At 46.3% G+C, this 141,970-nt stretch overlaps 4 protein-coding genes and 1 long non-coding RNA gene across 17 annotated transcripts in view; 2 read left to right on the top strand and 3 right to left on the bottom strand.

Moving 5' to 3' along the window:
- Window positions 1-52,480, top strand: part of TDRD10 (tudor domain containing 10) — a 54,871-nt gene extending 2,391 nt beyond the window's left edge. The window contains exons 2-13 of the mRNA XM_005203808.4: window positions 1,486-1,514; window positions 2,060-2,139; window positions 3,078-3,136; window positions 18,569-18,639; window positions 19,283-19,439; window positions 41,724-41,766; window positions 42,291-42,381; window positions 42,753-42,900; window positions 43,137-43,282; window positions 43,507-43,661; window positions 49,712-49,782; window positions 49,980-52,480. Of these exons, the coding sequence (XP_005203865.1) occupies window positions 1,513-1,514; window positions 2,060-2,139; window positions 3,078-3,136; window positions 18,569-18,639; window positions 19,283-19,439; window positions 41,724-41,766; window positions 42,291-42,381; window positions 42,753-42,900; window positions 43,137-43,282; window positions 43,507-43,661; window positions 49,712-49,782; window positions 49,980-50,012 (1,056 nt within the window). The 5' untranslated portion in view covers window positions 1,486-1,512 and the 3' untranslated portion in view covers window positions 50,013-52,480. The remainder of the gene's footprint in view (window positions 1-1,485; window positions 1,515-2,059; window positions 2,140-3,077; window positions 3,137-18,568; window positions 18,640-19,282; window positions 19,440-41,723; window positions 41,767-42,290; window positions 42,382-42,752; window positions 42,901-43,136; window positions 43,283-43,506; window positions 43,662-49,711; window positions 49,783-49,979) is intronic.
- Window positions 50,793-60,517, bottom strand: UBE2Q1 (ubiquitin conjugating enzyme E2 Q1). Its single transcript, NM_001206320.2, has 13 exons — window positions 60,102-60,517; window positions 57,772-57,876; window positions 57,333-57,437; window positions 56,683-56,733; window positions 55,046-55,186; window positions 54,748-54,832; window positions 54,424-54,484; window positions 54,137-54,227; window positions 53,967-54,025; window positions 53,836-53,884; window positions 53,462-53,557; window positions 53,057-53,123; window positions 50,793-52,603 (listed from the first exon to the last, which is right to left on the bottom strand). Exons 1-13 carry the CDS (start codon window positions 60,426-60,428, stop codon window positions 52,572-52,574), a joined length of 1,269 nt encoding a protein of 422 aa, NP_001193249.1. The 5' UTR covers window positions 60,429-60,517; the 3' UTR covers window positions 50,793-52,571.
- A 4,880-nt stretch (window positions 60,518-65,397) lies between these two features.
- LOC101908005 (uncharacterized) lies at window positions 65,398-72,695 on the bottom strand. 2 transcript variants are annotated; one of them, XR_003033949.2, is made up of 4 exons: window positions 72,497-72,695; window positions 72,156-72,229; window positions 71,783-71,919; window positions 65,398-66,803 (listed from the first exon to the last, which is right to left on the bottom strand). It is a non-coding gene; the product is annotated as an uncharacterized lncRNA (long non-coding RNA). The 2 variants fall into 2 exon arrangements; XR_009493850.1 differs by lacking the exon at window positions 65,398-66,803 and adding an exon at window positions 68,618-70,973.
- Window positions 72,696-72,766: 71 nt separating this feature from the next.
- CHRNB2 (cholinergic receptor nicotinic beta 2 subunit) lies at window positions 72,767-80,844 on the top strand. The gene is made up of 6 exons (NM_001192474.1): window positions 72,767-73,065; window positions 74,364-74,509; window positions 74,704-74,748; window positions 75,163-75,272; window positions 76,029-76,998; window positions 80,674-80,844. The coding sequence occupies exons 1-6, from the start codon at window positions 73,002-73,004 to the stop codon at window positions 80,842-80,844; spliced, it is 1,506 nt and encodes a 501-aa protein (NP_001179403.1). The 5' UTR covers window positions 72,767-73,001.
- Window positions 80,845-86,073: 5,229 nt separating this feature from the next.
- ADAR (adenosine deaminase RNA specific) lies at window positions 86,074-137,979 on the bottom strand. Of its 12 annotated transcripts, none has more exons than XM_059884972.1 (16): window positions 137,845-137,979; window positions 114,474-114,808; window positions 106,042-107,474; window positions 103,991-104,174; window positions 103,346-103,494; window positions 102,631-102,775; window positions 102,325-102,515; window positions 94,234-94,459; window positions 93,807-93,978; window positions 93,416-93,509; window positions 92,688-92,810; window positions 92,258-92,391; window positions 90,231-90,413; window positions 89,688-89,800; window positions 88,992-89,119; window positions 86,074-88,829 (listed from the first exon to the last, which is right to left on the bottom strand). In XM_059884972.1, exons 2-16 carry the CDS (start codon window positions 114,486-114,488, stop codon window positions 88,592-88,594), a joined length of 3,528 nt encoding a protein of 1,175 aa, XP_059740955.1. In that variant the 5' UTR covers window positions 114,489-114,808; window positions 137,845-137,979; the 3' UTR covers window positions 86,074-88,591. The 12 variants fall into 12 exon arrangements, with proteins under 12 accessions (XP_059740955.1, XP_059740956.1, XP_059740957.1 ...); XM_059884973.1 differs by having other exon boundaries at window positions 94,312-94,459; XM_059884974.1 differs by having other exon boundaries at window positions 94,312-94,459; window positions 103,418-103,494.
- Window positions 137,980-141,970: the final 3,991 nt, after the last annotated feature.

The following is a 141,970-nucleotide window of genomic DNA, read 5'->3' as shown; positions in this document are numbered from 1 at the left end:
TTAAACAACACAGCCTACAATTCTGTTCGTCAGAAGCCTGACACATGTGTCACTGGGCTAAAATCAAGGTGTCAAGAGGGCTGTATTCTTTCTGGAAGTCTCCGAGGAGAATCTGTTTTCTTGCCTTTTTCAGCTTCTAGAGGCCACCTGTTTTTTCTGGTTCATGGCCCTCTTCCTCTGTCTTCATAGCCAGCAACAGCAGCTTGGTTCTCATATTGCATTGCTTTAGTCTTGCTTTTCTTGTCATTTCTGTGTATCTGACTATCTTCTCTGCCTCCCTATTCCACTTTTAAGGATTCCTGTGATTACATTAGGCCCTTACAGATAATCGCTGTATTTTGAGGTCAGCTGATTAGTGACTTCAATTCCATCTGCAGCTTTATTTCCCCCTTGCCATGTAATTAAACATATTCATAGGTGTGATATTGCGATTCATAATAAATATATATTTGATTTTCATCTGGTTTCTGTCACTGAGCTTCTGAAATCCTTGAAATTTCCTAAATGAGGAGAGACGGGAAGGTGTCTTTTTGTCATGCTGAGGTGACCTTAGCAAACACCAAGTAACCTAAGGAGCGGGGCTGACTGGTTAGAGGGTCAGAATTTACACTCCTCTCTCCCGCCGCCCCCCATCTCTGGGGAGACAAGAAGGGCTAATCAGTCATGCCTCTGCCAAGAGGCCTTCACAGAAAACCCCAAAGTATGGACTCTGAGAGCTCTGGGTTGGTGAACACAATAGAGCAGATCCTGCAGGATCTGAGGTGGAGCTGATGTAATAATAGAAATTAAGTGCACAATAAGTGTATGTGCTTGAATCATCCTGAAACCACCCCCAGCCTCCCGTCCATGGAAGAAGTGTCTTCTGTGAAACTGGTCGCTGGTGCCAAAAAGGTTAGGGACTGCTGCTGTAGCGATGTGCGGACAGTGGTGCACCTGGAGAGCATGGACACCCTGTGCCCTTGCCCTATACCTCACCCTGTGGACCTCTTCCATCTGCTACTCCTAAATGACACCCTTTTCAAACAAATGGTAATCTGGTAAGGAAGATGTTTCTCTGAGATGTAAGCCACTCTGGCTAATTGATGGGACCCAGGAAGAGGTCGTGGGAACCTCCGGCTCTAACTGGTCAGGCAGAAGCACAGCTGACCACCTGGGTTTGCAGGCGGCTGGCCTCTGAAGGAGTGGGGAGGGAGGTTGGCAGTCCTGTGGTACTGACCCCTGAATCTATGAGATTGATGCTATCTCTGGGTGGATAGTGTCAGAATCGAGTTGAATTTTAGGCCACCCAGCTGGTGTCCGGAGCATCACTTGATGGTGTGAGAAAACTGCTCCCCTAACATCAGAACCCTAACAGGTCCTGGGAATTAGCATGTGGCCCACTTTGCCGGGGGTGGGGACATCATTCTGCCTGCCACAGTACCTGTTTGGCAACGTGGCGGTGACTGACTGGCATTCCTCTAAAACTGTGGCTGGTTGGCTTTGCAGGAGATCCGGTTGGAAAGAAACTGCAGCATGTAAGTTGCTTCCTTTTGCTGATAAACGGGCCTCCTTCCACCCCGCAGCCTTCTCTTCCTCCTCCACCTGCCTTGTCCTGCCCAGAGTTTAGGAGTCAGTCTCAGCATTTCTTGCCTGTTGATTTTGACCATCATGCTTATGCTCAGTCACTTCAGTCCTGTCCCAACTCTGCAGCCTCACGGACTGTAGCCTGCCAGGCTCCTCTGTCCATGGGGATTTTTCAGACAAGAATACTGGAGTGAGTTGCCATTTCCTTTACCAGGAGATCTTCCTGACTCAGGGCTCGAACCCACATCTCTTGTGTCTCCTGCATTGCAGGTGGATTCTTTACTGCTGAGCCACTGGGGAATCTGCTTTAACTATTAAGGATTAAAAAAATCCAGCGGAGGGCTTCCTGGCTTGGAACCCGAGTCTGGAAGGAGAAAGGGAAACCCTCTGTCAGGAAGAGTATGGAGGCTTATGCAAGGCCCTGCTTGTTATGCCCAAACTCCTCTCATTGGAGTTTGGCCCTGGGAGGTGCAATGCTAAGTCCTGCATTTGACAGGTCCTGCAGCAGCAGTGACTTCCGACCCTCTGCAAAAGTATTTGGGGAGAATGGCGCGTTGGAGGAGCAGAAATCTCCAAGTGAGTTAGCCTGGGGGGTGGTGTTTGGTGCTGGGACCCTCAGACTGTAACCTGGATCCCAGTTAATCTACTCAATTTCTGTTCAAGCATGAAACCTGGCACCCGCCTTCTCTGTCCTTGCTCTAGTCAGCCCCCACATTTCTTTTCACATGGTGGACGTGTCCCCCTGCCACCCACCACGCGCGCAGACCCTCAGTCACTGTCTCATTGGCTGCTTCTAACCCCATACTCTAATCCTTGCCTCTTTCCATTTCACTTTCCACCATCTCCAAAGTGACACCGCTCTAAAACATACATGTGTTGATATCAGCTCTCTGATTAAACCCTTTACCACCCCCTCAGCCAGTGGGTTCCCCTGAGACTGCTGTGGGCAGCAGTCAGTGATGTCAGCGGCTGGCCTGGCCTGCCTCTCTTGCCCCTACTTTTTCTGCTCACCCACATGCAGCGTTTGGTCTAGCTATTCCCCACCCCATGCAAACTCCCAAACAAGCCGGGCCTTTTCCTGTGTCCATGTCTTTGCATGTGCTATGCCCTCTGCCTGGATTCTCTTCCACCTCCCTCCTGCATTAATCCCCTTCCTTACCTCCTTCAGCTGACTGTTAACTGTGAAACTTCATTAATACCCCATTGAAAGTGCTGGATTCCTGGTGTGCTAATGACTCCCTGCCTCTCCTGCCCCAGAGATTGCACTGCTGCCTTGAATTCAGTGATGTCCAAGGCCAGTGCGTAACTCAGAACCACTTCCATAACACTGACAAGTGTTTGCTGACCCATTGAATGCTATTTAAATATTCTTTGTTCATGGAGGAGTAATGTTTGAAAGGGAATGTATGTGTGTGTTTTAACATTGAGAAAAATGTGTCATTTATCTCATGTTCTAACTGCTCTAACTCCTCCAACCTTACACCTGCCTTTTTTTTTCTTTTTTGCTATTTTAGAATTCAAGAAAAGGGAGACAGAGGTGTATGTTGGCAATCTCCCGCTGGACATCTCTGAGGTATGCCTCACTCTGCATACCATGCATATGTGCATGATTGCCTCTCGTCTTCTTTGGCTTCCCTCATATGAACTAAACCTGCCAGTAAGAATTTTACCAGTTTTAAAAGGTATTTTAGAGCTACAAATATGCAAGCAGTCACTAGTTGGTGACTAAGCTGACCAACTCACAGTCAGCTCACAGTTTGCCCTGGGCTCTCCCAGTTTGAGCGTGAAGCATCCTGCACCCAGCCATCCGTGTAGACCTCGGTGGGTGGCCACCCTCCTCATTGCTTGGAATGGAGGCCTGCAGTAAGGCCACTTCCCTTTGGCAAGGGGCCCTTATGAGGGTTCAATTGCCAATCCTTTGATCATTGGGAGCCGTGGGGTCTCAGTCAAAAAAGCTATGCTCATTTCACTTTGAAATGAACCAGTTGAGTCAGTTAGCTGTGTGTTCAGAGAGTAGAATATAAACAGCCATATTCGACCCCAGGAATCTTTCTGTCTATCTGGGGAGGCCAGACCACCAAACCTGAAATAATTATAGAACAACATAAATATTTAAAATTTGTAATAAGTACATTTGAACTACCGATGAAAAGAGAGTGAAAGTGTAATCTCCTGATTTGAGGCATCCCCTGGCTTTTTTTTTTTTTCTGGAGCATTTAAAAATGTTCACATTATGCAAAATAATGTGCCCAAGGCACTCTCAGCATGCTGAAAAATAAAGCGTGCTCAAACTCAGTCTTAGATGAAGCATGAGAGAAACTGACTTTTGTGGAGTCCCTGCTGCATGTCAGACGTCTTTCAAAAATGTCCTGGTCTCGTGTCTGCTTGCCAGTTAGCTAAACTTAGTCTTCTCTGCCCAAGTCGTACTTTATTCCTTTTACACTGTTACTGTATTTTAATTATCAGATAGGCTCCAGGAACTAGGCTAAATCCTTCATTAGTGTGGTTTTATTAAATGCTCATAATAGCTCTGCATGGTGGGTGGTATCCCCATCGAAGATGAGGCAGACGAGGCTCTACTAGGTCCTCCTTAGCCAAGTACACAGACTCAGGGAGTGGTCAGCCAGGAGTTGAGTCCATGTCCACAGCCTGCAAGTACCTAACCACATAATTGATAAGATGTGTAAATAAATCACCGTAAAAAGAGATGGACCTATTAGATTTTTATCTGACAAAGAAGAAAATGGTATTGGGGCACAGAGAGTGAAGTAATTCATTTTGACCCAGTGAGTTAAATCTTGTTGAGTCAAAGTGGATGTGTTGGGGGATGCTTGGAATCCAGGAGAAGGGAGTATTGGGATCAACTCCCCTTCCCCTTGGCAGGCTGGTACAAGCCGTTACTTGACCGTGAGATGAAGGCAGGAGCCCTGCAGAAGTTGGTACAGTGGTCTGGGGCAGGCGAGGCGCTGAGCGGCTCTGCCTCCTCTCTGCAGTGGATCCCGTTTCACGGCCAGGCCCCGGGGGCTTGCTTGGCCATGCTGACCCACACTGTGGTATGGGGCGCCTCTGGTCCTTGCCCACTTCACTAGAAAGCAGTAGCGTTCTCCACGGTGGTTTCTTCCAACGTACAAACAGAGACCAGCCTCCTAGGAGAGGAAACCCTTGAGCTAAAGAAGTAGGATTTTAAAAAGAAACGTCTGATTCTGACATTAATACCTGCCTTGTCGAGAACTGTGGAGTGGGTGAGTGAGACTTTTACCTTCCTGCACAACAACAGACTAGCCTGCGGCAGTTTCATGGTTGTTGGTAGAAGATGAAAGTCTTGGATCAGAGATGACAGATGAATTATTACTCATAACGAGAATAGTAGCTAGCATTTTACTTTATTAACATTTCTTTTTTTATTGAGATATAAATCACATACCAAAAAATTCACTGTTTTAAAGCATAAAATTCAGTGGTTTTTAATATATTCACAAGGTTGCACAGCCATCACCATTAATTCCGGAATATTTTCATCACCTCGCAAGTAAATCTCATAATCATTAGCAGCACCGCCTCCTCCTGTCTTCCTCCAGCCCCTGGCAGCCACTAGTCTACTTTCTGTCTCTATGGATTTGCCTATTCTAGATATTTTATGTAAATACAGTCATACAGTGTCTTTCTCTTTGCATAATGTTTTCAGGGTTCGTACATTTTATAGCATGTCTCAGTACTTCATTCCTTTTTATGACTACAATATTTATATGGATATATATCATAGTTTGTTTATCCATTTGTTATTGAACATTTGACCTGTTTCCACTTTTTGGCTTTTATGAAAATCTTACCTGAACATGGGTGTGCAAGCTTCTGTGTAAATGGATGTTCCAGTTGTCTTGGGTATATACCTAGGAGTGAAATTATTGAGTCATGTGATAACTCTGTGCCAAACTGTTTTCCAAAACAGCTGTACCATTTCACATTCATACCAACGATGTGTGAGGATTCCAATTTCTCTACTTCCTGGCCCAAAACTATTTTTGTCTGTCTTTTTGACTCTTGCCATCAGGTAGATGTGAAGTGATATCTCATTGTGGTTTTGATTTGTGTTTTCATAGTAATTAATGAGCATCTTTTCATGTGTTTATTGTCTCTTTGTATATATCTTCTTTGGAGAAATATTTTTTTAATCCTTTACCCAGTTTAAAATCAGTTCATCTTTTTTACTATTGAGTTGTAAGAGTTCTTTATATATTCTGGATACAGGTCTCTTATCAGATACATGATTTGTAAATATTTGCTCCCATCGGTTGTGTTTTATTTTGTCTGTAGTATCCTTTGAAACACAAACGTTCAATTTTGATGCATTCCAATTTTCCATTTTTTTTCTTTGGTTGCTGTAGGTGTCATATCTAAGAATCCATTGCCTAATCCAAGGTCACAGAGATTTACATGTATTCATTCTTCTAAGAGTTTTGTAGTTTTTGCTCTTGTATTTAGGTCTGTAATCCTTTTGAAATTTATTCTTGCATGTGGTTTGAAGTTGAGGTCAATTTCATTCTTTGCATGTGGATATCCAGTTGCCCCAGCATCATTTGCTAAAAAAGATTATTTTTTCCCCACTGAATTATTTTGGCACCCTTGTTGCAAATCCATTGACCATAAATAGAGCAGTTTATTTCTGGAGTCTCATTCTATTGCACTGACCGGTATGTCTATCCTTACGCCAGTCCCGCGCTTGCGTATTTTTGCTTTGTAGTAAGTTTTGAAATTGATCTCACACTCAACTCTTAAGCCCAGTGGTTAGCATTCTCCCCTCACCAGTTTTCTGAAACTGGTCTTGTTGAGTATATGAGTAACCTTCATGATGCCAAATGGATTTAAAATCTTCAGATGCCTCTGTTTCCTTAATTATGATAGATTGGATAACCTCAAAGCCCTCGCACAAGAAAATACTTGGAAATAGAAGCTAAAATATAAGAAATGACACTTTTTTAACTTTTTATTTTGTATTGGCGTATACAGCTGAGTAGGGGCTTCCCTGGTGGCTCAGCGGTAAAGAATCTGCCTGCAATGCTGCAGACCTGGTTTCCATCTCTGGGTCAGGAAGATCCCTTGGAGGAGGGCATGGCAGTCCACTCTGGTACTCTTGCCTAGAGAACCCCATGGACAGAGGAACCTGGCAGTATGCAGTCCTCAGGGTCGCACAGAGTTGGACACGACTGCAGCAGCAGCAGCAAAGCTGATTAACAAACAACATTGTGATAAGTTTCAGGTGAAGAGCGAAGGGACTCAGCCATACATACACATGCACCATTCTCCCCCAAACTCCCCACCCTTCTCAACTGCCACATAACACTGAGCAGATTTCCATGTGCTGTATATGCAGTGGGTCCTTGTTGGTTATCTGTTTTAAATATGGCAGCGTGTACGTATCCATCCTAAACCCCTAATTATCCCTTTCCCCATCGTCCCCACCCCCACCCTGACCCTGGCAACCAGAAGTTTGTTGTCTAAGTCTGTAGGCCTCTGTTTTAAGTTCATTTGTCTTGTTTCTTTTTAGATTACACATATAAGGGATGTCTTATGATACTTCTCTTTCTCTGTCTGGCTTACAGAGCTGCAGTGAATAGCTCTGTTCACATACAGGGAGCACATATCCTTTCAGATCATGTTTTTCTCCAGATACGTGCCCAGGAGTGGGATCGCAGGGTCACATGGTAGCTCTATTCTTAGTTTTTTAAGGAACCTCCATGCTGTTCTCTCGGAGAGGCAATGGCACCCCACTCCAGTACTCTTGCCTGGAGAATCTCGTGGGTGGAGGAGCCTGGTGGGCTGCAGTCCATGGGGTCGCTAAGAGTCGGACACGACTGAGCAACTTCACTTTCACTTTTCACTTTTATGCATTGGAGAAGGAAATGGCAAGCCACTCCAGTGTTCTTGCCTGGAGAATCCCGGGGACGGCAGAGCCTGGTGAGCTGCCATCTGTGGGGTCACACAGAGTCGGACACAACTGAAGTGACTTAGCAGCAGCAGCAGCATACTGTACTCTGTAGTGGCTGTATCAATTTACATTCCAACCAATGGTGTAGAAGGGTTCCCTTCTCTCCATACCTACCAGCATTTATTGTTTGTGGATTTTTTGATGATAGACTTTCTGTCTGGTGTGAAGTGATATCTTGTCCGACTGTTTGTGACCCCATGGACTGTAGCCCTACCAGGGTCTTCTGTCCATGGAATTCTCCAAGCAAGAATACTGGAATGGGTAGCCACTCCCTTCTCCAGGGGATCTTCCCAACCCAGGGATCGAACCTGGATCTCCTGCATTGAAGGTGGATTTTTTTTTTACCATCTGAGCCACCAGGAAAGCCCCAATAATTAGTGATGTTGAATATCTTTTTATGTGCCTCTTGAGAAATGCCACTTTAAAATACATAGCTGACTCCTAAGAAAGTAAGGAAAATTAAGAGGGCCCAAAATAAGCAATAACTTGAAAACTGGGAGGATCTGGTCAATTCCCTAGGGTCTGTGCCTACCTCAAAACCTAAAGATTGGATTGGATTATAGCAGCCATGTCAGGGTAGGAGATGACACTCGGGGCCTATGTGAGGAGGGACATGGTAGTTGACATCCCTGCAAAAGCAGGATGGTTGAAGGGCTGGCCCCGTGAGCCACAGAACTTTTCTTATTGGCCCAGGGTGGTGTTGAGAAAGTTAATCTGACTTGGCCAGGATCTGGGGCTGGTAGGGTAAACAGTCTCCCTAAGAACATACAACAGTAGGCCTGATTTCATGTGAATTGTGGTTTAAATTCATATTACTTACATAGTCTGGGAACCTTCAAGCTAAAATTTAACTTTTGATGAAGTTAAAAGCCCAGATCACAGAAAAACATTTAAACTGTGAGTGGAAGGAAACGTCCAAAATCTGAGAAAGAGTATCTACAGAAAATACACAGAAAACATTGTCACTTGGGAAACAGGCATTTTAAAATCAAGAACAAGACGCTAGTGCCCCTATCATTTCTGTTTAACATTTTATGCAATCTCTTAGCTAGAGCAAGTGAGAAAATAAAGTGAGAGGTGTAAGAATTGGAAAGGAAAAAACAAAATCATTATTTGCAGATGATTGTCTAAGTTGAAGCTCAGAAGACTCTTGGATATGTTAGAATTATTGATAGTTAAGGTGGTTGAATATAAGATAAATATACAAAAGTCAATTGTATTTCTATACAGAGGGGAAAAAATGCAAAGAGCTAGAAATTAATAAAAGTTGTGCAAGACATAGACACAGAAAATTAGGCTTTACTGAAAGACATTAAGGAAGGCTTCAACAAAGAGATGGATAAGAAGAGTCAGTTTTATGATCCTTAAATTGGTATATAGATTCAATACCATTGTGATCAAAATACCCAAAGGATTTTCAAAGAGCCTGACAAACTGATTCTAAAATTTACGTGAAACAGAACATGTCCCATGAATAAATGCACCTTTTTTGAAGAGGAAGAATAAGGAGACAGGAGAGTAAATTTTCCACTGTAATGATGACCTTGATGTGGATGCCTTGCTAATTGCCAACATATGAACCATAAAAAGCCCAGAAATATACCTACATGTATATGAAAACTTGGTGTGTATAATCAGGTGGCATTGCAGATGAGTTGGGAAAGAAGGGACTATTCAGTAAACTGGTTCTGAGATGTTTCTTTATCCATACAAGAAAAATGAAATTGGACCTTTACATTGTAACATTCACTGAATGGATTCTAGATGGATTAAGGACTTAACAATGTATAGCAAATGCAATACTTAGGGACACAACCTTGATAGCTTTCCCTTTGAGATCAGGAACAAGATATAAATACCGGCTATTGCTATTTCTGTCAGCATTGTACTGGTGGTCCTGGTCAGTGCAGCAGGCAAGGAGAAAGAAAGACACGAGAATGGGAAAGGTGGAGACAAGTGTCATTAAGTGCAGGGGATATGATGGTGGTAGTAGACAGTCAGGACCAGTTATCTGTATTCCCAGCTTGTACCTTGCCCATGAACCCTGAACTTGTCGATTTAGTTGCCTAGTCCTTATCTCTACTTGGGCAACTCATAGGCATTTCAGACTTAATGTGTCCAGCCTGCTCCTCCCACGGTCTTCCTCATCTCAGTAAATGGCTCAAAACCTGGGAAATATTCTTGTTTCATATCTCACATGTTTTTCACACTTCACATTCAATCTGTCAGCGGGTATAAAAATACACCTAGAATCAAACAGTCTTTTGCATCAGAAGGGAGGAAGAGAATGGAATAGCTCTTTAAATTTGCCAAAATAAACAGTGGAAAGATAAAAAGGGAATAAAGATGGTGACCTCTGGGGGAGGGAAGGAAAAATGATAGAAGGGAGATAGAGGCACAATTTATTTTATTTATTTATTTAAAAATTTTTAAATTGATTTTTATTGGAGTTACTGTTTTATTGGAGTTTATTGTGTTAGTTTCTGCTGTACAGCAAAGTGCATCAGCTCTATGTGTACATGTATCCCCTCTTTTTGGAGGGACAGTTTATGAATTTACCTTGTGTTATTGTTTTGACTTTAAAATATATGAATGTTTTCATATTTAAGAGAATCAAAGTGATCTATTAAAAAAGCACTCCCTAAAAACTGAAAACAAACTAGTGATATAATTAGTTTGGTGTCAGAGAATAGAATTATTCAAACTGAATAAGCCCGGGAACAAACTAGTGATATAATTAGTGGTGTCAGAGAATATAGTTATTCAAATTGACCTTAGAATATGATATTTTGACTGTGTATCCTCAGTAGGATATATTACAAGCATAAAAAGAACTGCAAGGAAGTCTTAAACTTTGCTCAGTAATTTTGCTGTCTGTAGTAATCCTGATATTATTTGAACCTGTTATATATTTAAAGTAGGATATAATAACTAGTATTGTTAGGAATAAAGATTTTCAGCATAAGATAAATAAAAACCATCTGTAGCTCTATAGGAATTAGAATCCATGATTACAGTGATTATTTTCCCTTTCAAAGACGCGTATCTCCTAACTCTGCTGGTTGAAAGACCTTGGTGCTCTTAACAACCCAGTGGCAATAAGATCCTAGATTGCTCACTTTAAATACCATTCCCCACTGAAAGGAGCTATCCCTTCTTAGAGTCCAGGTTTGGAGCTGTTATGTGCCAGAAAGCTAGAAACCTCTCAAAGGCTATTAGGGTTTGATTGAAGGGAAGGGAGAAGTTGTGATTAGAGGTGAGATACTTTTTCCTTGGACCTATGTGCTGGAATGTTTACAGATGTAGTGATGAGGTGATGAGATTTATTTCAGAATAGCCTAATGGTAGGGAGAGGTATAGGTGAAATCAGAGTGTCCCTGAGTTAAGAATTTTTTTTTCCGGGCAAGGCTTTCCTGGGGACTCGTGCTATAGCACGAAGGAGTGAAAACAGGGAACAGGTGCCCTTATTTGCTCCCTTTTTTTTGAATTGAGGCTGACAGGTATATAGGAATTTGTTATACTGTTTTCTATACATGTTTAAAAAGTTGGCTTAAAGCTCAACATTCAGAAAACGAAGATCATGGCATCTGGTCCCATCACTTCGTGGGAAATAGATGGGGAAACAGTGGAAACAATGTCAGACTTTATTTTTTGGGGCTCCAAAATCACTGCAGATGGTGATTGCAGCCATGAAATTAAAAGACGCTTACTCCATGGAAGGAAAGTTAGGATTAACCTAGATATATTCAAAAGCAGAGACATTACTTTGCCAACAAAGGTCCGTCTAGTCAAGGCTATGGTTTTTCCAGTAGTCATGTATGGATGTGAAAGTTGGACTATGAAGAAAGCTAAGCGCTGAAGAATTGATGCCTTTGAAGTGTGGTGTTGGAGAAGACTCTTGAGAGTCCCTTGGACTGCAAGGAGATCCAACCAGTCCATTCTGAAGGAGATCAGCCCTGGGATTTCTTTGGAAGGAATGATGCTAAAGCTGAAACTCCAGTACTTTGGCCACCTCATGCGAAGAGTTGACTCATTGGAAAAGACTCTGATGCTGGGAGGGATTGGGGGCAGGAGGAGAAGGGGACGACAGAAGATGAGATGGCTGGATGGCATCACTGACTCGATGGACGTGAGTCTCAGTGAACTCCGGGAGTTGGTGATGGACAGGGAGGCCTGGCATGCTGCGATTCATGGGGTCTCAAAGAGTCAGACACGACTGAGTGACTGAACTGAACTGATACATGTTTAAAAGTTTCCAAATAGAAAGACATAAGAACAAGCAAAAAGAGGGTCCCGTGGGCCAAAAATGGGACGATTCATGTTTCGAAAATACTAATGACTACCTTTGATTAGAACTTACTAGTGATAAAAAGCAAGGATTAGAACTTACTAGTGATAAAAAGCAATGAAAGTGATACCTAAAGAAATAATACATAAACTCACTGGACACATTGAAGATAGCAAGAAATAGTTCAGTAATATAAAACTTGGTAATTAAAGGAAAAGGTTAAGTGTTTATCTTGCTTTTCTAACACCAGTGCCATTTCAGGGCAAATGACTAACACTAGTGAATGAGAGAAAGTTCTTTCCAGAGGAGCTCTAGCTCATCAATGCAGAGGAAACGATTGAAAATCATCGTTTTGCAAACCATAATACCTGTTTCAGACGGGAGTTATCAGAGCATGGTAGATTCATTAGATAAAATATTGATGGGCAGTTTTATAATGAAAGGATCAGGCTGTTACTGTCTGAATTTGTGTTTTGTTTGTTTTTGTCTGAGCCTTGCAGCATGTGGGATCATAGTTTCCTAAGCAGGGATTGACCCCTTGACCCTGCAGTGAAAGTGTGGAGTCTTAACCACTGGATTGCCAGGGAAGTCCCTGTCTGATTTATTGATTAATTTAGCGTCACCTAAAGTGAGACAACCAGGTGTAAGTCTCCTAAAATGATGTCATATTAGTGAAGAAGATCTCACACCATCTGTAAAGTATTCTAGCCAAAAATGTAAATAATAACCTATATGTGAAAGCTCCATGGCTAACTTCTAGTCTAAAGGAAACGGGGGTGGGGATAGAAGATCAAGTTAAACGCTTACAATAAGGAAGCAGTACTCTTGTCTACAGAACAGCTGACCTGGTCTATATTACACGTCAAAGTCATGGAAAAATTAAAGCAGGGAGATCTGATATAAAGATGTTTAGAGGAGACCTAAGAGAAATGATGACCAAACAGAATAAGTAGACCTTGTTCTGACCCTGACTGCGACAAAACAGTCGTTAAAAGATATTTTTGAGACAGTCGATGACATTTGTCTGTTAGTTGTTTGTAGTTTGATAAGTCACCTCTCTGACTTAATATGTCTGCTTAATACCGTTGAACTCACCATGCACATTTCTCACTGATTTTAATTAATTATCTGTCTTTCCTAAATACGATCAGTCCCAGGAGGGACTTCCCTACTGGTCCAGTGGCTAAGACTCCACACTCCCAGTGCAGGGGGACTGGGTTCAGTCTCTGGTCAGGGAACTAATCCCACATGTTCCAAATAAGACTTCTCATGCTGCAAGGAAAATCAAAGATCCTGTGTGCTGCAACTTAGACCTGGTGCACCCAAATTAATAAATAAATAACAGGTGGAAACCTAGAGCCTATTATACAGAGTGAAGTAAGTCAGAAAAACAAACATTATATACTTGCACATATATGTGGAATCTAGAAAGATGGTACTGTTGAAATTATTTTCAGGGCAGCAATGGAGACGCAGAACAGACTTATGGACACAGGGGTGGGGCAGAGGGCAGAGGAAGGAGAGGGTGGGATGTATGGAGAGAGAAGCATGGAAGTGTACATGACCGTATATAAAATAGATAGCCAGTGGGAATTTGCTGTATGACTCAGGGAACTCAAACCAGGGCTCTGTAACCATCTAGAGGGGTGGGATGGGGAGGGAGGTTCAGAAGGAGGGGGCATATGTTTACCTATGGCTGATTCATGTTGATTTGTGGCAGAAACCAACACAATTCTGTAAAGCAATTATCCTTCAGTTAAAAATAAATAAATTTAAAATTAAAAAAAAAAAAGAGATCAGCCCCAGGAGGGGAGAGCCTTTGGGTACCTTGTTCATGGCACGAAAGACATTTTCTAGCACAGAGTAGGCACTTAATAATCATTTGTTGAATGAATTAGAGGGAAATGGACAGTGAGTACAGACAAGTTTTTCAAGGATTTTTGTAACAAAGAAGGATAGGAAGCGGGGTGGGAGCAGGAGGGGGTTGTAAGGTCAAAGGTGTTACTTACGTGTCTTTAAGTATTTAGATGGTAAATATTAGAGCTCATTTGTATGCCCACCCAGTGGGGAGGGTAGTTAATGCAGGAAAAAGGGGAGATCGTTTAGTATGAAAGACCTTGAGAAGGTTAAGAGGGGTTGTCTGGAGCAAGGACGGGCCTTCTATGTAGAGGGGGGCACACGGGTACAGGGAGGTTGACTGATGTCGTGGCAGGGGCTGGGTGTTCCTTTTGATTGCTTGTCTCTCCTCAGCAAAGAATCGGGGTTATCTGCTGAGTAGAAAGAGGGCAGGGAAGGTCTGAGTGGAAGTAGACTGCAGTAGTTTTGTTGGGGAGGCTGGCAGTTGATGATTAGGAATATGTAGTAGGAATGCCAGAAGCACTGAACCAGGAAATGACCCGCAGTCAGTGATCAACCACAGTGGAAAGAGGAAGGCAGGGGCCGGTGGGGCGGGGCAGGGTGGGGCGGAACGGATGGCCAGAGAGTCAGGATAGGGTCGGGAGTTTGCGGGGCGGTGGGAAAGTGGCAGAGTTTGAAGGATCACAGACCCAGAGAATAGAGCTGGGGAGCTAGAGGTGTGAGAAGGAAGGTGGTTGGAGAGCAGGGACTCGAAGTTGCCGTCTGGAGGTGGGCGGTCCTTGGTAATAGTGGGGTCCAGGGTGTGTCCTGGGAGGAAGGGAGCTCAGGTGACGGGGATACCCCACTTTCTCTCCTCTGTGTGTTTTCTCTTCTCTATGACTTTTATCATTTCATACATTTTTTTAAAAATGTATCTGTGTTGGCACATACATGCGATGCCAATAAACATTCAGATGCTTAGCTTGGATCATAAGAAAGTGCTGGTACTTGACCAGTTTTTATCTGCAGAAATGTCAAATCACATGGCTCAAGTTAAATGTTTCCCAGTTTTTGCCACTTTCTTTTCTTCCTTTATTTTTGACTGTGCTGGGTCTTTGTTGCTTCGCACGGGCCTTCTCTAGTTGCATGGAGCGGGGGCTACTCTCTAGTTTTGATGTGCAGGCTTCTCATGGTGATGGCTTCTCTTGTTCTTGAGCATAAGCTCTAGGTGCTCAGGCTTCAGTAGTCGCAGCTCCTGGTCTCTAGAGCAAGGGCTCAGTAGTTGTGGCAGATGGGCTTGCTCCATGGCATACAGGGTCTTCCCCAACCAGGGATCGAACCCGTGTCCCTGGCATTGGGAGGCAGATTCCTATCCACCATGCCACTGGGAAAGTCCTTTTTCCACTTTAAACAGAGCTTCAGTGCACTGGCATGTCTACATGCGTGTCTCTAGGACCTCACCTGGGTGTGGGGCCAGAGCCACACGGTGCACACGGCTGGGCCAGGAGGGGAGAGAGGCCCCCACTCCTGCCAGCAGCATCAGCAGCAGAATTCCTTTATCCTTACCAACACCAGCTTGGTGTTGTCCTGCTGCTAAATCACTGCTGTCCAGGGGATATGGAATCATTTAGCATGCAGGTAACTGCCATAACCTTCTGCCTGTCTGGCACGAAGTCAGTGGCCCATAAATGCTCGTGCCATAATTATTGGCAAGCTACAGTAGATGTTTTTTTGTAATGATTGATTGAAAGGAGTGTATTAATAAGTGAAATAGGTTATGAAGCAGAGGATACTGTATGATCCCTTAGTCTCTATGTACAGTACTCATGTTTTGGTGGTAAGATTATGGGTGATATCTCTATTTTGCTTATCTGTATTTTCAAACTTTTCTATAATAAACATCTAATGCTTTGGTAATTAAAATATCCTAATAACTAATTTTAGTTATTTAAAATGATACGTAAAAGATACCCTAAGGGATATGAGGCAATTTTAAAGTATTAAGCTTCCTGTCAAATATATAGTAAAAAAAATTTTTAAATAAACAAACTGAACTATTAAGGGGCAGAAAAATGTCATAGGTTATGCCTTTAGGTTTTCGTAGTTCCTTATGCTAACTATCAATAAGAACAACACCTGCTGCTAAGATGACCTCACTGATAGCACTGATTGATGAACCACGGATGGAAAGAAGTCAGCAGTTTCTTTTGTGTGTGTGTGGTAGTGGTGGTTCTTCTCTCTTCTTACACTCGAGCACATTTTCTGAAAATGAGCGCTTCCTAAATCAGTTTGATACCAGGGAATAGTAGTTTTTGACCTTGGCTGCATATTGCCATCATCTTTTAAAAAATATTGCTAAAAATACTGCTTTAATCTCAACTTCGGAGATTCTGATTTTGTTTACCTGGGGTGGGCCAGGCATCACTCTGGTAGGTAGTTTTTTTTTTTTTTTTTTTTAAGTGACTTTCCAGCTGAATCTTATGTGCAATCAGAATTGAGGATCATTGCTGTAGGAGAAGGGTTTGCCAAGTTTTCTGTGAAGGGTCAGATGCGTGCATGCTAAACCATTTCAGTTGTGTTTGATTCTGTGTGACCCCGTGGACTGTAGCCCACCAGGCTCCTCTGTCCACGGGATTCTCCAGGCAAGAAAACTAGAGTGGGTTGCCATGCCCCCTTCCAGGGGATCTTCCCAGGGATTGGACCAGCTTCTTGGCAGCAGGTTCTTCACCACTAGCACCACCTGGGAAGGCCCAGAGGATCAGATAGTAGGTGTTACGCTTCGCAGGCCATAATCCCCTGTTGCAGATGCTCTGCCACTGGGCCCTGAAAGCGGCCATGGAGAATACGTAAATGAACAGGCGTGGCTGCACTCCAGTAACACTTAGGAAAAGGGTGGTGGGTTGGATTTGGCCCAAGGCTATGGTTTCCTGACACTGAAGGCACAAAAATATGGGAGTTTTCTCTTATGTCATCATTTATTCATTGATTTATTTTTGGCTGTACCACATGGCTTTGGGGATGTTAGTTCTCCGACCAGGGATTGAATCCATGCCCTCGGCAGTGAAAGCACAGAGCCTTAACCACTGGACTGCCCAGGAATTCTCTTTTAATAATAGCAAAATCTGACCAGAAGAAAGGTATCATTTTGCATGATATCATGAAAAGAATGCAGGATTTGAGGTTAGAAGACTTGAGTTCAAATCTTGACTCTAAATTAGCTGTGTAATCTTAAGGCAGTCACTTAATCTCGATGATCTTTATTTTATGCATTTGAGAATGAGGACAATAATAATATACACTTCATAGGGTGGTTTTAAAGATCAAATGGAATAAGGCATATGATAGTGCTTTATAAACTGAAAATGCTAAGCACATATTGCTTGAACTCACAAATTGCTTGTTGCTCAGCATCTTGTAGATTTATGTGTAATAAACATTAAATATTTAAAAGTAAAAGCAAATTAGAAAATTTGAATTTAAATGTAATATAAATATGAATACTTGGAAAAATGAGCTATACATTATGCATTTCTCTTCCCTTGCCAATAAAGTGACTTTAGATTGGTAATAACAGAAGATGGTATAAATATACATTTTCCCGAAGTAGAATTTTCTCGGGAAACATTAGTTTTCATCACAGGTGTGGGATTTGCATTGGTAACAGCCAGTGGAGAAGCTGGGGAAGGTGAAAGGGGGGAGATGCAGGTAGGAGTTGACACGGAGGCCTGAGGGGAAGCTACGGCCGTGGGCAGCGCATCCGTGACCTGCGAGAACGCATTTTCAGTGGAGCAGGAACAGCGGCCAAGCTGCAGCCAGAGGGAGTGGGCGGGGAGGAAACAGAGGCAATAGGCGGACACAGCTCTTTCTACACATTTGGCAGAAAAAGAGAAAAAATAGGGTGTTGCTCAAAAGGGCATCAGGGTTGGGTAGATGTTATCTCAAAAAAGGGAGGGCAGTCGTGGTTGGAGCCCAGGGATGGGAGTGGGACTAGGATCCATGGGAGAGGGAGCCTGAGGGCAGGCAGGAGGGAGAGTTGAGAATTAGATGGAGAGACGTCCAGGGGAGGGGATCGTGTCCCCAGGCGGTAGAGGCCTGGCTGCTGTGAGGAAAGTTGGGGTGGTTGGTAGGGGTGGTTGGTAGGGGTGGGGAGCCTTATAGAGCAGGCATGGCAGACAGCTCGATCAGCAGCTGACCAGAGAAGAGTGTGCTCCCTCCATGCGCAGCCCCTCTGGACTTGACTTAGACGTCACTCTGCCCCATCCGTTAAACAGAGATCATGCGTTTATGAACTCTAAGCTCCTTGAGTCCAAGACTTATGTCAAGTTCAAATTCATATCTCCTGTAACACTTGGCATAAGGCTTGTGGGTAGCTCATGTTTGCTGTCGGACGTGTCAGGAAAGAAACGAAGGGAAGTTGCCATGAATACAGGACTGAGTCAGCAGACTCAATTAAAAATGCCTTCCCGCCTAGGTAGCGATGAAAGGGAGATAGCCTAGAGATTCCTAATAAATTGAAAGTCACTTCCACCTGGGAGCCCACCCTGAGCACTTCTTTTCTCTCCAAATTTGGGTTAGATACCCAGACTGTTCTCCTGGAGGCCTCTGTACTTCCTCATGGAATTTCATACCCTCTGGTAAAATGACCTGTTTGCTGATGGTCTTGTCAGGGCCCCACACGTCTGTTGAACTGCAGTCGAAGGCAGCGCTTACAGCCTTCTTGCCTCTGTATTTGCATCGCTGAGCACAGAGCCTGGCACACTCAGCACATCATTGGTTCTCCTTAAGTCTTTGTTCAGCTGATAACAGCCTAGCTGGCTGGGGATCTGCACCCTTGAGAGCCAGCTGTCAGTTTCGTCTTCAGGTCTCTGTATCGCTTTTAAACCCCGCCATTGCAGGAGGAGATTCGGTGCCTTCTGAAGGACTTCAGCCCTCTCCATGTCCACCGAGTCCAGAATGGCTGCAGATGGTAATGACTGTTCTTCCTTTGTTTTCTTTGGGAAGCAACTCCTTTCCTCTTTGTCCATTTTGCTGATGCACTGATGTTGCAGACAAGCTCAACAACTCGCAAAGCCACGCTCACTGTGACTTGGCAGAGGGACGTTTGGGAAACCCCCTTTCCACATTTAACCCTCCGACTCGGCAGCTAATACTACCTTATCCATACAACCTTGGGTTAGAAGTCCAGAGCCCTGGGTTTACTTTTGGTCTTGTCCTTTCTCTGTTTTCTGACTCGAAGCAAGTTAGTGAATCTCCCTCAGCCTTGGTTGCCCCTGAAATCTGGGACCTACTCATATTTTTCCTTTCTTATGTTCAAGGCAGTAAAAGGACTTTGAACTTCTGTGGGGAGCAGTATGAAGGAAATCCAGAGCCATGCCCTATGGTATATGGTGAAAGGGTCAGCGCATGTCTCCCAGTCCCCAGGAACCCCAGGACCAGCTCCCCCACTGCCCAGCCCAAACCTGGGTGTCCTGGTGGCCTCCCTGTGTGGTAGAAGTGGCCCAGCCTCTCTCCTGTCCCCTCAGAGGGAAGAGGAGACCATTCCTCGGCTCGGCACCCCCCTGCGGCTCTGTTTGAGCTGGGCTTAGAGCTGCCCTCTCCTTCCTTTGCAGCTTCGCATTCGTAGATCTGGGCTCTACGCAGAAGGTGGCACTTGCGATCCAGGCACTGAATGGGAAGCTCTTCCACAAGCGAAAACTGTACGTGAATTCCAATAACAGGTCTCCCAAGAGGACCCCTGATGTGACTGAGCGGCCCCAGGAGCTTCTGGTAGGTGCCTGGCCTCTCTACTCTCAGGGTTGCTCTGTGGTCACTGTTTTTTTTTTTGTTTAGGTTTGGCTGTGCTGGGTCTTCGTTGCTACACGGGCTTTTCTGTAGTTGCGGCAAGCAGGGGCTAGTCTCTAGTTGCAGTGCATGGGCTTGTCATTGCAGGGGCTTCTCTTGTGTGGCATGGGGTCTAGGCCACATGTGGGCTCAGTTGTTGTTACTTTCAAGCTCTAGAAGACAAGCTCAGTAGTTATGGCACGTGGGATCTTCCCGGACCAGGGATCAAACCTGTGTCTCCTGCATTGACAGGCTGATTCTTTACCACTAAGCCACCAGGGAAGCCCATCTGTGGTCACTCTTCAGAGCTTAGATGACTCTGCTTTCTGTTCTCTCTTTCTGTCCCATCTTAAACAGTGGACAAAACAGGGGCTGGGATGAAATTAGGAAACTTTATGACTTTAACAGTCAGGAGCAAGGTTGGTATAGAAAACCTGGAACTTTGAAATGAAAGGAAGGCTGTATTCTTGGCAAGGACAAAAAGGGTTATTAGGCAACTCAGTCAGGGCTTTTTCCACCTGGGTTACTGAAATTGAGGTTTTTACTTGTTTAACGCAGCAAACAGTTGTATCTGTTGTTTGCATAGCCTTGTTCTGGCTGCTGGTGTGGAAGGTAAGGAAGACAAAAGTGAGTAAAACCTGATCCTTCCTGGCAGGGAAACAGGTATGAGGTCTGGGAACACGAGAGTTAATGGTGGGGCAGTGCCTGGTGGGGGCTTCCTTTGTTGATAGAGAAGGCCCATGACTAACCTCCAGGAGCTTCCCTCCAATGAAGCAGGCTCTATGTAGGTGAAGGTGAACCAGAAGCAAAGCTATTTGCTTTTCTTTGCTGTAGAAGAGTTCAGAAAGTAGGGGGTCCGAGGGTGATATGGGAACTCCATGATGCTAACCAGGGTTCCAGGTGGGAAGAGGGGGAGAAGCAGAGGGTCCAGAGCCTGTGTTCTCATAAAAGGCACATTCTCAGGAGCCCTATCACAATTTTGCTTACATTTTGTCAGGGAGAGCTGCAACTGGTGACCTTCAGTGCAAAGGAGGCTGGAAAATGTAGCTTTTAAAATAGGCACACTGTTGCTAAACGTGGGAATCTGTCAGCAAGGGAAGAGAGAATGCCTATTGGTAGGCAATTAACAAGGTCAGCCAAGGCTAGAGAAGTTGGAGATGGGAGTTGAGAGGTGGGTTAGAATCTCCAACAGTAAGCGTGCCAGAGGTGGCTCCCTTTGCTAGTTCCAAACTGTTTTTCTTCCTTTGTCTTTAAACCCTCTCTCTTGGAAGGGCAGGCTGTCAGATTACGCCACGTACTGACCTTCTTGGTTGCAGTCACCTGGCATTCTGTTATGCCCTGTTATTCATTGATAACTTTAGCGTTTGACTCACCGTCTTTCTCTCTTACTGACATTCAGATTGCGTCCTGTGGATGATCTATCTTAAGAGTCTGACCCCTTATTTCCCAGACCATTTATCTTCAGTGATCTTTCCTTTCACTCGGTCACAGTTTCCTGTTCCCTGAATTATATCTCAGACCTTGTCATGGCTCATAATTGAACATCTCCAAAATATCCATTTGGAGCATCCCACGCTGCCCCTCACCACTTCTCTGCAGCTCTCTTACTCTAGAAGAGCAGTTCTCAAGCTTTAGCAGCATCAGAGTCACCGCTGAGCTCGTTAAACCGCTTGCTGAGCGCTACCTGCAGAGATGCTGATTGAGTGCATATGGGTGGGGCCTGAGAGTTGTGGCACCATGCCACAAGTGCCAAGTGGACTGGCACCCCTAGTCCTGGGACCACTTTTTGAGTAGCAAGGCTCTGAAACCCCCAGTCTAACAATCGGGCACACTGGGACTCGAAACACTGCCCCTGCCACTTCTTCACTTTTCAACACTCTACTCCCTCACTTCCCTTCTTCGCTTAGATTCCAGAACCATAGCTGCCTTCATTCAGATTACCTTAATTCCCTTAGCTCACTAAGTCATATCTTGCACAACTCCTCTCCTAGTTGAACTCAGCTCTCAACCTCTCTGAACTGCTGAAAATAATTCACACCACCTTGCTCACGGCTCTCAGTTATAGGTATGGTCACAGCTTGCCCACTTCTTCAAACTGACCTGTCTTGGAAATCTCTAACCTTTTCTGTTGTTACGTCCCATCTGCTATTAAGCCCATCTAATGCATTTTTCATTTTGGATAGTATAGTTTTCAACTTCCATTTAGTTCTTACCCCCCATTCCTCAGCTGAACTTTTCCTTTTTTATTGGCTGGGCCTTGAGGCATGTGGCGTCTTCGTTCCACACGTGCGTGCTTGAGTGCTGAGTCGCTTCAGTCGTGTCTGACTTTTTGCGACCCTTGGACTGTAGCCTCCCAGGCTCCTCTGTCCATAGGATTCTCCAGGCAAGAATACTGGAGTGGGTTGCCATTTCCTACTCCAGGGCATCTTCCCAACCCAGGGACTGAACCCACGTCTCGTACATCTCCTGCATTGGCAAGCAGGTTCTTTACCACTAGTGCCACCTGGGAAGCCCCCTTCGTTCTCCAACCAGGGATCAAATCAGTGCCCCGAAGTGGAAGCTCGGAGTCTCAACCACTGGATCACCAGGGACGTTCCCGAACTCTTTCATCTTTTCACCTATTTTGTTTATCTTTTCTTCCAGGTTCTTTAATATACTTATTATAGTTATAAAATAATTTTCTGCTAATTCCAACACCTGGGTCATTTGTGGGTCTGCTTTTGTTGACATTTACCTCCTTGTTTAAGAGTAAAGGCTTCTTACAGTAATTTTTTTTCTGTTTGTTGGATACTGTGGATGTTGTATTATAGAGACTTTATATTATGTTCTCTAAATAGTGTTGACTTTTTTCCTAGCAAAAATGAAATCATGAGGTGGTCTTTCGATCTTATTAAAGTTGGTTTTCTTTTTTGGGGACTGGTATGCTTCAGTTTGAGCCTTTGTTCTTAGGCAAAATCCTTTTCCTAAGATCCGACCTTGTAGGCTGAGGGTGTCAGGGTACTTAGCATGCTCCACTCCGGCTGGGCTGGAACTCCGTTATCTTCCCAGCATTGTACTGATACCTGTATTCCTCTCTTAGCTCGCTCTCTACCTTCTACAACAGCTCTTCTCTCCAAGGCCTCCCAGGACCTACCCTGCATATGGGCAGCTTAGAATTTAACCAAGGACCTGGGGTTAGCTCCTAGACTTCTGGGGCTTTTCTCTACTCCTTTCTCAGTGGTACCCCATCTCATAAATTCCCGGCACCAAACTTCTTCTGTATGTTTCTTCGGCTCAGGGGGACTGCCACTGACTGCCGAGGCTCTGCTTGCCTTGGCTGTGAATTGGGAAAATGTCCCCTCGGCAAGGGGCCAGAGTCAGTGTGGGCTCCTGACCTGTGCTTTCCTTTTCTCAGGCAAATTGCACTCTGCTATTCACTATCATTAGTGTGTACCAGAAACAGTTAATTTGTGTATTTTGTCCAGTTTTATGGTTGTTTGGGACGGGTAAGTACTGTCATGCCAGAACTAGGTACTAGAAAAGAGTGTTTAGAGGCTCACCTTTTTCCTTTTGGGATGAATATCATTTCTCAGGACCATTTCTGGTGCTTTTGCATTAGAAATAAGTAACCAAAAGATGAACACTAATCTCCATGCTTTTGGGAATTTAAAAACATATTCCTAAGTAAATAACGTGTAGGTCAAGGAAGAAATTATAAGAGAAATTTAAAAATACTTAAGAGGTCTTCCCTGGTGGTCCAGTGGTTAAGACTTCAGGCTTCCATTATGGAGGGCATGAGTTCAGTGCCTTGTCGGGGAACTAAGATCCTGTATGCCACACAGCTCAGCCAAAAATTTTTTTTGAGAAAGTACTTAGAACTGAACAATAAGGAAAATTTTTTCTTATCAAAAGCTGTGGGATATATGTGCTCTAGAGCCCACACGCTACAACTGTTGAGCCCGTGTGCTGCAGATACTGCAGCCCATGCACCTAGAGCCTGTGCTCCGTAACAAGAGAAGCACCGCAACGAGAAGCCTGCTCACTGCAGCACAGAGTAGCCCCCGCTCACTGCAACGAGAGGAAGCCTGTGCGCAGCAAGAAGACCCAGTACAACCAAAAAAATAAAGAAGTTGAATGCAGCAAAAGCAATACTTATGGGGAAGTATGTAACATTGAATGCTTAAACGAGCAAAGAAGCCATGGTGAAAATAAATGAGCTTACAGTTGATTGAAGTAGGTAAAAAGTAAAAATAAACCCAAATAAGGAACAGACAAAATTTTTTTTAAAAATATCTATTTATTTGAATGTACCAGGTCTTAGTGGAGGCATGCAGGATCTTTAATTGTGGCATGTGGGCTCTAGTTCCCTGAGAGGGATCGAACCCTGGCCTTTTGCATTGGGAGTACGGAGTCTTAACCACTGGACCACCAGGGAGTCCCAGCAAAAATTTTAAAACAAAGTTTTTTAAAATTTAAAAATTTTGTGGACTTCCCTGGTGGCCCGTTGGTTAAGAATCGGCCTGGCAATGCAGGGGACTTGGGTTCTGTCCCTGCTCGAGGAAGATCCCACGTGCCACAGGGCAGCTAAGCTCGTGGGCCACAACTGAGCCCACATTGTAGAGCCCGCGTGCCGCGGCTGCTGAAGCCAACGCATCTAGAGCCTGAGCTGTGTGTGCAGCAAGAGAGGCCACCGCAGTGAGCACAGCAAGGAGAGTGGCCTCCCCTCGCCCCAAGCAGAACGAAAACCTGTGTAGCAACTGAGGCACAGTGCAGCCATAAAGAAATAAAAATAGCACTTCTTGTTTCCCTTTCACAAAAGAATTTTTAATTTTGTAAACAAAGCTGTAGTTATCTGTCAGTTATATTTCCGTAAAACTGGAGGGGAAACAAGAAGCGTAAAAACAAAGCTTCAATAGAAGAGATCAATAAAGTCAAAATTTGATTCTTTAAAGAGATTAATGAGAAAAACTTTTGGAATGATTAATTAGAAAAGAGAAAAGGGAATAAACATTAGTATTAAAAAAGAGATCATAACTATAGATGTAGCTGATATTAAAATATAAGCTAATACATTTGAAAACTTAGAAGAAATGGACCTGTTTTTTAAAGTATATCATTTTCAAAACTAATATAAGAACCTGCTAGTCCTTCTGTAAAGCAGTTGAATCAATGTTTAGAATCGTCTTGTGAAGAAAACACCAAGCTCTGATTGTTTTATAGGTAAATTTACTGAATTTTCAAGGAACGGAAAATTCTGATATTATATAAATTCTTCTAAGGAATAAAAGAGATACTTGTTAGTTCCTTCTTTGAGGCCACTATAACCCTGATAATAAATCAGGCAGGAGATTATGAGAGAGAGAAATTGCAGGCTGGCTTCTCTCACAGAAATACACATGCGATGTTTCTAAACAAATTATTGGCCAAATGAAGTCAATATGGGCTGAAGAAGATTGTAATGGCAGTTGGATTTTTTCCAAAAATACAAAAATTTAACATTAAAAAAATGATAGATCTGGAGTTCCATGATTTCCTAGTGGTTAGAATTCTGGGTTTTGATTCTGGGTTCATACTCTGGTCAGGGAATTGAGATCCCACAAGCCAGCCTTATGGTAAGGCCAGGAAAAAAAAGAAAAATAAAGAAAACAATAACTCTTTCACTACATTAACAGATTAAAGAATGAAAACCATATGATCACTTTAGACACAGCAAAAGCATTTGCTAAAATTCAGCACTAATATATGATTTAAAAATAAAGATTTTTAGCAGCTCGAAGTGAAAAGTTATTCTTAACCTGATAAAGGCTATCTTCTAAAACTCAACAGAAAATAATATTTAAATAGAAAAACATTATAAGCTTTCTCATTAAAAATAGGAACAAGACAAGGATATACTTTTATCTAGTAAGGTAAGGAAAATAAGTTAAAGGCATAAATACTGGGATAGGAGAAACAAAGCCCATTATTTAAAGATGATGTTTCTTTACATAGAAAAACTTAAATAATTCATAAATTATTAGAAATAACATTTTAATAAGGTAGTTGGATATATATCAGATATATATAAATCAGTTTTATTTATGTTTCCATGAATAAACAACAAAATAATTTTTTAATATAACATTCATAAGATCAATTAAAAAAATTAAGGTACATAGAAATGAATCCAGTGAAAGGTGAGCATGGCCTATGGGGGAAATAAGCTAGTTTTATTGAAAGTCTTTAAGGAAGTCTAAAATGATAAAAGTTTGATGTTCGTGGATAGGAAGATAGAAAAAGAGTTATTTAAGAGTCGTTCTCCCCAAATTAATCTGTTGATTCTGCATAATTTCAATAAAAATTCCCACAGGTTTTCCCAGGAATGGAACAGGCTAATTCTAAAATTTATGTGGAAGTTTAAAAGCCTATGAATATTTAAGACTAATAAAATACAATAGAGAGCCCCCCAAAAGAGGCTGTTGCAAATGGAGAAACTAAAGCATCACTACGAACAAAGCTAGTGGAGGTGATGGAATTCCTGTTGAGCTATTCCAAATCCTGAAAGATGATGCTGTGAAAGTGCTGCACTCAATATGCCAGCAAATTTGGAAAACTCAGCAGTGGCCACAGGACTGGAAAAGGTCAGTTTTCATTCCAATCCCAAAGAAAGGCAATGCCAAAGAATGCTCAAACTACCGCACAATTGCACTCATCTCACACGCTAGTAAAGTAATGCTCAAAATTCTCCAAGCCAGGCTTCAGCAATATGTGAACCGTGAACTTCCTAATGTTCAAGCTGGTTTTAGAAAAGGCAGAGGAACCAGAGATCAAATTGCCAACATCCGCTGGATCATAGAAAAAGCAAGAGAGGTCCAGAAAAACATCTATTTCTGCTTTACTGACTATGCCAAAGCCTTTGACTGTGTGGATCACAATCAACTGTGGAAAATTCTGAAAGAGATGGGAATACCAGAACACCTGATCTGCCTTTTGAGAAATTTGTATGCAGGTCAGGAAGCAACAGTTAGAACTGGACATGGAACAACAGACTGGTTCCAAATAGGAAAAGGAGTTCGTCAAGGCTGTATATTGTCACCCTGTTTATTTAACTTCTATGCAGAGTACATCATGAGAAATGCTGGACTGGAAGAAACACAAGCTGGAATCAAGATTGCCTTGAGAAATATCAATAACCTCAGATATGCAGATGACACCACCCTTATGGCAGAAAGTGAAGAGGAACTCAAAAGCCTCTTGATGAAAGTGAAAGTGGAGAGTGAAAAAGTTGGCTTAAAGCTCAACATTCAGAAAACGAAGATCATGGCATCTGGTCCCAAACTTCATGGGAAATAGATGGGGAAACAGTGGAAACAGTGCCAGACTTTATTTTTCTGGGCTCCAAAATCACTACAGATGGTGACTGCAGCCATGAAATTAAAAGACGCTTACTCCTTGGAAGGAAAGTTATGACCAACGTAGATAGTATATTCAAAAGCAGAGACATTACTTTGTCAACAAAGGTCCGTCTAGTCAAGGCTATGGTTTTTCCTGTGGTCATGTGTGGATGTGAGAGTTGGACTGTGAAGAAGGCTGAGCGCCAAAGAATTGATGCTTTTGAACTGTGGTGTTGGAGAAGACTCTTGAGAGTCTCTTGGACTGCAAGGAGATCCAACCAGTCCATTCTGAAGGAGATCAGCCCTGGGATTTCTTTGGAAGGAATGATGCTAAAGCTGAAACTCCAGTACTTTGGCCACCTCATGCGAAGAGTTGACTCATTGGAAAAGACTCTGATGCTGGGAGGGATTGGGGGCAGGAGGAGAAGGGGACGACAGAGGATGAGATGGCTGGATGGCATCACTGACTCGATGGACATGAGTCTGAGTGAACTCCGGGAGTTGGTGATGGACAGGGAGGCCTGGCGTGCTGCGATTCATGGGGTCGCAAAGAGTCGGACACGACTGAGCGACTGATCTGGTCTGATCTGATGACTGTTCTTGTAGAGTTGTACATCTCTGGTGAAAGGACAGACCACTTCAGTTATTGAATCTGGACAATTGCTTTTTTATATGGAAAAATATGAAATTATATCCATGCCTTACCTCATACACAAAAATAAACTCTAGATGAACCATACTTACATGTGAAAACCAAAGCTTTAAAACTTTTAGGAAAAAGTATAGAAGAATCTCTTTATAACCTCAGAGTAGAATAAGACTTGTTAAGGCATACAGAAAAAAAGAGGAGTGATAAATTAAAATTATGAACTTTAGCTTCTTTGAAAGATAATACAAAGGAAGATAAATTCAATCCAAAAAACTGGAAGAAGATACTTGCAGTAATATAACTGACCAGGAAAGGGGTCATCAGACTTTGGCCAGTGGCTGTCTGCTTTTATGCCGCTGGTGAGATAAGAATTTTTCTTTCAATTAAACTTTTCTTTTTGAGGTAATCGTAGATTCACATGGAGTTAGTTGTAAGAAACAGTACCTAGATTCCCTGTACCCTTTACACAGTTCCCACAATGGTAACATCTTACAAAACAATCTCACAACGGGATATTGACACTGATACAGTCAAGGTACAGAACGTTTCCATCACTACCCCAAGCATCCTTCCTGTTATAGCCGCACCCACCTCCCTCCCATCCCCACCTCCACCTTAGTCCCTGGAACAACTAGTCTGTTCTCTATTTCTTCAGTTTCGGGAATGTTATGTGAATGGAAAAACATTGTATGTGACCTTTTGGGATTGGCTTTTTTCTGTCAACATAATTTTTGGAGATCATCCAGGGGCTGTTGCGTATACTAACAGTTTATTCCTGCTGAGTGGTAGTCTATGGTGTGGATGTACAAAGTTTGCTTAACCATTTACCCATTGAAGGATATCTACATTGTTGCTAGGTTTTGACTATTACAAATAAAATTTGCTATAGATCTTCATGTATAGAGTTTGTGTGTTTCTCTGGGATAAATGCCCCAAATTAAAATTGCTGAATAGTATGGTCATTACATGCTTCCTTTCTTAAGAAACAGCCAAACGGTTTTCAGTGACTGTATCATTTTACATTTCACTATGAATGTATGAAGGGTTCTCAGACACCCCTCCAGGATGTCACGTTTAAAGTTTAGCCACTCTGGTAGGTATATTTGTGATATCTTATTACAGTTTTAATTTGCATTTCCCTGATGCTAATGCTATTGAAGACCTTTTCATGTGCTTATTTACTATTAGTATATCACCTTTGTTGAAATATCTTTCTTTTTATTGCCCATTTTCTAATTGGATTGTTTGGGGTTTTTTTGCCATTGAAGTTTGAGAGTTCTTTATGTATTTTAGATACTACTCCTTTGTTGGATACATGATTTGCAAATGTTTTCTCCTACTCTGTAGCTCATTTTTTTTCATCTTCCTAATAGGATTTTTTGTAGAACAAAGGTTTTAAATTTCAGTGAAGTCCAGTTTATTTATTTTTCCTTTTATGAATGATGCTTTTGTTGTCAGGTCTAAGAGCTTTTTGGCCAGCCCTAGCCCAAGCAAAGATGTTCAACATCATTAGTATTGTTGTTCAGTCTCCCAGTCGTGTCCGACTCGGAGACTCCATGGACTGCAGCACACCAGGCCTCCTTGTTCCTCACCATCTCCCAGAGTTTGCTCAAACTCATATCCATTGAGTCAGTCATGCCATCCAAACATCTGGTCCTCTGTTGCCCTCTTCTCCTCTGCCCTCAATCTTTCCCAGTATCAGGGTTTTTTCCAGTGAGTTGGCTCTTTGCATCAGGTGACCAAAATATTGGAGCTTCAGCTTTAACATTAGTCCTTCTAATGAGTATTCATGGTTGATTTCCTATAAGATTGACTGGTTTGATCTCTTTGCTGTCAAAGGGATTCTCAAAGAGTCTTCTCTAGCAGCACAGTTTGAAGGCATCAATTCTTCAGTGCTCTGTCTCTTCACGGTCCAGCTCTCACAACTGTATATGACCACTGGAAAGACCACAGCCTTGGCTATAAGGGCCTTTGTCGGCAAAGTGATGTCTCTGCTTTTCAACACACCGTCTAGGTTTGTCATAGCTTTCCTGCCAAAAAGCAGTCCTCTTCTGATTTCACGGCTGCAGTCACCATCCACAGTGATTTTAGAGCCCAAAAAGAGGAACTCTGTCATTACTTCCACCTTTTCTCCTTCTATTTGCCATGAAGTAATGGGGCCAGATGCCATGATCTTGGTTTTTTTTAATATGTAGTTTTAAGTTGTCTTTTTCATTCTCTTCCTTCACCTTCATCAAGAGGCTCTTTATTTCCTCTCCGATTTCTGCCATTAGAGTGGTATCATCCACATATCTGAGTTTGTTGATGTTTCTCCCACCAATCTTGATTCTAGCTTGTAACTCATCTATCCTGGCATTTCTCATGATGTGCTTACTGTATAAGTTAAATAAACAGGATGACAACAAACAGCTTTGTTGTACTCCTTTCTCAATCCTGAACCAGTCAGTTCCATACTGGGTTCTAACTGTTGCCTCTTGACCTGCATACAGGTTTCTCAGGATGCAGGTAAGATGGTCTGGTATTCCCATCTCTTTAAGAGTTTTCCATAGTTTGTTATAGTCCGTACAGTCAAAGGCTTTAGTGTAGTTGATGAAACAGAGGTAGATGTTTTTCTGGAATTCCCTTTGCTTTCACTATGATTCTGCAAATGTTGGCAATTTGATATCTGGTTCCTCTGCCTTTTCTAAAGCTTAGATGTCTGGAAGTTCTTGGTTCACTTAATGCTGAGGCCTAGCATGTAAGATTTTGAGCATGACCTTCCTAGCATGGGAGATGAGTGCAATTGTCCGGTGGTTTGAACATTCTTTAGTACTGCCCTTCTTGGGAACTGGAATGAGGATTGACTCTTTGACATTAGGAAAGTGTAAATTAAAACCATAAGAAGATATCACTATATATCTATCAGGCTAAAATTAAAAAGTGACATCCTGGAGGGGATGTAGAGAACCCTTCATATGGTGGGAATGTAAAATGGTACAAAGATTTTATCCTATTTTAAAAAGTTATGTGGCTTTACATTGTAAAGCCCCTTTTGATTTTGAGTTAATTTTTGTATATGCTTTGAAACTTAGGTCGAGTTTTTTTTTTTTCTTATGTTCAGTTTTTCCAGCACCATTTCCTCCATTAAATTGCTTTTGCAGTTTTATCAAAATTGGGAATATTTATGTGGACCCATTGTTTTTTCATCCTCTTTCATGGATCACAGCCTTGTCATGGCAAAGGGACTTGCATAACTCAGTGAAGCTATGAGCCATGCCATGTAGGGCCACCCAAGATGGACGGGTCATAGTGGAGAGTCCTGACAAATTGTGGTTAAGTGGAGGAGGAATGGCAAACCACTCCAGGATTCTTGCCTCAAGAACTCCATGAACAGTATGAAAAGGCAAAAAGATATGACACTGAAAGGTGAACTCCCCAGGTCAGAAGGTGTCCAATATGAAATTAGGGAAGAGCAGAGGGCAGTTACTAGTAGCTCCAGAAAGAAAGAAGCAGCTGAGCCAAAGTGGAAATAACGCTCAAATGTGAATGTGTCTGGTGGTGAAAGTCAAGTCCAGTGCTGTAAAGAAAAATATTGCATAGGAACCTGGAATTAACATTAGGTCCATGTATCAGGGTAAGTTGGACATGGTCAAGCAGGAGCTAGGAATCAGTCAACTAAATGATCTCAGTTCATTTCCAAGGCAAACCATTCAGTGTCATGGTAATTCAAATCTGTCCTTCAGCCACTAATGCCCAAGAAGCCGAACGGTTCTATGAAGACCTACAACATCTTCTAGAATTAACACCAATAAAGATGTCCTTTTCATCATAGGGGATTGGAATGCAAAAGTAGAAGTCAAGAGATACCTGGAGTAATAGGCAAGTTTGTTCTTGGAGTACAAAATGAAGCAGGACAAAGGTTAACAGTTGTGTCAAGAGAACATGCTGGTCATAGCAAACACCCTTTTCCCATAACACAAGAGATAACTCTACACATGGACGTCACCAGATGATCAATAGTGAAATCAGACTGATTATATTCTTTGCAGCTGAAGATGAAGAAGCTCTATACAGTCAGCAAAAACAAGACCAGGAGCTGACTGTGGCTCAGATCATGAGCTCCTTATTACAAAATTCAGGCTTAAATTGAAGAAAGTAGGGAAAACCACTAGACCATTCAGGTATGACCTAAGTCAGATTCCTTATGATTATACAGTAGAGGCAAGAAATAGTTTTGAGGGATTAGATCTGTTAGAGTGCCTGAAGAACAATGGGCAGAGGTTCATAGCATTGCACAGGAGACAGTGATCAAGACCATCCCAAAGAAAAAGAATGCAAGAAGAAAAGTGGTTGAGGAGGCTTCACAAATAGCTGAGAAAAGAAGACAAGCAAAAGGCAAGGGGGAAAGGGAAAGATATACCCAACTGAATGCAGAGTTCCAGGGAATAGCAAGGAGACATAAGAAAGCCTTCTTCAATGAACAATGCAAAGAAATAGAGGAAGACAATAGAATGGGAAAGACTAGAGATCTCTTCAAGAAAATTGGAGATACCAAGGGAACATTTCATGCAAGGATGGGGATGATAAAGGACAGAAACAGTAAGGACCTAACAGAAGCAGATGAGATTAAGAAGAGGTGGCAAGAATGCACAGAACTATACAAAAAGGGTCTTAATGATCTGAATAACCACGATGGTGTGATCACTCAACTAGAGCCAGACATCCTGGAGTGTCCAGTCAAGTGGGCCTTAGGAAGCATTACTATGAATAAAACTAGTGGAGATGATGGAATTTCAGCTGAGCTATTTAAAATCCTAAAGGATGATGCTGTTAAAGTGCTGCACTCAGTATGCCAGCAAATTTGGAAAACTCAGTAGTGGCCACAGGACTGGAAAAGGTCAGCTTTCATTCTATTCCCAAAGAAGGGCAATGCCAAAGAATGTTCAAACTACTGCACAATTGCACTCATTTCGCATACTAGTACGTTTATGCTCTAAATCCTTCAAGCTAGGCTTCAGCAGTATGTGAACTGAGAACTTCAAGATGTACAAGCTGGGTTTAGAAAAGGTAGAGGAATCAGAGATGAAATTGCCAACATCCATTGGATCATAGAAAAAGCAAGGGAATTCCAGAAAAACATCTGCTTCATTGACTACGCTAAAGCCTTTGACTATGTGGATCACGACAATTTGTGGAAAATTCTTCAAGAGATGGGAATACCAGACCACCTGACCTGCCTCATGAGAAACGTTTATGTGAGTCAAGAAACAGCAGAATTGGACATAGAACAACTGGTTCAAAATTGGAAAAGGAGTATGACAAGGCTGTATATTGTCACTCTGTTTATTTAATTTATATGCAAAGTACATCATGCGAAATGCTGGGGTGGATGAATCACAAGCTGGAATCAAGATTGATGGAAGAAATATCGACAACCTCAGATATGGAGATGATAACACTCTAATGGCAGAAAACAAAGAGGAACTAAAGAGCCTCTGAAGAGGGTGAAAGAGGAGAGTGAAAAACCTGGTTTAAAGCTCAACATTCATAAAATTAAGATCATGGTATCCAGTCCCATCACTTCATGGCAAATAGAAGGGGAAAGGTGGAAACAGTGACAGATTTTATTTTCTTGGGCTCCAAATGACTGTGGATGGTGACTGCTGCCATGAAAGTAAAAGACACTTGCTCCTTGAAAGGAAAGCTACAACAGATCTAGACAGTGTATTAAAAAGCAGAGACATCACTTTGCTGACAAAGGTCTGTGTACTCAAAGCTATGGTTTTTCCAGTGCTCATGTATGGATATGCGAGTTGGACCATAAAAAAGCCTGAACTTTGAAGAATTGATGCTTTTGAACTGTGGTGTTGGAGAAGACTCTTGAGAGTCCTTTGGACTGCAAGGAGATCAAACCAGTCAATCCTAAAGGAAATCAATCCTGAATACCCATTGGAAGGATTGATGCTGAAGCTGAGGCTTCCATATTTTGGTCACCTGATGCAATTAGCTAACTCATTGGAAAAGACCCTGTGCTGGGAAAGATTGAAGGCAAAAGGAGAAGAGGGCAGCAAAGGATGAAGATTGTTAGATGGCAGCCCCGACTCAATGATCATGAATTTGGGCAAACTCAGGAAGCTAGTGAAGGACAGAGGAGCCTGGTGTGCTGCAGTCCGTGGTGTCACAGAGTCTGACAGGACTCGTGACTGAACAACAACAACATATTTCTGGGTCCTCAGTTTTGTTCCATTGATCTACATGTCTAATGTCTCATGTAGTCTCAGTTACTATAACTATAAGAAGTATTGAAATTAGGAGATTGCTTCTACTTATTGTTTTTCAATATTGTTTTAGCTGTTCTAGTTCTTTTGCCTTTGTATATAGATTTTAGGATAATCTATACCTCCACTAATTTTGACTGGAGTTTTTTTGTTTGTTTTTTAAAGCTTTTAATTTTTTATTGGGGTACAGCCAGTTAATAATGTTGTGGTAGTTTCAGGTGGACAGCAAAGGGACCCAGCCATACACATACATGTATTCATTCTCCCTGCAAACTCCCCTCCAATCCAGGCTGCTGTATAACATTGGGCAGAGTTCCATGTGCTGTACAGTAGGTCCTTGTTAGTTATCCATTTGAAATATAGCCGTGTGTACATGTCTATCCCAAACTAACTATCCCTTCCCCGCCAGCAACCATACGTTTGTTCTCTAAATCTGTGACTCTCCTGCTGTTTTTTAAGTTCAGTTGTATCATTTCCTTTTAGATTGCACATATAAAGGATGTCAGATGATGTTTATACTTCTCTGTCTGATTTACTTCACCCAGCATGAGATGTTGCTGCAAAAGCCATTTTTATTCTTTTTAATGGCTGAGTAATATTCCATTGTATATGTGTATCACGTGTCTATCCACTCATCTGTTGATGGACATTTAAGTTGCTCCCATGTCTTGGCTGTTGTAAGCAGTGCTGCAGTGAACCTTGGAGTGCATGTATCCTTTTGTATCATGTTTTTCTCTGGATATATGCCCAGGAGTGGGATTGCAGGGTCATATGATAGCTCTATTTTTAGTTTTTTAAGCCACCTCCATGGTGGCTGTACCAATTTACATTCCCATCCACAGTGTAGGAGAGTTCCCTTCGCTCCACCCCTCTTGACTGGAGTTTTGATGGCAATCGCTTTAAACTCATGTGTTAGTTTAAGGAGAATTGATATCTTTATTATATGTTGGGACTTCCAGTCCATGAACATAAATACACAGTATGTGTTTCCATTGATTCAGACCTTTTTTTTGATTTCTTAAATCAGACTGTATAGTTTACAGCATACAAGTTCTAATATATTTTATTAGGTTGACACAAGTATTTAATTTTGAGTGATTATAAATGACACTGTATTTTTGGTTTCGGTCTCCTTGTTCATTGGTAGTGTATAGAAATATAATTTTTTTCTATTTACCTTATATCCTGTTACTTTGCTGAATTTATTAGTGATAGGAATTTGGGGGTTTTTTGGTAGATTTCTTGGGGTTTTCTGTGTAGACAATAATGTCATTTGCAAATAAGGCCAGTTTTATTTTACTTTTTTTTCTTTCTGATCTGTGTGTCTTTGTTTCTTTTTCTTAGTACTGGCTAGATTCCCAGCACTATGCTGAAGTAGAGTAGTGAGTGTGGATATCCTTGCCCTGTTCTTTTAGGGTAAAAAGATTCAGTCTTTCACAATAAAGCATGATTTTATCATAGGTTTTTGGATGGATATTCTTTATTAAGTTGAAGAAAGTGTCCTCTATTCCTGTTTTTCTGAGAGTTTCCTTTTTTTTGAATCATGAGTCATTGTTATAGTAGTTTCTTATGATTGCTGTCACAAAGTACCACAAGCTGGGTGGCTTAGGACAACAGCAATTGATCGTCTCATAGTTCTGGAGGCTAGAGGACCAAAATTAAGGTGTCAGCAGGGCGAAGGTCCCTCTGAAACCTGTGGGGAAGTTATTCCTTGCCTCTGCCTAGCTTCGGGTGGTTTGCCAATAATTCCTGGTGTTCTTTGGCTTACAGGCGTCACCCCAGTCTTCCGTTTCACGTAACATGCTCCTTATGTGTCTTCATGTGGGCTTCCATCTGCGTCGGGCTCCATGTTCAGGTTTCCTCTTTCCATAAGGACACGCTCGTTTTGGGTGAGGACCCGCCCTAGTGACTTCGTTTTACGTCTCTTAGGTCTATAAAGGTCCTGTTTCCAAATAAGGTCACAATCTGAGTACTAGAGCTTTGGAGCTCCACAGATATTTTTTGAGGGGGCAGAAATAATTCAACCTATAACATGTTGAATTTTGTTGAATGTTTTTTTTCTGTATTGAGTGATATGAATGTGTGATTTTTCTTGTTTAGCCTGGTTAATATGGATTACCTTGACTGATTTTTCACATATTGAACCAGCCTTGCATTTCTGGACTAAAACCCACTTGGTCATGGTGTATAATTATTTTTACATATTGCTAAATTCTATTTGATCATACTTTGTTGTGGATTTTTGCATCTATTTTTCATGAAGGATATTGTTCTTTTGTGGGTTTTTTTTTGTGTGTGTGTGTGATACTATCTTTGGTTTTAATATCATGGTAATACTAGTCTGGCATGCTGCAGTCCATGGGGTTGCGAAGAGTAGGACATGACTGAGCAACTGAACTGAATACTAGTATAAATGCATTCTATAAAATGAATCAGGAAGTGTTCCCTCCTTTTGGAAAAGACTGTATAGAACTACATTAACTGTTCTTTAAATGTTTGGTAGAATTCTCTAGTAAAACCATCTGAGCTTGGAGGTTTCCTTGTTCTTTTCTTTTTTTGGGGCGGGGCTGTGGGATCTTAGTTCCCCAACCAGAGATTGAACCTGGGCCCCTGGCACTGAAAGTGCCAAGTCCTAACCCCTGGACTTCCAGGGAATTCCTGAGTTTTTTGTTTTTTTTTTTTTAAATTATGAGTTCAGTTTCTTTAACAGTAATGGGGCTCATCAAATCAACTATTTCAGACTGGGTGAGTTTTGATAGTTTATAGTTTTTAAAGTGGTATATTTTGTATTAAGTTGTCAAACTTCATGTTTGTATTTATGTGTAGAGTTGTCCTTTATGTTCCCTTGGTATCCTTTTGATATCTGTGAGGTGTATATTGATATCCCATTTGTTTCTGATTTTGGCAATTTGTGTCGTCTTTTCAGTCTTACTGGATGTTCATTAATTTTGTCAATCCTTTCAAAGGATCCAGCTCTTTGTTTTATTGATTTAGCCAGAAATTTAAGGAAATCTAAGTAAATGGGGAAAAAGGAGCAGTTAATTCCTGGAGAAGGTTGTATAAGGATAAAAATAATCATAATACATTTTTAGTATTAAAAATTAAAAATTTTCATGGTGTATAACTTGATTCAGCAGCAGTTGGCATTTACATAGTCACATAATAGTGAGAACACTGGAGGGTTTGAGCACAGAATGACCTAGCCAGATTTAATCAATTTATACTAAAAAATCACCTATTGAAGTATCATTGAATTATTACATAAAATGAACCCCTTTTAGGTGTACAGTTTGATGAATTTACTACCGTCACAGTCAAATATAGACCATTTCAGTCACCCCAAAGATTCTCTTGTGCCCTTTCCCTGTTTCGTGGCCCCAGGCAATGACTGATCTGCTTTCCATCAGTTTAGATGAGAGTTATCCTTTTCTAGAGTTTGGTGTGGATGGACTCGTGCCATACGTGCTTCTTTGTGTCTGGCTTCCTCCACTCAGCAGAATGTTATTGAGAATCATCCATGTGGTCACACCATCAGCAATTCTTCCTTTTATTGCTAAGTTGTATTCTGTTGCATGGATGTGCCACCATTAGTTCATCTGTTCACTTAGATTTAGGTTTTAAAGGGACCCTGGGGAAGAGACTCCAAGGGCCTGGAAGCAGAAGACGTGTCTTGGGTGGTACAGGTAAGAGATGCAAATGCCTGTTACTCCGGCTGCAGTGTCATAGGGTGAGCACATCCCTACCTTAGGACCTCAGGCGTCCTCGGCAGGAAGGCTCATCTCCCAGATGCCTGCGGGTTTGCCTTCTCAGTTCATTCGGGCCTCTGCTCAGCTGTCACGCCCTCCCCCACGCTTGCCCTCTTGTCCCTCTCCTTGCCTTGTGAATCTTCTTTGCCCTTATGGCCATCGACCTTATACTTCTTTGTATACTTCTTGTCTCCTGCCCCCACCAGATTGTGAGCTTTGTGATGGCTGTGTCCAGAACGAACGCATTGTATAGATATGTGTGGAGTGACTCGGTGTAGCTCCCCAAGGTCAAGGCCTGTGTCTATTCTCTTTGTCCCTCTGAGCCCATCACATAGAAACGCAAGAAGTACAAGGTGGTACTGGGTGGCAGGAAAGCAGTTGATGGTTAAGCTCTAAGTTTTAAATTTCCACTAGGATATGCCTGTCAGGGAGCTCCAGGTGTGGTTCCCCAGGTAGAGACAGGACCTTAAAAGTGATGGTCCAGGGTGGACGCAGCAGGCCAAGGGTGTGGCATTGAGCAATCCCAGGGAGGCCACTGCTATTCTGAGTGTCACACGAGGTCAGTGCCCCCAGCCCCCAGAAGCCTTCTGGCCACGGACCTTTGTGTGCCCTATGACTTCCCTTCCACTGCTGGGACTTCCCTGCATGCTTCTGGAGCAGGCCACCTCTTGGAATGCTTGGCCAGCTGGTAGCAGTGTCCCAGAACAAAGTAGACCATTAACAGCTGTTGACTGATCGGGGCGTAGAGTTACTGTGCTTGTGGCAACAACAGAACTTAATTAAAATCGGCTGGTTTGGCAGTTCCTGAGGTGCTGCCTTGGTTGCTGCAGCTTCTAGGTGGCCACTTCTGTGTTATGCATATCCTGAAATGTGACGTTTGTTTTTGAGTGATGTGTCTGCTCTGGTGGTTGGATGAGAATTGTATAGATTTTCCTCTGAAACTGAATTTCACAAACTGACAAAATAGGCTTGTTATATTTATATCTCTCAAATCATGAGGGAATAATAATTAGACCTGGAATGGTTTTCAGTGTTTCTGTATTAATAGTAATTTTTAGCTTGACACCCCTGCTGATAATTGGTTCTTGAGATTGTTATATGGAACTGCCTTGCTAAGTGCTAAGTCACTTCAGTCGTGTCCGACTGTGTGACCCTATGGACCATAGCCCGCCAGGCTGCTCTGTCCATGAGCATTTCCCAGACAAGATTGCTGGAGTGGGTTGCCATTTCTTTCTCCAAAGGATCTCCCTGACCCAGGTATTGAACCTGCATCTCTTAAACATCTGTCTCCTGCATTGCCAAGAAAGTTCTTTACCACTAGTGCCACCTGGAAAGCCCTATTCAAATAAAAAGGCAGCTTCCGTCTATGGGGTCGCACAGTCGGACACGACTAAAGCGACTTAGCAGCAGCAGCAGCAGTGCTTGGCTAGAGCAGAGTTTTTACACTCACTTTGCTTTGTCGTAGGTTAACAGAAGGCAATGGCAACCCACTCCAGTACTCTTGCCTGGAACATCCCATGGATGGAGGAGCCTGGTAGGCTGCAGTCCATGGGGTCGCTAAGGGTCACACATGACTGAGCGGCTTCACTTTCACTTTTCCTTTCAGGCATTGGAGAAGGAAATGGCAACCCACTCCAGTGTTCTTGCCTGGAGAATCCAGGGACGGGGGAGCCTGGTGGGCTTCCGTCTGTGGGGTCACACAGAGTCGGACACGACTGAAGCAACTTGGCGGCGGCAGCAGCAACAGCAGGGGCAGAATGATTTCACGTGGAGATTTTATCTGGGCTCCCTTGGTTGACTGTGGTAGTTCGCCTTCGCGGAGGGCTCACTCTGCGGGCTCTGTAATGATCGCTTTGCTGTATGAACCTGTTTAAACCCAGCAATAGGTGCTGCTACTCTCCTGTCCTACGGACGAGACGCCAAGGAACCAGGCCAAAGTTAAGGAGCTCGATCCTTAAAGTTCTCGATCCAAGATTGGAGCCCAGTCTTACTCCAGAACCTGCACTTTTAGCCTCTCTGTTTTAAAATTCTGTTTATTTATTGGCTACATTGGGTCTTCGTTGCTGTACTTGGGCTTTTTTCGGTTGCGGCAAGCAGGGTCTACTCTCTGGGTGTGGCCCAGGGGCTTCTCTTTGCGGTGGCTTCTCTTGTTGCGGAGCACGGGCTCTGGGGTGTGCGGGCTTCAGGTGCTGTGTCGCCTGGGCTTCGTTGCCCTGCAGCATGTGGGATATTCCTGGACTGAACCTGTGTCCCCTGCATTGGCAGGTGGACTCTTAAGCTCTGGACCATCAGGGAAGTCCCTTGACCTCTCTTCAATTTATCAAGCATCTGTTTTGTGTCGTGTCCTGAACAGATGCTGACCAAAGTAGATCCTCACATCAGGTATGATTCATGGTATTGAAGAGGAAACCAAGGTTTATATTAAGAATTTGCCCCAGTTCATTTCTCCTTCCTCCCTCCTCCTCTCTCTTTCCTTCTGTCTCTTTCTCTCACATATATTTACTTAACATGTCTCAGACACTGTTCCCTGAGGTTTCCTTGGCCATGAAGGTAGTTGTCAGAAGAGAGTTGTGGTTCACATCAGGCTTAAATTCCAGTGGAAATACACATACAGTAAACCCGTAAAAAAGTGAATAAATAAGAAAATGCCGTCCCCCCCCCAAAAAAAAGAGGAAAAAGAAAATGTCAGATAGTATTACCAACCAGGGTTCTTGGCCTCCTTAATCTGTAGAAATTGATTAGAGGCCAGACAAGAAATTCAGGCAAGGCTTTACTGGGTCCCCCTCTGCAGCAGTACCAGGAGGGGAAACGAGCACCAAGCTTTCTTGCTAGTTCCCAAGGTGGGCTCAGCTGGGTCCTTACATGGGGTGAGCAGGGGCGTGTCCAGGGCTCAGGCCAGAGAGGTGGCTTCGGTGGTGAGCCCATGTCTTTGTGCATGGGGCAGGTACAGCACCCTGCTTTTGCTCCCAGTCTTCAGAAGTGGCATTGGGTTTGGGTTTCCCATCTTTTTCGTATCTTGTCCATGATTCTCCCTGACTGCACGCACACGCAGTTATTTTTAGTCCCTTAGAGTTTCCTTGTATTTTATTGTTGGAGGAGACATTTGTCCGGTTGCGAGCACTGCAGCAAAGGGTCCCAGGCCCAGCCTGTCTCAGTAGGAAGAGGCAAACGTAGGACTAAAATGAGGTGAGGTGATGGAGAGCAGAGGGGCCACTGAAACGGCTCTTAGGGTTCCTCTCCGTGAGGAAGTGGCGGCTGAGATCTGGGTGTAAAGTCAGCCAACAGTGGGAAGACCAGGGAACGAACATGCTAGACAGAGGGACTGCCTGCACATGCCTCAAGGGTGAGTGGGCAGAGAAGAGGTCAGTGGAAAGAGGGTAGATCGTGGTGGCCTTGGCGGGCCCACGTGGGGACTTTGGGTTTTCTCTGTAAGCACAGTGGGAAGGTGCTTGGTGGCCACAGTAATGGGCAGAGAGAGCGGGGTGGGGGGTGGTTTGGGTGGTGAGAGGATGAGGGGGTCCCCCGCTTCCAGTTGCTTCATCAGGAACTTCCTGATGAAGAAGCAAGTTCACAGGGTGGGTGTTGGGTGTGAGGTGTGGAGGGTTTGAAGAGCGGAGGGGGTGAGGTGTCATCCATTGGAGGGAAAGAAGGAAACTCACTAGGGGCTTATGGAAGGATTGTGGCATGTCCACTGGAGAACAGCGGCTGTGTGTGTTCTCTGGCAGTGGGGAGGTGTGGGGGAAGCAGGAACGTAGCCGGGCAGGCAGATCTGTGGGTGTAACCAGGGTGGGGGTTTTCCAGATCAGGACAGTTGACAAAGGGAAGCCAGTGTGGATTGGGGGCTGCAGGTCTGTAGTCTGTCTCAACCCAGACCTGCACCAGAGTAGCCATCCCTACCCCTTTCTCCTCCTCTTTCCGGAGAAGTGCCCACAGGGGCCTTGGGGCTAAGCAGTGCTGGGCTTCTGTGCCTGCAGGTCCTGGTGAGCGTTCCTGGCAGCATGCCCTCCCTCCCCGCTCCCTGCTCCTGAACCTCCTGTCTTTACTTGGCTCAGGATCCCCTGAGAGAATGGAGAAAGCGGGATGGGGGGTCCCCAAAGTCAGCTGAAGCCTGTGTCAGTCCAGGGGCTGTTGCTGGTCTCATCCAAATCCACTTGGAGAGACCCAGTATGTAAACAGTGAGATGAACACCGCCATGTCTGAGTGATGCCTTTTCTCTTTCTCCCTAGATTTCAGAGAAGGCCTCTGCTCAAGGATTTGCTGGAACCACTGGTGAGATTCCCCAGCTGCCATCTGTTCCCAGGATGTGCCTTTGCAGCTCCCGATTTACCTCTCCCAGCCTCCTTCCAGCTTTGTCCCGCATTGACCCCTCAGTGTGGAAAATATTTTTATTCCTCTAGGATGCCTTCTTTTTTTTTTAAGATTTTTTTTTTTTTGATGTGGACCATTTTTAAGGTCTTTGTTGAATTTGTTACAACATTGCCTCTGTTCTGTGGTTTGGTCCCTTGGCCATGAGGCATGTGGGATTCTAGCTCCCCAACCGGGGGCTGAAAACGCACTCCCTGCAGTGGCGGGTGAAATCCCAGCCACTGGACCACCAGGGAGGTCCCTGGGATGCTTTGTTGACGAAAGATCATCCAGCACACCCTCCCCTAGAGGGTCTAGAGGCTGAGACCGGGCAGGATGTAGCTTCACCGCCCATCTCATCCTACCTCTGGGGTCTCTTGAGGAGGAGGTGGGGGGCAGCCCTCTGAGACCGCCCTGGTGCCTCCAGGACTCCACTTTCTGCCTTCCAGCTTGTCCACAGCTCACTCCTAAAGCTTCTGGTGAGCCCTGTGAGACAGAAAAATCCAAGACAAGCTTCTTTGCAGTTCCCATGGAAATGAGGTGAGCGGAGGTGTAGAGGCCACCAGCAAATGGCAATTGCAAACGTCTGCTCGGTCCCTAGAGGGTGGGGGCAGGGATGGTATGAGGGTGGGGAATCAAGTTTTCAGAACTCCCGCATCAGACCCAAGCACTAAGGCCGTGACCCATCGTGACTTACAAAGTCCGTCTCCTTTTCTGTATGGTGATGGCCTGGGACTCTCCCCACCCTGGATGCCCTGAGATCAGAGTGTCCGAGGCACTTGTCTTGTCCCCACCCTGGGGAGGGCCACAGCCCTCTTGTCAAGGTGACTCTCCTGCCCAGCATCCCCAGGACAGGCGGTCAGATTGTTCTGTGTTCACCCCCTTCCCTCTGTTCCCTGCCCTTCGCACAGAGGGTCCTTCTTGGTGCTGCTCCTAAGGGAATGTTTCCGAGACCTGGGCTGGCTGGCCACCATCCCCAGCATCAGCGGGGAGGTGGGGCTGTTGGTGACCAGTACTGTCCCTCAGACCCCCTTCTTCTGGGCCATGCACATCACTGAGGTACGGGCTTACTGGTGGTCCTCTGGGGCTTGGATCCCTCCTCGTGCGGCCCCCCTGGGGTGAGGATCCACAGGGGCCGTACTTTGATCCCTGGTTCGGCCTCACTCTCTCTCCCACCTCGTACCTTGGGTTCCCTTGGGGTGGATCAGTGGTGCTGATGTAACAGGTGATACCTGCCAAGACAGACGTGTGATACGGACAGGCAGCGAGGCCCGCGGCATTTGTACCGTCCACAGACACTGCACCAGAACATGCAGGCCCTGTTCAGCGCCCTGGCCGAGGCGGAGGAGCGGCAGCCCTACCTGCAGGACTCAGCGGTGCGGCGCGGGACGCGCGGTCTGGCCAAATACCACCTGGGCGATTACGGCCCGGCCTGGAACAGGTGTGTGCCGGGCAGGGCTGGAGGCTTGCCTCTCCATCCTGCGGACTCCCGTGTCTTTGCTGCTGCTTCTCTCAAGATCATTCCTGTGATCACCTCTCCACCCAAGGCGGGGAACAGCGTAGGAAGCTCTTTCTCTTCCTAGCCCAGAGCTTCCAGCCCTCTCCATGAAGACTGCTCTGTGTGGCACCAGGTGGGACAAACCTCTTCTCCGTCCCTCTGGCCAGGTGCTGGGTGCTGGACCGCGTGGACTCCTGGGTGGTGGTCATGTTCGTGGATTTTGGCCGATCGGCCACCATCCCTGTGCAGTCCCTGCGCACCCTGGACGGTGATAACTTCTGGACCATCCCCCCGCTGACTCAGCCCTTCATGCTGGAGAAAGGTAAGGCTCCCTCCACCCTCCTCCAGAGGACCCAGGGGACGGTAGATGCTGTGCGTTCCTCCGGGCACCTGAGCGGGAATGGCTTCTGCGTAGGGGCAGCCAAGGCCCCTGGGATGCCTTCCCTTCAGGCTCTGTTGTTCTGGTCTCACCCTAGTTTTCAGCATCTGCCCCTTGCCGAGCGTTCTGGAGAATTTGGTTTTCATACCTGGTCTCTCCGAACAACAAGATCTGGGAGGGGACCTCAGGTGCTGCCTGAAGGCTGGGTTCTCTGGGTGGGGTGAGGGGAGGGCAGGCCTCCCACTCTTGCTTCTGCCAGAACTGCTCAGCTGCCATCTATTTCATGTACATTGAGTTTCGCTTAAGATTTCTTCAGAGAGGGATTCTTTGTAGAAGAAAAGTGGTATTTGAAGACCAATGATAGGGGTTAGAGCAGTGGACACAAGGCTGTTCCCTGATGTGATGTTTATCATTTTATGTTTTTTAACTGAAGTATAATTGATATACAATATTGTGTTTCAGGTCTACAGCAAAGGGATTCAGTTATTTGCTGCTGCTGTTCAGTTGTCCTGTTTGACTGTTTGTGACCCCCATGGACTGTGGCATGCCGGGTCTCCCTGTCCCACGCCAGCTCCCAGAGTTCACCCAAGTTCATGTCCATTGAGTCAGTGATGCCACATCCGACTGTCTCATCCTCTGTCACCCTCTTCTCCTTTTGCCTTCAGTCTTTCCCAGCATCAGAGTCTTTTCCAATGAGTTGCCTATTGACCAACTCAGGTGGCCAAAGTATCGGAGCTTCCAGCTTCAGCATCAGTCCTTCCAATGAGTATTCAGGGTTGACTTCACTTAGGACTGACTGGTTTGATCTCCTTGCTGTCCAGGGGACTCTCAAGAGTCTTCTCTAGACCACAGTTCAAAAGCATCAGTTCTTCGGTATTCACCTTTCTTTATGGCCCAACTCTCACATCCATAGTGGAAAGACCATAGCTTTGACTACGGATCTTTGTTGGCAAAGTGATGTCTTTGCTTTTTAATATGCTATCTAGGTTTGTCCTTTAATATGTTATTTAGCCTTCCTTCCAGGGAGCAAACAACTTTAATTTCATGGCTGCAGTCACCATCTGCAGTGATTTTGGAGCCCAAGTTGACGAGAAAATCTGTCACTACTTCCACTTCTTCCACTTTTATTTGCCATGAAGTAATGGGACCAGAAGACTCTTGAGAGTCCCTTGGACTGCAAGGAGATCCAACCAGTCCATTCTAAACGAGATCAGCCCTGGGTGTTCTTTGGAAGGAATGATGCCGAAGCTGAAACTCCAATACTTTGGCCACCTCATGCGAAGAGTTGACTCATTGGGAAAGACTCTGATGCTGGGAGGGATTGGGGGCAGAAGGAGAAGGGGACGACAGAGGATGAGATGTCTGGATGGCATCACCAACTTGATGGACGTGAGTGTGAGTGAACTCTGGGAGATCTGGGAGATGGACAGGGAGGCCTGGCGTGCTGCGATTCATGGGGTTGCAAAGAGTCAGACACGACTGAGCGACTGAACTGAACTGAACTGAATGGGACCAGATGCCATGATCTTAGTTTTTTTAATGTTGAGTTTTAAGCCAGTGTTTTCACTCTCCTCTTTCACCCTTATCAAGAGGCTCTTTAGTTCCTCTTTGCTTTCTGTCATTAGAGTGGTATCATCTGCAAATCTGAGCTTGTTGATATTTCTCCCAGCAATCTGATTCCAGCTTGTAACTCATCCAGCCCAGTGTTTCACATGATGTACTCTGCATATAAGTTAAATAAACGGGGTGACAATATACAGCCTTGTCATACTCCTTTCCCAATTTTGAACCAGTCAGTTGTTCCATACAGGGTTCTAACTGTTGCTTCTTAACCTGCATACAGGTTTCTCATGAGACAGGTAAGATGGTCTGGTATTCCCGTCTCTTTAAGAATTTTGAAATTTGTTACGATTCACACAGTCAAAGGCTTTTGTGTAGTCAATGAAACTGAAGTAGATGCTTTTCCAAAATTCCCTTGCTTTCTTTGATCCAACGAACGTTGGCAGTTTGTTCTCTGGTTCCTCTGCTTTTTCTAAACCAAGCTTGTATATCTGAAATTTCTCGATTTAAGTACTGCTGAAGCCTTTGAAGGATTTTGAACATAACCTTACTAGCATGGGAAGTGAACGCAATTGTCCAGGAGTTTGAACAGTCTTCAGTGCTGCCCTTCTTTGGAACTGGGATGAAAACTGACTTTTTCCAGTCTTGTGGCCACTGCTGGGTTTTCCAAATTTGCTGACATATGGAGTGCAGCACTTTAACACCATCATCTTTTTGTATTTTAAATATCTCAGCTGGAATTCCATCACTTCTACTAACTTAATTGGCAGTAAGGCTACCTAAAGCCCACTTGACTTCACATTCCAGGATGTCTGGCTCTAGGTGAGTGACCACACCATTGAGGTTATCTGCATCATCAAGACCTTTTTTGTACAGTTCTTCTGTGTATTCAGTTGTGTGTGTGTGTGTGTGTGTGTGTATTTATATATATCTTTAAGTTTCTTTTCCATAAGAGGTTATTACAGGATATTCACTGTAGTTCCCTGTGTGTGCGTGCTCAGTCATTTCAGTAGTGTCTGACTCTTTGAGACCCTGTGGACTGTAGCCTGCCAGGCTCCTCTGTCCGTGAGATTCTCCAGGCAAGAATACCAGAGTGGGTTGCCATGCCCTCCTCCAAGGGATCTCCCTGACCCCAGGGTGAAATCTGTACCTGCCTGTGTCTCCTGCATTGCAGGCAGGTTCTTTACCCACTGAGCCTCCTGGGAACCCCCATAATTCCTTGTGCTATATTTTAAATCCTTCTTGTTTACCTGTTTTACATATAATGGTTCAGTTTAGTCACTCAGTCGTGTCCGACTCTGCGACCCCATGAACCGCAGCACGCCAGCCTCCCTGTCCATCACCAACTCCCGGAGTCCACCCAAACCCATGTCCATCGAGTCGGTGCTGCCATCCAACCATCTCATCCTCTGTCCTCCCCTTCTCCTCCTGCCCTCAATCTTTCCCAGCATCAGGGTCTTTTCCAGTGAGTCAGCTCTTCGCATTTGGTGCTCTATTAATTCCATACTCCTAATTCATCCTTTCCCCACCCCGTCGGTAACCATAATTTTGTTTTCTGTGTCTCTAAATCTGTTTCTGTTTTGTAAATATTTTCATTTGTTTTATTTTTTAGACTCCAATTATAAGTGATATCACATAATATTTGGCTTTCTCTATCTGACTTCCCTTAATATGATAATCCCTAGATCCATCCCTGTTGCTGCAGATGGCGTTGTTTCGTTCTTTTTCTGTGGTTTCTTTGTCCACTCCTCTGCTGATGGACACGTAGGTTGCTCTCATGCCTTGGCTATTATAAATCCTGCTGCTGTGAACTTCAGGGTGCATGTATCTTTTATTTATTTGGCTGTGTTGGGTCTCAATTGTGGCTTGCAGGATCTTTTCAGATGCAGCAGTGAACTCTTAGTAGCAGCATGCAGGAAGGATCTAGTTCCCTGACCAAGGATCAAACCTGGGCCCCTGGCATTGGGAGTGTGATGTCTTAGCCCCTGAACCCCCAGGGAAGTCTCTGGGGCACATGTATTGTTTTGAGTTGGGAGTTTTTGTTTTTTCTGGATATATGCCCAGGAGTAGGATTGCTGCATCCTATGGTAACTCTATTTTTAGTTTTTTAAGGAACCTCCATACTCTTCTCCAGGGCTTCCCAGGTGACTCTGTGGTGAAGAATCTGTCTGCCAAGGCAGCAGACACAAGTTCGATCTCTGGGTGGGGAAGATCCCCTGAAGAAGAAAATGGCAACCTACTCTAGTGTTCTTGCCTGGGAAAATCCCACGGACAGAGGAGTCTGGCAGGCTACAGTCCAGGGGTTCCAAAAGAGTCGGACAGGATCTAACAACTAAACGACAACAATAAATACTGTTCTCCATAGTGGCTGCACCAATTTATATTCCCACCAACAGTACAGGAGGGTTACTTTTTCTCCACACCCTCTCCAGCATTATTTGTGAACTTGGTGAAGATGGCCATTCTGACTGGTGTGAGGTGATAGCTCATTGTGGTTTTGATTTGCATTTCTCTAGTAATTAGCTATGTTGAGCATCTTTTCATGTACCTATTGGCCACCTCTGTGTCTATTCAGGTCTAATGCCCATTTAAAAAATAATTTTATTTATTTGGTTATTTTGGCTGTGCTGAGTCTTCGTTGCTGCGCAAGCTTTTCTCTCGTTGCGGCAAGTGGGGGCTGCCCTCTCTGTGCGCCCGCTTCTCACTGTGGTGGCTTCTCTCGTTGTGGAGCGCAGGCTCGAGGGCACATGGTGTTCAGCAGTTGAGCACGTGGGCTCAGTAGCTGCGGTTCCTGGGCTCTAGAGCACCGGCTCAGTAGTTATGCATGAGCTGAGTTGCTCTGCAGTGGGTGGGATCTTCCTGGACCAGGGATGGAAACCGTGTCTCCTGCATTGGCAGGCAGATTCTTTACCACTGAGCCACCAGGGAAGCCCCTATTGCCCGTTTTTTTTATTGGGTTGTTTGTTTTTTTGATGTTGAACTGTATGAACTGTTTGTATATTTTTGAAATTAACCCCTTGTTGGTTGCATCATTTGCCAGTATTTTCTCCAAGTCTGTCTGTTGTCTTTTTATTTTATGGTTTCTTTTGCTGTGGAAAAGCTTTTAAATTTGATTAGGTTCCATTGGCTTATTTTTGCTTTTATTTCTCTTGCCTTGCGAGACTGATCTAAGAAAATATTGCTATGATTTTTGTTAGAGAATGTTTTGTGTTCTCTTCTAGGAGTTTTATGGTGTCATGTCTATACTTAAGTCTTTAAACCATTTCGAGTTTATTTTTGTACATGATGTGAGGGGTTGTTACTTTAGATCTGGACACCTGTGGGGCCTCAGTTCTGCAACCTTGAAATGGAGAGGCCACTTCTTTGCTCTGGCTCTTCTCAAGACTGGGGTTTAAGTGAGATGTGAAAGGGTGAAAGAATGCTTTAAGGGCCTGAGGAGAAGTGGATGTGAAGAAACACACACACACAAACTAAGATGGAAAAGTGCAGCAAGTGCAGCGCCAAGCCTCCCTGCTAGGCGTATGGGCTTGTGCCCAGCGGTGAGGGGGCACCACCCAGAGGTCGCCTTGGGTCATTGCATGAAGAGGCTCAGCTTGGGGACTCACACAGCAGACAGGGCTGGGGAGCTTCTTGTAGGCCGAACCTGACTGCTCTGGTGTTGGAGGGTAGCCCAGAGTAAGGAGCCCCCTGCCCTCTAAGAGCAGCTCCAAGCCTGTCAGAGGGGCCAGAGTGTGCAGCCCAGGTGGGGGGCTGCTCAGCTCTCATGTGGACTGTGGTCCTGAGGCCAGGTGGGCAGGTGTACAATTTTATGGATGGGGAAAGTAAGGCTCAGAAAAATGAAAGGGACTCCTTCATGTTTCATAGTAAGAAAACGGCCTGGGTGAGGGTAGAACTGAGGTCTACCCCTTGATATGAGCCAGTTGCACGCATACAAACAGCCCCAGAGTGTGGGGGGGTGGGAATGGCATGAGCTGAGTAAGGGCAGACTGGATAAAGGCGAGTGTCTGACCAGCGCCCTGCCCTGCCTTGTCCCAGCAGGTAGGAATGCTCACTCGTCATGGTATAAAGGCTCTCTGTCTTTTAACTTACATCTCTCCAGCCAAAACTCAGAGCCGAGTTGAGTGAACCGTTTTCTGTCCCCAGAATTTCCATTAGGAAATGTGCAATCTCAGATACCCGTAATCATTTTAACAAGTATAATGCTTCCTTTTATGTGCTCTCACTTTGCCCTCCCCCTCTCCTCCCTCTTCAGTGCTGATTATCTCACGTTATCCTGGCAGCTGGGAGTGAGCTCTGACTAGCAGAGACTTGTCCGCATGAGTTGGTCTGCAGCCAGAACCCTTTCCTGCAGCCCCAGCCTCTCACTTCCCTCCCTTGCTCCTCCTGCCGGACCAAGAAATACCAAGGTTTTGTTCTTGAATTTTGTTTTGCAGGTATTTTGAGTTCAAATCAGGTTATCCATCGCATCCTCAAAGGGAAAATCACTGGTGCTTTGAACTTGGAGGTAACGGCCCTGTGTCTACTGTTCCTTCCCTCCCACCCCAGGGTCTCAGCTGCAGCCACCCCCTGGCCTCAGCCTGGATGCTGCATATTTATCTGTTATTCCTGTAGAGGAAGCAACCTGAAGTTGTCCAGGGGTTGGGTGGACTGCCTGGGGGGGCGGTCCTTCCTTCCCACTCAGATTTTCTCTTTCTCTTCCAGTCACACATCCTGAAGTTCGAAGAGTTTGAGTGACGTGGCTCCAATCAGCATGTTCCCTCTCCTGTGTAGATTCTACCCACCCTGCCCTTTCACTCTTGAGGCCTTGGGGGTGCCCAGGACTGATTGGATACCCCTTTGCCTTCCCCAGCTCACTTCTCAATGTGTCGTGTGTCTTCACTGCGAACATTTGAACCAAACAGGGAAGCTTCCATGAGGTTGGAGGTCTGATGTAGCCAGGGTATTTTTTCTTTTTTTTTTTGTAACCCCAGAGCATGATATAAGTTGTCCTGACAGATTCTGGAGAATGAAGGGGCCCACTGCTTAATTTTCCTGGCATTCCATCATAGAATCAGGTAGGGAGATCTAAACATTGATCTGTTGGTTTGGTGAATAAATTGGCATGCTTCACATTTGGGGTGACTGATTCCTATCTAACCACCAACCCCCCAACCCTGCCCTCTAAAACTGAAGCCACAGACTGGGAGCTGCCATGTGCCAGCTATTCAAACCTTGTGTGGGACATAGATGTACACTTGCGTAAGATAAGTTTCTTTTCTCTTCGCCTTCTTGGTAGACAGAACACTGGTTCCGGATGATGCGGCCTTTTTTTTTTTTCCTTAACCATGTAACTTCACTAGGAGCCTAACGTAAGGTCATAGAAAGGACTGCTAAGTTTGATGAGAAAAGTGGAAGATCTTCTTGGAGAGTTGCTGTTTATATAGCTATAGCGCACAGGAGCTGGCACTTCCCTTTACATCAGGCGAATGTGACCCCCCATTCTTTCTTTAAATAATAATTTGATTAGAGCCAAACTATTTAAATAATTTTATTTGTTCCATCCTTTGGTAGATGAGAAAAATACATTACAAAATACATCGTACAGAGGACAGCTCACAGCACACATAACTAAAAACACAGCCTATAGTACGTTCCAGCCGGGGCTGGTGGTAAGTTCAGAGAAAAGGCAGAGGCCTTGAGAACTAGATCTCAGCTCAATGAAATGAGTTTTCCTGTGGGTGCCTGCCCTCTTTACCTCCACCTCAGCATAATGAGCACCCTGTACCAGGTGGGTGTGGTAGGGTTAGAGCAGCGTTGAGTGGTTCCGGTGAACTCTGCGTCCACCTGAAGCAGCAAGACATGAAAATCCCTTAATTGGGGGTGGCGGGGAGTGACCAAAGTTAGAATAGCTGTGTCAAAGCATACAGAACTCTGGCAGCCTAGAGGTTTCAGGTGGCTGTGCCGAGTCTGAGCTAAGACACACCCTCACTTGGCCACCCCTGGCCTCTGGCGTCTGTCACCATCTGGTCCGCAGGCAGGTTCCAGGAGGCTGTCTCTGCCCCCAAGCAAGCTCACGGACCAGGAGGGGCAGGCGGCACAGCTGTACTGACACAGCAGGGACAGACCCAGCACCAACAGGTCAGCTCATGGACCTGCCTCCACAGCGGTTCTGAGCCTGAGCAGGGCCCGTAGGTAGGCAGACCAAACCCCTCAAAGCTAATCCTCTCCAGTAGGACCCATGCTATGAAAGTGCCTTAAAAGAAATCAGTCTCCAAGCCGAACAACTTACTTCGGAGCTCTGCCTGGCTTCTCTGTTAAGCATAAATGAAGCAACAGACAAGAGCAGCAGCAACAGAGCTTCCAACCACTGCCCTTCAGTGCCACTTCCTGGGAAGGGGGACCAGTGAGCACAAATGGTAGCTCCACAGCCTGTTGCTGAGATCAGAAGGACCACGTGCATGCTTGAGACTGTGGCCCCAGCCCTATTCAGTTCATTTAAAAGTAGTTCTGTGAAGCAGCCTCTTAGGCCTCCTCGTTATTTTTCTTAGAAATTTGAAAACATCTGTGACTAGAAGGCTTTAAAGAATAAGGGTCATCATTTCAGCCTGTGCTTTAGCAGGCCGAGCTCTGCCTTCCCAGGGGTGCAAGACTGGTCACTCCAGAGCCCTTCAAGCTGTGGCAGGCATGTGCTTCAGCTCCACCTTTCTCTGGCTTCAGCAGTGAAGTGCAGCCCCTCATGGCTCCCAAAGCCACAGTGAACCTGGTACCCCTCCCCCCACTGCTCAAGGAATTCAGGGGACGGGGGAAGGGTAAGCTAGGAAAATAAAGATGAGTCAAAACCAGCGTCTTCAAATTAACAAACTGTAATTGTTTTCCCAAAGATACATTTTTTTTTCATACACATCCATCATACACTGTAACCAAAAAAAGCAGTGTACATGAAATAAGAGAAAATAAATTAAAAATCCATAGCATAGGTAAGGAGGCTCTAGTCTGGAGCACAGCTGAGTTTCCAGCAATATAAGGAGGCTCGAAAGTTTCTTTTATAAGAATGCCTGCTAGCAAGGGTTCCAGCCAGGTGGTTGGTTGGTCTGTAAGTCAGTCTTGAGTACTTGAAACAGTTCTGTGTGTGTTTGTTTTTTTTTTTTCCTTAGCGTTTAGAATAGCCATCATTGTCCTGCAATAGGCAGAGCTATCACGTCCAGGAAAAATGAGGGAGGGAACCACAGAGGCAGCGTGAGATCCAAATACAGCATTCAAAGGTAATTGGTCCAGTGGTGCCTGGGGAAGGAGGAAGGGGATGGCACTCCTGGGTTAGCCATCTTCCTTCGGGGGTGTGTACCAGCCTGCAAAGCAATGGAAGAAAACGGTCAGGTGGAGGCTGTTCTGCCCACCCTCCTAGCCCTAATCACTGAAGACGTCTCCAGGGTCAAAGGTGAAAAGATCCTGAAAAGGGCTTCCTGGTGCAGGGAGAGAAGCTATATGGGCAGGTGAGGAACTGCCTACTTGGAAATTGTAAGGAAAGGGAGAATGATGCACCGACCCTGAGATGACACCAGTGGGCAGTGGGCAGTGGGGCGGTGCTCAGTCTACCTGTGCTCTGACCGCCACTGGCTTAACTGGAGGAGAGTGGCGCACGCTACCCTCCACACCTCACTGAATTCCCTGGGCAACAGGGACAGGTGCTGCGCTAACAGGTGGAAAAGGCTCAGAAACTGAAAGGGGTTCTTGCTGTTTAGCCGGATGGAAACCTCGGGCTTGGCAAAGGTCCGAATCTCAAGTCGTGGCTCCAGCCTCACCATTTTTTTCGTGGATCTGCACCAAGGACTTGTAGGACTGCTGTGCTCTTGTCAGGCTGTATTGAGACTGGGGAGAGGAAGCCACCACATCAGGCCACCAGACAAGGCCGGCTGTGGCCTCGCTGCCGCCCAGAGACCCAGCTCCCAGCGCTGCGCTCTACTCACAGACTGAGTACCCTCCACCTGGGAGGTCCCACAGGGTGCAATCTCCCAGCTTTCCCTTTCCAGACCTGCACCCTCCCCAGAGTCTTAGGCTGCCCTGAGGCCAAGGCCCTGCTGTGCCCCCACCGTGGGACACTAGGCCCACTGGCTGATGCTGCAGCTCAGCCCCACTGTGGCCTCCTCGTGGCCTGAAGTGTACACAGCCCCCGCCAGCCCCACCAGGCCAGGGTCTGGGCTCCTTACTTTGTTGGCTCCAAACTGCACTCGTGCTTTCCCCTTCACCAGTGTGGCACTGATCTGCATGATCACTGACTCTATCGAGTAGGCACTGCTCCAGCCCTAAGTAACAATGTGGGCAGGGAAAACGAGTCAGCAGACTTTCCAGAGAAACCCGATGCTTGTTCTCCAGAGAGCAGCTGCAGCCATGGAAGGGCCCCTGCCCTGCACTCCCAGAACAGCCATCACCCATTTGCCCAGGTCAGTGGGTGCGGGCCCTGCCAGGCAGAATGAAAGGGCCATTTATGCCCATCACCCAACCCTTGGTGGAGGGGTGAGGGGTAAAGGTCAGCCTAGCCCTGCCCAGGCCAGCCAGGCAAAAAAATGAGAGACAGGCTCACCTGCTTGGTGAGAAGTTCCATGCAGATGGCACCTCCGCCCAGAACATACCTGCAGAAGAAAGGTTAGTTAGCTGTGCCTGGCAGAAGCTCCCCAGCCCTTCTTCACCCTCTACCCTTGCTGAGCCACTCACCCTCCAGAGAGGACTGGAGACACAACCCTGACAAACGGCGGGTCAAAGGGAAAGTTATCCTGAGGGAGAGACGGAGGCAGCCATCAGGGAGGGGAGGTCAGGGGCCTCTGCAGGACTGGAAGGTGGAAAGGATGCCTAGGCCCGGGAAGGACTGGAAAGGAAGGACTTACTTTAAAAGAAAAGTTAAGTAGGATGAAGTCGGCTCCTTCTTTCTCTTTGAGGATCTGGAGATCGTTGTGCAAAGCGCTGTCCTGGTCAACTCTAGGAAGCAACCAGTTTAGGCTCAGCTCTGGGTCTAAGTCAGGAGCCTTGAGGCTCCCACTGCCCCCTGGGGCAAGCAGCAGAGGGCCAAGCCACTGCCCACACCCGCCCCCGGGACGGCTGGCCCTGGAGACTCCCACCACGGTAACTGCACTCACTACTCAACTTCCTTTCCAGCCCCACACCCACCACTTACTTGAGGAGTTTGACATTCCAATCATACAGACTGTCATTCACGAGTTCGACTGCGTAGTTTCCTGAAAGAGGGAAGAAGAAGGATGTCATCAGATGATGGTCCCAGTGGTAAGCAGGACCTGATGCAGATCCCTCTCCCAGACTGAGAAGAAAAAAAGGTAAAAGGCTCCAGGTTCATCCCACATAGACATGCATCCCATTTAAGCCACTATGAGGGGTGTTCCGTCCTTGGCCTAAAAACTTGGTCAGCATCCACGTATCTGCTGCCGCCACCGTGTCCTTTCTGAAAAGCTTGTATTCAGACCCCACTATGAGGCAAACTTACCACCTTTGAAACTCTGTGATCGGTATATATCCCTGAGCTCCTTCATCAGCCGGTCAGTAGCCTGCACCGAGCCAGACACCGCACCCTACACAGGAAGCAGGGAGGACAGGGCGTCTCACGGTCACGTGCTGGACTAGAGGGGCAGGCCGGCAGTGTGCCCTGTGGCTAGGCGAGGACGAGGCGCACCAATAACCCACCCCGAAGAGGATGCTGTTCCCACCTGACACCCGACGGCCTACCACCTCCCAGCCAGCACCAGCCAACCCCTCCGCCCAGCTTCTCCCTAGAGGGCACGTACATTTAAGTAATCTTGCCTCTGGTTCTTTTTAATTTTCTCTAGTATGGCCAAGTTTTCTTTTCCGATGCCGTCATCTTCAGATTTCTTGCCCTCAGCTGGCTCTTCCTCTTTCATTTCATAGTGATCTAGATCTTCTGTGTCCTAGGGGCATGTGTGGGGTAGGAGTGGGGTAGAAGAAAAACCAACACGCACTGTGGAGAAGGGCTTTTCCCTTCCCCAGTCCCATATGACTTAGAGCTGCAGCTGGAGGAAGACAGACAGCTGCACTCTGTCTGGAGCCGAGTGAGTACACTACCCTTTCCACTGCTGGAAAGCTCCCAGCCCCACTCCCTTCACAATCTAAAAGACAAGGCAAATCTCTCCTATCCAGTTCTCAAGCTGCAGGGCTACGAAAAGGTCGAGGGAAAGCAAGCAGAGACTCGGCTTTCTTGTTCCCTAGATCTACCCTGCCCCAACTATCCCTACAGCTCTCCCTTGGCAGCACAAACTCTTCCTTAATTCCTAGAATGACTTTGGCCTGACACTGCGACTCAAAGCTCATGTTTCATCAGGTGACTTCTGTACCCAGGAGTTCCCAGGACTCCAGGTCTAAGGGAGAAACCTCCTGCCTTCCCAAGTGCAAGGACTGAGGAGACAGGCAGAGGCACCCACTGTGAAAATGGAAATAAGGAAGGAGGTCCAGAATGCAGAGGGCAGAGGTCAAGAACAGAACCAGCCCCTATTCACCCTGCTCCAAGTGAGGAACTAGTTCACTGTACATGGGGGAACAGCCCCTATCAGCCAGACTTTGGAGCGCTGTCTGCAATCTGACAGGAGATGTTTCATGTATCCTGGGCCCTTTGTGCAGCTTAAGACCCTAACAAAGTTACAGAAGTTGCAGATCGCAGGTGGTTAATTCAGTGCAGAATAACAAAGTAATCATGATCTCCTCTGGCAGAATGTGGTGATACTAATTTCCTAATTATTCTGCTAGTTGCTGAGATGGTAGACACACTACCTCATTTCGTTCTTATAACCACCATGCCATTATTTTATCATTACCCCCATACCACAAATGAGAACGCCGAGGTCCAGGTGAGGGTGTCATGCCCACAAAGTCATACAACTCTTAGCAGAACTAAGATGCACATCAAATCTGGTCTGGCTCTGAAGTTCAAGTTCTTAACCAAGTTGTTTTTAGAGAACATCACCAAGTATTTAGCACTTAGGTACGGAATGGAGCCTTTCACATGCAATGCCTTATTTAATCTTAAAGACAACCCTATGTAGTAAATATTAACATCCTATTTTATAAATAAGAAAACCGCAGAAGTAGTACCTTAGTGGAATAGGTAAAATCCCCCAATCAACAGAGCTGGGAGATAGAAGATGCAAGCTCAGGTCTGCCTACAAAGCCATCCACGATTAACATAGTGACTATTTAGCGTAAACAGATTTGCACTTGTCTGTCTTCGGTGGTTGGACACGGGTGCTCCGTCTCTTCTACCACACTGCTGTTCCCCCAGGTCAATACAGCTGTCTTTATTCTTTTGGTATTTCTCTCTCCCCAGTCTAGACTGGAGCTCTGTACATAGCAGGCTCTCAATGCTGCTGACCAAAAGAAAGTCCTACCAGTACCGTCTTGGGTAGAAGCCTACCTCAGGCATCTCTTCATCTTCATCTTCTGAAGACACGTCTTCCTGTGTACACTGCAGTGGGGAGGGAAAAGATGGAGGTCAGACCCTGGTGGCTTCCTAGAATGCAGCCTCTGACCTACCCCCCTGAGCCTCTGGGTCTGGAAGCTGTGCACCTGCCCATAAGGCTGCCAGCCTCTCCACCAGTCAGAACTGCGTGGAAGCAACAGTCCAGGGAACGACTTCACTGCCAGCCCACTACACGCCAAACAACGAGAGCAGCACAGTGGCTGTTCTCTGCCACCTAACTCACAAATCCCAGTTTAATCTCCCCAAGAACCCCTTTACTCAATCATCTCTACACTGAATTGCATTCTTGGATCTTAACAAGGGGCCTCAGTCCCCAATGGTTAACCTACTGCTAACGGTAAAAATCCCCCCTGAAGGATGACCTTGCCCAGGAGAGAGTTTGATCAGAGGGGTGAAGTTACTGGTGCCCCATTTAGCTGGATTCCGAACATCTGGAGGAGAGGCCGAGTCATGATGTGTGTACATGTCTGGAGTAGTGCTGGAGAGAAACTTCCGCAGGTTGATCTCAAGTAACATGTATTTCCTGAGTGCTGTTTGTGGACGTAACTCTACGTAACAGGGTTCAAAGCCCCTCAGGTGCTCACCTGCTCGGCTGGCAAGGGCTGATCCAGCATCTCCACATCTGGATGCTGAGGGAGGTTATAGAGTTTACACAGGTCGGAGATGATCCTCTTCAGATGCTGCAATAGCTGGGGTAGGGGATCACAGTGACATCAAACACTCCTTCCCCACCCCAATACCAACAGGTACACAGGTGAGCTCTGATCTCAGCCCCCGAATTGGTACCTAGTTCTCTGGAACTCACAGACCCCAGGGCTGTAGGGAAGAGCTTACGGGACGAATCCTGGGGCAGGTGCAGGGCTCTCCCTCTGGCTTCAGGAAGCAACTCCCCCAGGACGTCTGCCTCAAATGTTCAGGCTACTGCACCACCCACTTTCCAGACACACGTTTCACAGGATGTTTTCATGGCATGGGTCTCACAGGAGGAAATGTACTCCCTCCTCAACACCTTGGCCCCCTCACCAGAGTATTCCCTTTCTTTATGTCCACCAGCCTCTCCAAGACAGCAGCCAAGTTAGGGTCATCGGACTCCACTGACCAGATGGGGGGCACCGCAGGGTATGACTCCTAAGGGGGAAAGAGCAGGGAGGGCAGTCAAGACGGGAGACTCTGGGGGAAGCTAGATCTTGCCTGCCTTCCATGCCCCGAGACTTCCAGTCCCTTTGCTCTCCACCATCCGCCCCCTCCCCCCAACACACACACACAAGCCCAGCTCAGCAGGCAGGTTCCCAACAAATCCCAGACCAGGAGAAAAAAGTCCCTGGGATGACCCTTTCCAAGAAGCCTGGTCCTTTTCTTTCAAGAGTAAACATCAGAGAAGCAGCGCAGCCAAACTGCGCTGAGGATGAGTATGGTTTCCTACCTCCTGTGTTGCCTCAACAAGCTCCAGACCTTAAGTTCTCCCACACCCAACACCCAGGCCTCCGACCCTCCCTAATCAGTGGGGGAAAGGATCGCCTCATCACAATCACACTGGCAGAAAAAAAAACCAGAGACCACAGATTACTTTCATTTTAGCTAGGGACGGAGAAATTAAAAGCTAGATTATGTCTCTAAACCCTGAAAGTAGAAGGGTGGCAGGAAGAATCTTCCCACTCCACTCCTAACAGAACGCCTCAGAGGCCACTTCTCCCCACCTCTCCTTTGGGAACCTGCCACCCTCTCAGTCCAGGCGTAGGCTGTAGGGCTCCACATGGCAGGCTGGGAGAAAGAAGCCTACGCTGCTAACATTCCCAGCATTCTTGAGCTGTGGTGCCAAATGCAGCCTGACCAGACTCCCCCTCTGCCCAAATCAAGGGGGCCAGTTCAGGCCAAGTCTTCTTTATAGTGGTCACAGGAGTCTCAGAATCTTCTAAACTAACCTCTTTCCAGGGACAAAGACGGTAGATGGCCTCTGGCAACTGGGAAGTCAAGCAAAAGGGGGCAAACCTACCCTTAAGGAATTGAAAGCATAATTCAGGTAAGGAATCAATCCCAGAAGTTTCCACATAGGAGGCCAAGAGAACCTAAAAAGGTCTTAAACTCTGCCACTGCTCTAATCCTCAATGCTGGAGGAAAACAAATTATCAAAGATGCTCAAGTTGTCGGCTCACAGAGCCACACCTAGTCCTTCAATCTTGACTTTTTAGTATGAAAAAAAGTGAGAGAGGAAAATGGAACACGTGAGTTTTGGTGGGGCACCATCCAACCCAAGCTGAGGCTTGCCTCACCAAACCTTGACCTGGTTTGATGCAAGAAAAGGATAGTAAACAAGAACCATGTGATTTGAATTCAGGCCCCCAAGTGCCACACAATTCACAAGTCTGTCTTTCTCCAGACTACTCCCACTTGCAGTGTGCCTGCCTGGATAAAGTACTGTCCCCTGGCTCGCGACCTGGTACTCCCAGCAGGGTCAACACTACCACATCAGGTGGGATCAATCCTTTTAAGTGCTATACCATGCAGTATCAGGTATTCCCAAATTCCCAGATGCCAACGCTATTCACAGAATGTTTGAAGATAGCCTAGGTAGAAGATGTGTAAGGTGTTTCCCAGCCCCGCACACCTAGGATGGAATGATGCTCACTGGGAGAAAAGGAACTGTTAGCACTCAGAACAAATGAGAGTGCCCTTGCACATCCCCATCATCACCAGGAAAGGTAACAACTCAGGGCAACTGGAGATATCCACAGGGAACAGGATGGGAGTGGCAGCTACCAGCTGGGGCAAAAGGAGGAGAGTTAGAGGTTACACCAGAATAAAAGGCGATCCAAAGGAGAAGAAGCAAAGGGGTCAGTGAATTGCAAACTACCACTGGTAAAATTCAGAGGAAGAGGGACTGCATGACAGACACCTGGGCAGGGATCTCACAGGTGGCAACGTCCTAAATGAAAGGTACTGCTGAGAAGGGGGAAATCACTGAAATCTACACAATTCCAAGCCAGGTCCTACCAGCTGAAGTCAATGAAGAGGCCTGGAACCTTGAGATGGGAGGCGGGGAAGAGGGGCATTCCCAGGTGTCAAGAAAAGTCGTGAAGTAACCAAAATGAGCCAAAATTATGAACCTTGCGATGTGGGTGGGTAATGGAAAGGGGTAGTCGAGGCGCCATATGTCAGGGTGTCCCTGACTAGGAAGGGTAGAGATTCTGGGTCCATGGCAGAATCTCAAGAGTCAGAAACAAGTGCAACCTGAAGAAAAAGAGCCGAACCCCGACAGGGGATTCGGCCTCCCAGGTCTTTCGAGAGCAAAAAGCTGTGCGGGGTGAGTCCCAGACAAGAGGACCCCGGAGACGCGCACGCGAGGGGGTCCTCACCGTGATGTTGCAGTGGATGCGGACGGGATCCCCAGGCACCGACCCCCGTGGGGGGAGATGCGGTCCGGGCGCGGCCCCCGCCCCGGCCCCTCCGGCCCCAGCCAGCAGGAACTCGCAGCTCAGCTCGTCCAGGCAGGCGCTGGCAATGCGGAAGCGCTCGTGGCCGCGGTGGAAGATGGACTCGAGCAGCTTCAGCTCCCGCCTCAGGCAGGGCCCCGGCCCCGGGCCCCCCCCCGGGCCGCCCCCGGCCCCCGGCGCCGCCCCCTGGCCCCCCAGCTGCTGCCCCGGCCCCGGCTGCTGCTGCCCCTGCGGCTGCGGCTGCTGCATCCTCCGCTCCGCTCCGCTCCGGGGCCGGCGGGCCGGGAGCCTCCGGCCTCCGCTCCGGGCTCCGCCGCCGCCGCCGCCGCCGCCGCCGCGGTCCGCACTTCCTGATCCCCCCTTCGCCAAGATGGCGCCGCCGCCACCTCCGGGACAGGGCCCCCCCCTCCGCTCGCCGGCCCCCCCCACCGCCGGAAGCCGCGTGCCCCTCCTCCTCCTCCTCGGCGGCCCCGCCTCCGTCCCCCGTCACGTGACCTCACTGCTCCGACCTCCTTCACGTGACGCCTCTCTCCTTCCCGCCCCCTTGTTCTGTACAACCACCCTCCACATGTGACCCGGGGCTTACGGGCTCGCCGCTTTCAGCTCCTCAGTGCGTGTTTACGTACGGCGTGCGTGCGTGCTAGAGCCCTAGCCGCCAGCCCCCCTCACGTGACCCGGCGCCGCGTGCTCCCAGGGGCTACCTGCGCGGGACCGTGTTTCCTGCTCTGGGCCCTTCTTCCCCCGTCCGGAGCCGTGGTGAACATGCAGGGCTTTCTGTGAGCAGAGAAGAAAGAGGGAGAGCTGCGGTCGCCGCTATGTCATCTGTATCCTGCACCCACCCGCCTGTCCTCGGCGCGCGGTCCCCGAGGCTCTGTTCCCTTGGGGCCACGCTGAAATGAGGAGGGGCGTGTGATTGGGGAAGGAGCCAGGGACCCGACCCCGGTTACAGGAGTCTTGGGTTGTCATCCCGGATGTTTTGTGACCTTGGGTTAACCACCTGCCCTGAATTTTCTCATCTGTGCAATGATTTTTGATGAGGATGCTAATGCTTGCTTTGCCTGCTCCCGAGGATTGGATGCGAGGAGATCGCAGAGTGATCGATCACTAGTCAGTTCTGTACGACGGGTAGTCGATAGCTGACTCTTCGCGCTTATCAGTCCCTTTGGGTTTTGAACGTGAGTCAGGGAGGGACAACACAAGCTTCCTCTGCAGGGTCATGGAAGGAGGACGTCACTAGTCTAAACCTTTAACCCGGCAATAAAATGAAAGGAGACCACAGTCCCAGTCCAAAGTCTATCGGGCTTGTCGCAGTGGTCCTGGCATAGCCGGTGTAGGCGGCAGTGCTTCCAGGGCCTCGCTAGGTGGCACTATCACAGAGGACAAAGCTGGCTGAGGTTCCAGAGACCGATAGTTGGCGTTCCTCTTCCAAGGGCAGGTGTTAGCCCAGGTAGGGCCTGATGGGTTCTACCGAGCCCACTCGGCGCTTGAGCAGCTGGCCAGATTGCTACCTTCTCCTTTCTCTCGGACTAAAATGAGTTAGCCTTTGTGGGAACTTGGCTGTGCACCTCGGTGATTTATTCTGGGCTACTCATTTACGTTGTCAGTGGAGGTTGAAAAGGCCTTCATTGGCTAAATTGGGTTCCGGGTATTCAAAGATGATTTATCTCCTTTGGGGAGACGGACAGTTAGCTACATGTCACTTTTATGAATGTGCAAATTGGGAGCATAAAAGGCTGTGCTAAGAATTCCTGTTAATTGAAGTAGATTCAGTATCTCGTGATAACCTGTAATAGAAAATGATGGGGGAAAAAAAATTGAGTTGGCCAAAATGTTTGCTTGGGTTTTTCTGTAACATTGTATGGAAAAACCTGAACGAACTTTTTGGCCAGCCCAATATATACATGTTCAGTCGCCCAGTTGTGTCCGACTGGTAGTGACCCATGGACTGCAGCGAGCCAGGCCGCCCTGTCCCTCACCATCTCCTGGAGTTTGCCCAAGTTCATGTCTGTTGCATGGGTTATGCCATCCAGCCATCTTATTCTCTGACACCCTCTCTTATGCCCTCAAACCAGTTCCTCAGGGAATGGCAAACCACCCGAGTATACTTGCCATGAGCACCTCATCAACTGTATAAAAGGTCAGAAAGATACAACACCAGAAGATGAGGATAACTGAGCCACTTTGCTGTACATCTGAAACAGTATTGTAAGTCAACTAAAAGCAGTTTTTTAAAAAGTCCTGTTTATTGAACACTTCCTAAGTCAGGGTATTCTGCAAATCTTTCTAAACACTACTCCTCCCTTCCCAACAACATTGTAAGGGAAGCATTTTTATCCCTGTTTTACAATTGGGAAAAGGAGGGATTACCCATGGATTTACAGGTAGGAAGCAGAGTTCCTGAGCATGTCTCTGAAGTCCATGCCTTACCCCTCTCTGCCTTCCTCTGATGCTTTCTCAAGAAGTTTTCACATGTAGCTGACACCAGCCCTTACCCAAGAAAACCACAAATGCAGCTATTTGGAAGATCCTGACTTCCATATTTTATGAAAAGTTTTTTTGTTTTTTTTTTTACTTTAATTGAAGGATAATGGCTTTATAATACTGGTTTTATTTCTGCCATACTGAGTGAAGTAAGTCAGAGAAAAACAAATATGGTATATCAATGCATATATAATACATATATATGGAACCTAGAAAGATGGTACTGAGGAACCATATTTTGTGAAGAGTTTTAATTAGAGGAAAACAATATGATGAGAGAGTCTCATGGTTTTGCAGACTTCCAGTCCCCACAGAGGAAACTCAAGTCATAGTCACTGGGATGAGATCTGTCATTTCCTCTGCTGGTGTCTTCAGCATTTCAGCTCTCTGGCCAGCAGAGTGCTCTGGCATCTAAAAGCCTAGTGGGGCGTGATGTCTGGTATTCCGCTGAGATGTGTAGGGCAAGGGCATTAGAAGTGGAAAGGAAGTTATGGAGATGCTCATTTAATGAACACTTGGGTGCTAGGGAAACAGGAGTGAATAAAACAACAACAAAAACCCCTGCCCTTGGAAATTACATTCTGTTGTTGGACACAGACATGACAATGGAAAGGTTGATAAAGCAAACTCACATAGAGAAGAACAAATGTGTCCTAATCACCTATGACATGGGAGGCACTAAGGATGCAGCACTGAGTGAGAGACCCAGTCTTCACCTTTCCCGGGCAGTCAGCCTGGGAGAAAGTCAGATAAATTCGTAAATTGTTCGTTACACATTCAACCACTTAATTGCAATTGTGATAAGTGCCTCAAAGAGTAAGACTAGAGATCTGGGAAGGCTTTCCTGAACAAGTGATATGTTAAATTCTGAAGGATGGTAGAGTTATCTAAAGGAGGAGGAAGGACTGGACACTGTCTGAGCAGAAGAGACAGCATGTGCTGAGATACTGAGGGCAAGTTGGAGGAACAGAAAGAAGGCTTGTGATTAGGGTGAGGAAGAGACAGTGGTGCGGGTGAGCTACACAGCTGTTAAATCTTGGGCTTTAAGATGGAGGAAGATAAAAATGTCACTAGAATTTTGAGAAACTAGATACCTGGGTAACTAATAGTAGTAGCACTAACAGTAAGGCTTCTCAAAGGACAGCTAAGTTTTGTGGGAGAGGTGGAGAGTTGGGTTACAAACACATCGAGTGTGTACAGGGAGGGGGATGTGGACAATCTTCTGGACATCCAGTGGGTGTGGGTTCTGAGTGTGGGAAAGAGGCAGAGCCATAGGTGTTAATTGGAGAATCAGCTACAGCTGTCCTTTGAATTAGGCCATAAAGTGGGGAAGCACAGCTGAGTGGGAAGAGCACAGACTGGGGAGTCAGAAAGAACTGGGTTTAGATTTGAACTTCTCTGCTTTGGTACCTATGGGACCCTGGGAAAGTCATTTAATTTCTGTGAAATGCAGTTTCCTTATCTGTAAAACAGTATGACACTCTGTCTTGCAGTGTAGATCACTGTGTCAATGTAGATGAAATGGGCTATGGAAGATGATGAACACATCTTACAGTGCTGGGCACAGAGTACATTTCTCCCTCGCTCATTTCAGTCATGTCTGACTCTGTGCAACCCTATGGGCTGTATCCTGCCAGGCTCCTCTGTCCATGGGGATTCTCCAGGCAAGAATACTGGAGTGGGTTGCCATGCCCTTCTCCAGGGGATCTTCCTGACCAGGGATCGGGGATCACACCCTTGTTCGATTTATTTCTGGCATAATAAATCTCTCTTTATTTATTTCTCTTGCATTGGCAGGTGGATTCTTTACTACTAGTGCCACCTGGGAAGACCATAAATATATAGCAGTAGACAAACAGTACTCCAGTTCTCATGGTACTAACATTCTAAGTGCAAGGAGTTATACAATAAACAAGTGAATAAAATAACCAGAGGACTGTCAGACTGGTAGGGTCATGTGGGAGCGAATGACTGGGGATTATTTTAAGTCCAGTAGTCAGCGAAGGTCTCCCTAGGGAGGTGGGGTTTGAGCTGATCTCTGATGAAGAGAAGGATGGCCTGGGAAGACCTGATAAAGAGCATTCCAGGAGAGAGAGCCAACCTCCAAGACCCTGAGAACCAAGGTGGTGTGATCTGGAAGCAGGAAGCTCGTTATATACTGGCTGAGATCATGGGCTTCAAACCCCAGCTGTCAGTTGCTAAAGGTGTGACCTTCAGCAAGTTACTTAGCCTGTCATGCTTCTCTTTCAGCATCTGTAACATGGAAACCATAATAGTACTTACCTTATAAGATTGTTTGGAGGATTAAGTGAGAAAACATGAAAAATGCTCAGTCCAGCGCACACAGTAAGAGCTCAATTTTTTTAAAAAATAGAGGATCAGCATACCTTGAGTCTCGTGAAAGACGAGAAGGAGGGAGCAGGAGATGAGGCCAATGAAGAATAGAGACCACAGTAATTTGCTGGGTTTTATTCAAAGTGCAGTGGGAAACAGTTGAAAGATTTTAAGCAGGGAGTAAGTATCATGGTCTGATTTAAAATATTAAAAGATCACTTTGGGGAATTCCATGGTGGTCGAGTGGTTAGGACTTGGTGCTTTCACTGCTGTGGGCCCAGGTTTGATTTTGATGGCTTGTAGGGGAACTAGACATGCAGCATGGCGCGCACGCACACACACACACACACACACACACACACACAGCCTTGAAAAAAGATCACTCTGGCTGCTCTATGGAAAATGAATTGTGAAGATTTTTTTTTCTCCAAAAGGTCATGTGTTTTCAGAGTGAACAGATGCACTTGTTTGGGGCAGAGTGAGCAGTTTTATCCTTTGACTTGCTTCCAGAAGCATAGCATTTTGTCACTGACTCAACAAACACGTCCTGAGGACTTTTTGCAAGGAACTGTATCAAACACGGGGGATGCAGAGACAAAGAAGCTACGTTCCCTGTGGGGAGAGCCTGGCTTGATTCCTGGCTTCTCACATGACAGCTGCTACTCATGTTATCATCTTTGTTGTGTTTCTTGCTCCTGCTCAGTGCAGTTCAGTTCAGTCACTCAGTGTGTCTGACTCTGCAATCCCATGGACTGCAGCACACCAGGCTTCCTTGTCTATCACCATCTCTCAGAGTTTGCTCAAACTCATGTCTGTCAAGCCGCTGATGCCATCCAACCATCTCATGCTCTGTCGTCCCCTTCTCCTCCTGCCTTCAATCCTTCCCAGCATCAGGGTCTTTTCCAATGAGTCAGTTTTTCACATCAGGTGGCCAAAATATTGGAGCTTCAGCATCAGTCCTCCCAAGGAATATTCAGGACTGATTTCCTTTAGGATTGACTGGTTTGATCTTGCAGTCCAAGGGACTCTCAAAAGTCTTCTCCAACACCACAGTTTAAAAGCATCAATTCCTTGGCACTCAGCTTTCTTAATGGTTCAACTCCCACATCCACACAAGACTACTGGAAAAATCATAGCTTTGACTAGATGGACCTTTGTCAGCAAAGTAATATCTCTGCTTTTTAATATGCTGTCTGGCAATGGCACCCCACTCCAGTACTCTCGCCTGGAAAATCCCATGGATGGAAGAGCCTGGTGGGCTGCAGTCCATGGGGTCGCTATGAGTCGGACACGACTGAGCGACTTCACTTTCACTTTTCACTTTCATGCATTGGAGAAGGAAATGGCAACCCACTCCAGTGCTCTTGCCTGGTGAATCCCAGGGACGGGGGAGCCTGGTGGGCTGCCGTCTATGGGGTTGCACAGAGTCGGACACGACGGAAGCGACTTAGCAGCAGCAGCAGCAGGTTGGTCATAGCTTTTCTTCCAAGGAGCAAGCGTCTTTTAATTTTATGGCTGCAGTGATTTTGGAGCCCAAGAAAATGAAGTCTGTCACTGTTTGCATTGTTTCCCCATCTATTTGTCATGAAGTGATGGGACCAGATGCCACGATCTTAGTTTTTTGAAAGTTGAGTTTTAAGCCAACTTTTTCACTCTCCTCTTTCACTTTCATCAAGAGGCTCTTTAGTTCCTCTTCACTTTCTGCTATAAGGGTGGTATCATCTGCATATGTGAGGTTATTGATATTTCTCCCGGCAATCTTGATTCCAGCTTGTGCTTCATCCAGCCCTGCATTTTGCATGATGTACTCTGCATAGAAGGTAAATAAGCAGGGTGACAATATACAGCCTTGATGTACTCCTTTTCCAATTGCTCTTTGGAACGCACAGTAATGGATGAAGTGGAGTCAGATATAATCAACTGTAATACAATGTGACAAATGCAATAGGAGGGATGAAGGAGGGTAAAGGTCTTGAAGGGAGCTAATAGTCAGGATTAACTCCCAAGAAAGTGTGTGAAAGTATTAAGAGAAGTTACTTAGATGGAAATGGGCTGGGGGATGTTTTTAAAGAACTGGTTCTAAAGTAGGAGGTTGGGCAGAAAGGCCTAAGACAAAGGAGGAATGACTGAGAGGAGGGAAGAAGAAAAGGAAGGAGTCAGCACAGGCAAGGTTGTAGAGGTGTTGATCAAAGGTGCTTTAGCCTGGAGCCCCAGGGTCACTCTAATAGTATCAGTCCTTCTGGAGCTCATTTCAGCAATAAATGATTAAATAATAAGAAAATTTAAAAAGCCTTTGACTCAGCATTTTCACTTGGAAACTATTAAAGGTGTGTGCAACATTTACCCATAATGGGATACTATGCAGCTATTAAAAATAGTTATCAAATATTTGATCAAATAGATTGATATAAAACTATCTTAAAATAGTTATCAAATATTGATGCGGAGAGGTTTCAGAAACAGTACATGAAAAGTGAAGGCTGTGGGAATTGCTTGGTAGTCTAGTGGTTAGGACTCAGTGCATTCACTGCCATGGGCCTGGGGTTCAATCCCTGGACAAGGAACTAAGATCCCACAAGCTTCCTGGTGCAGCCCAAAATAAATAAATTAAAAACGAAGGTCACAAAGCTATTTTACAGTGTGTTCCTTTTTAATAAGTAGATGGAAACATATATTTGTATACTAAAAACATGAACAAGAATGTTCAGAGTGGTGTTATTTTTAATAGTCTGAAATAGAAAACAACCCAAATATCTATCCGTGGTGAAATGGATAAACAGTGGTGCATTTATGCAATGGAACACTCTACAGCAATGAAGATGATGAGCTACAACTGCAGTCAACAATGCCCTTGATTCTCACTATTGAAAAAAAATACAAAAGATTATGATTCTATTTATATAAAATTCAGCAGGCAAAGTTAATCTCTGTTGTTATGTCAGAATAGTATTTACTTTTTTGGTCATTAAAAAAAAATTGTTAGAAATTACCCATAACATACAATTTACCATTTTAACCATTTAAAAGTGTACAGTTGAGTGACATGTACTACATTCACAACGTTGGGTAACCATTGCCTCTCTCTAGTTCTGGAACTTCAAGCAGCGCCTGTTAGGGGGCCACTCTCTATTCCTCCTTCCCCCTGTTTTTGAAGAAGATGGAATAATGCCTGGCAGGGAATATAGTGGGGGACTTCTGGATATTGCTAACATTCTCTCTTTTTAAAAATCTGGATGGGAGTTACAAGGCTGTGTTCATGTGAAATTTTATTTAGTTGAACACTTATAATTGATATGCTTTTTACATGTGTATCTAAGTGAACGTGTTAAGTTGCTTCAGTCGTGTCCAACTCTCTGTGACCCTGTGGACTGTAGCCCGCCAGGCTCCTCTGTCCATGGGATTCTTCAGGCAAGAATACTGCTGTGGGTTGCTATTTCCTCCTCCAGGGGATCTTCTCGACCCAGGGATCAAACCCAAATCTGTTACATCTCTTGCATTGGCAGGCAGGTTCTTTACCACTAGTGCTACCTGGGAAGACAGTTATATCTAAGTACACATATATAATTGGGTATATATATATATATATGCACACATATACTCAGATATATATGAAATGCAAACTGTTTTTTTCCCTAAGAGGTAAGATTATGAATATAGTTTGTGTTTTGCTAATTTGTGTTTTCCAATTGCTCTTCATAGATTTGTATTACTCTGGTAATAAAGTTTTAAACTTAAAGTCTCTTAAATAGAGAAATAACATTGTAATGTTATTGCCAGCATCCATTGGATCATCAAAAAAGCGAGAGAGTTCCAGAAAAACATCTACTTCGGCTTTATTGACTACCGCCAAAGCCTTTGACAGTGTGGATCACAACAAACTGTGGGAAATTCTTAGAGATGGGAATACCAGACCACCTGACCTGCCTCCTGAGAAATCTGTATGCAGGTCAAGAAACAACAGAACTGTACATGGAACAACAGACTGGATCCAAATCGGGAAAGGAGTACGTCAAAGCTGTATATTGTCACCCTGCTTATTTAACTTATATGCAGAGTACATCATGCAAAATGCCGGACTGGATGAAGCACAAGCTGGAATCAAGATTTCTGGGAGAAATATCAATAACCTCACATATGCAGATGATACCACCCTTATGGCAGAAAGCGAAGAGGAACTAAAGAGCCTCTTGATGAAAGTTAAAGAGGAGAGTGAAAAAGTTGGCTTAAAACTCAACAATCTTAAAAATCTTAAAACTAAGATCATGGCATCTGGTCCCATCACCTCATGGCAAATAGATAGGGAAACAATGGAAACAGTGACAGACTTTATTTTCTTGGGCTCCAAAATCACTGCAGATGGTGACTGCAGCCATGAAATTAAAAGATGCTTGCTCCTTGGAAGAAAAGCTATGACCAACCTAGACAGCATATTAAAAAGCAGAGACATTACTTTGCCAACAAAGGTCCGGCTAGTCAAAGCTATGGTTTTTTCAGTAGTCACGTATGGATGTGAGAGTTGGACTATAAAGAAAGCTGAGTGCTGAAAAATTGATGCTTTTGAACTGTGGTATTGGAGAAGACTCTTAAGAGTCCCTTGGCCTGCAAGGAGATCAAACCAGTCAATCCTAAAGGAAATCAGTCCTGAATATTCATTGGAAGGACTGATGCTGAAGTTGAAACTCCAATACTTTGGGTACCTGATGCAAACAACTAACTCACTGGAAAAGACCCTGATGCTGGGAAAGACTGAAGGCAGGAAGAGAAAGGGGGCGACAGAGTATGAGATGATTGGATGGCATCAGCGACTCGATGGGCATGAGTTTGAGTAAGCTCTGGGAGTTGGTGATGGACAAGTACGCCCGGCGTGCTGCCGTCCATGGGGTCGAAAAGAGTCAGACACGACTGAGTGACTAAACTGAACACTGTTATACCTTTCAAAAGAAATGTTCCTCACCATCAGAGGCCTTGGGTGTGTCCCACCAAAACCTTGCCTGTTCGCTGTTTTGCCTGAGGACTGATACTCCTACATGTATCCATCATCTTGTGTGGTTCTGGGCCTGTCCTCTCTTCCTGGTGGGTATGGGAGGCGTGTGTGTGAAGACATGAAGGAGGCAGGAAGGGTGTTCCAGATCTCCTCCACCACTGGGTGGTTGTGCTCAGAGGACTCGGAATAAAAGCTGAGAAATTTGAAAAGAAAAGGTAGAGGCCAAAGTGAACAGGCTGCCCGAACTGACCAGAAAGGAGCATCAGGGAGTGACCAAGGGCCTCAAGCAAGCAAATGACTTTCCAGTCTGTCAATACAGAGACAAGCAACCACTCCAGAAAGAGATTTTCATAAAAGAAGACTTTTGCAGCCTTCTTCTGTCACCCAGCATTCACTGCAAGAGGAAAGGACTGAGCACTATCTACGTGGAAAACTCCACGTCCCTCTCTTCTAGGAGTTTGAAATGCCTTTTAGCCACCTTTGTCTTATTGGCTTTCTCATCTTTCAAATCTCAACTTTCATCTCTACCCCTTCCGGGCTCTCAGGCACTATGAACTCCTCTCTCACCCAAACTTCCAAAGCACCTTGTTTTCACTCTTCTAGATCAGCCACCACATGGTGTCACAAGTCTTTGCCACCAAACCGTGATCTCCTTAGTAGCTGGGACTAACTAAGTCTTTTTGATCACCGCGTCTTTGATAACTATACAGTAGATACCCAACAGTCAATCTGAATTGTTGAAGGCAGAGGGGGCGGGGAGGGAAGTCTTCTTCCCACCTTTGACTCTTTTCCCAAGTGGAGTGACTACACGCATTCCTTCTCTTTTCTGTGAGGCTTTTATTCTCCACTTCTTTCCTTGGTTCTCAGATGTCTTGAATTCTTAAGAGATGATAACATGTTTGTGCATGTATATGCCTTGGACCTTGTGGTGCAGATTTATGGCCAGTTCCACATGCTTTGGGCTTCACTGGTAGCTCAGATGGTAAAGAATCTGCCTGCAATGGAAGAGACCCAGGTTCTATCCCCAAGTCGGGAAGATCCCCTGGAGAAGGGAATGACAATTCTCTCCAGTATTCTTGCCTGGAGAATTCCAAGGACAGACCACGGGGTCGCAGATAGTCGGACACGACTGAGCGACTAACACTTTCACTTTCTTTCCACGCACCTTATGGAGACTGTAGTCCTCCCACATCGTCTCTAGCCCTTTGCTGATACTTGTTTTGCTTTTCCTTCTCAATTCCAGAAACTAGGTACATGTATATAAGTTGCTTTTGGCTGAGCTTTTAGAGAGGAATTTTTCTCTACATGTTAAAAGATTTCAGTCCTGTACCAGCCCTTTGGCTTATTTGTTGAACCCTCACAATATGCCAGGCACTGTGCTGGTTCAAAATCTAGGAGGAGAGATAGCTACCACCTTAGATTGATTTATTTACTCATTTATCATCCTCTGGAAACATGTCTCAGGGCACCTGACCTAATCTTTGGTCAGGCATAGCTTCCTTAAGGAACTGATGTTTCTGCCAGGTGTTCAAAGTAGAAAGTGGCTGATGGGAAATGGGTGAAAACAGAATCAAGGGAACTGCACGTTTAAAAGGCCCTGAAGCATGGAGGATGGGTCCAGTAGTTAAGATTTAGTGCTCCCAATGCAGGGGGCCTAGGTTCCATCCCTGGTCAGGGAACCAGATACTGCATGTCACAGCTAAGATCCCACATGCAGCAATGAAGACCCAGTGCAGCCAAATAAATTTAAAAATGAAAGAAAAAGAAAAGGTTTATTTCAAAAATAAATAAATAAAGACATTACCACGAGGAGTGCGGGGCTGCAGGTACTGGCCCAGAGGAGGTTGAAGAAGTAAGCAGAGATGGAACAAGACAGTGCCTTGATGTATGATAAGGCTGCTTTAGTCAGGAATCTTTTGGTTGAAACTGAAAAAAATCCACCTAGGAAAAAAGGGAAGCCTTTATTGGCTCAGAAGTTAAAAGTTCGGGGCTTTTAAGATCAAAGATGTCATTGAGTTTTGACACCTCTGTCTCATCTTTGCTTTCCTTTGTGTTAGCTTCATTCTTGGGCTGGTCTCTATGAAATCATCCTCTGATTCCCCCTTGTCACACAAAAGTCAAAGACTGGAGAGGAACAGAATGTGGGTGAGAAAGGCTAATTGATAAGGGCCACTTACCCTTCCACTCTTGAAGGTCACCTTCTTTTCAGGAGATGTCCACATGTCCCCACCTTAGATCCCCTGGATGCCTTCTGTGGAGGTATGGAAGGGAACAGATAAGGGGATCCTGTTTCTAGACTCCAAATTGTTTGCTTTCTTAAAACAGCAAACCTACAGTCCTCTGTCTCATTCTCTAAGGGCCTAAGTGCATTGTCTTGGCTGCATCCTCAGCCTTCCCAGGAAGTAGGAGCATTTGGGTTTGGTAAGAGAAAAAAAGGAAGGTGGGACCCAGAAATTCTTTTTGACTCCCACTCCCCCTCAGTCTGGCCCTTGGTCCCGGGTGCTTACCCGGTCCTGACCTGTTTGTCTTACTTGCGCTTTCTTCCTGAGCCTTTTCAGACCCTTCCAGGTCCTGCCCCAACTTTGGGGTTTCAGAACTCCTCCACCGTCGGGTGAGCCACCCTTATTCCGCCTCACGCACACTCTAACTAAGCAGGACCAGCAGAATACCCCAACCAGGGACCCTTTTTATTCTGAGCTCTGGCGCTTCCGCCTCCGGGGCGGAGACTCCTCCCTCTCACCGTCCCAATTGTATTCCCTGGAAGAGCAGCCGGAAAAGCCTCCGCCTGCTCAGACCGGGATAAGCGAGAAGCGGGTTCCTTCTCGCTCTTGCAGCCCGAGGAACCGCCGTGGAGATTATCACGGCAGCACCAAAGGCTGTGAGCACACCCTGGGCTCCGCTCCCGCCCGGCGCGGGCGGCTCAGGAGCGGCTTCAGCACCACGGACAGAGCCCCCGCCCGCGGCCTTCCAGCCTGGGGCGCGCTCTGGCACGTTTAGGCGAGCCGGCGAGCTATGCCAGAGGCATGGCCTGGCTCTCTGGTCCCAAGGCGATGCTCCTCAGCTTTGGCCTCCTCGGACTGTGCTCAGGTAAGGACAAGTCGCCACGTTCTGTCTCACTCAGGCTCGCATTTGTAAGGGAGAGATCCCTATGGTGGGAAGTCTCTGGGGATTAGGGGAGAGACCCCCAGGACAGCTGGGAGTACCTGGGAGACTGAACTGGGAGAAGGACTTGCTCGAAGTGATGCGGAGAAGAGAGGGCAACCTGGGCAGTGGTGGTGGGGAGGGTGTGGGTACAGAGAGGAAGGAAGGAAGGGATCTCCCCAGGATTTCTGGGGTGGCAGGAAGGGGAGACTCTGCTTGCAGCTGAATTGCTATTTAACTTCCAGTGAGCCATTATCTCAAGAAAATCTACCTGGTTCAGCCCCCTTACTTGGCTCTCCATCATTTCCTGTCCCTCATATTGGGCTCCTGATTTTGCTCACTCCCCAGGGGCAAGGCAGGAAACGGAAACAAGCAACTTCTCAACTCTCTTGGAGGGTGGACGGGAGACTCGGAAGGGAAGAAGCTCTGCCAGGCTAAGGGCCAGGGAGGGGTCTCTGAGGACGTGGGGGTGCGTTCTTGCAGGGTTGCAGAAGATAGTGTGTGGTGGGGCAGGTACAAAAGGAATATACAACCAAATGAGCTTTCCACATCTGCCTGCAATATCATGAGAGGTGAGCTCCTGTATGTGTGGAACTTGAGGCTAAATATATGCCCTGTCCCACACAGCTCAGGTAGCCCAATTATTCTACTCCAACCCAATACCTTTTTGGGGAGGGGGGGTCACAGCCAGTCACATGGAGAGGCGCATAACATTACTTGTACACAGAGATGGGCGCTGACTGAGAAGAAAGGCCGTATGGTGGGACACATATAACTCTTCTCCTTTCACTACCCTCTAAAATCCTCCTTGAACTGTAGATATCTTCTAGAAGAAACCATGGAAACAGAAACTTCAAACCTTTTGAAATCATCCTCTGAGACCTTGCAGGAAGAGCAGGGTCTCCACTGATCCTTGAAGAATGGGTTTTTAGTGGGAGGGTGTTGGAGGACTGTCTGGGCTTCTTGGTCAGTGATCTCAGAGAGGGACTTCTCTATGAGAGGCTTCCATGGGGGCAACCTAATAATTTTGCTGTCTTCTTGGGGATGAGCTGTGGGAAGCTATATGAGGGGCTTCCATGGGGGCAGCCTAAGCATTTTGCTATCTTCTTAGGGATGGGCTGTGGGAAACTACAGCTTCCTATTTGGGCCTAGGTTGTCCCACTTGCCTAGGGAGAGTGGGATCCTGGGTGGGCCCTCCTTGCTGTGTACTTACCTCTTGCCCCCCACCCCACTCCCCTGCCCAGGAGTCTGGGGTACAGACACAGAAGAGCGGCTGGTAGAGCATCTCCTGGATCCTTCCCGCTACAACAAACTTATCCGCCCAGCCACCAATGGCTCTGAGCTGGTGACAGTACAGCTCATGGTGTCACTGGCCCAGCTCATCAGTGTGGTGAGTGGGCGTCCCAAGCTCTCTGCCCAGCTACTGAAATTGGCATAGCCATAATATGTTTGCGGTAATTCTCCTGGAGTCCCCAAGGCTTGGGCAGGTGGGGGAAGGAGCCTGGGTGGTGTAGGGGGCCCACAGACTTGAGGGACGGTGGCGGGGGGAGGGGGGCACTTCTCAGCAGCTTCTCTTTCCTGCAGCATGAGCGGGAGCAGATCATGACCACCAATGTCTGGCTGACTCAGGTTAGAGTTCTTCCTGCCCACACCTCTGGGCGTCTCTTTCCTCCATTTTTTTTTTTTTTTTTGCATGTGCTTTTCCCTCTTTGAATTTCCTCAAGAGAGGCAGAAAGGTATAGACCTCGAGATCTTAAATAACTGGATATGAGTCTTTGTTCTTCCACTCACCAGCTCTGTTAACTTTGAATATGTCAAACACTGCAAGATTCATTCTCTCATTCACAAAACGTAGATTCTAATATCTTGGCTTGGCTATGCAAATTAAATGAGAAGCCACTTTTGCTGGGCTGAGAAGTCACGGTGGCAATGCAATGACTTTTAAAAACTTTAAGCCAAATAGGCCTCCTCTTGTCTCTGTCCTTGACCTTGAGCCCCTCCCAGGGCAGAGGTCGGTGCTGCCTCCCTCTTTCCCTTTCCCAGGAGTGGGAGGATTATCGCCTCACCTGGAAGCCTGAGGAATTTGACAACATGAAGAAAGTTCGGCTCCCTTCCAAACACATCTGGCTCCCAGATGTGGTCCTATACAACAAGTAGGTGACCCAGGAGGGATGGGAAGGCTGGAGGAGAACTTGAGAGTGCTCAGGTCTTAGAGAAAGTAAATTAGCTCATGCTGGGGTAGAGAAGGGACTTTTCATTGGCACAGACAACTCACTACTCAGATGGACAAACCCAAACCAGTGAGGTATAGTGTGGACAGCCAAGGTAACTTGGGTCATGGCCAGGTCCCTCCCAGTCAATTAGGACTCCCAGTGTTTGGAGCTGCGGTGTGACACAAACAAGGATTGACAGTCCCCAGTGTACAAACTGATTAAAAAATAGGCTTTCCTGGAGAAATGGTAAGAATCAAAGACCTTGGAGGTCCCAGTTTCTCCCCCAGGTTCCATCTGCTCTCCTACAATAAGCCATCTTACCTCCAAGACCCAAAGCCACTAGTCCCTAGGCTCTAGGTACCATCTCCTGCTCCCACCTGCCCCTGTCCCTCTCCATTGCTCTGGGCTCCTCACTCTGAGCTTCCTGGCTCTCCCAACTTCTCCACCTTCATGTGGACCAACCGGCTTATACAGTAAATGACAAGTAACAGAGGGGCCCCTCAGGCCTTCTGACCAGGACACCTCTTCTCCCCACCAACCCACCCACATCCCCTTCTTGCTTATTAATTCCTGGTCCTTCCTATCTCCCTCTTCCCATACCTCCCTTTGGCTTTCCTCTCTTCCCACTCTGGGCCGGGTGGATGGATGGGGTGGAGGCATGCTTAAGTCAGGGCTGACTGTGCCATCCCTTGGCAGTGCCGACGGCATGTACGAGGTGTCCTTCTATTCCAATGCGGTGGTCTCCTATGATGGCAGCATCTTCTGGCTGCCGCCTGCCATCTACAAGAGCGCATGCAAGATCGAGGTAAAGCACTTCCCGTTTGACCAGCAGAACTGCACCATGAAGTTCCGCTCGTGGACCTACGACCGCACTGAGATCGACCTGGTGCTCAAGAGTGATGTGGCCAACCTGGACGACTTCACACCCAGCGGCGAGTGGGACATAGTGGCGCTGCCCGGCCGACGCAACGAGAACCCGGATGACTCCACTTACGTGGACATCACATACGACTTCATCATCCGTCGCAAGCCACTCTTCTACACCATCAATCTCATCATCCCCTGCGTCCTCATCACCTCTCTAGCCATCCTCGTCTTCTACCTGCCGTCTGACTGCGGTGAGAAGATGACGCTCTGCATCTCCGTGCTGCTGGCGCTTACAGTCTTCCTGCTGCTCATCTCTAAGATCGTGCCGCCCACCTCCCTTGACGTTCCGCTAGTCGGCAAGTACCTCATGTTCACCATGGTGCTGGTCACCTTCTCCATCGTCACCAGCGTGTGCGTGCTCAACGTGCACCACCGCTCACCCACCACGCACACCATGGCGCCCTGGGTCAAGGTCGTCTTCCTGGAGAAGCTGCCCACGCTGCTGTTCATGCAGCAGCCGCGCCACCGCTGCGCCCGCCAACGCCTTCGCCTGCGGCGGCGCCAGCGCGAGCGAGAGGGAGCCGGCGCTCTCTTCCGCGAGGCCCTGGGGGCCGACTCCTGCACGTGCTTCGTCAACCGCGCGTCGGTGCAGGGCTTGGCTGGGGCCTTCGGCTCGGAGCCGGCGCCGGCAGCAGGCCCCGGGCGCGCCAGGGGGCCGTGTGGCTGCGGCCTCCGGGAGGCGGTGGACGGCGTGCGCTTCATCGCAGATCATATGCGGAGTGAGGACGACGACCAGAGCGTGAGTGCAGCTCAGGGACTCGGGCATGGGATGCGGGGCTGCAGGGCCCCTCAGAAGCTCCGCAGACAAAGCTAATCGGAGTGCAGGATGCCGACAATGCGAGTCTGGTCTGGGGCTGTGGGCCTGGGTGCTGGCGCAGCCTCTCCTTTGGCTTCTGGGAGGTGGCGCCGCCTAAGTTGCCGTTGGTCCAGGATGACCTTGCTGCTTCCCGAGTACTAGCATTCGGAGGGAAATGCCTCGGCTGGGGCATCCTTAGTGTCGTTAGTTTTGGAAAGGTGGCCACAAAGGGGAGGAGGCCCTTGTGGGTTTGCAGCTGTCCTGTGGCTGTGTCCCCAGAGACCCTCTCTGCCGCTTGTGTTCCCAAGACCATGTTGTTAACCTGCAGCTCTTTGCACAAATGAGGATGAATCCTTGGGGTGCCCCGTGTTGGGGGCAAAATTGAGGGCAGTAGAAAGTGTGTATGGGAGGTGTTGGGGTGGTTAGGTGGCTCCACCGGCCACTGGGAAGAGGACAGAACCCCAAATCAATATCCGTTTCCTTCTCTTCTGAATTCTCAGGGAATGGCCTTGTGAAATATTTATGGAGGTGGAGGCAAGTGAAGGCCAGGGCTTCCAAAACCTGCCCAGAGCTTTCTGCACACATGGCTTTTTCTGCAGTGGCTCTACCTGAAGGGGACTCCTTGAACACTGAACCAGGGGATGAGGAGTGGGGAAGACGAGGGGTTGACTTCCCCTCATTTGGGGTTGTGGCTGGCCCTATTCAGCAGTCTTTAATCACGTGGCTGGTTCCAGGCTGCGGCTCAACTGTTGCCATGATAACTGGCCATTCCCACTGGGATGCAGTCATTCTGGCCTGGGGAATAAGGAAGGGCAGGCTCCTGCATTATTGTTTGTGGGGGGTGGGATGCTCCAGAGCCTAGTGTTTCTGTCCCTTGGGAGGGCAGGAGCTGGGGCTTGAGCCAGGGAGCAGGTTATGGTCCTGAAGGAAGATGAGAGGGACCACAGCAAGAGAGGATGGGGCTCGAGGCTCAGAGGTGGCTGAGGCCAAGTGGGGAATGCTGGTGGTGCAGGGGCTCAGCTGGCTGTGCCACTGTCTCTGCCTCCCCCACTGCAGCAAACGCATGTAATGTGCATTTACTGAGCTAGGTGATGAGGACACAATGACCTACTTGGATGTTTCACAGGCATCTCAAACTTAACATGTCCAAAACTGAGTGCTTGATTTACATCCCCACCACCAACTTGCTCCTCCTCTCATCTCCCCATCCTTCAGTAAATGACATCACCATCCACCCAATGGTTTAGACCAGAAGCCTGGAGTGATCCTCGATGCCTGTCTTTCTTATCTCCCCCACCATCCAAATCATCAGAAGTTCTGTCTTGTGAGCTCAACCTCCAGAATCATTCTCAGCTTCATCCTTCATTCACCATCTCCATGCTGCCTCCCTGGCTGTGCCTCCATCAGCTCTTGCCTGGCCCAGGGCAGGGGATTCTGATGGTCTCCCTGACTCAGTTCTTGTGCTTCTCCATCCAAACAATGTCCCCTGCTCACCACGTGTCATCTCTCCACAGCTCAGGTCACTGGCTTATCTGACGCTTGTTCTAAGCAAGCTAAGCTCTTTCCTGCCTCAAGACCTTTGCACACACTGGTCCATCTGCTTGGAATGCCCTTTTTTTTTCCCTTTTAAAAATTATTACTATTATTAATTTTTGCCCTATTGTTGAGAGTAAGTGACCCTTTATCCCAAATACTCCAGCTTTTCTCTCCCAAGGACAGAGATGTTGTCTTCTATAACCCAGGCCTGGTGATCAAATTCAGGAAATTAGCATCAATACCTTTATCTGATATAAAGTCCATACTAAAATTTTTTTAATTGTCTCAGTAATATCCTTTGTACCATCTCCTCCACCTCAGTCTAGGATCTTGAATTGCACTTGGCTGTCCTGTCTCTTTTGTTTGCTTCACTCTGGAACAGTTCCTTAGCTTTGTGTTTCATGGCATAGACATTTTTGAAGGGCCCAGGCCAATTGAAGGTCCCTCAGTTTGCAAGTTGGACATGACTTAGAAACTAAACCACCACCACCACAGTTTGGGTTTGTCTGGTTCCTTCTTCAATTTATTCCTGATATAGCTGGCTTCTTGTCACTTATCAGATCTTCACTTAAGATATTACTCCCTCAAAGAGGCCTCCCCAAATCATACCCTGAATGATATCTCCCCCTCCATTTCTCTGGCCTTTGTTTCCAGGCTTCCCTGGTGGCTCAGACGGTAAAGCGTCTGCCTGCAATGTGGGAGACCTGGGTTCGATTCCTGGGTCGTGAAGATCCCCTGGAGAAGGAAATGGCAATCCACTCTAGCATTCTTGCCTGGAAAATCCCATGGATGGAGGAGCCTGATAGGCTACAGTCCATGGGGTCGCAAAGAGTTGGACATGACTTCACTTTCACTTTCAAGCACCCAAAAGGGTGTAATTATTATTTTTACTTATTTTGTGTTCATCTCCCTCAGTAGACTGAACTGCAGGATGTGTTTGTCTTGCTCTCTCACATCCCCAGTGCCCAGTAGGGTGCCAGGTACACCGGAGGCACAAGGTTACAGGTGGACATGTGTGCCAAGGTCCAGACTCAGACACGAGTGGAACGGCTCTGAGTGGAGGCCAGCTCTCACGCAGAGCCTGTGACTGGCTCCCAAACACAGTGGTTATTCTCTTCTGGATGGGTTTGTTGGCATCTGAGACTCAGTCCTCACATCCTGGGGCTGTTGGAAGGGGCTTCCCAGGCAGTTATATAAGGAGTGAGGCCTGCATGGCAGCCATTCATTCACTAGTTCAACACTCATTTACTGGAACTCTGTGTTTGAGATGCTGGGATTACAAAAATGAGTCAGATCAGGCCCCTGTAGTTTACAAGCTCATAGCTTCAGTTGGGGTGGGAGTCGGGGAGGGAGGAGAGGACAGGCATATGAATTGAACTGACAATACGGTGGAGTAAAAATACTGGGCTTCCCTGGTGGCCAGACAGTAAAGAATCTCCCCTGTAAGGCTGGAGACCTGGGTTCAATCCCTGGGTGGGGAAGATCCCCTGGAGGAGGGTATGGCAACCCACTCCAGTATTCTTGCCTGGAGAATCCCATGGACAGAAGAGCCTGGCGGGCTACCGTCCATGGGGTTGTAAAGAGTCGGACACGACTGAGTGCCTAAGCACAGCACAGCACAGATAATGCTGAGGGAACCCCAGAGGAAACAGAGGTTCATCCTGATCTGGGGGATCAGAGAAGGCGTCATAGAAGAGGTGACATTTTGATTTAGGCTTTGAAAGATGTGTAGGAGCTCACAAGTAGAGATAGGGAGGACTGGAATTCCAGACTGAGAGGAAACCCAGAGGCACAGAGACCTGAGAGGGCAGACGAGTTTGGTAAGTCTGAGTCGGACTTGGAAGAAGATAAATGTTGGCTCGTATTTGTCATGGGTGCTCTTGATTCTAGACTTGGGAGTTTGGGTGGCTGCTGAAGGCACTGGGGTCACTGGAGGCTTTTAAGCAGGCAAGACTGAAGCTGAACTTTGGAACGGTCGCTCCTGGGGTCAAGTGATGTGTGATGGAAGTTGCTTATACCCGATCCAGGCCCCTCCTGTATTATGTGACTGATACCTGGGTCTCCTACCCTTCCTCTCTCCAGGTGAGTGAGGACTGGAAGTATGTTGCCATGGTGATTGACCGCCTGTTCCTTTGGATCTTTGTCTTCGTCTGTGTCTTTGGCACGATCGGCATGTTCCTGCAGCCTCTCTTCCAGAACTACGCCACTGCCACCTTCCTCCACGCAGACCACTCGGCTCCCAGCTCCAAGTGAGGCCCTCCCCAGCTCCATGCTCCTTCAGCCCCTCTGTTGGACAGTAGTTTTGGGTGGAGGAGAGATGCGTGAACCACCAGAAAGAGGGGTGCTGCCCCCACAGACCCATCTTTCGCGTCACCTGGAACCCCTTCCCTCCCCCACCTCCCCCCACACCCAGCCAGCGCTAACCTGGAGGCTGGGCCAACTGCGTGGTGCCCTGGCGGCTCTCCTCCTCTTGGACCAGCTCAGGCAGTAGTGTTGCTGCTGAAGGATGAAGGCTGAGAAGTGGAGGACGGAGTGAAGTCATTGGCTGCCTCCAAGTCATGGAAAAGGGCTGTGCAGGAGCAGGGGGTGGGACAGGGGCTCCGATGCTGTGCCGGCTGGCCTGAGACCATGCAGCTCAGAAGGGAGACCCGAGGGGGAGAGGGGTCTGGGTGTGACCTGAGGTCTGTCCTCGCTTAACTGGACAGCAGCGGACGGGGTGGGCCTCACAGTGGACAGGGGCTCCTGCTCAGATGTTAGCCTGGCACTGAGGTCAGAGTCCTGGGGGAGACTTCTTGCCCCACAGCCCCTCATTTCTATGCAGCCCAGTGCTCAGCCCCAGGTCCCCTTCTCCCAGTGAAGGATTCTCCCTAGACTTCCTTTCTTATTCAGGCCAGGGCGTAGGGGCAAGATTTGGTATTAGGGGAGCCTCTGAGTTCGCAATCTTTGGGTGACCTACTTGGAGTGTAAAGGCTAAATTCTCAAACTGTATGAGTTCAGGTTCACAGGCTGTTCCTCCCCCTCCTCCCCACCCCCTACCCCGCATGCAATTTGAACAGACTGGTTGCTGGAGTAAGTAAACTAAAGATGTTAGCTTTCAGCAGACCCAGCCCTTTTGCCCGCAGCAGAGCAGGCTGGGCAGGAGAGGGCTGGCTGTGGAGGCCAGCCAAGCAGGGTGTGAATGGCCAGAGCTCTGCCACATCAGCACGGCTCCTGCTTCCCGTCCTTCTATTCCTGGCTCCATCCTTCCTGCTCTGGCTCCTCCCCTTCCTCCTCCCAACCAAACCTGAGCTAGGCTGCTGCAGAACTTGGGAAGGACAGGTCTGCACAGCAGACTGCAGAGAGCGTGCCCTGGAGGCTGTATCCTGACACTTCTCCCAGGGGCTCCCCTGGCCTATGAGCCCAGGAAACAGGCCTTTTAAGGGATCATCAGGCCCAGCTCCCATCACATGACCAGCTCCGATTTGTGGTCCCAACATGGGCTCAGCCAGCAGGTCACATGGGGCTGTCTGCCAAGGGCACCTAAGGCACCTGCCTGACACACCATGCTCTTCTCTGGAGTCCCGCTGGACGCCTGCTTCTGCAGGCACCGAGGAGGTGGGGAGATGCAGTGTAAGTGCAAAGTGCCGGCCAAGGAGCAGAGTCTGGGTGCCCTGCCACTTACTCTCAGCCATCCTCAGCAAGTCTGGCTAGGCCTCAGCTTCCTCATCTATAGACTGGGCAACCCCTCTTCGTGGGGCTGCTTTGAGGAAGGCGTGATGTCTGTGAAAAAGCCCAGCGCTGCACCTGGTGTAGAGTAGATGCTCGGGGGGTCGTCTGAGAGGCAGGCACAGCTGGTAGGCATGGGCTCAGCTGCCTGTTACGTCAGTCTTCCTCCCAGACCTACCCTTACGCTGGAGGAAATAGCCCCCTGAAACAGGGCTGGGGCTGGAGAGATGCCACACAGGGGGTGCTGGGGTGAGCCTAACAGCCTTCTGGAGCCCCTTCAGCAAAGATTTGTTCCATTCCTGGGCTGAGCTCTGGCTCTGGCCTCCTGATGCAGGTGTGTGCTCAGCCCCCCGGAGATCTAGTCCCGTGCTGGCTGTAGAGGAACCATCCAGACGTTAAACCAGCAGCTGCATGAGGTGTGCATCTCCCCTCCTGCCAGAATGGGCCAGCAGACACCTCTTCTGGGGGGTGAGTGTCTTGGCAGTACGGAGACTCCCTTCTCGAAACAGCAGATGGACAGTTGCCTGTATTATCCCTGGACCCACCTTGAACTCACAGCCCCAAGGAAACATCCCAGAACCTGGAACAGCTATTGAAAAGGAACTCTCCCTCTGAAGGGGAAGGTGCTGACCTGAGGCCTTCTTGCCCAGCTCTCCCGGGCTCCTTGCCAGGGCCAGGGCTGCTGGGGAGGCCCCATCAGCTGCTGTCCTGGCTGGACTTGCTTCCAGTACTTGCTGCAAGTGGCTGTTGTCCAAGTAAATTACTCGACAGTGCCAGAGGGGCTGCCAGAGAGCGGCTTGTCCGACTCCTCTCCATGAACCCCACTGACACACAGGGAAATCCAGGCCCGGAGGTTGTCTGCTGCCTGACCTTGTACCAGCACTGAACTCTGAACTTGTTCATCCTCATCTGTGACTTGAGGGTGACAGCTGACTGAGAACTGCAGCAAGGGTGTGAGGGATCAATGTAGAGAAGAAAGGGTTAGCCAGGCAGGTTCCCTGGGGCCGTCCCATTCCCTCCATCTCTGGGTGCAGGCCCTTGGGGACTGCCAGTGGGGAGGACAGAGGAGGGAAGAGGGCTCAGGCAAGGTGTTACCACGTCTCAGTACAGGCTTTGACCCTCAGGGTATGGAGAAGCTTCGGAGAACCAGTCTCTTCCACTCACGGGCCCTCTGTCCTCTTGGTGTTGTCAGGGACGCCCATTGGCCCCTTCTATGGGGGGGTGGGGAAGGGGGGCATGATGGGCATCTCTGAAGAGAACTGGGTACCCAGCTCAGCACCAGGCCAGGATTGGGGAAGGTTCCCGCATATGAAGAGAGAGGGAGAGATACTGGATGGAAACCCAAGCAAGCTGGACTTGGGAGGTGGCAGCGAGCTAACAGTTGAGATTGTCTCTATCAGAGACGGGAAGGCCACAGGCCATCTGAGAACCATTTTTCATCTGAAAAGAAGGCATGAAAAACTCTCTGCTTGTGATGACTGGCACTGCAGCAGGAGGAAGGCAGTCTTCTGGCAGTGAGGAGTCTAATACTGGAACAGCTGGTCCCAAGTTATTGCAGATTTAAAAGCAAATAAGACACGGGCAGCACCCAGCTGGCATTTCTGTGCTGGAAGGCTGGCTGTGCAGGAAGGGCGGGTCGTTTCCCCCTAAGGAAAGAGAGAGGGTGTGCAGCTTGTCGCCAGTCCTGCATCTCCTGCCACCCCCCAGTATTAGCTGCTGTGCACCAGTGGCCTGCTCCGGGCCAGCTGCTTCAGATGCCCTGTTTTTACTCCTCACAACAATCCTGCAGGGAACGGGCCCCTGTTGACAGAAGAAAAATGAGGCCCAAGAGACCAAGAAATAGCTGGTGAGCAGTGCTGGCCTGAAATCCCACACTGACCCCAGAGTCCATGCTCATGGCCTCTGAGGCTGGAAGAAGGGCTTCCTTGCGGGGGGAAGTGAAGGGCATCAGGGTTTTCTCCGAATCCCCTCCCGACTCAGTTCTAGTTGTCACCTTCTGCTTGTAGGCAGAGTTGTGCTGGCGTCACAGCATCCCTCACAAGCCAACTCATGCTAGCCAGTCGCCCACTCGAGACTAGACAGAGAACCAACAGCCACCTTTCAGTATTCATCCCAACAAGTCTCAGAGATCAGTTTGACAGTCACGTGGTTCCTACGGGACTGTTGGTCTAGGAATCATTAGGACACCTCACCCAGCTGCTGTGTCCCCGTCTTCCCCCACACTGGCCTTGGCCACCCCATCTGCTCCTGAAACATTTGCACTGGTCTAGCCCACTCCAGGCCAGACTCAATAGGAACTCAAGATTCTCATAAAGTTGTTTCCAAAGATGTCTTCTCTCTCTGTAATCCTTGAGAGTGGGGGTGGGGAGATCCTCACGGGCCAGGGTTGGTGAATAAGAGGAAAAGGGAGAATACTGGGGAAATTGGATCCATGAGAGGTTAAAAACATTAAAAAGTCTGAAGAAAAGGTCAGTGGTAACCAATGACTGTGATGGGTGGCCTGACAAGTCCATTCATCAGATGGAAAAGATAAGGCTTGGCCTGGAGTAGACAGAGCCCAGAAATAGCTCCTGGAGAGGTCCTTTGTGAAAAGGGGCCCTGGGGGACAGGGCAGAGGTGAGGCCCGGCCTCCTGTAGATAGATACGGCTGTGTGCAAGGCACATCTGCTCCTGGAGCACGGGTTTGACCCAGGCCTGGATCCTGGAAGGCGCATTAAATGGTGGGCTGAGATGAATGCTGGGTGAGAAACCAAAATGCTGAAGGAAATACCTCTTGTGTTCCCAGGGGGCAGCCTTGCCTTCCAGCCTACCTGGAGCTGGGAGCTGGGGGGACAGTCTTACATCCTGCACTCACCTTAGGTATGAAGAAAATGGTTCGTTTTCTAAAAGGCCTGGATACATCTCCCTCCAGGTGGGACCAGACGCCTGAGAACAGGGAGGACAGAGGTGTCGAGGTTCCAAGCCTCACAGCAGGCAGAGACACTGCCCTTCACTGTCTGTAGAATCTGTTCAGCTCGCCCGACTATTTCAACAGATGGTGAGTGACACCTGTGCAGTTCTGGCCCTAGGTTAATGTCCCCCAAAACATGTCGCTGGCCCTCCTGGCCTCAGTTGTTCCATCTGTATGGTCGAGGAAGAGGGAGGTTTCACTGTGACTCAGGAGGCCTCACTCTCAGGTATTTCCTGTCCTCTCGTATGGTATTTTTACAAGGTCAGAGAGGAGACTTGTAGACATCCTGACCCAACGGCAACGTGGAAAATGGTGTTTCCTCTCTGAAATCAAGACAGAGAAATATTCTAGGTGCCATCTATCAAGTAAAAAGCAAATGGCCTGTCTCCCAAGACGGTGGCCAAGTCAGGTCTGTCCAGGCTGCAACCTGCACCTCCCGCAGGCAAACAGCTGGGGGTGGAGGGCTGTAGAAACCTCTGGAGTTGCATCTGTGGGCTGTGATGCTGTCTCAAGGGTCACTTTCCTACTCTGGGCCTTGAAATCTCGCACAGCGTGTGTCTGGGGACAAGATACTTGATGGAGGGCTCTGCTGGGGAAGGTGGGGGTGTGGAACTGGGGAAGTAAGTAAAGGTTGTCTGATGCACCCACTGTATCAGACAAAAGCTCACCTTTGAGATGGCTCCTCTCTGTTGACTGGAGGGGGACCCACTCCCCAGGTTCTGAGTCAGTCCCAGCTAGTGCTGTTGCTGGAAATCCCAGGACCACAGCTCCCTCCGTTCCCCACTTTCTCATCCCCCAGGAAACCAAAACTCGAGGCTTTCTAAAAATTCAGATTCTTTTTTTTTTATTTATGAGGAATGTATATTGTTAGTCACTTATACCAAAGGACACATAAAAGCAGAATCATAAAACTGACTGCACCCATCGTGGCCCCCAAGTCTACGCTTGGGCTCTTCTCCACTCTGCTCTTGGGAGTCACTACCGAGACCCCAAAAGCCAGCAAAATCCCTTCAACGTGAGTAAAGGAAATAGCTTGAAGCAGCGACAAATTTTTTTACAAGTGATTATTCAAAGAATGCACAATAGCCACAGTTCAGACAAATCAACTACAAAGATCATAAAAAAAAAAAAAAAGCTGGGGAGGAGGTCTTGCTTATCAAAAACAAACATTGGACAAAAAAGTGAAGCAGACACTTTGGGTAGGCAGGAGTTTTGCCTCTCCTGAGGGGGGTGGGGCGCCGGGGTGGGACGGCCGTGCAGGGCCCAATACAGGCTTGTTTCCAGAGGATGCACGGGTACAGGGAAGCCTTGCTCTCTTCCTACAGCAGAAACTGAATACTGTAAGTTCGCCAGACAAGATCTTGGGGCAAGCGGGGGCTCTGGCCGGTTGAGAGTGCCTGGGCTCCCAGCTGAGAAGAGGTGGCTGAGACTGAGCTCTGTGGAGGTTCTAATGCCCAGAGGGGCTGGACATGCCAAGCGAGTAGGCGCTGCTCTCCAGCCCAAAGAACCAGGGAGCTGAGCCGAGCCAGGACTGACCTCGTGCCCGTGGAAGTCACAGGACCGGGGTGGTAGGCCCCTGCCACCTCAGAAGACAGGCACTGCTTCCCTTCTAGTTCCACGGGACACTTTGGTGTTCTGCAGAAACATCCTTAGTGTATTTGAAAGACTTAACGTTTTCTCACTTTGGTCAAAAGTACAGAGGGCACAGTAGCCACGACAATAAATGCGCGGACCTGGGTGTACCCACTACTGACAAGGCGGGACAGACGGGGCTTAACTAGCCAGTGGTCGGCAGGGCGTGCGGGAGGATGGAAAGTCACCCGAGGGCGCTGGTTTGGCCTGTTCACAGATGAAGAGGAACTGTCCAGAGGGAAAGAGGCAGGCTCAGGTCTGGAGAGGGCAGAGCCTCTGTACTTTTCTGGAGCACACCTGGCTGGTTAGGCCCAGAGCCAGACTCCAAGGAGAGACCAAGGCTCTGACCACAGGAGTCCACGCTAGCTTGAGGTGCAGGCCCACAGTCCCACCTCACAGAGTTTTAGGACAACCTGCCCTTTCACGTGGAGTTACTGCTCAAGGGCAACCCTAGAAAGACTCCCTAGCAGGCAGGAGACCTCGGGTCTGTGACCCGCCCGCAGACAACCTTCTGAAGCTATTAGGCAAAACAAAAGCACTTGGTTAATCAACGGAAAATGACATCTGAACTTCAAACCTGTGCAATTACAGGTTATCTGTAGCTGTTGAGGATCAACATTTATGGCATTCTTTTAAAAACTCCCCATTTACCATGAATTAGTCACTGTCCCTTGGTGTCACCATCACGAGAAATATGCTGGGGGGAACAGTGGTCTGACCCAACATGATTTTTTTGCCTTATTCCTGCTAAGTCATGATTATCTGAGCAGAGACAATTTACTCTCTAGGATTTACCCTGGGTTTCTTCCTACCAATTGGTCGGGGTCTACAGCGTTACTGCCTCCATCAGCAGGACAAATTCCTAGGAATGCTTTAGGAGGAGCAGCAGCTGGCAGCTTGGCAACATTCCAAGGTATGTCTGCCTACCGGGAAAGTGGTCTGTGTTACCCCTGGAGGGCAGGCCTCCTCTAGTGCTCAGGCAATTCCATTAGCCCCATCTGGCGGGTCCCAGCCCTTCCTGCCACCTGGGGAAGGGACGCACCTCCCCGGCAGCGGCCTCCCCTGCCGCTGGGCCCCTCCCAAGCCGGCTAAAGTGCAAGATCACGGAGCATCATCTGCAGGTTCTCATCACGCTTGGCACTGGTATCAAGCTGCCTGCAGTGTTCAACTCCGGCCCTTAGAAATGTTTCACCAGATTCTTTAGGTTCACTGCTTTACCCTCTTGGAGGAAAAGGAAAAACTAACAATCACGAGGAAGGAATCTCAGAAGGGGAAGACGGGAAGCAGAGGGGCCTCAGAATTCACAAATGAAAAATCCTGTCCCTGGCATGGTTCACACGGTTGACTGGAACCTAATCGAGACCACAAGAGGTCAGTGTAGCAAACACAAAGGGAAAGGAAACAGAAAAAAAATGTAAATAGACCGGAAGAGGAAATGGGCGGAAAGAAGGAACCAACCCCTTCTCTCTGCCCTGCGGTCTCTGTCTCTCTGCTGGGGAAAAGAGAAGGGGGTGGCGAGACCTGGCCTGGGATTCCCAGAGAAAAGCAGAATAACAGGAACCCAAAGTTCTCAGTGTCACCAACCGCAGTTCCACTCTTTAAAAAAAAAAAAGGAAAATAAAACCCCAAACCCCTTGACCCCTGTGATGAGGAATGCTACGGCCTCTCTCTCGCACCCAGTGTGAAACCCCTGACCCGTCAGTCCCGGGGCCACTACACCGGGCAGAGGTAAAAATTCTTCTCCTCCTGGGGCTTGCTTATCCAGTTCCCGTAGCCCATGTCCTTCAGAGATTTTTTGAAGTAGTTCTTGGCTATCTCGTAGTCACGGGCAGCTTTCTTGGCCTCACCATAGGAGAGTCTAAGTAGATCTCTGCGGTATCGGAAGGAGCAGAGCTTCTTAAATAGAAGGAAAATGTTCTTTTTGGACACCCGGGACAATTCGTTCCGTGGCCTGGGGAAACAGAAGAACTCATTATTCACCTGGGATGGAACAGTGGAGGCACTGGGGGTGGGGAGGCGGCAACTTAAAAAGCTCTGGTGTTTGACAACGTGATGCCCCTTGGCAGTCCGGCTGGCACACCTGGCTGTGTGGCTGTGCCCCCCAGCTCCTTACCCGTCCACGGTGCCTCTGGTCCCATCCAGGATTTCGAGGTCGTAGCCATCAGCCAAACACCAGTTGACACTTGTCTCCTTGGTCTTCCCAGACTGCCTTTTGGAGTCGTATACACTGACTCGGCCAACCTACGAATTCCAGGAGCAAGGGGGAGGGAGATGGAAACTTTCAGAGAAAAGCTTCTGAAGCAGGAACTCAAGACTCACAGGAAAGAGGGAAGACGGGGTCACGATCTTTCCCCCTTGTTTATGATTTTGTTTGGCTAAGACTCAGATGTACTAACCCCACCTCAGTTCAAATGAATTCCAAACTAAAAGAAGAAAAAAAGTAAAAGTGTTAATCGCTCAGTCATATCCAACTCTTTGTGACCCCATGGATTGCAGCCTGCCAGGCTCCTCTGTCCATGGAGTTCTCCAGGTAAGAATACTGGAGTGGGTTGCATTTCCTCCTCCAGGGGATCTTCCCAACCCAGGGATCAAGCCCAGATCTCCTGCTTTACAGGCAGATTCTTTCCTATCTTAGCCATCGGGGAAGCCCCCAAAGAAGGACAGCCCTTAGCATTCAAAAGGAGGGAAGGCTAAGTTTGAGGGAAACCAACTAAGGCTCCCCTTGCCTACACTGTACGTTTCTGCTCTGCTGACAGGCTTACTTGAGAAGGAGAAAACGTCAAGGGAAAAACGGATTGGGTTATCGCACCTTGGGGTGGTTGACAATAAAGGGATGTCGAAGTCCATCCTCAAACGCACTTCCATCTCTTGTCACACGACAGCAAATGGCACGGGTCAGGTGCCCCTGGCTGAATAGGTAACCTGGGTATAAAAGAAACGCACACACCTGATTATCCCAGTGCCATGAAGCAACAGAGGCAAGTGGGGAGGGCGGGCACAGACAGAGCCTCGGCTCCCTAGCAGGGATCACCAGTTAAGCACAATACGTAAGGTTCCAGGTAAGGCCAAGCGCTGAGACGGCAAGGACACTAAGACGCTGCAGTTTTAAGCTGCTGTGTTTCTCTAACTCACCTTGAAAGACTTGGCTGGCATGTTGTTACTGAGACGCTGCCTAAACCAATTTTCCCATCACAGCAGACGGGACCCTCAGAATCAATTACTAAACCACCGAACCGAGCACACTTTGAAAAGGGGAGACATCATGTTAACACCTGGCAATGAAGTGTGCGGTTTGCTGGGATCTGGGAACCAGGATGACAGTCCGGTTCCAGCTCCCAAGACAGGTCCTTACCCAGAGTGACGGATTTGAGATACACAGGCTGCAGGAAGTGGGTCAACAGTGCCCCCTGCAGGCCCAGCACGTTCCAGCGCAGGATCTTGTCGCTGCAGGACATGGTGCGGAGTCTCTCCCCCAGCCGAATGCCGTCCCATGTGGGCACAATGTCACTGGACTCCACTGGGATCGTGCCTTCCCCTGGATGGGAGACTTGGATTAGACCTGCAAGGGCCGCTGGGCCAGGGCCCTCCCTGGCGTGGCATTTTCTGCTCCTTAGACTTGGACCAGAGGCTTCTCACTCATCTGTTCTTTGAATATTTCACAGCAGCTACTTTGTGCTGGGCACTAGGCTTGGTGCTGGTAAGCAACAGTGGGCAAAACCAAATCAGATCCTTGCGTTCCTAGCGGGTTTATGGGAGTGAGGGGGCAGAAAGGGAACAGACACTAGACAAGTAAGCCAATACACACGTAACGACTGTAGATGGTTTGAGGGAGCTATAATGGACAGGTCAGGGCATCTCCTGGGACAGGATTGTCAGGGGGCTGAGACACGAAGGAAGAGAAGAAACAGTTGAGAGTGTTTCAGACACAGAGTTCAGCAAAAGCAAAGGCTCTGAGGCAGCAGAGGGTTTAGCTGTTGAAGGACCTGACGAAGAACCAGGATGGCTGAAGTGGCAGGGCTTGGTTTTGTGTCGTGGGAAGCCACGACAGGCTGGTGGGCTTTTCGTTCTTCGTGAACTTTAATGAGATACAATCCACCCATTTAGAGTATATAATAATTTTTAGTGTATTCACAGACTTGTGCAGCCATCACCACAATCAATGTGAGAACATTTCATCACCCTCCAAGGAAGCCTCCTATCCATTAGCAGTCACACCCCATTTCCCTCCAGCCCCTTCCACCGCTGGCCCAGCCAGCCCCTAATTTACTTTCCTTCTTTATGGATTTTCCTATTCTAGACGTTTCAAGTAAATGAAAATGTGGGAACCGTGTAACATGCAATCTTTCGTGACTGGCTTCTTTCCCTTCTTCACACTGTTCCCTCGGTTCCCTCGTGTGGTGGCATGTATCATACGATATCCCATTTTATGGATATACTTCATTTTGTTTATCCATTCATCAGTCACTGGGGTTGTCTCTACTTTTGGGCTACTATGAACATTGCTGCTATGAATGTTCTGTATTAGTTTTTCTCCCTGGGTCTCCATAATGGGAGACTGCAGGGGGAAAAAATGAGAGGAAAAAAGCAGACTCTTCGGGGCTGTAAAGTGCAGGGCCAGCGCAGCAAATGCAGTACTGATGCGGCAGCCTGGCGCCGCCTCAGCCCCAAGAGTGGCAACGCCGAGAGAAGGGGTAGCTGGTCTGTGTTAAGTTTTTGTGTGGATAGATTTTCATTTCTCTTGGGGATGTTCCTAGGCGTGAACTGCCGGGTCATACAGGAGCTCTGTGTTTAGACTTCAGGGTTTTGAGCAGGGAAGCGACATGACCTCTATTTGAGGGTCACTCTGATGACTGCAGAGGATGGCCTGAGGGAATGGAGTGGACGTGAGGAGACGCTGAGGAGACATGGGAGGACAGCAGGGGAGGGGGAGCTGGCAGACAAGGTGCAGAGCCAGCAGCCAACGAGGCAGGTGGGACGCGGGCACGGAGTCCTCCTGTCAGTGCCTCAGGCTGGCTCTGCCTCGCTTTCTTTCCGTTTTCTCCAACCTTCCCGGAGGTGATCCCATCCACTTCCATGGCCATAAAGATCAACCGCAGAAGGATAACTCCCAGACTTTTATTTGCAGCCATCTGTCTCCTCTGAGCTCTAGATGGGCACCTCTGCCTCCTATTTGACTGGAGATCCCCCCAGCCGACTAATGCAAAACAGAGCCCTGATCTTCCCATAGATCTTCCCCGACCTACATCTTCCCTCCCCCTGGAGACGAGACCCTGGTATCCCACCCATGATGGCAGAAACCCTGCAGCTGTGCCCTCGCTCTGCGATGGGCCTGGGGCTTTGCAGAGCCTTTCTGTGGGAGATGGAGGACGTGTCACTCACCGTTCTCTACCTTGGTGCGGAGCTTGCCTTGTTTGGGATTCTCGAAGACAGGGTAGTGGCGGGAGTCTGTGCTCTCCACAGCTCGGTCGCTGCAGGACTTGTCAAAGAGGGCACCATCCCCACACGGGGCCGTGCTGCAAGACAGGGCCGTCAGTTAACACCCGCCTGTGCGCACAGATCTCTTCGGTTGCCTGGGGCTCGAGAACAGCTCCATGTGGCAGAAACAAGGTTTTTTTTTTTTTCTGAAGCCTATCACAGGCTACTGGAGTGGGTAGAAGTGTGAGTCCTTCCACACTAGGGTGTGGACCTCAAGCAAGAGTCAAGCATGGCCCACTGAACAAGCTCTGAATTATGGGCGTGGAGACCATTCAGACACCCAGCCCCGGAAAGCCGGCGGGCCGGCTCTGGTGACAACAGAGACTGTACAGACCTGATATAGAGATGGAATGACACGCTCTTTTTTATCTGAAGCTTTTCTCCTCCTTTAGCAGGTTCAAATATACTATCCTTCGCTGTCTGGGGGTTGTATTTCATTAACTCGCTGTAGAGAAACCTATAAGAAGAAAGTCTGGTTAAGAAGACTTCTTTGACTCTGGGAACAGTGGTTGCTTCTACAATCTGATCCCAAGTAAGGAAAAGCCTTAACGGTGCAGACTTTCCACGGTTTCTCAGGTTGAAAGAGGTGGTGGAATCTCTCCATGGGAGACCTCAGCATTTCTTACAGTTAAGTTAACCTTTCAGGTCAGTTACAATTCTGCCAAGAGCTTCTTGCTTTGGCAGCGACAGGGATTTTACGGCAGAACAAATTGATTCAGGAACTACAGGAGGCTGTGGCTTTTTTCCCTTCACAAATTAAAGATGAGCTGGAAGGGAAAGCTGACAGGACAGTGGGTTTGTTTGTAGGTCCTCAAATGGAGACAGAAGGCCTCCTCACCCCCACAGCACTGAAGATCAAGAGGTCATCACGTGTTTTTTAAAAGGGGCTTGAAGTGGAGTTAATGGGAAAAGACAGCGCTCTTCAACAGCAGGCCGAGGAGAGGGATGCAGGCATGTCACAGAGGGACTGATTCAGTAAGAAGCTCAAAGGCTGACCCTGCAGGGTTGAGGACCTGCCTGTGAGGTGGTGCCAGAGCCCCGACACCCTGAAATCTTGCTCACCTGATGAAGCCTCTCCGGGAGATGATCTCTGCATGACAGTCATTGACAGTTTCTCCCTTTAGGCTCAGAGAATCTCCTTTCACACAGCGATTCCCTGGAAAGGCATTTAAAGCAAATGTGAAATGTCCAAAGGAAAACAATGATGAATAGGATACAGGATGTTGGTTCTTAAAGCCTGAAGGTACAAATAGCCTCAGTTTATCAATCCTGACTCCTGTATTCTTTTTCCTAAGATATGAGAGTTCATTCCTTGCCCTGAATAAACTGTAGCTAAAATATAACGTAAGATGAGTCTTCTGCCTTAAATTCACCCACAGAGGAGAATAAGGAGGTGCATGCAGTCACCACAGGGAATGGAGTGCTGGGGGGACACATTTCCGAGCCCACTTACCTGTCCCCAGGCTGACCACAACACCTAGGTCGTCAGAGTCTTTCTTCATGATGATGGCAGCCAGGATCTTGCGGCCGAGTAAGGAGGGCTGGAAACTGTTGGTAAGGGCGTTGAAGCACCGGTGGCTCAGCATGGCTATCTGGTCGTGGAAGGTGCTGCCCGTGAGAGGGAGCTGTGGGGACAGGAGGTGTGTCAGGGCCAGAGCCTCGCCTGCATCCACCATGTTTCAGACTGTGCGGGGGAGGTCGAGGACTACTCGACTTGTGGGTCATCTTTTCCCCCTCTTGCACTAACATCCCAGCTCTATGGAGGCTAATATTAAAGCCGAGGGATAGTTCACATGACAGCAAGTTACGAGCTGACTCCACCCAGACAGGAGTTAGCAGGACCCCCAAAAAAAGATAGCACCAAAAGTAGACGGCTTAACTGTCTTTCGCTTTGCTTCTGGGGACCTTGAGAGGAGGAGCATAGTTCTTCTGAGACTGGCCCCTGTCACTGGGGTTACCTCTGTGAAACCCATGCGCTCTGCCTTCTCGTCCTCCCCAATCAAAACGCGGAGGGCCGCATCTGCAGCTTCCTGCTTGCCTTGCTTCTTGCTGTGCGCGCAGACGGCTGGGAACCAGCGACCCCCAACTTTCGCTTGGTAAACGAACCTTAGGGATGAGAAGCAGGGAATAAAGACAAGTACCAGACCCCGACAGCTGCTCCAGCAAAGGGCTGGTTTTGCTCAAGGGGAGGCCAGACTGGCCAACATGTAGCCTCGTCACTCCCGACAGCTCTGTTCCTAAGGCACCACTCCCCAGACTTTGAATATTCCTGAATCATAGTGTGGTTTCCGCTACATCCAGGTACCACCTGAGTATTACTTACTTAATATTTTTCTCTAAATTGACTCTTTTTCAATGTAAATACATTTTAAAAGGACACTTGTATCACTACTGTAAATGAAAAATCAGGATCACTTGCCGTACACGGAAGGTGGCTATAAATAAACTAAACAGGATAAAATCAAGTTATTAAATTCTGACGAGACACTGTGGCTGGTAAAGGCTCTAAGCCTGTCTTTATCATAAAGGAAATTTAGTAAGTATTAGAGAAGCTTTAAAGAAATACTAGCACCACATGTGGACTTCCTTTTTAACTTAAGCAGAAATGAGACGGGAATAACTTTCTTCCTGCTTGAATCACTGTTTTTAATGCTCTGATTTTTCAACTACCTGATTCCATTTCTTCATTCATTTCCTGATTAGCTCAAGAGGACTTAACCTGGAGAGATCTGAGAGCAAGGTTTGCCTTAGCTCCGGGAACCACACCTTTATTAGGGGTTACTTTTAGATCCCTGGGGGATTCCCCGGTGGCTCAGATGGTATACAGTCTGCCCACAATGCGGGAGATCCAAGTTCAATCCTTGGGTCTGGAAGATCCCTTGGAGAACGAGATGGCAACCCACTTCAGGATTCTTGCCTGGAGAATCCCATGGATAGAGGAACCTGGCGGGCTACAATCCAAGGGATCGCAAAGAGTTGGACACAACTGAGCGACTACACTTTCACTTTAGATTCCTGGAGGCCTTGCGATAACTAAGGGGGAGGAGACAGGGAGGCAGGCAGTGCTGCTAGGCAGGGAGGGGAGTGGCCTGTGGTTCCCCTCCCTTCCTGGTTAGGCATCTCCACAAACACAGAGGGAAGGAAGTGATGGACCAAAGCAGCTTGGGTAGCTACTAGACAAGGTTTCAAGAATCCCAGCTTTTAACCAGATCCTAACCTGCTTTAGGGAAACCCAGGTTTTTGGATAATCTAACTGCATATAACAAAGGTTTTAGTATTAGGACTTATCAGTCAGCTCAAGGCACTGAAAGGAATGCATCTTTCTGGTCAACCACACTGAGCTTCTCACTATTTCTTGCTTGTCATAAGCATCTGAATGCCTTTGCTCCTTTCTTTGATGATGCCAACTGGTTTGTGCAAGCCAGTGGGCTAAAGCTTATGAAGGAAAAGCACAGAGGCATGAAGAGATGTTGAAGAGAGGGGATGGGGCCAAACTGTGTAGAATCTTGACCTGAGGGATCCAGGAGAATTTCATAAGTGTTCTGCGTGTTTGAAAAGAAGATGAACTCTTAGGCACAAAGATACACATACATACATATACACATACCTATATATGTACACATAAAAACAAGACTGAAGGCAAAAGGAGAAGGGGGTGGCAGAAGATGAGATGGACATGAAAGTGAGCAAACTCCAGGAGACAGTGGAGGACAGAGAAGCCTGGCATGCTGCAGTCCATGGGGCTGCAGAGTCGGACACAACTGAGTGACTGAACAACAACAATATATAGAACAAAGTTTCTTAGCTGCGCAATTAGGATCCACTACAGCTGCACTGTCCAATATGATAGCCACTGGCCACATGAGGCTGCTAACTTTAATGAAAATTCAATACAACTGATAATTTGGTTCCTCAGTACACAGCCACATTTCAAGTGCTCAGCAACCACATATGGCTAGTGGTTAGCCTTTTAGTGGAATGCTGGGGACCAAAGCCTAACTGGAATGAGTCAGTGAAGTAAAACCAATGAAGACATCCAGTATAAACAATTATATTGAGAGGTCTGGATGTGAGGGGAGCAGAGAGATGAGGTGGTATTTGGAGGGAGATGTGGGGTCAAGGGAAGGGTTTTAGCAGATGGGCACAGGCATTTATGTAGGCCGATGGGAATGATCCAACAGAGCTCTGGAGCAACTGATAACAAGAGTGTGAGAGAATGGAAGGACAGGCCGAGGAGGAGGGGATCCAGGGTACGGGATGGAAGGAGGATGCTTCCTGCACACCAGTACAGATGTCCTGTGCAGATGCACATAGGAAGGTGGATTTGGTGATGGGAAAGTAAGGATTGTTACTGCTAATATCTACTACTGTGGGCAAGAATCCCTTAGAAGAAATGGAGTAGCCCTCATAGTCAACAAGAGAGTCCAAAATGCACTACTTCAGTGCAATCTCAAGAACGACAGAATGATTTCTGTTCATTTCCAAGGCAAACCATATCACAATAATCCAAGTCTATGCCCCAACACTAATGCCAAAGAAGCTGAAGTTGAATGGTTCTATGAAGACCTACAAGATCTTCTAGAACTAACACCAAAAATAGATGTCCTTTTCATCATAGGGGACTGGAATGCAGAAGTAGGAAGTCAAGAGCTACCTGGAGTAACCGGCAAGTTTGGCCTCGGAGTACAAAATGAAGCAGGGCAAAGGCTAACGGAGTTTTGCCTTTGAATGCACCAGTCACAGCAAATGCCCTCTTCCAACAACACAAGAGACGACTCTACGCATGGACATCACCAGATGGTCAATACTGAAATCATCTTGATTATATTCTTTGCAGCTGAAGATGGAGAAGCTCTATATGGTCAGCAAAAACAAGACCAGGAGCTGACTGTGGCTCAGAGCACAAACTCCTTATTGCCAAATTCAGACTTAAATTGAAAAAATTAGGGAAAACCACTACGCCATTCAGGTATGACCTAAATCAAATCCCTTACGATTATACAATGGGAGTGACAAATAGATTCAAGGGATTAGATCTGATAGAGTGCCTGAAGAACTATGAACAGAGCTTTGTAGCAATGTACAGGAGGCAGTGATCAAAACCACCCCCAAGTAAAATGAAATGCAAAAAGGCAAAATGGTTGTTTGAGGAGGCCTTACAAATAGCTGAAGAAAGACGAGAAGCAAAAGGCAAAGGAGGAAAGGAAAGATATACCCATTTGAATGCAGAGTTCCAAAGAAGAGCAAGCAGAGATAAGAAAGCCTTCCCAAATGAACAATGCAAAGAAATAGAGGAAAGCAAAAGAATGGGAAAGACTAGAGATCTCTTCAAGAAAATTAGAGATACCAAGGGAACATTTCATGCAAAGATGGGCACAATAAAAGATAGAAATGGTATGGACCTAACGGAAGCAGAAGATATTAAGAAGAGGCAGCAAGAATACACAGAAGAACTATACAAAAAAGATCTTAATGACCCAGATAACCACAATGGTATGATCACTCACCTACAGTCAGCTGTTCTTAGAGTGCAAAGTCAAGTGGGCCTTAGGAAGCATCACTATGAACAAAGCTAGTGGAGGTGATGGAATTTCAGCTGAGCTATTTCAAATCCTAAAAGTGCTGCACTCAATATGCCAGCAAACTCAGCAGTGGCCACAGGACTGGAAAAGGTCAGTTTTCATTCCAATCCCAAAGAAGGGCAATGCCAAAGAATCTTCAAACTACTACACAATTGCACTCATTTCACATGCTAGCAAAGTAATGCACAAATCCTCCAAGCTAGGCTTCAACAGTATGTGAACTGAGAAGCTGCAGATGTTCAAGCTGGATTCAGAAAAGGCAGAAGAACCAGAGATCAAATTGCCAACATCCGCTGGATCGAAGAAAAAGCAAGAGAAGTCCAGAAAAACATCTACTTCTGCTTCACTGACTATGCCAAAGCCTTTGACTGTGTGGATCACAACAATTTGTGGAAAATTCTTAAAGAGATGGGAATACTAGACCACCATACTTATCTACCTGCATACAGGTTTTACAGGTCAAGAAACAACAATTAGACCCGGACATGGAACAAAGGACTGGTTCAAAACTGTAATAGGAGTTAGTATGTCAAGGCTGTATATTGTCACTCTGCTTTAACTTATATGCAGAGTATATCACACAAAATTCCAGGCTGAATGAAACGCAAGCTTGAATCAAGATTGCTGGGAGATATATCAACAATCTAAGATATGCAGATTACAGCACCCTTATGGCAGAAAGCGAAGAGGAACTAAAGAGCTTCTTGATGAAGGTGAAAGAGGAGAGTGAAAAATCTGGCTTAAAACTCAACATTCAAAAAACTAAGATCATGGCATCCAGTCCCATCACTTCATGGCAAACAGATGGGAAACAGTGACAGACTTTATATTCTTGGGCTCTAAAATCAGTGCAGACAATGACTGCAGCCATGAAAATTAAAAGACACTTGCTCCTTGGAAGAAAAGCTATGTCCAACCTGGACAGCATATTAAAAAGCAGAGACATTACTTTGCCGACAAAGGTCCATCTAGTCAAAGCTATGGTTTTTTCTGTACTCATATATGGATGTGGCAGCTGGACCATAAACAAGGTTGACTGCCAAATAATTGACGCTTTCGAACTATGGTGTTGGAGAAGTCTTGAGAGTCCCATGGACTGTAAGGAGATCAAACCAGTCAATCCTAAAGGAAATCAATCCTGAATATTCATTCGAAGGACTGATGCTGAAGCCGAAGCTAAAATACTTTGGCCACCTGATGTGAAGAGCTAACTCACTGGAAAAGACCCTGATGCTGAAAAAGACTGAAAACAGGACGAGAAGGGGACGACAGAGGATAAGATGGTTGGATGGCATCACCGACTCAATGGACATGAGCTTGAGCAAGTTCCGGGAGATGGTCAAGGACAGGGAAGCTTGGTGTGCTGCAGTCCACGGGGTCGCAAAAAGTCAGACATGACCGAGTGACTGAACAACAACAACAACAATTTCTCAATTAAGCCAGATCATCAGTTTAGAGCGAGAAAGGGGTTTTGTTGGAAATTTGAAGACAAAGGTCTGAAATGGTTTTCTTAGAGTATGAAAGAAAAGGCAGTATAAAAATATAGTAGGAAAAATGCCATGGAGAGGGCAAAAGTCGGGGTTGGGGGAGGGGGCAAGTGAATCTCCCTTACTTAAAACCCTTCAACGGCTCTCTACTGCTTGTGAGGCAGGAGGATGATATGGCTCACAAGGTTCCCTTCAGTCTCATCTGGCATCAGGCTGCCCCTGTGCTCTCTGCTCCACCCACACTGGCCTTCCGGCAGCCCTTACTAGCTCTGCAGACCTGGGGGTATTAAGGTCTCAGCTTACGCATCACTTCTCAGGGAAGCCCTCTCCTCTCTCTGCACTGAGCCAAGTCATGCCATGTAGGCTCTCATCACATCATGCAATGTGAGCTCTTTATAATCTATCAAATACAAGATCTTACATTTCTTTATATGATTATTGATATCTGACTCCCGTTCTAACAGATACAATGTCCTGTATAGATATCTGTTGAATGAATAAATAAACGTAGAGAGACCAGGAGACTATTTCCTGGTTTAGGTGAGAGAAGACAATGGCTTGGCTGAGAGAGTGTTGACACTGGAGGCAGAAATAGGAGGAAGGGATATGGGGTAGAAATTGTAGGTTACAATAAACAGAGCTTCCCTGGCGGCTCAGAAATGAAAGAATCTGCCTGCAATGTGGGAGACCCAGGTTCGATCACTGGGTCGGGAAAATCCCCCGGAGAAGGGAATGGCTACCCACTTCAGTATTCTTGCCTGGAGAATTCTATGTACAGAGGAGCATGGCAGGCTATAGTCCATGGCTGCAAAGAGTCGGACACAACTGAGCAACTAACACCTCCTTTTTTTCCTCTCTTCAAGGATAGTTTGGCTGAAGGAGGTGAATTGGATAGGGGAGATGGTCCCCAGGTTTTTGGCATTTTATCTAACATGGAACCCACATATTCCCTAGTAGGAATGTGCCTGAGTCACTTATCTTTTTAGCTAAAGTCGCAAATAGGATATTTTCTACGCATTTTCTAACTGCTTATTACTATATACAAGAAAAGTTCTTGACTCTTACACATCATTTTGTAGCCCCCTGCTCTCCTAAATTCTGCTTCGTCTCAGTATTTCTTCAGTTTTCTCACAAATATTCCAGGCGTACTATCCAATCATCTACAAACAGTGGTAACTTTACCTCCCCTTTCCTCTCTTTACACTTGCTTCTTTCTCTAAACTGCTTGCATTAGCTAGGAATTCCGGAATGATATTAAATACTGATGACCCTGGCAGCCACACCTTCTCCCTGACTTTAATGGGAACAGTTCTGGGTTTAACATTAAGCTGCTGGCTTTTGACTTCAGACATGTTTTTTACCATGCAAAGGATGTATTCAATAATTTCTGCTTTCTTAATCTGAATGGATGCTAAATTGTACTATATGTCTCTTCGGAACCTCAGGAGATGACCATGTGGTGTTTCTCCTTTGACCTATTAATGTGGTAAATAGTAATAATAAATATCCTGGTGTGGACTAGGCTTTGCACTGTATACAGATACCATTTTTCACCTTTTAGAATGCTTATGAGGTAGAAGAAGAGACATTCTTTATATATCGTTGGTGGAAGCATAGACTGGTATAATTTCATTGGAGGAAAATTTGGCAAAATTTACCAAAACTTAAAATACACATATGTTATTCATTGTAGCCTTGTTATAATACCAAGTTTGGAAACAATCCAAGCATTCATTAACTGAGGCTGGTTAAATAAACCATGATAAATCCGTACACTGAAACACTATACTTTGCAGCTATACACAAAGAACACAAAGTAATATGAAAAATTGTCTAAGATACTAATTCTGTATGTAAAAAGCAAGCCAGAAATTAATGCAAATATGCATTTCTGTGTAATGAAAGGGAATATAGCTGCTTGTATTTATATGGACACTCTGGAAGGATATATAATAGTGCAAAGTTATTACATGTTGGGGGGTGTGTGTGTGTGTATGTATAAGTAAGAACTGGTTGAAAGTGAGAAGAAAAAGTGAGAAGTTTTTTATATTTTTATTTTTGAATAATATTTTTTATTTTGCATAATCTATTACCTATTTAAAAGACTTAACAATGTATAAGACTGATTGCCCAGAACTTCCACTCCTGAACATTTATACCAGAGACAAGTTTCTACATGTAGACAAAGACACGCAGAGCAGGATGTTCACTGCAAGAGTGCTTTTAAGAGTAAGACCCAAACCAACCTGAATATCACTGGAAGTTGGTTAGATAAATTAGGCAAGGAGGGGCTTCAAACAGTAATAACATTCTCCTTCTTAAATAAACTATGAGGTAGGTAATTGAGTGTCTGTTTTAAGAGGGCCTTTCATATCTCTTGTTCAGTAAAACAATTTAAAAACTGTAAATCTATTCAATGGAGCATTTATGTGGTGGGTCTATACACACTTATTTGTAATGACCTCTGAGGCACACGGTGAAGTAGAACAGAAGATGACATATACTTATTTTAAAAAACAGAGAAAGAAAAACAGGCTAATATGTGCATGGACTCAAGAAACTGGTAATAGTATATGAGTCTGGGGAAGGAAACGAAGTCTAAACCAGAAATGAGACCTTTTCATTGCACATCTTTTCAATCAACTTGAAAGATTTTCTATGGGTGTATATATCCCTTTAAAAATTAAAACTTGTTTAAAAAATTTTAAAAGGCTCACACTTACTGGAAGAGTGGGTATCTTCTCAAGATGGCTGATCTAGTGCCTTCTCAGAGGCCCTGGGGACAGGGCTCTCTCAACATGCCCCGCCTGTCATTCACAGCTAATACACATCCTTCCTTTTCCTGGGTTACAGGCTGTCCCATCCCGTGACACAAGGCTGTAGCCAGGACTGGAACACTCACTTGGGCTCGTGAGGAGGTCCAGACTGGTCAACCAACTTGAACTCAGCAGCAAAGCCGTGGGAGCGGGCGTACTCCAACAGGCCGCCCACTGGGTTGGTGTTCAGGTATCGCACGAGCTCACTGATCCTCCTGACCTTGTTGGGCATCACTGATTCCAAGTTATCGAATGCTTCCGTGTTCGTACTTCCGGGCTGAAGGAGAATCAGCCAGAGAGGAGCCATAAACACTCAGTGGAAACTCTGAGGGGCTTATGGGCCATCCTACGCTAAAAACGACCTGTATCTTGTGAGTAGAAAATGGCCCCACCTGGTCTTCAGAAGACGTCGAGCTGGTCGCCTCCCCTTGCAGGGCCTTCATGGCTTCCTCTGCAGCCATCTGCTTTGCTGCCTTCTTGCTTGGGGCGCTGGCAGTGGGGAAAGTATGGGTTCCCATTGCAACACAGTACTGGAACCTGACAGGAGGTGAAAGGAGAGGATTAAACTGGTTTTGATAGAAGAGCTTTACCTAGCCTTTGTCAGGTTGTCATCCTTTACGACTTGCACACATCACCTCTGTGCCTTGGCTCACGCAGTCACTTCTGCCTTGAAGAGCCGGTGCCTTTCACCCTCCTACTGCCCCCAGTCTCTCGCAACCCAACTGACCCCTATTCAACATTTTTAAGCATCAACCTAATTTCATCTCCTCCAGGAACCCTTCTCTCGAACATGTAAGTCTGCAGAGCCTCAGAGCAGAGAGCATCTCAGGTAGACCTAGGTCTCGCACCTCTCAGTCCCACCACCAGTAACCTTCAAGCCACGTGTCTCCCTCCTGCTCGGTCCCTAATTTGCCCTGTGAACTCCTAACCCCAGATTCTCTGCTCCACAAGCAGCAACCATACTCTCAAGGCCCCGCATTTTCCATACTGAAAACAGGAGTGACTGCTCAGTGAAATAATCTGCCATCTCGAGGAGGCAAGGAAGAAAATGTATCTCTCTCTTTTTTGAGAAAACCTCAGCAGAGATACATGATACAAGAGATGTACTTGGGGTCATGGGCAGGGCCTTCTCTGGATAGGAGACGGAATTCACAGGAGCTCCCCAACTTGTGCACACACTCAAGCAATGTAGTGACGGGGTTCTTCCCAGAAAGGAAGGATGTTGCTGAAGGGGTGGCAGTCTGGGACTCTGCGGTCTGTGGAGAAAATGAGACAAAAACAAAAACAAAACAAGAACAAAAACAGACTGAGAAAACATTGGCTGTTCTGTCACAGCAGAGGGAATGGGGATGGGAGAACTTCTTTCGGTCAACTGCATGTTTGGGGCTGGCTTTCTAAAGGAAGAGGGCTGCGGGGATTTTCTAGGCCTTGCAGATCAGTTACTTAAATGTTCTTGGTTTCATTTTGTATCTGCCAAGAGAGGAGATCGGATTCAATAAATTTTAATGCCTCTTTCAACTCTGAAATTCTGCAATTCCAGTTAGGTTGGGAGGGGGCACCAGAAGGAGAGCTGGGTATGAAAAGAGGAAGGGTGGGTTGGGGAGGCGGGGGAGAGGGGATAGCGGGAAGCTGACTCTGAGACAGAGAATGGGTTGGGCAGGCCGAGATTGTTTCAAGAGGCTTAGATGATGGTCTAGGACTTCACAGATGTGGACAGTGAATGGATGTCCTCCCAGAGGACAGGACACCTACCTTCTCTGATTCCTTCTCTGAGGAATAGTGGTATGATTCTTCTGATCTTCCACTGTCCTTGGCTTTAGCTTCCTCAAGCAGAATTGTCATGGCTTTCATGGCTGCATCCTGCTTGGCCACTTTCTTGCTGCCAGCTTCAGCTGGGGGAAACTCTCGGCCATTGATGACAACTTGGAATTTAAATCTTGATGGAAAGTGATTAGATGTGTGAACACTAGTCTAGGCCATCCCTTCTGCCCTCTCCAAAGAGATCTTCACCCTGGAATTTCCTGCTACGCTAAGGGGTTTGTTGACTTGTGAAGGAGATGGAGGGCAGACCAAGGGACTCCTGTCCCTTTGCAGGTATAGCCTATTCCTAACTTTTTGGAAACAAAGCAGCCAGTGACTCTCTCTCTCCAAGCTCATTAGAGCAAACGTAGCCACAGGTGATAAGAAACTAGCTCAAGGGAAGCCCACTATCCTTTAGCAATGAATTAAGATCAAATCTGTACAAAAAATGATGAGCTAAAATCACCATTATAGTCTTGTTAGCAACCAAAGAGCCTTTACCCTAAAGCAATGGTGGTAGACTCGGCCACCTCAAGGGTGTTCCGAAAGAAAGCCAAGGCTGCTCACAGCGCAGTCTCACACTCTCCAGACACGTACGGGATCAGATGTCTGCCTCTCTGGGGAACCTGTTTTTGTCCCCAACCTACCCTCAGAGATATACCACTCTCATGGTTTCTTTTGAATCATCCTACAGCTCTGTTTGTCTGCCGCCTGAGATGAAAGGCATATCTCCTTGTTATGCAGAGAACCAAAAAGCATTTGTTCTAGGCCCCTGGACTTAGCTTAGTCCGCTTTTGTTCAAGCTTTCAAATTGGTTCAGCTCTTTGCTCAATCTGGGATTTCATTTAGAAAAGTAGGTCAAATTTCTTATTTCCTGGGTCTTCTGAAATATTTGAACATGGCATCAATGTTTCTTACAGCTGGAGTCCAAAGAAAGGTTAACCACAAAACCCACTGCTGTGCCCCAACTCGAGAGAGGGACGAAGGGAGAAGGAAGGACGGCCATCCTAGCTCTACCCCAGACAGAAGCACACCCGTCCTGACCCTGCCAGCTCTGGATGCACCCTCTCTTCCTCACAGCTCCCCTGCAATGTCATCTCAGTGTCATTAAGACGGTCAGATAAGGAGGCAGGGTCGCCGCTGGGAGTCGTTACCCTCATCAGACAGCGGCCTACAGCTAATGTAAAGGTGAGTGGGCCTCTCTGCTGGCGTGCTCTCTAGTTGCGGCGGGTGGCCACTCAGCTTTAGTGGCCTTTGATCTCTGCTAGGCCCTGCAGCGGCTCCTCCTGGGCCCACCTGTCTTCCTCTATCTGTCTGCTGGCTTGGAAGTGCCTATGGTGCCGGGCCAGGCTAGCTGTCTGAGTGAGGTAATTTCTGACTTCACAGCTTAGGAGCAGCAGCAAGTGCTAGCCCACCCATCTGTGCGGAGGCAGCTTGTAAAATTAGAACCACCACCTTCAAGAGGCAGGCAGCCGCGCACACCCTACACGTGCATCCCTTCCCTACGGGAGCTGAGCGGGAGGCAGGAGGGGTGGGGTGGTTTGAACTCACTGCTACTTAGCAGCACAACCCACCCTTACTCCGGTGTGCAGCCAGCTGTTCATGCATCCTGTGGGGAGCTCAGCTGGTGGGGGTTAGGGGAGGAGTGGAGGAGGATGGCACACGGAAGCGGGTGGGAGGGGCATCAAGCCTTCATCACCTCTAGCCTTAGGAGGCAGGCATGACACTGCTGCATGGAAGCTAATCATCTCCAAAGAAGCTTCATTTTACCAGGAGTGCCAACCTCCCCCTTGCTCAGCCAAGACTCTGGCTGGGCCGAGGTCTATGTTCCCTGCTCAAGAGGTAGAGGAAGGGCCAGACAAGGATGACGCAGCCCACAGGTAGAAAGAAGAGGGAAAAGACAGGGGCCATCAACCGGCACTGCTCACGAGTCGGCTGAGGGTGTGTCAGGAGCAAGAGCGCTTGACCCCAACCTTAGGCACAATTCCTGGGTGGTCTCTTACCGAGGTTCATGGGGTGGTCCGCTCTGCTCTATCATGTTGAACTCACAGGTCTGACTAGCGAACTGGGCATACTCTAACAGGCCGCTGATGGGGTTCTTCAGCTGGCACTCTGTCAGTTTCTTGTAGGGTGAACACCGTGGCAAGCCATGACTGTAGAAGGAGGGCATCTCCATGATGGCGCGGAACTCACCTGGTGCGGCGTGGATACTATTCAAGTCATCGGGGATGTCATCTGTGGCCCACTGGCCGTTTTCAAAGTCAACATACCCTGTTTTGGAGGGGCCGTTGTCATAAACAGGTGGTTTCAGTTTTACTGGTTCTGCTGTGGCCTCTTGCTTGAGTTTTAACTTGACGACGGGTTCCTGCCCATTTTCCACCTTTCCTGGGGTGACCGTGCTGTTGGAGGCGTCTGACGCAGGTGAGTTGCAGGTGGGGCCCTCTGTGGTTTTTCCGGTCTCCAGGACAGCAGCAGCTTGAGTGGTTTCAGGAACACTGTCCTTGTTTCTCTTGATCTGTATCCTCTCTCGCTTCTTGTCAGTCAAATACCATATGGGAGGGGTGGTCCCCTGCCTGTAGACATCTCCCTGCCTTTCCAAGTCAATCAGCACAGCATTCACATCCCGGGCCTTAGTGAGGCCAATGTTCTTAGCCAAGTTCAGGGCAGAGGAGCTGGACACGTTGAACAGGTGGTCACAGATCTTCTCCTTGATCTCAGCCATGTCGAGAGGCTCGGGGGGCTCTTCCAAGCCACACGGGGTGCTTCTGCCTTCAGTTTCCACACTGGAGTCTGGGCTTGGAGCTCCTGGGGTTTGACTCTCTGCTCTCGTTTCTTGGCTAGGCTGGTTCTGAGCCTGAACTGGGACTGTGGCTCTCCACAGAGGGGGAGATCCTGCCTCTTGGTGTAGCTTACCCTTCTCTGCCAGAGAGTACAGGACTCGGTTGATGTCCTTCTTTGGGGCTTGGAGCTTCCGGGCCAGATCACGCGCTGTGGTGGCCTTCCCGTCCCCAAGCTCATCCAAGAGCTCTAGGGTCCTTTGTTCCTGATCCTGGCTGATGGTCAGTCCCTGGAAATGTGAGGAGAGCCTATCAACACCTCTCCATGGCCGAATGTGGCCACGTGGGAAAGGACGCTGGAACCGTCTTGGGAGTACCTGACTTCTGAGAGGCACGCCCCTGGGGACACCTCGGATCTGGAGGGGCCCACCTCTGGCAGGTGGTCCTGGAAACCTCGGCCAGAGTCCAGGGAGGAACGGTGGCAGTGATGGTGGCTGCTTTCCAAATAGGGGCACTTCTGGGAGCTGCCCCTTGAGAAACTCTATTTGCTGGAGCTGGAAACTGTCACGACAAGGTCCCCGCTCTGGCTGCTGGTGTCTGTGCCTGCTGTGCTCATAGCCTTGGGCTGGGCGGGCTTGGTATCTGTTGAGGGAATACCCCTGTAGAACAAGAACATGGAGAAGAGAGCGACTTAGGACTGCGGCAGGGAATCTGTCCCTTCTGCCTTCCTGGGGTGGGGTGGGGGCTGTATCTGATTCTTAAGCTAAGAAGCTGAGTGAGACGTGGGCTTGGGACCCAGCCAGGGTGGCCTGCACACCTCACAGGTACCACCTGTGGACCCAACAGAGGGAAGAGATGGAGGAGCAGACAGTGAGATGCACAAAGCTCCCAGGAGCATGTGGCGGTGCTGAGACTTCAGCACAGCCTCTCCAGCAACCTAGTGCATTGTCTTCCCTTCAAGAGTTTAGGGAGTTGAGAATGTATGTTTTCACTCATCCAAAAAAAAAAAAATATCCTTTTACAATCAAGAAAACAAATACGTTTTACTTTAAAAACAAACGAACACAGAATAACCTACGAGTGCCAAGGGAGTTAGGAGACCGTGAGATGGCCCACCACCCAGCCCCCTTCTCTGCAATCTATCATCTGGGTGTGAAGAAACCAGCAAGTGGACTGGGTGAACTGGAGCCCCATCCTCCAGGCTGTAGCAGAGGAAGTCTCCTCACCTGGGGAAGGGCGGCAGGACCTCGGAGAATCGTCTAACTGCACTGCCATCCTGGGAGAACCAGAATTTGATTTTAGGGGAACTGGACAGTTTTTCTTAGAAAACAGGTACACTGTCCTCATCCTTCAGTATGGAGCCCAGGCTCAGAAGGCACACCGGGCACTCCTACTCAAACCACTAAGCCCACCTGGATGTGTGGAGCTGGTGGTGTCTATTCCACACCCCCTTAGCTACTTCCCAATAGCTGCTTCCGTGGCGCATCTTCAGAAGCCGGTTCTGTAGGCCACCAGATACTCCATCTTCTCTCAGAATGCCACTCGTTTACCAGAACAGCGAGCACTATGACTGTCCCCACCCACAGACCAGCGATACTACTCACCGCAATGCTACCCACAGAGCAGGACTACTCGCTGGAGGGGCTTTTGCGATCCAGAGTTGGGGTGTCAGTAAACACCTGGCTGCCTGTCCCCAGGGCTGCACATCTAGGAAACCTTCTGTTTCCTCATGCTCACATCCTCCTTGTCTGATCCTCCGCAAGGCCACAGGGACCCGCAGGCAGCTGCGTCCCTCTCTTCAATAACTTCAGCTTTCTCTTCCCCCACCCCTGCCCCCGGCCACGGTGAGGGGAGCTCAGCGCTCTCACTGGTCATGCTCACGGTACGTGGGCTGCACAGTTCCTCAGTGCCTCTCCAGCAGCTGCCACCTCCGCCTTTCAGCCACACGAGTGGCTCCTGATTCAATCTCACTGTTACTTGACCACCAAACCTGCAACCCTGAAACTCTTTTCCAGGGTCAGCAAACTTTTTCTGTTAAGGGGCGGTAGGACGGTCATCTGTAGCACTTCCTTTACAAAGCCAGGGGAGGCCTGCAGTTGGCTGTGGGTTGCAGTTTGCTGACTCCTGCTCATCTCCAATGGCAACTTCCCTGTGTTTCTACGATATCCATTCCCTCCCCTTGTGGGACCTGCTGCTCATGTGATGTCCACTCCCGCCCCCTGTAGCTGCGGGTCAGGCAAACACCTCCTTTTCAGCCTGCATCTCAGGGTCAGTTCCCTTCTCCACCCAAGGCCTGCTCTCCCCTTTTTCTGTTCCAAAACTTCCAAATGGTGCTGGTATTTAAGACCACATAAATTCCTCCTCTTGAATCTCTGTTTCCAGGGCTGTTTGGTGGTCAGTTCAGTACAACAAACACACGCCCACTCAATGCGGATGGAGCTCTCTTTTTTTAAAATCCTCCCACAGCTTGGTGACACAGTACCAAAGATCTCTCATCTTTCTTTTTCCTTCTGTCTGTCCCTATCCTTTCTTTCGCCCCTTAGATATAATCAGTCCCCGAGGTTTTGTCTACGGCTGTCTTCTTCCTTCCCCAGGTTGATTTCACCCACTCCCCTCACCTTAACCAGTCTTTTTAAGAAACAGTGTTCAAATCTGTTATCTCCAGCTACCACCTGTGCTGAAGCTTAAGACTTGAATTTTCAAATGCTTAGACGATCTGTTCACTTAGATTCTTGACCACTACCTCAAATGACACACATTCTGAACCAAATTAATTCTCTTCCCTCTCTCAGCCCCTCCTCCTGTTGTTCTTATTACTGTTAATGGCAGCACTCTCCTCTTGGTTATTCAGGCTGGAAGCCTGAGCCATCCCTGCTGCCTGCCTACCTTAGTCCCTTGTCCCCCGCTTCTCATGAGTAGTTGCAAAGCCCTATCTTGTCCACAGCCTCTCTTTTCTCTTATGCATCTTTTCCCAGTTCTAGCCCCTCATTATCTCTCGCACGGGCTGCCACTGCGCCTCTCATTTCCCCTCTCTCTACATGCCAATGCAACATCCCTGCTTCTCCCCCTCCTGCCACCTGATACAACTTGGGTCCTTTCCCTACACGTCTCTCTAGACGCCACCTTCTTCAGGAGACTCCTGACTCCCGCACACCCCAGCCTGTGAGTGTTTCCTCTCCTTGAACTCCTCCCACCCTGCATCTCTTACACCATGTACTTTATCTTTTATCTCAGCTGATTGTTTTTCTTTTTTGCTACTGATTATAGAAATAGATGTAAGGGCCTAGATCTGATAGATAGAGTGCCTGATGAACTATGGAATGAGGTTCGTGACATTGTACAGGAGACAGGGATCAAGACCATTCCCATGGAAAAGAAATGCAAAAAAGCAAAATGGCTGTCTGGAGAGGCCTTACAAATAGCTGTGAAAAGAAGAGAAGCAAAAAGCAAAGGAGAAAAGGAAAGATATAAACATCTGAATGCAGAGTTCCAAAGAATAGCAAGAAGAGATAAGAAAGCCTTCTTCAGCGATCAATGCAAAGAAATAGAGGAAAACAACAGAATGGGAAAGACTAGGGATCTCTTCAAGAAAATCAGAGATATCAAAGGAACATTTCATGCAAAGATGGGCTCGATAAAGGACAGAAATGGTATGGACCTAACAGAAGCAGAAGATATTAAGAAGAGATGGCAAGAATACACAGAAGAACTGTACAAAAAAGATCTTCACGACCCAGATAATCACGATGGTGTGATCACTGACCTAGAGCCAGACATCCTGGAATGTGAAGTCAAGTGGGCCTTAGAAAGCATCACTACAAACAAAGCTAGTGGAGGTGATGGAATTCCAGCTGAGCTATTTCAAATCCTAAAAGATGAATCTGTGAAAGTGCTGCACTCAATATGCCAGCAAATTTGGAAAACTCAGCAGTGGCCACAGGACTGGAAAAGGTCAGTTTTCATTCCAATCCCAAAGAAAGGCAATGCCAAAGAATGCTCAAACTACCGCACAATTGCACTCATCTCACACGCTAGTAAAGTAATGCTCAAAATTCTCCAAGCCAGGCTTCAGCAATATGTGAACCGTGAACTTCCTGATGTTCAAGCTGGTTTTAGAAAAGGCAGAGGAACCAGAGATCAAATTGCCAACATCCGCTGATCATGGAAAAAGCAAGAGAGTTCCAGAAAAACATCTATTTCTGCTTTACTGACTATGCCAAAGCCTTTGACTGTGTGCATCACAATAAACTGTGGAAAATTCTTCAAGAGATGGGAATACCAGAACACCTGATCTGCCTCTTGAGAAATTTGTATGCAGGTCAGGAAGCAACAGTTAGAACTGGATATGCAACAACAGACTGGTTCCAAATAGGAAAAGGAGTTTGTCAAGGCTGTATATTGTCACCCTGCTTATTTAACTTATATGCAGAGTACACCATGAGAAACGCTGGACTGGAAGAAACACAAGCTGGAATCAAGATTGCTGGGAGAAATATCAATCACCTCAGATATGCAGATGACACCACCCTTATGGCAGAAAGTGAAGAGGAACTCAAAAGCCTCTTGATGAAAGTGAAAGTGGAGAGTGAAAAAGTTGGCTTAAAGCTCAACATTCAGAAAACGAAGATCATGGCATCTGGTCCCATCACTTCATGGGAAATAGATGGGGAAACAGTGTCAGACTTTATTTTTCTGGGCTCCAAAATCACTGCAGATGGTGACTGTAGCCATGAAATTAAAAGACGCTTACTCTTTGGAAGGAAAGTTATGACCAACCTAGATAGCATATTCAAAAGCAGAGACATTACTTTGCCAAGAAAGGTCCGTCTAGTCAAGGCTATGGTTTTTCCAGTGGTCATGTATGGATGTGAGAGTTGGACTGTGAAGAAGGCTGAGTGCCGAAGAATTGATGCTTTTGAACTGTGGTGTTGGAGAAGACTCTTGAGAGTCCCTTGGACTGCAAGGAGATCCAACCAGTCCATTCTGAAGGAGATCCGCCCTGGCATTTCTTTGGAAGGAATGATGCTAAAGCTGAAACTCCAGTACTTTGGCCACCTCACGCGAAGAGTTGACTCACTGGAAAAGACTCTGATGCTGGGAGGGACTGGGGGCAGGAGGAGAAGGGGACGACAGAGGATGAGATGGCTGGATGGCATCACTGACTCACTGGATGTGAGTCTGGGTGAACTCCGAGAGTTGGTGATGGACAGGGAGGCCTAGCATGCTGCAATTCATGGGGTCGCAAAGAGTCGGACATGACTGAGCGACTGATCTGATCTGATTTTCTTAATGGCACATACAGTCACATACGGATTGTAGCATATCTCAAAGGTGATTAATAATATTGGGTGCCCTAGAAATTACACTAACGTCTCTACTCTCAATGGTCTCCATGTAGTGCGTGGGGGAGACTGCAGTCAACTTGAGAGAAAGCCTCTGGGGTACAAGGACTACACTTCATTTATAGTAGCCGGCACAAAGCTGATCCTGAGCCAACATCTGCATGAACAAGCCATCGCTGGTTATGCAACTCTTCACCTCATCACTGCTTTTCTTGCTCCTCTTGCTGCACATCCCCCCAGGGCTGAGGTATTTGTGAGTACAGTGAGTGCTCGGTTCACAGGACTCAATTATGGGGACTTCAGGGGATTTCTGATTAGCTCTTTGAGTGACCTTGGTGAAAGAACTTTGTTTCAAAGTGGCTGAAGTCAGTTTCTAGCTCAATGCTTTCTAGATTTAAACTGCTGCTTCTTGGCCAAAATTTGTAAAATATTCGAATGTCTATTTAAAAAAGAGTAGAACAAATCATGACACATTCAGGCTATGGAACCGTACTCACAGTTTTCTAAAAAATGTGTTATCTACTTAGGAATGATATAATGTTAAATTAACAAAGAAAGCAAGCTGCAGACAAATATGTATGCTATAATGCCTTTTTTCATAAACAAAAGGGAAAAAAAACCATGAATGTGTATGCATGATAGAAAGAACACAGAGAAAAGAGACAAGGAAGGGAAACACAAATTTGTTAACAACAGTTATTTTAGAGAAAAATTAGAGGGAGATTATTAATTTTTCCTTTATACCCCCTAAAATCTCCGAAAAGCAAAACCATCACTTGAGAACAGCCCCGTGGAGAGTTACTGAGTGGGACTGAGAGCAAGAAAGGAGGAAACCAACCCACACGGTGATCATTCTTAAATCCTTCAACATCCCCCTTCACCCAACTTCATGCCTATGTATATATGAACTATGTGACAAGTCACTTATGCCTTTCAAAGTCTCCCTTTAATCTATTCTCACATATTTAAGGTTAAGAGAGAAGCCCCACCTTTACCACATGGGCTCCACAGGGTAATATATTGGTTTGCATAAAAAAATGCTTTTCCCACAAGTCAAGTGTCCCTAATTCTTTTAAAGAAGGGAAAAAAAATACACGTATACATACATGTATGTACACGCACACACACATATACACACATGTACACACACTTTACATGTATTTAAAATTAAGGTATATTTATATACAGTAAAATGTACCCATTTTGGTGTATAATTCTGAATTTTGGGAGAAGGCAATGGCACCCCACTCCAGCACTCTTGACTGGAGAATCCATGGATGGAGGAGCCTGGTAGGCTGCAGTCCATGGGGTCGCTAAGAGTTGGACACGACTGAGCGACTTCACTTTCATTTTTCACTTTCATGCATTGGAGAAGGAAATGGCAACCCACTCCAGTGTTCTTGCCTGGAGAATCCCAGGGACGGGGAAGCCTGGTGGGCTGCTGTCTATGGGGTCGCACAGAGTTGGACATGACTGAAGCGACTTAGCACTCTGAGTTTTGACCATACAGAGTCAAAGCACACACAGCCCTCTTAACTACCACTGAGATCAAGATACAGAACATTTCCCTTTCCCCAAAACGTTTTTTATGCACTTTGTAAACAGCTTCTTTCTCCACACACAGCTCCTGTTGGCGACTGGTCTGCCTTCTGTCCCTGTAGGTTTTCTTCCAGAATGTCATCTAAATGGACTCGTATGCAGTGTTTTAAGTCCAGCTTCTTTTGCTCAGCATCATGGATCTGAGATTTGTCCATGTTGTTGCATACAGCAGTATTTCCTGCCCTTTGCGGCTGAGCAGTTTTCCAGTATATGGATGTATCCCAGTTTGTTTAATCACCCGTTGAAAGACACTAGGGTTTCCCAGGTTTTAGAGATAATGAGTCAAGCCACTATAAACTTTCTCTTACAGGTTAAGGAGGAGACGCTCAAAGTCAAGCAGGCTGTCCAAGGTGGGGGCGCGGGGGTAGGTGGCTAAAGGCAGGACTGAGCCGCCATGGGGTCCTAGCAGAAAAGCAGAGGGGGGCTGTCTTGACCTGGGCTCCGGCCTTGGTTCTCTGGGGGAGGAGGTGCATTTCCCTCACAAATCCTCTTCCTCATCTTCCCAACACAGAGTTAATAAGCATGACACAAATTTCTGAATTCCTAGAATAGCAATTTTGCTTGGCAAGAAAACACAAGCTCTCACACAATAAGCATATGTCAAGCAGGAAAACAGGGACGTGGGGGCAGGGGGGAGGGGCGGGAAGGAGGATAAGATGAGCCCAGGCCAGCAGGTTGCAGGCGCGCCGGCTCTGGGCCCTGACCCCAGGGGCTTACCTGTCTTGGGTCCATGGCGCGCCCCAGGCATGTTCCGGTGCCCGCCCGCAGCCAGCAGCGCGACCCTCCGCAGCTGGACCTTTGCCAGGGCAGGCCGTGGGCCTCCCAGACGCAGGGGGCGCCTCCGGAGTCGACTCAAGCCCCGGGAGCAGGGAGCCGGGAGCTTCAAGCTGGGAGCAGGGCTGGGAAATGGCTCCGGTTCAATTTCACTTTCGTTTCTTCAAACGGACCTCCCTCTTTGGAAAGTTTGGCCGAGGGGCGGGGCTTGCGCAAAGGAGCCCGAGAAAGTCTGGTTTCACTCCGATTACAAGTTTAATCCTTTCCTTGCATGAGAACTGGGCAAGATACGCTTTCTTTAGAAAAACAGCTATAAAATACTGAGCTCATAAATGCCTCATGGCTGTCTCAGGAATACACGGGATAAAGCAAACTGAGAACAAAGCCCCCCTGCGAAACCTAGCACTGGAGAAAAGAGTCTGGGGCTCTGTTTTCTTACTCCCAGATCCTCTCTAAGGTGACCACGTGTCTCTAAAGTGGAAGGGGGGCCCAAAGCTCTTCAAGTGACTAACTCTCCTCACTGAACTATTTACCCATACTCGAGCATATTAACTGATGTTGTTGCAGTTAAAAAAACGGAAAAGGTCTTTTTTCCCTTGCCCTGAGTTTCTTTTTTTAACTGTTTCTGATCTGTAGTCAATAACCAAGACTAACCTGATTTGTAAATTAAATCCTGTGCCTCAGACCTTGCAGGAGCTACCTTCTGCATCTGTTATCTTTTAACTCTGTGCTAATCACATCCTGTGCTTGGTGCTCACCTTTCTAGCACTCTTTGCAGGCCACTCCTTGTAGTTCTTCACTTTTTTTTTTTTTTTGCATTATTACAGAAAGGAGGCCACAGTACAAGTCAAGAAAGACTGTGGACCCAACAACTGGGCTACCAGACAGCAGCCAATGACAGTGCAAGAGGAAGAATACAAGACCCTTACACCTTTGCTCCTCATCACTGACCCCTGACTGTGAGCCTCATCCGCGGAATCCAGATTCCTCCCGGGAGGGGGGCACAGTTCTTGAAGAACAAGCCTACTCTGCTCTCCCTTCCACTGGCTGAGGATTAAAGCCACCTTTCTATTTCCTCCAAACTCTGTCTCTGTATTTTTTATTTGGCTTTAGTGGGCAGACAAAGCCAAGATCTTGGCTGCATCAACATGACCACATAACAGCCAGCATGTAGTAGCAAGATAATAATACCAGCAACTGACTTAAGGATCTACATCACAAAACCATGCCAACCTTTCAGCATCCATCCAGGCAAGGGTGAAGTCCTTTACATGCCTCATCTTTTTTTTTTGGCGAGCCCCTGCAGTGGAAGTGGGAGTCTTAACCACTGGACAGCCAGGGAAGTCCCACCTTATCTCCTTAATCTTCACAACAGCTCTGCAAGGTGGGCATTATTCCCAAATTACAGATGTGGAAATGGAGGCTCCACTAGGGCCATGCTGCTGCTAAATCCAGGTCTGAGTGCAGAAAGTCACTCTTCATTACCACTCTACACTCCATTATGTTACATGATGGCTTTCAAAAAGGTAACTTTCGTTCATTGATTTCATGATCAGGCTTATATACTGCTCTATTTTGTCCAAGATGTCTAGGAAAAGATGTTCTAATGCTCAACAGCTCTCTTCCCCGCTCACCTGTGAGAATTTTCCTTTTCTGTATTTCAATTTTATCCCCACTGTGTGAATGAAAAATATTGCCTGCTGAATCAGTTAAGCAAAGGATGTTGCAGCTATCAAGTCATCACATTACTATCCCCATAGTGAGCCCTGAGGGAACTCAGGCTAAAAACAATGCCCACCATCCAATCATCCAACTCTGCAGCCCTCTCCACCATGTCATGGTGCCCCTGGAGGACACTCAGGATGAGAAAACACAGGCTATATCCAGTTTTCTTTAATTAACAATAATTTCTTGATGTTCTGACTACCTGGTCTTTGTTAAAATAACTCCTATGTATCCTGGCACCTCCCTTATCTCTGGAGCAGTCTCTCAGAGTTATCTGAGAGGCTGTGTCCTGGGCTTAAGTCCTCAGTTTTGTCCGCTGAATAAAACGCAACTCTCAATTTTTAGGTTGTGCATTTTTTCAGCGGACACTGCTTATGAGATTTACAAGGCAGCGCCTTCACAGCACCGTCTCCAGCTGACGCCCTGTCTCGCCATCCTCTCACTCCATTCCCCCAGCTGGTGCGAGCCCCCGCCCCCGGCCAGCTCACATTTCTAGTGTAGTGCTCCTTCCCTGTCAGTGCCTTTGTGCAATCTAGTCTAGTCTTAAATATACTTCCGCCACAGCTTCTGGTGAAAGTCTTTCAAGATCTGCTTCAAATATTGTCTCCAAGGGAAGCTTTGCCCCACTTTCGGTGGGGGAGGGGGTGCAATTAGTGGTTCCTGATTTTGTGCTTCTCTCTTACTCAACACTTACCCCTACTAGAGCACTTTCACCATCCTCTGAAAATGCCTCCTCTTCATTCATTTAACAGAGACTTCACTAAACACCTAACACACGCCACACACTGTGTTAAGCACTCAGGATATGAGACAAGTAAGAGTCCTGCCCCGTCAGCCAACAGTCAGCCTGGTGGGGGGACTGATGTTTCACATGATTGTCACAGTGTTATGAGCTACTTGTCTATATATCTGCCTTTAGAGCTGTAGAGTCTTCTCCTGGGGCAGGGAACTCCCCACAGTCCCTGATAGTGGCCTTCAGGGGGCTGGTTAGTTGACTGAATAACAGACTGCTCTGTAGAAAAAACAATGGGGAAAACAGGGGCACACGAATGTCACAAGAGGAAATTAAAAATATCAGTACACATAAGAGACAGTGCTCTATCTCATCACATTAAGGAAATGCAAAGCAAAGCCTCAGTGAGTTACTGTCCATTATCAAACAAGCACTGTAACCAGCTGATAAGAGCATGTGAGAGCAAGGGTGCAGAACAGCTCCTAGTTAGACAGGAAACCTGGCCAAGGGGTGAATCTACACAGCCCGCAATTCAGCAATTTGTCACTCCTAGACCAGGACACACATATAGCAAGCTGGTAGTTGCATTATTCATATTCGCTCCCAACCTGAAACCGCCCAAATGTTCTTCAAAAGGAAAATGGATAAATGGTGACATCTGCCTATGAGAGAATATTATACAGCAACAAAAATGAAAGAACCATAACCACATGCAACAAGGTGGTTAGTCATCTAAACGTGATAATTAGTGAAAGAAGCCATATACATATGACACGGTTCCACTTGTAAGTCCCAAGCCAGGCAAAACAACTGTAGTATACTCTGCATCAAAGACAGGATGCTGGTTATCTCTAGGGTAGGAAGGAGAGGTTTTGACTGGAAAGGAATGTTCTCAGTGCCGCTGATATTCTAGTTCTTGACTTGGGTGGTGGCTGCATACGTGGCTTTCCAATAATTCATGAAGGCACACGCTGATGCTTTGTGCACCTTTCTGTATGTATGTGCTGTACTTTACAAGTTTAAAAGGTTAAAAACAACAGTAAACTCTTCCTGTAGCAATTCCAGTGTCTTCTCTTTTTCATTTAAGTAAAATGAGTTATGTCTCATCTCTGCTTTCTTGCCTTCAAGCTAAGCAATCCCAAGGCCTCTCACCCTTCCACAAGAATGATCCAGAAAAGCACCCATCACAGCTACCGTGCAGGGAAGCTGCATCGCTGTTGCCTCCGCGGCTTTGAATTGAACGAACCCAGGACGCACGGGGGAAGCAGGAAGGCGAAATCGGTTTCCTAAACAGAGTCGGTGTATGCCTTAAAAGAACAACTGCTCTGGTCACTTAATCTCAGCAGCTCGGTAACTGCAAATAGTCTTATTCATAAATGTTTCATCTCCTTGCCCTCAGTGATTGTTTCAGCTCCCACAGGGTCGTGAGGTGGTGACAGCAGTCTTTGTGCTGTTCTATTGTAGGGGCCTGGCGAGTTGGATGAAGTTCTTTTAAAAGTAATCTAAAGTATTAATTAATAACACTTTAGTTGCAGTTAATTTTCTTGTTGATTGCAAGAAAATCAGAGATGAGCAAACATGGTCAAGTGTGAAAGTGTTAGTCGCTCAGTCGTGTCTGACTCTTTGTAGCCCGCCAGGCTCCTGTCCATGGAATTCTCCAGGCAAGAATGCTAGAGTGGGTTGACATTCCCTTCTCCAGGGGATCTTCCTGACCCAGGGATCAAATCCAGCTCCCCTGCATTGCAGGCAGATTCTTTACCATCTGAGCCACCGGTGAAGCCCACACATGGTCAAAGCCCCCCTAAACCTCCACTGCTAATTCACCAGTGCTTGACCTTGCTGTTTCCCCTGTGTATCCAGGCTCCAAGGACACATATATGCAGCTCTCCTAACACAGGCGCTACTTACCTCCCCAGGAGCTTGCGACTATCTGCTGCCTGGCAGTAGCCCCCAATGCAGGACTTCCTGTGAACATACTACCTAAGGTTACTTGCTAACAACTGCCTAAGTGATAAGAGTTCCTGTCTAGAATTCGGTTTTACTCCAAAAGCCCCCCATTCAGTGTCCTCAGAAATCTGGCTTCCACATAACACTGACAAGCTCTGGCTCCATGTGTGCCTTTGGGGACCTGGCCTTGCCCAATAATGGGGAAGGACGTGTTATCATCTGGACTACTGGGCTGGTTTCTGTTTCTAGACCCTGCTACCCTTGTTTTTGAACTATATATATCTGTTAATCTCACTTTGTAATGATTAATTTGGCTTGTTGTGGATTTTCTGTTTAACCTGACTACCTGCGTGTGTGCACGCTTCAGTAGGGTCTGACTCTTTGTAACCCTATGGACCATAGCCCATCAGGCTCCTCTGTCCATGGGAATCTTCGGGCAAGAATACTGGAGTGGGTTAGCATGCCCTCCTCCAGGGGATATTACCGACTCGGGGATCAAACCCGTGTCTTTTGCATCTCCTGCTAGATGGTTCTTTACCACTAGCGCCACCTGGGAAGCCCCTTACTGCGTGCAGGGATGCGTATTTACAAAACAGTCTTTCTAGTCTGTCATCTCCCATAACCAGACTTTTCTGCACATATGGGCTATATCCAGTTGGATCATCTATCTCCCTACTGTAAAGCAGACGTCTGCAAACTCCTTCAATATTTGCTCATACAGCAGATACTGCAACAAAAATGGAATGCCTGTGAACGTGTGCGACTGAACTTGCAGCACATTATCAAAAAAGTAATGAATTACTGAGTTATTTTAAATACTAGCACACTATTTTAGAAGAGGATCTGCACCTAAATAAACTCATGTTCTTATCTTAACTCCTAGGAAATACGTGACAAGCAACTCATAGAGTCGCTAGGCATACATTTATTGCCTTCTTTTTTTGTTGTTTCAATATTTAATCACTGGGTTTTTTTATTCTACTAGACAGCTACCGCCACATCAACATAATTTTCACAATTCCCAGGGTCTTCCTATAATAACCTGACTTGCTTTGATAACCTATAAGGCTTCCTGTGGGCAGAACAGTGAAGCCGCCCACCTGGTGAGCAGTGCTCCCCAGCTGTCTTTATGCTGATGTATATTCTATTAAGGGTATTGACTAGACTGGCTTTTGAAGTTACAAGAAAGCAAGAGACGCCTCAGGTACCCCCGGAAAAAACACAGGTCTCCAGAAGTGGCCTCTACCTGCTCAAAGTTACCCAGTAAATGAAGGAAGAAAAATAGTATTTATCAACTATCTAGAGGCATTGTGGTAAGCATTATATTTTAAAGATATACTACTACTAATGCCCAAATAACATGAATAGTAATGGCTTACATGCCTGCGCTGAGTATTTTACATGTAAGTTTAAAGTGTGAATGTACAATTAGTCTCATAAACACTGCACACACACAAGATAACTACACGGCTTGTGGTTTTATGCACTAAGTCCTGACACCCTGAAACCACGTCTTCTGTGCTAGGCTGGTCTGGCAAGAAGGACCTGACTGAGCTAGTTTGGCTCTGGCCAGAGAGGCTCAGCTACTGGTCCACATTTGGGTTCCACTGAGTCAAAGTTAGACTGTTAGTCTAGTTAGAACTAGACATGGAACAACAGACTGGTTCCAAATCAGGCAAGGAGTACATCAAGGCTATACATTGTTACCCTGCTTATTTAACTTATATGCAGAGTACATCATGAGAAACATTGGGCTGGATGAAGCACCAGCTGGAATCAAGACTGCCAGGAGAAATATCAATAACCTCAGATACGCAGATGACACCACCCTTATGGCAGAAAGCGAAGAACTGAACCTCTTGATGAAAGTGAAAGAGGAGAGTGAAAAAGTTGGCTTAAAACTCAACATTCAGAAAACCAAGATCATGGCATCCAGATGGGGAAACAGTGGCTGACTTTATTTTTCTGGGCTCCAAAATCACTGCAGATGGTGACTGTAGCCATGAAATTAAAAGACACTTGATCCTTGGAAGAAAAGCTATGTCCAACCTAGACAGCATATTAAAAAGCAGAGACATTACTTTGCCAACAAAGGTCTGTCTAGTCAAAGCTATGGTTTTTCCTGTAGTCAGGTATGGATGTGAGAGTTGGACTATAAAGAAAGCTGAGTGCTGAAGAATTGATGCTTTGGAACTGTGGTGTTGGAGAAGACTCTTGAGAGTCCCTTGGACTGCAAGGAGATCCAACCGGTCCATTCTAAAGGAGATCAGTCCTGAATATTCATTGGAAGGACTGATGCTGAAGCTGAAACTCCAATCCTCTGGTTCCCTGATGAGAAGAACTGACTTTTGAAAAGACCCTGATGCTGGGAAAGATTGAAGGTGGCAGAAGGGGACGACAGAGGATGAGATGGCTGGATGGCATCACTGACTCGATGGACATGAGTTTGAGCAAGCTCTGGGAGTTGGTGATGGACAGGGAAGCATGGGGTCCTTGCAGTCCATGGGGTCTCAAAGAGTTGGACACAACTGAGCGACTGAACTGAACTGAACTGAGTCAAAGTCCAAAGAGGGGACCTTCCCTCTCACTCTTGCCTTCTCTCCGTTCTCTCCCCTAGGACCTAGCCTCTGAGTGGCTGGGCTCAGTCCCAGCTTCCAGCAAGGGCAATGTCCTCACCTCCATGGCTTGTAGGAGGCAGAGGGGCCAAGTCCAATACTGCTGGAGGCAGGCCTGAGGGCAGCCCTGTCCCCCTGCCCCCTGAATTCTGCAGTGTTTCCAGGGGAAGTGGGCAGAAAGCCTTTGCTTTCTTTCTTTACTTTTTTCTTTAAGCATCTAGCCTTAATTGACCAGTTTTTATCCTGCCTTCACAACAGTATTAAAGGAAATGTAGCTTGCCCACTCCCTGTAGATGAAAGCTGAGACTGAGGAGGAGACTGGGGGTCAGTAGGAGGAGGCAAGGTTGAGGGGCTTTTGTGGAACTGAATTTCAGTGGATTGACTTTCTGGGAATTGACCTAGAGCCATTTCCAGGTGACCACAATTTTCTTCCCAAAAGGAAGGAATAAGGCTTTGCTAGATAGAGGGCAAGAGAAGAAGGGGGTGACAGAGGATGCAATGGGTGGATGACATCACTGACTCAATGGACACGAGCTGAGCAAACTCAGTGAGACAGTGAAGGACAAGGAAGCCTGGCGTGCTGAAGTGCATGGGGTCGCAAAGAGTCGGACACAACTTAGCGAGAGAACAAAAATTCCTAACATATGTCTTTAAAAGCATTTCCTTCAGCATTGACAAGTTCAGGAAAAAAAAATTTCCATCTATGCATACAGTGGAGAAGGTGTGTGAAGACATGGCAGAAAGAGATTTGAAGATGCAGGCCTTGAAGATGGGAGTGATGTGGCCACGAGCCAAGCAATGCAGCCAGATACCAGAAGCTGGAAGAGGCAAGGACTGACTCCCCCCGAGAGCATCGAGAGAGAGCACTGCCCTGTAAAACTTGCATTTCAACCCAGTAACACTACTGACTTCAGATTTCTAGCCTCCAGAACTGTGAGAGAATAGATGTCTATGGTTGTAAGCCACCAAATCTGTGCTCATTTGTCATCATAGCTGCAGGAAACAAAGACACCATCCTCCATAGGTTGTGCCAATCAGGGAGCTCTGGGTGAAGGACTAGCACAGACCTTGCTGTGCAGCCAAGATTTCTGCATTTTGGGGGCTATCACAGAAAAGGTGGAAAGAGACCAGCTGGCATAGACAACACACACACAGTCACGATTCCCACTTTTTAGTTAAACAGCACAGCCTTCTCATTTCTGTCCAGCAGTTACATTTTCTTTTGTTTTATTTGAAGGAAAGGTTATTTCTATAATATAACAAAGACTACTGATCATAAACCAACAGCCAATATCATATCTAAAATGGAATAATTAGGAATTCCCACTACAACAAAAAATAAAGAGGGCCACCATCACCACCATAATCTTACTTCCTCCATTCTGAGATGTACTCCAGACATTTCTGACTTTGGGATGTGAATTACATATTGTTGTTGTTTAGTTGCTAAGTCATGTCTGATTCTTTTGTGACCCCATGGACTGTAGCCTGCCAGTCTCCTCTATCCATGAGATTTCCCAGGCAGGAATTCTGGAGTGGGTTGCCTTTTCCTTCTCCAGGGGATCTTCCCAACTGAGGGACCAAACCCATGCCTCCTGCATTGCCAGGTAGATTCTTTACCACTGGGAAGCCCATGAATTATATGCATGGATATTATATATTGGGATATTGCAACTAGTAGTCCCTAAAACTATTATTAAATTGATAACATGTTCTTATGCTCAGTGGTCTTAAAATCAAAGAAATATGGTATTTAACATTATTCTGAAAATCCTAGCATATACTATAACACAAAACAGAAGATATAAATTGACAAAAAAAGAAAGAAAAACATTTGCAGATGATAATATCATAATCCTAGTTGATACAAGACGATTGAAACTCTTTGGATCACCATCAAACTCTTTGGATCACCAAGGAATATGGCTGGATGTACGAGAAATATACAAAACACAACACTTCCTTATATGAAAAACACTATATTCTTAACAGCAAATAAAACATTTTAAAAAAGGTAAACAGAGACTTCCTGGTGGTCCAGTGGTTAAGAACCCGCCCTGCGATGCAGGGGACGTGGGTTCATTGCCTGGTCAGGGAACTAGGATCCCATCTGCTTTGGAGCAGCTAAGTCCACATGCTGCAGCTACGGAGCCCACATGTCCCAACTACTGAACACGCGCCAAAATGTAAGTCTGTCTGCTGCAATCAAAGCCCCCACATGACGCAAGGAAGGTCCTGCATGCCACAACTAAGATCCGAGGCAGCCAAATAAATAGACAAAATATATTTTTTAATTAAAACTAAGAAGGGAAATATGGGAATAATTCTAAAAAATGTGAAGAGCCTAATGTATGAAAATGTGTGGAAAAGTACAAAACTCTGTTGAGGAATAACTGTCTTAAACAGAAGGATACATCAGTTACAAATGTGATGGCTAAACAGTTTATGACTGCCAAATCAAACAGCAGTTTAACTGCAAATTCTAATGAGGTTAGGGGCAGTAAGGAGTGGTTGCCTGACAAAATGATTAAAGTGCAAGTGCAAGAAAAAACAAGCAAGGATAGCCAAAATACTTGTTAAAAAGAGGACAGCCATACTGATTAAATCAAAGCAGTGCTAGTATAATACCAGAATGGAGCTACAGAGCAGAACCACATTTCCTAATAGGCCCTAGTGTGTGTACAGATCCAATGCATGACAGGAGCCAAAAGCAGCAGCAAGGGGAAGATCAATTAGTCTATATATGGAGCTTGGCTGGTTGATAGGCTTTCTAGGACAAAAAAAGATCTATTTAACCCTCATATACTGTTGGTGGGAATGTAATTTGGTACAGCCACTACGGAGTACAGTATGGAGGTTCCTTAAAAAACTAAAAATAGAGCTACCATATGACCCTGTAATTCCACTCTTGGACATATATCTGGAGAAAAACATGACCCAAAGGGATGGTGGTGGTGGTTTAGTTGCTAAGCTGTGTTCGACTTTGGCGACCACATGGATGGCTCTTCTGTCCGTGAGATTTTCCAGGCAAGAATACTGGAGTGAGGTTGCCATTGATATATGTACCCCAATGTTCACTGAAGCACTGTTTACAAGCGCCAAGACATGGAAGCAACCTAAATGTCCATCAACAGAGGAATGGATAAAGGAGAGGGGGTACACATATGCAACGGAGTATCACTCAGCCAGGAAAAGAATGAAGTGATGCCACCTGAGCAAAATGGATGGACCCATAGATTGTCATACTGAGTTATGTCAGTCAGATACAGAAGAAGAACTATCATATGACATCCCTTATATGTGGAATCTAAACAGAAATGATACAAATGAACTTACTTACAAAACAAAAAGAGACTCACAGACTTAGAAAACGAATTTACGGTTGCCAGGGCAAAGGGATAGTTAGGGAGTTTGAAACGGTCACGTACATGCTGCTATATTCAAAATGGATAACCAACAAGGACAGCACATGGAACTCTACTCAAGGTTATATGCCAGACTGGACTGGAAGTGGATTTGGGGGAGAATGTGCTGTGCTTAGTCGCTCAGTTGTGTCTGACTCTTTGTGACCCCCATGGACTGTAGCCTGCCAGGCTCCTCTGCCCATGGGATTCTCCAGGTAAGAATACTGGAGTGGGTTGCCATTTCCTTCTCCAGGGATCTTCCCAACCCAGGGATCTAACCCAGGTCTCCTGCATTGCAGGTGGATTCTTTACTGTCTGAGCCACAGTGGATACATGTATATGTACGGCTGATTCCCTTCACTGTTCACCTGGAACTATCACAACATTGTTAATCAGCTATACACCAACACAAAATAAAAATGTTAAATTTTGAAAAAAAAAAAAAAATCGACTTAAAGCCTTTATTGTTGTTCATTCGCCCAGTCACGTCCAACACTTTGGAACCCATGGACTGCAGCATGCCAGGCCTCTATGTCCCTTACCATCTCCCAAAGTTTGCCCAAGTTCATGTCCATTGCATCAGTGATGCCATCCAGCCATCTTATCCTCTGATGCCCTCTTCTCCTTCTGCCCTCAATCTTTCCCAGCATTAGGGACTTTTCCAATGAGTCACCTGTTTGTATCAGATGACCAAAATACTAGAGTTTCAGCTTCAGCATCAGTCCTTTCAATGAGTATTCAGGATTGATTTTCCTTAAGACTGACTGGTTTGATCTCTTTGCTGTCCAAGGGACTCTCAAGAGTCTCTTCCAACACCACAGTTTAAAAGCATTAATTCTTCAGTGCTCCACCTTCCTTATGGTCCAGCTCTCACAACCATACATGACCACTGGGAAGACCATAGCTTTGACTATACGGACCTTTGTCGGCAGAGTAATGTTCCTGCTTTTCAACACACTGTCTAGGTTTGTCATAGATTTCCTGCCAAGGAGCAAGAGTCTTTTAATTTCATGGCTGCAGTCACCATCCATAATGATTTTACAGCCCAAGAAGAGGAAATCTGCCACTACTTCAACCTTTTCCCCTTCTATTTGTCATGAAGTAATGGAGCCGCATGCCATGATCTTATATTTTTTTTAAATATTTAGTCTTAAACCAGCTCTTTCACTCTCCTCCTTCACCCTGATCAAGAGGCTCTTTAGTTCCTCTTCACTTTCTGCCATTAGAGTGGTATCATCCGCATATCTGAGGTTGTTGATGTTTCTCTTGCCTTGATTCCATCCAGATAACGCACCCAGCCTATTTCTCATGATGTGCTCAGCGTATAGATTAAACAAACGGGGTGACAGCAGACAGCCCTGTAGTATCCTTTCTCAATCTTGAACCACTCGTTTCATACAGGGTTCTAACTGTTGCTTCTTGACCTACATACAGATTTCTCAGGAGACAGGTAGGATGGTCTGGTATTCCCATCTCTTTAAGAGCTTTCCATAGTTTATTATGATCCACACAGTCAAAGGCTTTGGTGTAGTTGATGAAACAGAGGTAGATGTTTTTTTGGAATTCCCTTGCTTTCTCTATGATCCAGTGAATATTGGCAATTTGATCTCTGGTTCCTCTTCCTTTTCTGAATCCAGATTGGACATCTGGAAGTTCTTAGTTCACATAATGCTGAAGCCTAGCATCTAAGATTTTAAGCATGATCTTACTAGCATGGGAGATGAGTGCAACTGTCCAATGGTGAACACATTCTTTAGTACTACTTTCTTGGGAACTGGGAAGAGGATTGACCTTTCCAGTCCTGTGGCCACTGCTGGGTCTTCCAGATTTGCTAACATATTGAATGCAACACCTTGACGGCATCATCCTTTAGGGTTTTGAATAGTTTTACTGGAATTTCATCACATCCACTAGCTTTATTAACAGCAGTGCTTCCTAAGGCCCACTTGACTTCACCTTCCCTAATGTCTGGCTCTGGGTGGCTGACCACACCATCATAGTCATAGGGTTCATCTGGATCTTTTTTATACAGTTCTTCCATGTATTCTTTCCATCTCCTCTTAATCTCTTCAGCTTCTACTAAGTCTCTACCATTTATGTCCTTTATTGTGCCCACCTTCGGGCAAAATGTTCCCTTGATACCTCCTATTTTCCTGAAGAGATGTCTAGTCTTCCCCTTCTGTTGTTTTCGTCTAGTTTTATCCACTGTTCACTGATGAAGGCCTTGTCTCTCTGTGCCGTTCTTTGGAAATCTGCGTTTTGGGGATATATCTTTCCCTTTCTCCCTTGTTTTTCATTTCTCTTCTTTCTTTAGCTATTTGTAAGGTCTCCTCAGATAACCACTTTGCCTTCGTGCTTTTCTTTTTCTTTGGGGTGATTTTGTTTGCTGCCTTCTGTACAATATTATGGACTTCCCTGTCCATAGTTCTTCAGGCACACTGTTTACAAGTTCTAATCCCTTAAATCTATTCAGATCATCAGCTTCTCATAGCCAAATTCAGGCTTAAACTAAAGAAAGCGGGGAAAAACACTAGGCCAGCCAGGTACAACCTAAATCAAACCCCCTATGAATGTGCAGAGGAGGTAAAGAATAGATTTAGAGCCTTGCCTGATATTAATAAACCAAAATAAATTACAAACGGATTAAAGGATTATTTGTAAAGCATTTTGAATAAAAACACTGAAAAACAAAATCTTTGGGTATGACTTGACCTGTTTCACAGGAATGGAAGACATCACAAAGGAGAAGACTGACATCTGTTTACTGCAGATAGATTTTTGTACTTCAAAATAGTGACACGATGTTTGAAAATGTTCACAGTAAAAAGTTTTTAAAAAGTAATATAAATTAAAAAATGGAAATGAACAGGGAATCACAGCTATGCACAAGACAGAGTTAATCCGTATGTATGTATACATAAAGCCCATGTACCTGAAATAAGACAGCACGCGCATATGGAGAGCTCATATGTGCCAGCGTGTGGTTTACCCTTTAATTTTCACAACTGCCTTATAAGAGAGGTGCACTGTTCCTGTCCCCATGGTAGAGCAGGGGAAGCTGAGGTGGACCAAAGTTGTTTAAGATAACTAAGTCAGTACTGGCAGAGCCAGGATTCAACCTCAGGCACTTTGGCTCTGGGGCGGGTGCTCTTGGCCATTACACTATGCCGTTCCCACTAATGCTGCAGTCGACAAAAAGCCAATTCACAAAAAAGGAAGTGCAAATGCGTGGGGAGATATTCAATCACATTTATAATACAACTTACATTTTCATTCATAAAATCAGCAATTAAAAAAAAAACAACCAGTGCCAGCTGGGGTGACTCCATGGCTACCTTCACAATCTAATCTTAGATTCTAGGAATCCACTCTGGCCCCCTCCAAAATGTTCTCAAAGATGGTTAGGTCACCATCACCTCCCTTCTTTAACCCTTTTTTGGCTATCTGTTACCCTTGGCATAAAGGCCCAAGTCTATAACAAGGTCAGCGATTCCCACTCTCCAGCCAAGCCTATCCTTTCATGTCACAAAAAGCACCGTCCATCCTGTTTGCCCAATAGCCACAGAGCACTCTTGCAGCCTTGAAAAAGCCAAGCTGTAGACTCTTTTCTCCTCCAGTCCTGTCCCTATGCCAGAAGGCATATGAACCTTATAGTATCTATAACCCTAGGAAGCTTCCTTCATAATACTTAACAGTAGCTACAGTCACACAACTGCATGATCTTTGTCTGTCTGTCCTGAGCAGTACCAGTCTTGTACCTCATGACCCAGTACAGTGCTTTGGCTGTCAAAGATATTCCACAAATATCTGCCAAAGGAATATACATTAATGACTGAAAGAAAAAGAAAGGAGAAAAGTAAAAAATAAGGAAAGGAGGAGAAACAGGCACCCTCCTAGATGGTGGTTAGATTAAGATGCCTTCTTTTTTTTTTAACAAAGCAATCGGACAACGTGTGTCAGAAGTCTTAAATATATTAATAACGCCATGCAATAATCAACAATCATTATTAATATTGTAATCATATTGCAACATAATTATTAATAAGTATAACTAATAGTGCAATCATAAAAACCTATCTTGAAGAAGATAATTCGAAATCTAGCACAGAAATTTAGGCTGGCTATAGAATTGCATACAATAGTAAAAAACTGAAAACATCTTTAATGTCCAAAACTAGAGATGTGGTCAAGTAGCCTGTGGTACAGTCATAAATTATACAATATATAAAAGTCGTATTTATGAAGAGTTAATGCCATGGAAGATGTTTAGTTCATTATAGGGGGAAAGACATAACATTTAAATAGAAAATAGTTAGGGTTTTGAAAAACAACATGACTAAGTGGCAGACAGGGCTGAGTGCCTGCCCGGGAACTCTGCCTTCCTTCCTGACAGACCCCTGGTTCTGGCCACAGTCCTTGGAGAAGGCCAGGCTCCCTCCCCGGAGTCAGAGGACGGACCCTGATTAGCCTAATCTACCCCGGTTTTGGCAGTTCCACTCCTCTTGCCAGTGATACATGTGATACAACTCTGGCCAGCAAAACAAAAGGAAGTCTGTCAGGGGCTTTCTATGACAAAAATTCCTTGCTGTGAATAAATGGTGCCCTGAGGATGGCAGAGCAGAGGGCTGGGACAACGCTGAGTTGCTGTATCAACCTTCCCTGGAACTGCCCTATCTGTGGGCTGACCAACACAGCATCATGTGAAAGAGAGCAGAATGTTCACAATGATGTCTGAGAGGTGGGATTACCAGGCATTTTATTCATTTTAATAGCTTCTTCAACTTTCAAGTTTTTTATAATAAAGCATCAAAGTAAGAGGGAAAAAGTTAATAAGAAAAAGATAACTACCTACTGTATGAACCTCGCCTGGAATAATCTCAGTCTAGATGAAAACAGCCATGTAAATAAATGATTAAGATATGATGAGATAAAATCACAAAATACCACATCATAGCTATTTGTCTGTTGTTGCTGAGTCGATAAATTGTGTCTGACTCTTTGCAACTGTAGCAGACCAGGCTTCTCTGTTAAATAAAAATTTTTAAAATCCCTCATAATATCTAATGGTGAGGATATGGAGAAACTAGAACTCTTATACACTGTTGGTGGGAAGGAATGTGAAACAGTACAACCACTTTCAAAACTGTTCTGCAGTTTCTTCTAAGGCTAAATAATGCAAATACCCTATGGCTCAGGCACTATACTTCTGGGTACTTACTCAAGGAAAATGAAAAGAGATGGTCACAAAAAGACTTACACAAGAATGTTTATGGAACCAGGAACAGGGAGAAGGGAAGAGGGAGAGTTGTTTAATGGGTGCAGAGTTTTAGATTTGAAAATGAATAACTTCTGGGACTTCCCTGGCGGTCCAGTGGTTAAGACTGTGCTTCCACTGTAGGGAGCCTATTAGAATCAATGCCTGGTCAGGGAACTAAGATCCTGCATGCTGCAAGGCCAAAAAATATAACAATTAATATATATTAAAAGAAAAGAAAATGAAAAAGTTCTGGAGATTGGTTTCACCACGTGAATATACATATATCATTGAACTATACACTTGAAAATGGTTAATTTGGTAAATTTTATGTGTTTTTTCACCACAATAAAAAAAGAAGAAAAAGAATGTTCATAGAACTTTATTCTTGATAGCCACAAACTGGAAACAACCCCAGAGTCCAGAGACTGATGAATGAATTAAACAACTAGTACGCAAGCATAAAGCAGATAGTGACACATGCAACGTGGTTGAACCTCACTAAAAGAAGCCACACACAAAGTACATACTGAATAGTTCAATTTACATGACATTTTAGAGAGGCAAAAACTGATCTATGATGATAGACATCAGAACAGTGGTAGCCTCTGGGTATACTGGTAACTAGAAAGGTGCATGAGGGAACTGTATGCAGTGAGGGAAATCCTTTATCTTCTTGATTTGGAGGTAATTAAATGGGTATCTGTATTTGCCAAAATTTATTGAATGGTATTCAGTGAATACCATATCATATTCATAAAATGTTTATTGTATATGATTATATCTCAAAAAGAGATTTAGGGAAGTTTTGAGATGAGGGAATTGGACGAGGCTAAATTCATCATTTTGACTACACTGAGAAGCTGTTAGCCAAACAAGAATGCTTCTTTAAACCAGATCAATAGCAAGAGATAAACATCTCAGGCAGCAATTTATAAAATGCTTAATTTAAGAACATTAAAATGATGACAATTATACATATATTTGAAGTCAGTTTTGTGGAGTCAGCTTTGATATTCTACTAAATTTAAAAAAGGAAAAATATATGATACATACACACTAATGTATCTTTAAAACAAAACATAGACCTTTATTTAATTAAAACTGCTTTTATTTAAAACACTGGACAGAGTGTTGAAAATTGCGCTTTCTTCATTAAGTAAGAATAATTGGAGCCTATATACAGAGTGAAGTAAGCCAGAAAGAAAAACACCAATACAGTATACTAACGCATATATATGGAATTTAGAAAGATGGTAACAATAACCCTGCGTACGAGACAGCAAAAGAGAAAAAATAAAATAAAATAAAACACTGGACAATATTTTCATCAAATACCTTGTTAAAATCTGAAATAAAACCAAATATTTACTTTTTAGTCATATGTCAAAAAGCAAACCTTTAGGACACAGAATGAAGAAAAAATATTTTTAAGCGTACAAAGGAAGAAATCAAAAAGGACAAAATTTGTCTACAGGAGAATGAAAAACAGGTTTTGTATATTTAATAATAAAGCCAAAATTTGATGGCAACCAACCAACTGGAAGGGTATTTACAGCACATAAGAGTTTTTTGCTTTTTATAATCAGCACATACTCATTTTTTAGATAATTTGTATAATTTATAAACAAAATCATTTAGAGACAATAAGCAAATAGACAAAATCACAAATTAACAGAATTTTTAAAATGGAAATAAAAATGGTTAACAAAAAACAGTTCAAACTAAATCATAACCAAAAGTGCAAATTAAAATGAGATACTGTTTTTCAAGTTAGCCAAGATTTTCCTCTTTCAGTTAAAATACCCAGTCCTGGAGAGGGCAGGGCTAGTCAGGGGCACAGGGAATGGAGAGGCATTGCAGTGTAAACTCAGATTGGCGTGTAAACTTGTACTCACTTTAAAAAAATAATTATTTATTTTTAATTGGAGGATAACTATTTTATTTGGAGAAGGAAATGGCAACCCACTCCAGTGTTCTTGCCTGGAGAATCCCAGGGGCGGGGGAGCCTGGTGGGCTGCCGTCTATGGGGTCGCACAGAGTCGGACACGACTGAAGTGATTTAGCAGCAGCAGCAACTGTTTTATTAGTGCGCATGTATCATTCTGTCATACATCAACATGATTCAGCCACAGTCTTACTCACTTTTAAGGAAGCAAATGAGGACAAGAAGGTACTGCAGCTAGGTAGAAGGGAGGCCCAGATATTTGGGGGTGAGAGTGGGGTTAAACAACAGCCCTCTCACCTCCAGCCTCTAATGGTAAGAAAATTACTTTTTTTGTGTAATTTTGTTTCTTCTTTAGAACAGGAGGGTATCACTGCTCCGCTTTTTCTGTTGGGGCTTAGATGTGGCATGAGTAGGGTTCCCTGAAGATGAGGCACCAGGAAGATGGATGTGGGTTTGGGCCCTCCCTGGGAGAGGCCCAAAGACCAACACCTGAGCAGCCGCTGTGCTGAAGGCCAGACTGCACTCTGTGCTGCAAGTCCCCCCACATTTGGCTCTGCCACTCACCCCAAGCCAGGGTGCTGTTCCTGGGGAGCAGCGCTGGGCACAGCAGAAGCGCCTTGAGATGGCTATGGAGAAGGCAAGGTGCAGATCGGCGTGCAGAACATCTGGGTGAGAAGCCAAACAGTGACAAGAAGATGGAGTATATTTTATGTAAAAGTCCAAGAAAAGGAAGGGAGGAGATACACACCAAGCTATTAGTAGTAGCTGTACCCCTGGAGGGTGAGATAAGCTGGATGGAAAGGGGTCTCATTTCGTTTATAATTTCTAGTTTGGAATTTTTTTTTTAAGCCTCTTTTGAATGTTTGGGTATTAAAAAAAAAAAAAAGGTTTAAACTTCACAACCCTTGATCCCCAAACTCCAGTCAAAGAATGAATTGTTAAGGGACTTAAAACCTTCCCTGGCTCATTGTAAGTGCTCAAGGAAATGTTTTAAAGATAAATACTCTAAGGGGGGGGGGGGGGCGTGCGGGGAAAGACTCAAACTATGAAAAAAAGCCTTAATATCCTACCTATCATAGTTTAGACTATGAAAAGGCTCTTTAAAGTCCCTTGGACCGCAAGGACATCAAACCTGTCAATCCTAAAGGAAATCAACCCTGAATATTCATTGGAAGGACTGATGCTGAAGCTGAGGCTCTAATACTTCGGCCACCTGGTGTGAAGAGCCAACTGATTGGAAAAGACACTGATGCTGGAAAGGACTGAGAACAGGAGGAGAAGGGGACGATAGAAGATGAGATGGTTGGATGGCATCACTGACTCAATGGACATGAGTTTGAGCAAATTCCAGGAGACAATGAAGGACAGGGAAGCCTGGCATGCTGCAGTTCATGTGGTCTCAAAGAGTCGGACGGGTCTTAGCAACTGAACAACATCATAGTTCAGGAGGGTTTCAGGGGGTGAAATATCTCACAGGGTGGAATTTCCAGGTGGCTGTTCCTTGGGGCTTGACCCTTCACCTCTGCCGGTTCACATGCACACGGGGAGACAGGTTCTGCCTTGCTGGGATGGCACCTGCATACCTGTGTTTACAGACATTTACAGTGACAACTGTATCTATCATGCAGATTAATAATGTTGATTAATCCTAATCAACACAGTGGCATCATTTTCTCCCTGTGAGTAGATTTTCAGTTATTCACCTAATAAACACTTATTAAGCACATACTATGTGCCAGGCACCGTCCTAGACCCTAGAGATACAGTGGTAAACAAAACAAAAATTTCTTTCCTCATTATTTTCATGAAACCGATGTTTTAGTGAGAAGACAGGCAACAAACAAATATACAATGTCAATTAGTTCTAAGTGCTAAGAAGAAAAATAATGCAGCTAATTTCTTAGCTAAGTAAGAAATACAGAGCCCACAGCCTCTGTCTTCAAGGGGCTCTCAGTCTAGCAGAGAACTGACCCGAAAATAGACAGTTATCAAAGAGAAATCAAATCCACAATGGGGTTGTGCTCAGGGGTTTATGTGACTTCCTAATTGATGGAGGTCAAAGAAAGCGTCTGGGAAGAGAAGCATGGCCTGAACCCAAGGAAGTCAATCAGCCAAAACGGTGTGTGTGAGTGTGTGCATGCACACACACACAACCCAAACAGCAGACGCAAAGGCAAGGAAAAGATAGAAAGAACGCGATCGATGCCATAACAAAATAACAATGTGCGATGGACAAACAACACCAGGTGGCTTCACTCTAGCTGAAAGACTCTGGGAATGCCTCAGAGAAGTGGGATATGAGCACATATGTCAGCACAGATGCCTATGCACGCACACACACTTGAAGCACTCATTGGTGTTTTCACCTGCCTAGTACTTACTTCTGCACTTCCCATCCCATGCCGTTGTGGAAGAAGTTTCACTCCTGCCTTCAAAAGTGGGCCTGTGACACAGACTTGCCTAATCATGGCATCCTTTGCTCCTTGTCTACATGACTAGTTTACAATGCTAGAAGTGAGCTATAAGGTCATAGGCTTGGGGCTGCCAGAAGTCACCTTTTTCAATATGAACAGAGAAAACAGCAGAAAAGAATGAGGGCAACAAACAAAAAGAAGCAGAGAAAGGCAGGGTGAAGAGAGTCTTCACCGCATCATTTCAGTCTCACGATCCAGCCATGCCTGAAGTTCACCTTTGGACTGCCTAGTTAAATAATCAATCCTTTTTTGCTTACATTAGGTTTCCGCTATTTACAATTAGATTAGCATATACCCTTCTGGGGAAAGAACTTCACTCTGTGTGTGGTGGTGGTGGGGTACAAAGGGAAAGGAAGGATAAATTATGTTAAAGCATCTCTCCCATTAAGGCTGATAAACGTGATGAAATAGGTGACTTCAGGACATCTGGGAGGGCACAGAAGCAGCAATGAGAGCTTCCTGGGTGGAGGAACTGAGAGTTTATTTGTCACAATCTACATGGGTGGATTATGCAAATCTTCCAAGTTCCTAATAACTCACCATACAGCTGAAAGTCATCTTCAAACTGAGAAACAACACAGAACAGCTGATCAAAAACACCAAGAATGTCATCTGTTTAAAACCCATTTACTATTCCCACATGAATGCACATCCATCACAGACCTTTCTCAAATACTTAATTTTGTGACAAACTTAATATTGTGAATTCTCTAACCCTGATACCAAATGATCATCCAGCGTTCTCCAGGAAACTTAACTCAAGCAGCTGCACTCACTATGGTCCAAGTCTAACAGATGTTAGAGCAAAATAAACTGCTGTATCTCAAGAGATCACTACAAAAGCCCAAAAGCTCAGATCCTGTGGTTGACATATTTGAAAACTCAAATCAGTTGGTCACAGATAATACCAGTCGTGGTCTGAATCACAGCTTCAAATCTTTAAATCCTCAAATCAGAAGAAAGGTCACATTACACCCTGTTACAGTATAAAAATAACTAGCTTAAAGGAAACTGTCTTAAGCAATGTTACTCCTGGCTGAAGTAACAATATCTGGAGATGTTTTCTTCTTTCCAAGTATCTATTGTGTGTCTATGATCCCAGCACATGTGCCCATGAGCCTTTCCTTTTTCTCTGCATGAAAAGGCCAAATCTTGGTTCACATCTGGACAACGCTGGGCAAGATGTAAAATACAAGATAATTTATCACCGGACAATGAGATGTTATTCTTAGAGCAAATACTGGCCCTCTAAACTCTGCTTATGCCTCCCTTCCCCCACTACACTAGGCTCACACTGCCTGGGCTCAAGTCATTGAGAAATGTTAGTCAGTTGCTAAGTCGTGTCCAACTCTTTTTGACCCCATGGACTGCAGCACGTCAGTTCTTCACTATCTCTGGGAGTTTGCTCAAATTCATGTCCACTGAGTTGGTGATGCTGAGAAATAACAAGACCCAAACCCCATAGAGCCAGAGGGCCTGGGTTCAAGTTCCAACTCTGCCATTAACTAGTGTCAGAAACTTGGCTAAGCTCATCTTCTGCATCTGTAAAATGGGAATTATACTTATTATAGCACTGGGTTGCTGGAGGGATTAAATCAATTAGTGTCTGTAAAGAGCCTGGTTACAGGGTCACACACCTAGCAAGTGCTCAATAAAGAGAAGTTACAATTAAGAGATGGAGAAGGAAATGGCAACCCCCTCCGGTAGTCTTGCCTGGGAAATCCCATGGACAGAGGAGTCTGTTGGGATGCAGTCTATGGTACTGCAAAGAGTCAGACATGAATGAAGCAACTAAGCATTATTAAGAGAATAAAGTGAGGCTTAATCTTTTTCCAGTTCTAAAATTTGATGATCTACTGTAGAGAGATGGTGGGTTTCTAGTCTTCCCACCCCCATCCCAACTCCGCTTTATCCTATCTGGCAGAATAGCAAATATTCAGAATAGCAAAAAGTTCCCCTGCTTTTCAAGCAGCTGTACCAACAGGAAACCTTCAGCAAGGAAGCAAGTTCAAGTCATGGGTGCTTGGATCTTACTAATAATAGCTAGACACTTCAAATTCTGACAACAACCCTGCAAGGTAGATATAATAATCCTCAATTGTAGATAAGATCAGGTAGGAGTAGAAAGGTTAAATAACTCAGTCACTGTCATACAGCTGGCAAAGCAGACCTGACTCCCAAAGTTCATGCCCTCTTTCTACTCTATTCCCTCCTCTCATACAGTAAGCACACCCAACTATGAAATAATGAAATAATGGAAAAGATATTTCAGGATCTCTGACACGATGGGAACAGGCTTTCTTTAGTAAAGAAAGAAACTGGCATCATCACTCACATTTGCTGGGCAATTTGTTGCTCCTGCGTTCTCCCTCCCAGTGGCCTGTTCTAGAGATCCGGCCTCCCTCTCAACATCAGCCACTGTGCAGGCCTCTGTGTGCACATCCTCCTCCCTTAGCAGCTTAGGCTCTGCTCCCTCCCTTACCGCAGGCTGGGACACCCCGACACTGCGTGGAGTATCCGGTGACAGGTACTAAGGCCTTTTTGAAAGACAAGTTTCCCAAACTCTGACATCAACACGTCACACCTGAGGCAGGCTTACCCTCTAGCGGGGCCCAAGAATCAAGCCAGATGAAGGAAGGGGAGGTGACGCAACTAGGCTTCCTGCACCAAGGCCAGAGCGAGGCGGAGCGCAGTGTCCGTGACCCCGCAGTGGGCTCTACACGGCGGACGCCTACGCCTTCCCTGTGGAAGGCACGCCAAGGGCGGCGGATGTTATCCCAGGGATGAGGCGCGGGCCTATGCAGTCAGAGCTGAAGACGCAGAAAGGAGCGGACCGGAACGAGTCCCAGGCGCCTCGCTCTACTGTCACTCTCCCTCAGGCGAGGGAGTTGGCGAGAGGAAAACAAGGGCCTTTGGTACCCAGCTGTTCGGCTCTGGCTGGCACGAGCGCCAGAGCATCCGTGCGCAGTCTCTGCCGCCCACACCCGGAGCACGCACACGAGCACTTGGCCCCCGGCGATCACCTCCCCGCGAGGCTGCCGAGCCCCGCCGCTGCCCGCGACCCCCGCCTCCCCAACCTGGCCCTGCGGCCACCCTCAGCCCACCCGGGCGCCCCTGCGCTCCCTCTTCCAGTAGCGCCCGACACTGGAGCGGCGGTGGGAGCCGGGCGTTCAGGCCACAGAAGGTGATGGCGGGGAAGGGAAAAACCTCTTACCGGGTCCTGTAATTCTCCGGGACACAACTCGACACCAGAGACAGTCACTGCCGCCCGGACCCTCCCCCCGCCCTCCCCCACCACGTAGCCCTCTCTACCTTCAGTCTGAAATCAATGGCCCTGTCGCGGATTGGTGACATCACCGGCGCGCCGGGCGTGGGAGGAAGCACCACGTGATTTTTCTCTTTTGTTTGCGTCCTAGTTAAGCTAGGATTTTGTTGCTGCTTTCCATGGGTTTTTACTGTTCTGTTAATGGTGTTGCTGTAGGCATGGTGCGAATAGGTACTTGGGTTTGGGATGCTGCATTTTTGCTCTTGGCCTTGATTAAACTCCTCAGTCATTCATAACGTAGTTAGGCCGGAAGGCCTGGATGGTAGGTGGGTACCATCTTAAAAAAAAAAAAAAAAAGGATCTCAGCTACACTGGATAAGTTAATAATGCCCCCAAACCCCCCAAACCAGTAGTCCTTGGATAGAAAGTTCAGATTAAGTATTTTTAATATGTTATAATGAACGTTACCTTTAATTCGGCCTTTTTGCCACCCCAACTGAGACAAGAAATATTACCAATAATTTAAATCTTCTAAGTGGGCCTCATACTGTACCACTGCTTTCCCCTAAGAAGTAACCTCCATCCTGACTTGTGTTTACACAACTTTTATATTGCTTTCATTTCTTTTCACATTTATGTACATTATTAAACAGTATATTTTAAAATTAGTTTTGTGTGTGTGTCTGTGTATCTGTGATGTTTTTGAACTTTGATCTACTGTTCTGGACATTTATTTTAACAAACATATTCCTAAGTTACTTAGTCCATTCAGGCTCCTATAATAAATACCAAAGATTTATAAACAGAAATTTATTTCTCACAGCTCTAGAGGCTGAAAGTCAGGGTGCCAGCATGTTCCGGGGAAGGCCCTTTTCCTATTGGCAGAGTTCTTGTATAGCAGAAGGAGTTAGGGATCTCTGTGGGGTCTCCTTTATAAGACTTTGAATTCCATGCATGAGGCCTCTACTCTCATGAGTTAAGCCAAAGGCCCCACCTCCTAATACCATCTGTTGGGCCTTAGGATTCCAACTTATGAATTTGGGGGAGAACACAAATGTTGACCATATCACTAGGATTCATTCTCGTTGTTGAGTGAAGTTGCATTTCATTCATTCTCACGGCTATATAACAAGTCATTCAATTTTGTGGGTGTACCCATTATTCATTCTCTGGCAGCCTAATATTTATGCAATTTCCAGTTGTTGGGTTTTTATTTTGTATATATACAAGCCATATATATATACACACACAAAATATATATTTATAAGGAGAAAAGGAAAGACATAAGCATCTGAATGCAGAGTTCCAAAGAATAGCAAGAAGAGATAAGAAAGCCTTCCTCAGCGATCAATGCAAATAGAGGAAAACAACAGAATGGGAAAGACTAGAGATCTCTTCAAGAAAATTACAGATACCAAGGGAACATTTCATGCAAAGATGGGCTCGATAAAGGACAGAAATGGTATGGACCTAACAGAAGCAGAAGATATTAAGAAGAGATGGCAAGAATACCCAGAAGAACTGTACAAAAAAGATCTTCACGACCCAGATAATCACGATGGTGTGATCAGTGACCTAGAGCCAGACATCCTGGAATGTGAAGTCAAGTGGGCCTTAGAAAGCATCACTACGAACAAAGCTAGTGGAGGTGATGGAATTCCAGCTGAGCTATTTCAAATCCTAAAAGACGAATCTGTGAAAGTGCTGCACTCAATATGCCAGCAAATTTGGAAAACTCAGCAGTGGCCACAGGACTGGAAAAGGTCAGTTTTCATTCCAATCCCAAAGAAAGGCAATGCCAAAGAATGCTCAAACTACCGCACAATTGCACTCATCTCACACGCTAGTAAAGTAATGCTCAAAATTCTCCAAGCCAGGCTTCAGCAATATGTGAACCGTGAACTTCCTGATGTTCAAGCTGGTTTTAGAAAAGGCAGAGGAACCAGAGATCAAATTGCTAACATCCGCTGGATCATGGAAAAAGCAAGAGAGTTCCAGAAAAACACCTATTTCTGCTTTATTGACTATGCCAAAGCCTTTGACTGTGTGCATCACAATCAACTGTGGAAAACTCTGAAAGAGATGGGAATACCAGACCACCTGACCTGCCTCTTGAGAAATTTGTATGCAGGTCAGGAAGCAACAGTGAGAACTGGACATGGAACAACAGACTGATTCCAAATAGGAAAAGGAGTTCATCAAGGCTGTATATTGTCACCCTGTTTATTTAACTTATATGCAGAGGACATCATGAGAAATGCTGGACTGGAAGAAGCACAAGCTGGAATCAAGATTGCCAGGAGAAATATCAATAACCTCAGATATGCAGATGACACCACCCTTATGGCAGAAAGTGAAGAGGAACTCAAAAGCCTCTTGATGAAGGTGAAAGAGGAGAGTGAAAAAGTTGGCTTAAAGCTCAACATTCAGAAAACGAAGATCATGGCATCCGGTCCCATCACTTCATGGGAAATAGATGGGGAAACAGTGGAAACAGTGTCAGACTTTATTTTTCTGGGCTCCAAAATCACTGCAGATGATGACTGCAGCCATGAAATTAAAAGATGCTTACTCCTTGGAAGAAAAGTTACGACCAACCTAGATAGCATATTGAAAATCAGAGACATTACTTTGCCAAGAAAGGTCAGTCTAGTCAAGGCTATGGTTTTTCCTGTGGTCATGTATGGATGTGAGAGTTGGACTGTGAAGAAGGCTGAGTGCCGAAGAATTGATGCTTTTGAACTGTGGTGTTGGAGAAGACTCTTGAGAGTCCCTTGGACTGCAAGGAGATCCAACCAGTCTATTCTGAAGGAGATCAGCCCTGGGATTTCTTTGGAAGGAATGATGCTGAAGCTGAAACTCCAGTGCTTTGGCCACCTCATGCGAAGAGTTGACTCATTGGAAAAGACTCTGATGCTGGGAGGGATTGGGGGCAGGAGGAGAAGGGGACGACAGAGGATGAGATGGCTGGATGGCATCACTGACTCTATGGACGTGAGTCTGAGGGAACTCCGGGAGTTGGTGATGGACAGGGAGGCCTGGCGTGCTGCGATTCATGGGGTTGCAAAGAGTCAAACACGACTGAGCGACTGAACTGAACTGATATACATATATATGTGTATGTATTCAGATTCTTTTCCACTATAGTTTATTACAAGATTTTGACTGTAGTTCTCTGTGGTATACAGTAAGTCCTGTTGTTTATTTTATATATAATAATGTGTATATGTTAATCTTAAACTCCTAATTTATTCTCCCTACCTTTTCTCTTTGGCAAAAGTTTGTTTTCTATGTCTGTGGGTCTACTTCTATGTCTGTTTTGTAAATAAGTTCATTTGTACCATTTTTTTGGATTCCACATATGAGATTCTCTGTCTGATTTACTTCACTTACTATGGTGATCTCTAGGTCCATCCGTGTTGCTGCAAGTATTTCATTCTTTTTCTGTGGCTCTTTTATCCATTCATATCTTGATGGACAGATGGTTCCTCAAATATTTGTTCCCCTTTGTGTAGGAGGACTACACATTTCTACCTATTGCCATGTGATTTGAAGTGCCCCTTTTGGGAGGAGTATGCATACCAACCCAACTGACAATCACTTTGGTCATAATGACTTCATATCTGACCAGAATCTTAAAAAAATATTCTCTCTGTGTTTCCACTAGCTCTCTTGCTTATTTCCCTCTTCAGTGAGAATGGCATGTCCTCCCCTGGGGATCTGAGAATGCAGAAGACATGTGCTATACAGAGCAAGCAAAAAATAAACACTGAGATTTCGGGTTTTGTTAGTTACCCCAGCATATTATAGTGAAAACTGACTGATAAACTATTTGTCTATGTCTTCTTTCCTGTTTTTCACAGATAAACCATTGCAGAAGTTTATTTTGTTGGTTTTTTCAAAGAACCAACTTTTGGCCTTGTTGCTCCTCTCTACTATAACTTAGTTTCCTATTTTATTTTTTAGTTCCTACTTTTGCTCTTATAATTATCATATTCCATTCACCTTCTTTGAGTCTATTCTGTTGTTTGCTTTCTACTTAAGTTATACACTTAGTTCATTAATTTTCAGCCTC

The sequence above is a fragment of the Bos taurus genome, chromosome 3 (assembly GCF_002263795.3).
Source record: "Bos taurus isolate L1 Dominette 01449 registration number 42190680 breed Hereford chromosome 3, ARS-UCD2.0, whole genome shotgun sequence".
NCBI classification, from domain to species: Eukaryota; Metazoa; Chordata; class Mammalia; order Artiodactyla; family Bovidae; genus Bos; species Bos taurus.
Note: the sequence above shows the minus strand (reverse complement) of the source record. Positions and strands in the feature narration are given on the sequence as shown.

What these genes read in the sequence shown, in the direction of transcription:
- UBE2Q1 (NM_001206320.2), bottom strand. Translation starts at nt 60,428, where the DNA reads ATGCAGCAGCCGCAGCCGCAGGGGCAGCAGCAGCCGGGGCCGGGGCAG. An exon ending in AGAGGCAAGATTACTTAAAT is followed by an intron (nt 54,833 to 55,045) that starts GTACGTGCCCTC and finishes CTTCCTGTGTAG; the next exon opens with GGTGCGGTGTCTGGCTCGGT. An exon ending in TCTCCAGTCCTCTCTGGAGG is followed by an intron (nt 53,885 to 53,966) that starts GTGAGTGGCTCA and finishes TTTCTTCTGCAG; the next exon opens with GTATGTTCTGGGCGGAGGTG.
- CHRNB2 (NM_001192474.1), top strand. Translation starts at nt 73,002, where the DNA reads ATGGCCTGGCTCTCTGGTCCCAAGGCGATGCTCCTCAGCTTTGGCCTC. An exon ending in TGGCCCAGCTCATCAGTGTG is followed by an intron (nt 74,510 to 74,703) that starts GTGAGTGGGCGT and finishes TCTTTCCTGCAG; the next exon opens with CATGAGCGGGAGCAGATCAT. An exon ending in CCAATGTCTGGCTGACTCAG is followed by an intron (nt 74,749 to 75,162) that starts GTTAGAGTTCTT and finishes TCCCTTTCCCAG; the next exon opens with GAGTGGGAGGATTATCGCCT.
- ADAR (XM_059884972.1), bottom strand. An exon ending in GGACCACCCCATGAACCTCG is followed by an intron (nt 104,175 to 106,041) that starts GTAAGAGACCAC and finishes CTTTCCATCAAG; the next exon opens with ATTTAAATTCCAAGTTGTCA. An exon ending in GGACCTCCTCACGAGCCCAA is followed by an intron (nt 94,460 to 102,324) that starts GTGAGTGTTCCA and finishes CTCATCCCTAAG; the next exon opens with GTTCGTTTACCAAGCGAAAG.